The following is a 144,179-nucleotide window of genomic DNA, read 5'->3' as shown; positions in this document are numbered from 1 at the left end:
CTGAAAATGAAGGTTGGACATCCTGGAGAAGGAAGCAGGCTGTGCCACATTTACACCCCTGCTGACACAGCTGTACAGCGATGTAAGTGAAGCTGATATTGGAAGCAAGTCTTTCTCATTTTCCCTTCTGTCTGCTCCCGTTGTCAGCGGTGTGCTCAGCAGCCAACCTCTGTTCACGTGTAAACACAGCGAAGACTGAAGTTGCAAGAGGTCAAACGCTGCTGTCAGTAATACCAGTACAACACTTTGAGGTGAGTGGCGCAGATTTTGATCACAGTTGCACAACTATCCCACCGAAATCACACTACTGCCTGCAGAGGTATGAGCCCAGATTCACAGTGGTGTGACTGAAGTCAGCATCTGACACATGAGAGTTTGTCTGACTCATCCAAGGCAATGCTGATTCTCCAGATTCACATTAGTGCACTTTCAAACCAAAATTCACCAAAAGGGACTTAAATTGACACAACCCTACATGTGGGGTGACCCCACTTATTTAATGTAAGAGACAACTCAGCTCAGTGGCTGACTTTTTTCCTTTCTTTCCCCACAGGTTTGTGGTGTCTGTGTCCCCTGGGTTATCTCCTACTTGCACAACTACCAGGAGAGTAGTAAGATATTCTGCTATTTCCAAATCTGTCTGGATCGTCTCTGTGATATAATGTACAGGTGTAACCAGCATGAGGTAGAGCTCTGTCTGGTCTCTCTGTGTCCTTAAAGGAAAGGGTGGCACAAGTTGCTCCACGGTGTAAGTCCTGAGGGGCTCCTCAACACAAGCGGAGTTTGCTGGATTGCTATGGGGCCAAGAGCCCTCTACTCCTACCTTTTTGTGCCAGCACTTCCCATCAACATCCTGTTGAATGTGATTCCAGAAGGCGCTGGAGCCATGGGATCAGTGAGCATCATAATGCTTGTCCACCCCACCTCCTGCTGTCCCTCAGCCCACGAAGGGACCCTTTAGCTGTGGCTGGCAGTACGCGGGGGGCTTTACCAAGTGCAAAGCAGCACCAGGGAGATGGCGATGTGCTGTGTTGGTCCTGAGCTTGGTGTAGCTGAGAACTGCCAAGTTCATTTGTGGGGACAGTCTGCAGCTGATAGATTCGTGTGGGGAGAACATGCACTGAAAATGTATAATTACTGGATTTGAGTTTTGTTTAAAGGAAGGAAGAGGGTTTCACCAAGGGATTGCTGTATGTATTGCAAAGCAAGGCTGATTTTTCTTTTCTTTTTTTTTTCCTTTTCTTTTTTTTTTTGAGGGAGCCTTTTGTTAAAATCTTGGCAGCCCATCTCTGCCGGAAAGACAGAACTGCTCTGTGCTGAAGCTGGGGTTGGCACATCTTCCCAGCATGCGGGGTGTGCAAAGGCAGTGGGGAAGGCTGCCATCTCATGGTGAACCTTGCATGGCTCCAGCACGCTGAGCTAACCTACCTTACAGCCGTTTTCCAGGCCAGGTGGCTCCTGAACAGATGTTTTCTCAACTTCATGCATTCAGCACCAGAAGAAGCTGATGTGTTTTACCATGGGTTTTGTGCTTTAACTTTGAAACCAACCGTGCCAGAGCCTAGAGTTTTCTGGTTTCTTGCCTTGTCAACGTTTTATGTGAGAGCAAAATGGTAGTTATGAAAAAGCATGGGGGCAAGGCAATCACTCATCTGAGAAGAGGTCAATCATCAAAGTTGGTTTTAGTGGCGACTTGAGACTGATACGCTATTGCCTGTGACAGTAGCTTTGCTGAGTCACAGCCCTGAATGGAAACTCCCCTGGAACCGCCTGTGGGTTACAACTAATAATTTTGGGATTCTTCGTTATTCATCGCTAACCTTCTGCCGTGGCTCACACGTCCTACGCTCTTGCGCTCTCTGTCTGCCCTCCACTTACTGAAAACATACCAGTGCTCGCTGACGCGGGCTGGAGGTTCCATCTCCACTCCGCAGGACGTGGCAGTTCTGTGGGAGGCTTCGTGGTGTTTCCAGAAAACCTGGGCATGAATCTGTGACTGAGAGGTTCAGCTTTGGCCAGTAAGACCCTCTGGACAGAATTGAAAGCATCCTTGCTGAATGGTGGGAATCCAGCATGGCAGTGGGGGAGCTGGTAGGTGCCCGGTGTCCATGCTGACAGCGAAGAGGGATGGAATAGAAGAGGAGGTTTTTAAGGATGGTAAAGGTCACTTGTTCAGGGAAATGGTTAGAAACTTTATCACTATAAGTGCTTTGGATGCATCTGTGGTGAGGAGAGGGAGAAACTGCCTTTTAAAATGTCCAAGTCACACAAGCATTAACAGCTGTTTAAGATGTGTCCTGAATATGCACTCCCTGGACATGTGCATGAACATGCACTCTCAAACATCAATGGGCCCTACCCACCACCCTGACTCCCATAACTGCACTCCTGAGTCCCACAGCTGGGAATTTCTGTAGGATAGTATGCTTGAAGGAAGAGGATATGATCTTTCAAATGTAGGTTCTGGCTAGAGAAAACTTCTGTATTAAATCTTATTTTTCTCCAGAATATAGGTTATTTCATTTTTAAAAGCTGTTTCTTGGAGCAGTGGAAGCCCAGGGTAGTGCTGTGCATAAGTACAGGAGGTGAATCAGACCGCTTTCAGGTGAAGGGGTCCAGGCTGCTCTATCTCACGTGTCACCTGTGGGGCTTTTGAATGGAGTAGGAACAAAAGAGAGAAGCAGCTAATTTGCACTTGTTGAAATTTGGTAACGTTTTACAAGGAATATGTGCTCAATCCAAAACCTTCACAACTTTGATTTGAATTAGCAAATGGAATAAAGATGTCAAAAGAAGCTCCAGTAATGGAAAGAAAAGTGTTACACTTTACGTCAGGATTTTCCTGGTATCTTTTGTGTTTCTGCATGAATATAGAAAGCCAAGCCTCTCCAGGTGTCTTTCCATGTTGTGTCTTAATCATATGTTTCTGTCCTGCCTCACAGTCCTGCCTCCCCAAACCCTTCCCCTCAGCTCCGATTTTACTGTTTCTCAGCTCAGTGCATTTGCTTATAATGACCCAAATCACTTCCTTTCCTTCCGAAAAGGAAAAAAAAGAAAACAACACCCATCCATTTTTAGACAGTAGCCACATGCACAGTTGAATCTGCACACTGGGGAAGCAGCTGGGAAGGACGCAGCAGCAAGCAGCTGGGAGTGGGCAGGTGTGGGAAGCTCTTAGTCAAGTTTGTCATGGAAAGTCAAAATGTGCAATTACAGGGCAAGGAACGGGGTAGCACACACTGCCAGGAGAGCCGTGCAGCTGGGCTGGGATAACGTTGTTACACAGTATATGGACTTCAGTGGTTTAATCCAAGCTTAAAATGTTCCTGTGCTCCTGTGTCCCACCAGCCCTATTGCTCACTACCTCCTCAGTTGTGCCAGAACACCCATAGGCAGTAAGATGTGTCTGTGGAAGGACGGGGCTAAAAAATTATTCTACCCACAAAGAGATGATAGGCAGATAAATAGATAAGTAGATAGATGAATACATAGGGAAATAGATTATTTTTGCTTTGAGTTCAAATGATTTCACTGGGTCACTTCAGAGTGCAATCCCATGTTCTGGGAAGCAAGGGTGGAGGGAAGGACAAGGAATTATATCCCGAGAAGTGGAAATGAGGACCACTGGTTAAAGTTATGATGTGACTTCTGGCATTCACCAAGTCTCCACAGAGCAGAGGCAACCTTTTGCTAGGCCTTGAAACACTCTCAGGTTGTTTCGAGTGAGGATGGTGGCAGATAGCTGGAAGAAATGAGGTGTGACTAGGACAGCTCCTAAACTTGCACAAGCCCAGAGGTTTACCAAGCACTGAGAACATAAAAACTCAAGTGGAACTCATAATGCCTCATCTCCATGGTATGAAAATTGACAAGAAGTCCTTCAGAGCTACCATGTGGCCAGGAAAGTGGGGAGAGGTGGCATCCGTGATTCAAGGCTTGTAATGGTCCTCTCTTGCCTTCTTCTGGGGAATGGCTCAGCGCTGAGCTCTGCAGGATGACGGAGAGGACAAAATCAGCCCCACCACACTGTAGGGATTCCTCAGAGGTGTCTGTGCAGTGCAAATATTGCAACATAGTGCTGCTGCAGACAGGAAAAAAGCTGGAGTGCAGCCACTGAAGCTTTAAACTTGGTACTGATGGGTGAAGAAGGATTTTTTGTCTGTGGGGGCTGTTATTAATACACTGCAGTTTAACTTCTTCAGCATGAAGATGAATCCCCCCTGCACATAAAATACAGAGATCTAGCATAATAGGAGCATACTGTGCGCTAGTTTTCTATTAAAAGCTTGTTTACAAGAGAGGGATAGGGAAAAGCAAGAGTGGTTAACTAAAAACAACTTTTCCCCATGGAAACTCAACTTTGCTTCAGATTATCAGGAGAAGTCATTATTCCCCATACATACTCACACATGCTGCTCTCTGTTTAGGACGTAAGTCCTTCAGATGTCTTTTCTGGCTCAGCTCTCAGCTTAGAATAGGCAGATATTGGCACAGGTCCATGCTGACCCACCAGGCTGCAGGGACTTCTCCGAGTTGCTGATGGCAGGGACCGTCTCCCTCCGCTGTGGTGGATGTGGCTTGACCAGCTCCCTGGAGCCACCTGCTCTCCCTTGTGTGGACTGCTGTGGGAGCTGGTGGGGCTTGGTTAGCTTTTTGAATATTTGCGGGACCAGATGAATGCAATATCTGGAGCTAGGAGGAGGATAGGAGAGCTGAATGGGATGATGGTGAGATGAGAGAGAGGGAGAGGAAGAGGACTGTGCAGTGGGGAGCCAGGGAGCTGCTGGACTGGCTTGGCCATCTCACCAACCCTCACCCCTGTGCACCCCTCAAAGTGCCTGGGTTAAGTGAGCTAAACATGGGTTGCTAATGCTGTTTCTTCCATCCCCTGGTTTAAAATAATCTACAAGGTACACATGAATGGTTATTCTGATGCTTCTCGAGGCCGGGTGGGAAGTCAGCATTTGTCAAGCTCTGGGAGAGCTGGAAAAATTGGGACAGCTTCGCTTGGGCTGGTGCTGAATGAGAAGGGGCAAACCCAGAGAGATGCACACTCAAGTGTGTGGGGGAGAGGAATGAAGTGTTGTTTCCTGTCTGTCCTCACATAAGAGCAATGACAAAGTCAAGGGCATGGAAATGAAACTGCAAATGGGGAAACGGCTCTCGTGGTCCTGAGCTAGCGGGGCATTTCCAACATACCTCGATGTCTCCTACAGGAACCGGATCACAGCTGAAACAGGTTAAGAAACACGTCAAGTTCCCAGATCACCGAAAGAATCTTCTGGCCACCCGAGTGTGAGCCCTGCAGAGAAACGGGGGCCGTGCAAAGGCAACAATTTCAGACTAGCCTCAAAAAGCATTACCTTGATGTTAGCACCAGCTGGGGTCCCAAACATTTTAATGTTTTTTTTCCACTGTAGAACATGAGACCGATTTGCTGAACTCCTGGGGTGCCAATCGCACCCAGGCATGCTTGAACTAGCCTTTCGCACTCCAGAGTGCGGGAGAGCACGGGGTTTCGGAGGTCCTCTTGGGCCTGCCAGCCCTGGAGCTGTTTCACAGCTGCTGGAGAGCTGCAGGTCTTTTAATGAGTGGTGTAGTGTCTGGCAAGTAACTTGTCTTCAAGTGAGTGTGACTAATCATGAATCTTTTCAATAATGCTGACAATCCAGTCTCTCTTCTCTCACTCTGCCCGAGCCCGCTGAAATAGGAGTAAATTAGCCTTATTCTGGCAAAAGCAGGAAATGATAAAGAGCCCCTAAAAGGTTTCCAGTGTACCATGCCTAGGTTTTGCAGTGAGTGTAATTATCAGAGTTGTTGTGTGTGTGTTTTGAGAGCAGCTAAATAGCTCCAAAGGTCTGAAAGATTGCATTCTGCCACCATCCCCCAGACCATTTGCCTGAATGCGTAATTTCTGTACTTCACTGGCACAGTGTGCTCCTGCAACGGCAATAAGCCAAAGCCTATTAGAGTTCACAACTCCATGTTAATGGTTTATGTTTGTTTTACTTGGTGTATCCTTACTGTCTACCTGAGCAGTAGAGCCAGAATACGGCACTTTAGTTACTGGTCTGTGCTAAACCTGACCTAGTTTATTTGGTTGGAGAGTGAGATCTTTGTCTTGTTCTTTAATGAGTTCCCTTGGATGGCTGAGGAACCAAAAATGCAATTGGGTCTCGTATCATATGCAGAAGTATATCGTATTATTTGTTCTCTGAGAAGAACGGTGCAGGCATTGTTCCCCCAAATGAAACCTGCTGGAAAGTAAGTGCATAATGGAGAGAAAGAAGAGAGCTTAGGAAATTGAACCCGAGGAGGGGAAGAACGGGAAAGTATCAGTAAGTTCCAGGTGAGCATCTGCTCCTGGGAAAGGAAAGGAAATTTTTTTGTGAGGGTTTAGTTCTCAAAACTGTTTTTAATATTACTGAATGGGATTTGGAGGCTAAATGGTGTCACAGGCCTGAGTCATAGGTTGCTTGGTGTGGCAGGGTGGATGATATGCCTCAGTGCTGGAGATCTCATCCAGCTTTTTTTAATTATATCTGTGTGTATTACCTTCTCAGCAAAACACGTAATTCTCAGCAGAGGAAAACTGATAGTTCTTGCTGTCATATTGTGACCATCAACTGAAACTACAGTTTTCCCTCCTGGTTTTCTTTTTTGTAGCTGCTGTTGTTTACTTCTGCTTGATATTTCAACTTCCCCCTCTTCCCACTACACTTGCAGAGGTTTGGAGTAATTGCTGATGGAGTATGGGGTTGCTCTTCCCTTCTTTTCCTTCTCTTTCTTTCTAGACCACAGAGTTTTGGTAGCTCTTCAGGGACCCAGCTAAGAGGATGGATGGGAAAGTGATTTTGTGATACAAAAATCCTAGCAATCAGAACCAGTTTAGTGGGTTTCTGCCTAACTGGAACTGTTGCAAGCATTGACAAATCTTCGCAGAAGGCAGCATTGGGACTTAAGTTGCATTATTCACACTTAGTTATTTACAATGTTTACATCATACTGTACATCACATAGAATTGTACTTTCTCGTCACCATTTTGGAAGGAGATAAGAGGACAAAGGTTAAAAATAAAGCTGCCTAAGGAAGGGGCAGATGCTGCTCTCTTTGAAGTTCACTGCCAATCCCAGCACTGGATGAAAGTTTTATGTATGAGTGTTTGTTGGAAGGAAGAGATATTAAATGCTAAAATTCAGGAAAAACAAATGACTCCTGTATATCCAATACATAGTTGGCTTAATGGAAATGAGACAGTGCAGAAAGGGCTGCATTTACTACAGGCCACAGAAGAAGGAGGCTTTGCTTTTATAACAACTTAAGAAAAGAGAAGGAGTAAAAACTTTATGAGAATCAAAAAATCTAACTGTGTGTCTGCAGAAAATTCCTATCCTATGCCTGATCTGCTCTTTGAAGCTTGATTGCTGTCACTTCTAGACAGAAGAGATTTAGCTGTTGTAGATGGTAAGTCGCTGCTCAACAAATAAATATGGTAGTTTTTCCCTAAATTCTGTTAGTCAAGACATGCTTGAAGCATTTTTGAGATATTTCTTGTGCAGTCTCATAAGCAATCACCTGTTCAACTACAACAATAAAAAAATCCCAGTTTGCCTAATTTGTATTTTTACTATATTCACCAAAATTTTCTCTCACAGTATCAAGACAGAAAGCTCAACACAATGCATTTGCTTAATTGTTTATCTGCCTATTTTTGCTCTAACACACAAAAACTGCCCAGATTTCTGCATTACCTGGTCTCTCTGCTGTGGCAGTTTGGTGTAGTTAAGTGCACGTGAAATTAAAGCAATTTCTGCTTCTGTTGGTGTGACACAAATGCATCTATCTGCCAAGGAGTCCTCCCCCAGACATGCCTGCATGCTTTGCTTCTCATGGAGTTTGGGAACCCACAGCCCATGAGTCTCAGATCCTATGAGGAGACAGGATTTCATCTGCTTCTGCCACTGGAGTGGGACAGAGGAAGAGAGAGGACAGTGATGGGTTTGGAATTTAATATTTTACCAGTAAGTCCTGACATTGCAGAAACATCACTAGAAAAGGATTTTATGTTGTGCTTCCATTTGTCTTTACCAAATTGCATTGCAGGGAAGATCTCTCCCAAGCCTAATAAATGTGAAGTTAATTAGAGGTCAGTGCAGGTACTCAGATAGACCTATGACAGAGACCTCAGCAACTGTTTCTGCATAATCAAACAACCAGGGAAAGGCATCATGCTGATAGTAACTGAGCTTGTGCTTACGATTCTGGGAAAACCACCCCAAAACAAGTTCAAGTCCTGGAATATTAGCCCTTCCCATTGCCTGTCATTGCCCTGGGCATCAGTTTGTGCCTGTTCATGTTATGCTTACCTGAAATAGTTGTCTCCATTCTTGCATCTAAATATCCTGAATGCTTTTTTTCACTTCTACCCTTTCTCTATGCTTTATGTCTTCTCTTTCACTCTTCCTTCAGGGATGTGGTTTATTGTCCATTCAGAATACAGTAGAAGCAATATCTGTACAGTGACTGGTCCTTTGTAAGGCCTTGGAAGCACAGTCAGTGGGGCTAATTCTTCTCATATTGAGGTCAATACATTTACAGTGATGTGACTGGCTGGAAAAAGAGAGACCTTTGGGAAGGAATATTTTTTTCCATTTTTTTCTTTTTTTCTCCTGAGGCTTATTATGGAAAAATTGGGGAGAGAAATGAACAGTAATTTTTCCTGAGATTTTTTTTTTTCTCAAATTGGATAATGAAGGAATTTTTAGAGTAAGAGAGATTATTTATGGGGCAGGTTCTCAGTAGGTGAATACTGGTGTTCAGAAGACATATTCAGAGTTATTAGCATTTAGAACTACTCAGATGAAAAAAATATATAGCCTGGTATGCACGTCCTTTTCTACTTTGCTTACCTCTCATGAAAGTGCCTCTTCGAAGGGCCAGAAGACATACCAATGAATATTGGCCTAGTAGTGTAAAATACAGTTCCCAAATGGCATGGCACACATATCATTAGCAATATGACAGCTACATCAAAGTTGTAGATAAATTACAGCCTAACTTTTTTTTATGTTCATGTATGCAGCTCTGCACAGAGCTGCTGCCTCTATGCGTCGTACTCGAGCAAACTACCTCCAGGAACCCCACATGGAGTTACTTTGAAGTTTGCCCTAAAGTATGGTTGCAAGTGTATTTATGCTGCTTTTTTTTTTCTGCCTTCCAGTTAGGTTAGACTTAATTTTTGGTAGACAGAGGGAGTCTTCTCTAGTTTGTGTTTGTTTTCAGAACAGCAGTGTGAAAAACACTGAGGAACAAGTGGGCCTGGAGAAAAAATTCAAAATTAGGGAAATGAAAAAGCACTTAGACCTGAAAAGATACAAAATTTCTATACCCTGCCATTTCTGTAAAGTTTAATGTTCAAATACCTGATTCGCTGGTAAGAGGAATACCCAATGATCCCCAAAATGTGTGAGAGCAAGAGACTGCGCCCAGGGGTTCCGGTCACATGAACATGTTGCTCAGTGTTCATGCTTGAGGTTTGAAATATCACAAGGAATCTTACTAAAATGACAGATTCATTTCCATGCCATGTGTAGTATACATTGCACCTTGTGTAAATTGCTGCGAGGGCGCAAAGTACTTTTCTTGGATCCACAAGGCAAGACTGAGCTTTGATATCCGCTCTTTGATACTGTCAACCGTGAGAGATCTTCACATATAGGAAAGGCAAAACATCAATGCTGAGTGCTGGCATATACTGATCTGGGAGGAGAGTCTTGCCCAGAGAGCATTTAAATGTGCAGAATTTTAACTGTTTCTTTGGATTCTACCAAGAGGGCTACCAGTTTTAGAGCACTGCAAATAGGAAAGATGCATGGGGCAGGAGGTTTTGAATGCAATCTGGTTTACCAAGTCTGGGCATGGGTCGCAACTGTACAGTGCCAAACAGCTTAGCTCCCAAGAAGAGTCTCAGGTCCCTGTGTGCTGATCATCCACGGTACCAAAGCATTTGTTCAGACGGAGCCTCTCTTTTGGAGCGCATCAACCATTTCTGGCTGAAATGAAGCCCCAAGCATTTCTGGAGTCACTCCAGGTTTTGCTCCCAAAAGGCAGTGTGGACGAGACACCCCTGGATTGGTTTCTGTTTGCCCCATGTAGCCCTCCAACGGTATCCCCAGATGATTTACAGCCCAGACACCTCTACATGCCCTGAGGATACGAACCAGGGCAAATAACTCATACTTTCAGTTTCATGTGAAATGCACTATCCTACAGCACAGCCCTGGTATTATTTTGGGCTCTTTGAACAAAACCATTTCCCCACAGGTTTACAAACAAAATAATTTTGATGTCCTGGAACTGCAGGAACATCACAGGGGGCCCAGAGGAGAGACGTGCTAAGTAGTGCAGGATGTGGCCAGACTATCTTGAAGAGGTCAAGCCATGAGCGCTGATCCTGCAGGATCACCTTCTGAAAACAATGCATTTATCAGTGTAGGTATATCTAGTGTGGTTCACCTTGGTTGGATCACTCCCAGTTTACACCCTGAAATCAGAAGCAAGGCAGACTCGCCGCAGGTAACTGCCAGTTAAGATTCTTGGTATGGCCAGGAGGCTGCTGAGCCACCCTGAAGAGTCCTACTGGGCTTTGTAAAGCTGGAAAAGGGAACAAGATTTCCAGCCCAAGCTCTTCCTTAGGATGTGTGCAAAGGCAGCTGCTGCAGAAGAGAGTATATTGCAAATACTCATGAAGCATCTGAAAGCCAACGGGCCCTGATTGTCTTTCACATTGATCTGAGTTACACACAGTCCAGGACACCCTGTTTCTCCAAAATGAGTTCAGCAGTCCAGGAATGAAAGCCAGCGCTTATTCCCTGAGTACTGCCAGGAGAAAATGAAGAAAAATATAAGCAAAATGGTGTATCAGTAACCACAGCTTAACTTCCTTCCCTACTGTATAGAATTAGCCACTCTGATGCATTGTTGTGAAAAGAGCCCCAAAATATCATCACTTTCACTGTTAGAGAAGTGTTTTAATTGATGTCCCCAGGGAATGTTTTGCAAATAGCCAAGACTGATTATTCAAAAAGCAAAGAAATCAGTAATCCACTTTGTTGCCTTTTCTGCTCTATAATTGTCTTTGCTGTAAGTATGTTCATCATGAGCTCTTTTCTGACTAAATATAAGCTATAATGTATTGAATAATTGCAGGAAGGTAGAGAGTTCTATATTTAATTCCTTCACCTGATCTTTTAAAACTCTCCATAATTTCTCTCGGTAAGAAGAACTGTTGTTTATGCTGTGGTTTGAAACTGATGAAGGCCCATTCCCCGAAGCCCTAAATACAGCCAGAAGGCTGCAAGAAATCTCTTGGATTTCATCTACTCCTGTTTTCAAAACATCACGAGTGAGAGGAGCTTTGCAAGCAGTGGGCTGGCTGTGCATCTTTTGATCATTGGGAGTGAGTTTTAATTTAAACTGGCATTTGTAGTTGGTAGCATCACATCGATAAAAAATAAATTGCTTCAGGTATTTTTGCGGTTTCTCATTTTCTGAAGCCTGGCTTATTTAGAAGGAGGCTTAGTATGAGCAAAGTAATCTCATTTAATGTGGTTACATGCTAGAGTGCAGTTGACTTTGTGCTATACTATGGAACACGTAGCATGGGACTGCAAACTGGGGGTGCATCTCTGAGAGGTTTTGGGGGTTGGTAAAACAGCCAACAAGCTGGGCTGCAGAGGAGGTCTGCCTACCACAAAACTAAGGTAGCAACCTTTCATTTTCTTTATGCCATTCTAGACAGATGAACCACTGCATGACCTGAGGTCCTGGTCTGCAGCCCTGCTGCTTGTGAGGCTGAGACCTGAGTGCACATCCTCACCCGAGTGCATCTTTCGGGATGGGAGGGGAGGAGGTATAATGCATTTCCATTGGTCTCCTGGCTAGTATGGCTGTGGCACCCTCCAGGATAAACCTATCCCTAGCAATCTCTTGAGCATGTTCAGGGATTTAAGGCTATCAAAACTACAAGTGGTTGAAAGATAACATGTCAGGAAGCTTAATAATAGCAGCCCAACCAGACCCAGGGATAATCATATCATTATTAATAACAGGAGATATTGTATGTCCTGCATACATATGGACTCATATCTCACAAATAAATCTGCCTGTGCATGGTCCAGCCCCTGTGAACAGAGATCATCCATGTCACCAGAGGTTGGTCTTGGTTTATAAGACAAAGAGTAAATTATACAAAGGAGTAGCATTCACTAAGATGACATTTCATACGACAGTATGAAAGAAAATGTGTTATGGGCTATGTTGCACTTACAGTTTTGAATGGTGTTGCTTACACCAGTGTTTAAACTGGCAATGTGCACACAAGGTCAGTCAAAGTTTAAGCTGAAATATTTTGTACCATCTCCTCAGGTGGACACTAGAAATTTAAAAAATTACACTCTGTTCCATTTCCCCTTGCGTCTCCCAGTGTTTCAAGTTACACCTGAGATAAGCCAACTAAAGTAGGTTAGAAGAAACCTTCCTTTTTTTAGCTTTGGGTGTGGAATGCAGTTATTTTGTCTCTCCTGTACTCTCCCCTGTTTTTCTTGGTTGCTCATGAAGCAAAAGGGGAAAGGGGAAAAAAGTACATAAATCATGACAGAAATAGAAAAATACGTGGGGAGCATAGAGCCACAGTATATTCCAACTATATTTCAGTGTTGCTTTAAACCACCACCAGCATGTTTTGTTTTGCACTTTATTTTTGAGGCACGGCTTTGTCAATTTGAGTCTTCTTGGCTCCATTTGAATCAATGGCAAAACAATAATCAGTTGCAGCAAAAAAAAATATTATTTCCACTGGGAACAAATTCTTCTGACTTGAGACTTAACCTGCACATTTCCTCCAGCTCCGAGTTCCTCAGCCCTGATGGCTGACTAACAGAGTATAACTTTGGACTCATTTAAAATGCAATTGCAGAACACGCCAGAGAAAGTCATTTAGCAGTATATTGACAGAAGGGCAGACTGTAAATCTAATAACCTTCTTTCATTTCTAATTTCTAGGATCCCACTATTAACAACATTATATTGCCTTTGGCAATATCTGACACTCACATATGGCAATGTACCAAATGGTCTATTAATATGACAGATGCATTTTAGAAAAGAGTAACACTCTCATCCCTCTATTGAAGAATGCCTTGAACAAAGCTCACTATTTACTCTTTTCCTGTTCTCATGCTGCTTATTAAACTGGTATGATGTAAACCCAAGGTATTAAACGGATTGCTACACCAAATGTAATTCAATAGCATCACTTCGAAGATAAGTATGTTGTTAACTTCCCATTGGAATTAACCTGTCTGAGGCAGCTCTTTGTAGTCACAGAATATTAACGCATAACCTTGTGAACCATCACATGCAGCTGGTGAATGTCAGTGATTTCCACTTCATAATGCAACCATCTCAGACAGTAGAAACCCAGAACTGAAGAAATGCAGGTATATCCAGGTAACAAAACATATCTGATAGTGTTCTTGAGCAAAGCAAATGTGACATTTTAAGTCCACCTTGGAGAGGAGTCTCTGGGGAATTCAGATTCTCTGATTTGAATCCTATCTAAGCCACTTGAAATAAATCTTACCTGAAGCAGATGCCTCCTCCAATATACCTATATAAACATTTTGTTCCAACATACACAAAGAACACTTCGAGTTAAATACTTTTCTAGATGGCTCTTACAAGCTGTCAGCATGAAGTTTCATAACAAACAGATGTTCATATTTTATACGCCTCCTCCATAAAAGACTTCCAGTATTCTCTATTTCAACAGAGGCACAATGGAAAATTATAAGGGTCTAGAAACAGACTCCTGTGGGATCCTGAAATGACTAAGTTTGGCTCTGGCGAAACACATCTACAGCTGTGCAGACATCGATAGTAAGTGGTGGGAAGGGGTGGATGGGCAAGATTAGATAAAGGCCAAAGTTTTAACATCCTGATGCTGGAGGGATTTCCACTGGTAGCGGAAAGAGGCGCCTGCCCTGCTTCTGTGGAGGCACTGGCTTCAAATCTGACATTTGGGAGAGCCAGTTCAGGGCTATTTCCTAATGCCAAGATAGGTAACAGAGCTGTGAATCCAATGACACCCACCTGAGTTCAGTGGCAGTGTGCCCTTTGTCATTTGGCCCTGCTGATTGAAAGCAGGGGAGGGGAAGCAGCCTGGCAGGCTGTGCTGCGGGAGCGGGGAAAGGAAGACAGAGCTCTTCCCCGTGGGGCTGCAATGTGGTGCAGTAGCCATGCTGTGCAGAGACCCTGCTGCTGCAGCACCAGACGGGTTTGGGGCTCGCAGCACCCTTGTAGTAGAGGCACACCCCAAGGGGCAAGCACGTGGGGTGGAGATGAAACCCCTGGCACATGCCTCTCTGTTTTAATAAATGTTGGCAAGACCAGGAAGGAGGAGAACATGCCTCCCCGCCTCTGAAAAAGGGCTGGAAAACCTCATTGTTTTTGCATGCTGCTTTGCAGCCTGCCACCCGAATAAGCTGCATCTACTACTGAAAATAGTAATGGTGTCTCTGCTTTTCCCCCTTTTTGAGAAAAGATGTCCAGAAGAGTCAGAGGAGCAGCTAAAGGAGTCTCTTTCCACACTTGTTGCTCATTATTGCTAAGGGATTATCTCAGGGGGTGAGGACGTGGCTGGTTTAAAAGCAATTTAGAGGCAGTCCCATGCTGCACTATCCCCCCAGACCCTGTGTTCCTGCCACCTCCCCTCTACTGACACCTCTCTTTGTACAGCCAAGCTGCCAGCCAGATCAGGGGGGCTCATCACAATGAAACCAATCTTTCTCCAAACAAACTCACAACCCTTTTTTTCTGCTGGGTCAGCTCATCAGTCTAGCTAAACAAAACAACCAGAGTGCCAGGTGTGAGGGAAGGAAGGGGAGGGCATAGCCAGGGCTGGCGAAACATCTCTTTTGGCAGTGACACAGCCCTGAATTTGTCTAAAATTAATCTGGAACAGTAATGGAAAAGGACGATTTGCCCCCTCTGTGCTATTTAAAAGTCCCCAAAATATAAAGGGATTTTCTTGAATTTATTAAGTCAACATTAGTTAACACTTAGGCAAAAAGAAGTGGACTCAGTACCAGAGAAGTATGATAAAATCTTGTCACACTGAAATGTATGGGCATTCTCTTACTGAATTCAGGGGAACTAGGATTTCACCCTTGAAATAAGATCTGGCTTTTTCAGTTTGGACGTGTCGCTTCAGTTAGTCTGTGTTTTTACTGCTCCTTGACAGCAGGAGTAAGCCTAATATTTCTGAGTTTTTTGTTTTTCTGAAACCTTGCAGAAAGCCAATGTAAAGTTTCCTTTGCACATACATTTGAGTGCTCACACTTAATATTTACTTTGAGAAGGACCTTGTTCTAAAAAAATGAATTGCATGAATATTTGTGGAAAGCAAAACCAGAGCAGATGCAAACATAACTAAAGTGGATTCATTAAAAAAATTTCAACTATTTGTGTATAACTACTTCACAGCATTCATCCAGTCTGGCTAGTAAAATGAAACATTTTAGACCTTTGAGAGAAAAAAAATTCTTGCAACAGATATTTTCATGGACAAACAAGTTTGAACAACCCATTCTTTCTCTGTAATCTCTTCTTGACTAGTTACAGATGGAACAAGAGTTGAGGAGAAGAGGGAGAGAGATTCTCACCATCCTGTTTTCATACAATCATGGAAATTAGGCTTAAAATAAAAATCAAACAATCTCCTTCTGTCCCTTCTTCTGCTAGCTCATAATGACTTTCCAGTGCATATTTTCCACTGGCTTTGTTCAGACTGGTCCTGCCAGTTTGTGATGAAACAGAGGAAAAAGACCCATCTTTTGAAAAGTGTGAACTTTCCACACAACATGGAAGCCGCTCGCTTCACAAAGCTCCCGCCTCCACCCAGAGGTGCCTTGGGAAGAGTGAAAGTATCAGCTGGAGAGAGAGGGAACAGGTTAAAAAAAAAGACGCAGTTGGCTGAAGTATCAAAAAGGTGTCTGTACATGTGTAGGCCTTTTGACTCTGAAATTTTAATCTAACTTTCTCCTGAAAATCATGAAATGAGTCTAAAGTAGTGATTTGGGGACTCTCTGCAAATCTTTCCCTGAATATGCCTCTGTTTATCTCTGTAAGTGGAGAAGGCAACTAGCTTAAATCAAATGTCCAATTCTGAGGTGAACACCTCTTTTCATGAAGTCATGCCATTTTCCTTTTTCGTTAAGCAGGGCATCACAGTAAAGCAATACTTATACTCTGGAAAAACCGCAACTAAGACCTGGTTCAATCCAAATCTCACAACACGTCTGGGCCCTGCAATGCTCACGGGGTGTCAGGACATGCCAAACCTCATCTGTGAGCCAGGAAGTCGAAGTAGTATCTATTTTGGGTCAGTGCCAGTTCAAGCTCAGCTGTGGATGAAGTTGGTCCTGTTTAGTTCTGGTTAAACCCAACAAAAGTTTCAGAAAGCTGTTTAGGTTTGATATAAGAAAAAAAAAATCCTGAATGATTTGGACCAAATTAAATTCCACTTTCTGTGTTAAGAGGATCTGGAAGGGAGCTGATCTCCAGCTGGGACCATAAACACATGCTGAAACAAAAAGCTTTACTTCTTTCATTTATCATTCCATTCATTCAGAACAGAATGGGAGCTACACTTGGCCTTGCACGGTTTTACTGGTGCTTGTACTTTGTATAATGTATGCCTGCCACCCTGACAGAGATCTAGTCCAGAAAATAACCCGTGACCATTATGGATGTGAACTACATTCCTTTTAAATAACAAGAAGAGACTGGAGAAAATCTGAAGTACTTTAAGAGATGACCAAGAGACGCTTTCCAATAGAAGGGATTTTATTCTCCTAATAAGGAAAAGTCAGGTTGTACAATAACTGTATAACCTCATCTCCTTAGTAAAGTCTATAAAGAATAGACTGACACAGCTTTTCTTACTGCTTATATGTAATGCTGATGTGCGTCAGTAGGTATTAATTTAGTAAGTTGCTACTTTTGTGCAAAAATGGATAGGTATGGATAGAGCAAAAACTATCTTGGAGTGATGTTGTTAAAACTGGTTTGCCCTCAGTTAGGCCTTGTTGTAGTGCTCAGATGCAGTATTTGATTAAAACAAGAAAAGAGAGCCAGAACAAGGTTTCCAGACATTATTAATAAAACATTTCTTCTTAATCTTCATGGAAGGCAGAAAATCAAAATTGTCTCAGTTCTTCTTTGAAAATCCTTGGCCCAACCAGCTCCAGAACTTATTTTTAGAAATTCAGGTGGAGGAGAAGTTAAGCAGGAGGGAAACATTGAGAATGGTATGGACACGCTGCCTAGATGTGGCATCCCTGCAGCCTCTCCCATGCGTGGCCACCTCTGTACATGGGTAAGGGCTTTGCTCACAGAAAGCCGAGTGAAGTCTATGCATTTACCACCCACCATTTGCCTACCTTAACTCCTCCTCCTCCAGGCACATAATCAGATCCATTGTCATTCTCAAGGGATAACCCTTTTCCACAGTCAGAGAAGAAGCGCAGTGACAGAGACAGCATGAAATGAACTGGCCTCAAACAGAGTGCTGCAGACATTTTAAAAAGTAAGTTTTTGCAGGTGAAAGGAAATCAATTCTGGCTGAAAGCAGCCAGATAGATAGATAGAGAGATATATATACACACACACACTGGTATAACTTTCTATTTGAAAAGTTTTTATTTTCCAAATAAGGAAAAGTCAACTGGATGCCAAAAATAGCATATACCTGTGACGTGAATAAGCCACTGTTCTCATCTTGCTGAGAACTCACTGGACTCTGACTGCTTCAGAGGGCTTTATAATACCAGGTAACACTATAGCCTAACATTTTGCACATCACGTCTTTACAAGAAAAGGGACTTTGAGTTCCTGGCTAGTGTGTATGTCTACCAAATAAAAAACATCAGGGGAAAAAATTTGCGCCTGTCTTCCGCTATCACAGGATCACAGAATCATTAAGGTAGGAAAAGACCTGTAAGATCACCAAGTCCAACCATCAACCCAACACCACCATTCCCACTAAACCATGTCCTGCAATGCCACGTCCACGTGTTCCTTGAACACCTCCAGTGATGGTGACTCCACCACCTCCCTGGGCAGCCTGTTCCAATGCCTGACCACTCTCTCAGTAAAGACATTTTTCCTAATATCCAGTCTAAACCTCCCCTGGCACAAGCTGAGGCCATTTCCTCTTGTCCTGTCACTAGTCACTTGGGAGAAGAGACCAACACCCACCTCTCTGCAACCCCCTTTCAGGTAGTTGTAGAGAGCAATAAGGTCTCCCCTCAGCCTCCTCTTCTCCAGACTGAACAACCCCAGCTCCCTCAGCCGCTCCTCATAAGACTTGTGCTCCAGACCACTCACCAGCTTCGTCGCCCTTCTCTGGACACGCTCCAGCACCTCAGTGTCCTTCTTGTAGTGAGGGGCCCAAACCTGAACACAGGATTCGAGGTGCAGCCTCACCAGCGCCTAGTACAGGGCCACTAGGCTGGCAGGCAAGTAATAAATGGAGGGCTTCCCTTGTCCCGACAATATGTGATCTCTCTAAACCTCTGTGAACAACAAATCTGAAAATCAGGGCCAGCTGGAATTAAATTATTTTGATGGGAATGATAGTCCGGCGAGACCTGGACCTTTAACATCAAGGGCTTTTTCAATGGGCTACTACAATAGGAGGTGGTAAAAACTTTGCTTCACTGCTCACTTTAATGGTATTTAAATCTTCTCAGATATGGAGATAAAGGCTCTTGATAGCTATTTATGACCTTTCTAATACTGGCAGTGCACTTAAATTCATTACTGATTCTGTAATCATGTAGTTCCTACTAACTAATAACATCTTTCAAAGACTAGCTGGAAGGTGATGCTCTGAGAAGTATATCACTTACTCCATTTACAAGATTCATTACATTACCTGGAGGGCAGAGCTCTGGATGAAATGGTGTTAGACAGGCTTTTACGAGCACAGTTAAGCATTATGAGTAAGGTTTTTTTCTTCAGTAACAACCTACCCTAACCTGAAGTAAAATCCTGATCAAGCAACTAGGGACATATTTTTGCACCTCTCTTCCAGCTCCCATCACACACAAATTCCAGGCCTTGAAGGGCAGTTATGACCCAGAATTTGTCTTGTCGTCACGGATCAGGCGAGACGTTAGGCTGGGACCCATTTGTATCACTGTAAGATGAAAAATATCTGAACACCAATAGTGGAACAGTGGGCTCACTGTTGTCTGTGAGCCTTAAGATTTAAACCCAGGCTACAGCATGCCAATGTCTTACACCAAGACACTTCTTCACCTCTTGCCAAATACCTCTTTAAAGCAAAACTGAAACAGATCCATCTTTGCTCAGAAAAACATGGGCAAATGGATGACATTCACACAGTGCCTTCAGACATCCACAGTGCTTAAAAAATAAGCAACCGATTTAAGTAAGAAGAGCCAGATCTCCAGACAGTAAATGCCACTGTTTCCAAAGTGGATATTTTAAAAATCGTCATTTTTTTCCTTAAATTTTGGAAGTATTTAAAAAAAAAAAAAAAAAAAAGAATTGTCCAGTGAGCTGTTTCTAACAGAATCTGGCAGAAATGGACAATTCGTGTAAATATACAATCTGGACTTTTGTAAATGATGGTAACAATTTTGTCCTGAGGCCAAGACTTCACTTGAGACCCAAAGGAAGGATCTGTCTGCAAACACATAAGCTTAAAAAAAAATCAGGCTTGTACCTGGGCAATTCATAGAAAGGGAGACTTCTGTAGAGGGATCTGAAAGGAGATATTGCAAGTTCCCCTGCGAAAGAAGCTTTGAGCCCAGAGGACAGGGTGTAAAAACGTGTGTAAATAAAGATTAAAAGGCAAAAATTAGAAGAAAGGAGAGCCAAAGCTCAGGAGTAGGTGGAGGAGGGAGCTATATGAAGTGAGCAAGGTGAATTTACCAAGACAGGGGCAAGAGACATAGCATATGGTGGGGATAGTGACCCTTCCTACTCTACAAAACACAGCCAAGATCTCCACGTTTGACAACCACAAGACGTTTATGGCAGATGTTGGAGAGCTGAGAGGTGTGAACCCCTGGGACAGGTTCCCAGCAGGAGATGGTGGTGGCTCTTCTGGATGTGGCACACTGCCTCCTTCCATGTTTGGGGATCAGGATTATCCACCAGCACAGATGTACTGCTAGCCATGGTCTTTTACTTTGGCCTTTTATGAACTGCTCATAAGCTGCTTTTCATCCAGAAGTCATACTATACTATTGAGTCTGTGCTGATGAATTATACAGCCATGGTCAAATGAACCTCCTCTACTCATCTCTTCCACTAGCAGTTTGAATTATACAGCCATGGTCAAATGAACCTCCTCTACTCATCTCTTCCACTAGCAGTTTAACTGCGGTGTCCCTAGAGACAATGACAATGTCTCAAAAGTACCTCAAGCACTGTGCTAGCACAAGGAAGGGGAAAAAAATGTCTGGAAGGATTTGGGACATCATATACTTTTGTATATATATACACACATACATACACACACAAATACATAGTGGATTTCATAGAATCATGGAATTGTTTGGGTTGGAAGGGACCTTTAAAGATGATCTAGTCCAACCCCTCTGCGAAGGGCAGGGACATCTTCCACTAGATCAGGCTGCTCAAAGTCCCATCCAACCTAACTTTGAACACTTCCAGGGATGGAGCATCCACAGCTTCCCTGGGCAACCTGTTCCACTGTCTCACCACCCTCACCGTAAATATGGCTTCCTTATGTCCAATCTAAATCTACCCTCTTTCCATTTTCAACCATTTCCCCTTGCCCTGTCACTACAGGGCTTGGTAAAAAGTCTCTCTACATCTTCCTTATAAGCCCCCTCTATATATTGAAAGGCAGCAACGAAGTGTCCCCGCAGCCTTCTCTTCTCCAGGCTGAACAACCCCAACTCTCTCAGCCTTTCTTCACAGGAGAGGTGTTCCATTCCTCCGATCATTTTCATGACCCTCCTCTGGACCTGCTCTAACAGTTTCATGCCTTTCTTATACTGGGGACCCCAGAGCTGGATGCAGTACTCCAGGTGGAGTCTCACCAGAGTGGAGAAGAGGGGCAGAATCACATCCCTGGATCTGCTGGCCATGCTTCTTTTGATGCAGCCCAGGATACGGTTGGATTTCTGGGCTGCAAGCACACATTGCTGGCTCATGTCCAATTTTTTGTCCACCAGTATCCCCAAGTCCTTCTCCGCAGGGCTGCTCCCGATCCGTTTATCCCCCAGTGTGTATTGATACTGGGGATTGCCCCAACCCCGGTGCAGGACCTTGAACTTGGCCTTGTTGAGCTCACTCCTCAAGCCTGACAAGGTCCCTCTGGATGGCATCCCTTCCCTCAAGCAAACCAACTACACTGTTCAGCTTGGTGTCATCTGCAGACTTGCTGACAGTGCACTGGATCGATGATATTGATGACGATATTATATAGTATTGGACCCAGTACAGACGCTTGAGGAACACCACTCATTACCGATTTCCACTTGGTCACTGAGCCATTGACTGTAACTCTTTGGATGTAGCCACCCAGCCAGTTCCTTATCCATCTAACAATCCGTCCATCAAAACTATATTTCTCCAATTTAGTGGCCAGAAGGAGCCATATCAAAGGCCTTACAGAAGTCCAGGTAGATGACAACTGTAGGTCTTCCCTTGTCCACTGATGCAGTCACTCCATCACAGAAGGCCACTAGGTTAGTCAGGCACGATTTGCCCTTGGTGAAGCCATGTTGGCCGTCTCTAATAACTTCCCCGTCTTCCATATATTTTAAAATACCTTCCAAGCGGATCTGCTCCATGATCTTAAAAAAAAATAGTGCAGGTGATGAGTCTCGCCCTGGGAAAACCACCTGCCTGATCATGGTGTCTCCCCTGTCAGGTATTTGCTTCCTGAAAGTTAGGCCTACTCCTTCTCATAGGAGACTATAGCTTGGTTTGAATCTCTCTTATCAGTGGCTTAAAGGTAACTGTTGGAATCAGATTGTAATCGTGTCTTGGCATTTCAGGTTATTGTGTCACTAAATTATTATCAGCACAGACAAATTATACTGAGTAAATGCTTTGTGTTATTGGGACTTCAGAGGAGTGACAGTAGAGAAGAGGCTGGGAAAGCAACAGCATTCATAGCAAACATTGATATTTGTGTAATAACTTGGGGATTTGCGTTATTCCTGAAAAGTGGGGATGTACAGTCACATTTTCCTTCTCGAAAGACTCCATTCTTTTCTCTTTGTGCTAAAAAACTCCAAAGGTGCAAAAGCAAGGAAGGTTGGAAGGGAACATCACCAGATGTTTACATGAGAGATCAGAAATTATAGAGCAAGCTTGAGTGCTGTTTTCTTTTCAAAAGTGTGATACACTTGACGGTCTCTCTCAGTCTTTTGAAGAGAATTGGGTCAAGATGAGAATGTATTTCTCAAGGACCTGCTTAGGAAAGCGTTTTACTCAACAACAACAACAGCAAGAGACACTACATTTATTTTAACAGACAGCATATGTTGCAATGCTGAACTTCCCAACACCTCGATAAGGTGGCCAAAAGACACAACACTCCAGGAGGGAGAACAGCGGTATATGCTAATCACTGTTCACATGATCTGCTTGACCCTCCAGACAGTTACAGGGCTGAGGGGTATGAAAGCTAAGAGTAGGATAAGGCGGAAAGGCAAAATAACACATGAATAAGACCAAGAAAACCCCAGTTAGGCGTGAGAGGGCACTCAGTGGTGTATCACTCCCAGGGTCACAGCACAGCGGCTGTCCCTGCGTTGACATGACAGAGGCCCCTCACATCCGTTTGTCCCCTTGACCTCTTTTCCCTTCATGAACTGAAAAGCAAAGCCTGTCACAAACTAAACCAAGCAACACTGCAAAAAATCTTGTTCCCACATATAAAAACTGTCTCTTGTACTGAGAGCTGCCTCTCCATCCTTTTGTTTCAACCTGGAGCCACATTAACCCAAGTGCACTCAACGTTTCATGGGAGGAGGGCTTTTCATTTTAATGTACTCATTTTAACATGCTTCTCTGTTAAAAAAGTAAACTTGAAAGCAAATAAGCAGAGCCTGTTACAAGTAAAATTAAGTAGGTAAAATCACTTCAGTTTTCACCAATGCAAATCACTGGTTCTGCTGGTTAAAATAGCTCCAGCTAATTTGAAAGCAAGACCTAATGTTCAGCATTGCACAAACACACAAAAATGTGTGAAATCTGCAGGCATCTGATGAAATTAGCACAAACTTCCACAAAACACTGAAAATGACCTTACCAGGAATGTCGAAAGAAGCCTGGGAATGGAGTTTGGGGCAGGACCCGGGCTCAGGCCAGGGCTTGCTGGGGAACAGCTGGGGCTGAGCTGCGGACAGCTCGCCCCGCACTGCATCGTGCCTGGGGCTGCAGCCCCCCAGCCACTGTGCCCCCACGCTGGGGAGGTGGCCAGCCCCACCGCTGCCTCTTCCAGCCCATCCGAAGGCAGTGCAGGACCTGTCAGAAAAATTGCAAAGCAAGATACTGCCAGTTTCAACTGTAATTCTTTTTCTCATTTAGTGTATGTTGATGTCCCATCTGAATAATTTCCAACACAACATAAATTTAAAAATAAAAGGACAGCACTGCTCTGCTCCCATTTCACTGATTTGTCTTCAGACTACTTATGTCCCTATTGCTACAGAGCCGGGCTGGGGTTTCTCTTTGTTAAGTCCCGAGCTGGCTTGCTGCGTTCTAACCTCAGTCATTAATATCAATTACCATAAGGAGAGCTGCCTTGTTCTCCTTGTCAGAACTTCAGCATGGAGGGTAATAGACGGCTTCGGGCTGGCCTGCTGCCAAAAGGGCTCCATTGTTTTCATCTGTGATACACAAGGAAGAAAATAATGGGGTTAAATGAATTTGATTAGACTGAGCTCAGCCTAGCGTAGCATTCAGGCTCTAATTTTGTTCTTCTATGGTATGATTTTACATCCCTGAAATCAGCACAGGTTTAGCCATTGATTTAAGGCTTATTTAGAATGTCAGTGACTCCTTTTAAGCTTTATAACCTCCATCGAGCCTCTCTCAGTGCTGGGCATGTTCAGTTTGTTTATATTATATATAGTCCATTTTTGTTAACAAATACCAAAGAAGTTTTGAAAGAAAAAGATGGAGATCTATTATTTCCAGACAGTGACATTTTTGCAGCTTGGCAAAGCAGTGAGTATTTAATATGGAAATTCTTCATCCTGATACACATAGCTTGCTTTTTTAGCTTCTCATCTACAGTGTAGGATCTTCTGCTAGTTCTGCACTTGTACCAGCCATGGAAGCCCCACACGCCGGCATAGCGAAAGCCTACAAAAGAACCAAATAAAGAATAGTGGAGAATGTCTTACACAGCTCTTCATCGCATACGGGAGCACCACAATGTGCACCAAAGAAGAGAATTTTGCTGAGACAAAAGGAGAAAAAATGTGACAGCTTAATATACGTACTGTTAAAGTTAATGGGGAAAATCCAAATGGCTTTAATCAGTGTTGTGTAGGGGTCCAGACTTTTATTACAGAGATTTTAGGTTCTAAGAGCTGTATCCTTGCTTGGTGTCAGTTGGCGTAACTCCATCTGGAGCTCCACCAGTCTACCCTTTTGAACATTTAGCCCATGTGAGGTACTAGCTTTATTTCAACATTGAAGGAACTGATTGAAGAAGAAAATCATTATATAAAATGCTCAAAGAGACCATGAGGTTGAATTTGGCTCTGTTGCAGATGTAGAAACTCCATAACAGCATTGTAAAAAGAGCTATTCATTTTTAAATGTGCTGGCAGAAAAAAGAGTTTGTGGCATAGTAAATAAAAACTGTTTCGAGCACTTACAAAACCCCAAGGAGGCCAGCATAAGGAAGTTTACATTTTAAGTTGTAGATTGCTATTTTTCAATTTACATAATTACTATAACAAAATGTATATAATTCTGCAATGATAGTCATAACTTCTTTGGCATAATGAAATTGCTATTATATATTAATGCTAGAAATCTATCAGGGTGAAATTTTATGTAACAAGGAATTTTTATGCCATTAGATTTGAAGAAGGGTATATGGACTATCTTACTGGAAAGACAAACACCAAAGATGCTGTGATGAGGTCTGTATCAATACACTGCTAAATTAAGTAACAAATCTGGGCATTAGGCCAGGAAAACCACTGCGAAGACCTGCTTCATGGAGAACGACCACATGGGACCTCGTTCAGGTGGGCAACTATACAAAGCCAGGCTGGTCTACTTGAAGATGACTCTCCAGGTTTGGCTGCTTTTTTTTTTTTTTTTTTTTTAAAGAAGCAAAGATATGCAAGGGAAAATACTTAGTAATTCAGACATGCTTACTCTATTAACTCAAACAAGACACTACTCATGGCAGCAAAGGAAACCATATATACAATCTTTTGTAGGTTTCAGCTCTCAGCTATGCACTTCTTGTGTCAGGGACGAGTTTTTATTATGTGTGTAGAGTCAGCTTGCTACAATGAGCTTCATCAAATCCTTATCAAAAGTTTTAGGGCGAGCAGAAATAAGTGAGCATGCTTTTCTACCTGTTAGGACCTGTAAGACTGTGTATTCACAGCAACACTGAACTAATTCAACTTCTGAGCACATTTCACAGGCTGTACAAAGGAAGAAAAAAAAGGAGAAAGCTTTTCCCCTTACCACTGAGAAATAACCAGAAATGGAGAGGCCTGACATGAATCTAAACTTCCCTGACATCTTCCTCCCTGCTATTCAGACTGTTGGTGGAGTAACAAATACTTTGGTATGTTAAACTAGGGGAGTAGGGTTTTTATATCTTCCAGTGGGTCCTGTGGATGGATTTGTAACCACCTCGACTAGCTGAAGGACATTTAAGAGCAGATGTTTAAGCATAAATTTCTCTGTAATGTAAGCCCTCGCCCAGCTGTAAAATCTATACATGCTGAAAAAAATACTGTGAGGTATCTGAGGATCTTCTGGAATTAAGATTACTATAAATTCAGAGTAATAAATTGGCTAGGTTTGAATAAGGGGAACGGCACTTGGCCTTCTTATACACGATGGAATTTGTAATAAGAGACGTTCTGCCATCTTCATTTTATCCCATAAATGTAGAGGCACATGTATAAAAACAACTGACAGTGTAAAAATAGTGGAGCTGAAGGGCGTAAGGCAGCGAGAAGATTTGCGGCTGCCCCTATAGCTTCCTGTTCATGTAGCTTGAAGGCAGATAAAATGTCAAAACAGAACCAAGAAAAGAAAAAGTCATGAGGAGGGCTGTCCTTTCTGTCTCGGGAGCGGATTTACCCTCCCAAAAGCAGGGACTGGCCCCGGGCTCTTGTGTATTTTGTGGAGAAGCTTGAGGTAAAAAAACACGTGGAGCTGCAAACATGGCAAAGCCTCCTGGAAAGTAAACACCGCACAGATAAAAACAGGTCTATTGAGTATTTCCAGAGGAAGAAAAAGATCAGTTATCTGAAGGAAAGCAAGTTCTGACTCAATTTATTTCTGTTTCTGGAAACAAAATGAGGGTTTCTCACTAAGCAGCTCAGCAAGCTGCAAAACATCAGCGACTTCAAAGAATCAGGGGGCTGCTACTGGTTTGTTCCATTCAACAGGAGTGCTTGGTCTGCTCCAAGGAACAGGACTGTTCGGGGAAGAGCCTACTAACCCCCTCAGACCTGCTGCTTTCCTAACTCCCTCCTAATCCCTCCAGGGCTGTTTGCAGGCACAGAAGCAGAAAGAGAGGGCTGCTGGGAGCTGCCTGTGCCTTCTGGATTAGCCAGCCTGTTTGAGCAAGTGATAGCCACGTTAGCCTTTTAGCCCCTGCGGAGATGTGCTGACCTGTGCCAGCTGCCTGTGGCACCAAGCTGCTCTTTACCAGCTCTTTGCTCTTTTCTGCGTGTTGGAAGGTCGCTGCTGGGAACTCGTCCATGCCCCCAGTGCAATGCAGTCATTGAATTGCAGTTAAAGTGCCACTGGTTCCTCCACAGGTGCCAGGGAGCGGAGTGGAAGCATGTAGGTCCCAGTACTTAATCCCATGCGGGTTTCCATGTGGCAAGAGGTTATGGCAGTGGATCTCCAGTGGCAGGTGTGGTAAAGGCCTGGGGAAGTTGGGAAATGCAGCTCCAAGGAAGGGTGAAGGTTCTGGGGAGTTGCCCGTCTCGCTGGCAGAGGTGAGAGGGAGCAGAGGGGAAGGACATCTGGTGCTGCAGAGCTGGCTGCCCTCTATTGTCACCTTACAGCAGGCTGGGAGATGCTCCAGGTGGGATTCCCACATGTCCTCCAGCCATGTGTTGCAGGGGCACGTAGAGTGCTCAGCCCGGCTATTATGCATCCTGCAACATGTTTGTTTAAGGGCTCAACCTGTTCGCTGTGGTTTGGTATAAAAATTATTTTGGTCTTACATCTTAGCTTGGAGTTCCTTCTTACTGCAGAGAAAAGCCTTCAGCTTGCCCTTGCAGGTCCTGTGCAGCAGTGCTGGGTGCTTTGCATCCAGGTAACGTGAGTGAATCAGTGGTGGGTGGAAAGCACGGGCCCTGGATGGGGTCACGCCAGGAGGGACTAGTGGGGGGGGGGGGGGGTGCGGTGCTGCTCAGCAAGTAGCTTTATAGCCCACTTTACAGCCTCATCCTCCATGCTCCACTGCCCCAGTGCTGGAGAGCTGCAAGCAGGCTCTGGCATACACGGGCACCTTACCTGTCTGCTGATTGTGCCGTGGTGGGAAAGCTTTTTAGGAGAAACAACCTGCAGTCCTGCCTTCGGTTTTTGGAAGCCGTTCAACATTATTTCCACATTGCCAGGAAAACACATGGCCCAAACTTATGAGCTTAATAATCACTTTAGCCCTCAACAGCAACTGATAATGGCTTATCTTCTCAGGCTTGTCTACATTGCCTACTAAATGATAATCCTAATTACAGCCCTAATTATGTTTCTGCCCAGAATATTTGTAGATAACCTTAACTCTTGATCTGTTTAGTCTAGTTTTCCAGGTGGCAACAGATTTAAAAACAGGTTTTTAAACAAGATATGACTATTACGTTTCTAATAATAGGAGAGTGTGATCTCAGCATTGCCTGTTATTTACTGGCACGTGGTACAATCAGTTGACAGTGGTGGTTGTGAACACAAGCTCATAAATACAAGTTCACTTTTTAGTCATTATCTGTCTGTGTTGCCTGATTTAACTCTTTGCATAGAGAATTGGGTCTGATTTTTTTTTGCTCTGCTGAAATATCAGTATTTCAGATACTTCCAGTATTTCAGATATTTCAGATTAGGAGCAGGAATCTTGTGTGCCAGGCATTGCTTTGAAACTCACCTCTCAAGGAACCACTCACTGTTCCTGGGGAACACCTTTTTCATCCCAGCTCTTTTATCTCTAACAGGAGTATCTGAGGCAGAGCTGTGCTGTCATGGGTTCAGCCCTCGCTCTCCAGATGTGCCCTGGAGCACAGTATTTGTGTCCAAGGTCACAACAAGAGTCATAAAAATGATTTGAGGTCTGGAGAAAATGCCTTACAGGGAAAGCCTTGAAGAGCTAGGTCTGCTTAGCCAAACCAAGGCTTAAATGTGGCACAGTTTTTGGAGAATAACCATAACAGGTACTGTTGTCTCTTGGGAAGGCAAAGCATCATATGAAAAGGGCTTTCAGTCTGGTTGAGAACTCAGGCCAATGTACAGATGCAGAAGTCAGAGGCCTTCAGATCAGAAAGGCCAAGATTTCAAAAGAGAAATATGGTTAATCTGTGGAACAAGCTATGGAAGAGCGATGGCTTTGCCATCTCTGGATATCATGCTGAAAAATAAGCTTTCAGCCAGACCCAAGTATTGAACGCATGTAAGCGTGATGGGATGCATCACTATGAGTTATTTCACAAAAGGTGTCAGGTTTCCTCTGGTTTTAGACTCTCAGAAGCTATTAACTAGGTCCATCATGCTTATATGGTACTGCCTAGGACTGAATAAACTCCACTTCCATCAGTAGTAGAGGGGATGTGTCCTTGAAGCTGGTACACTCTTTCTCCGTATGATCAAGAGCAGCATGATAGCAATTATTGTTGGTATTTTTCGTTCTTTAAAAGGCACAGCATAGGTTACTGTACCACTCTTTTTTTTTTTCCATTTCCTACCACAAAACACTGCAATGTTGTATGAAACTGATGAGCTCAAACTGGCTCCCGAAAAGGGCAATAATTAATTTAATTTCTGCTACTTTTCTGGCCCTAAGCACTCCTCTGAGCCCTTCTGTTACCCCGTGCTGTGTTAACAAACTTCTTCAAGGTCTGTTCCAGACACATCGTGCTGCTGGGATCTGGTTGAATCTCCTGTAAGGGTGGCATGTGCAGAGCCACGCTGGGAACTACCTTTGCTCAGTCCTTCACGCTGAGGCAGCTTTTGAATATAGGTTGTCTCAGATCATTGGCAATGAAATCACCTACATACGTCTCCCTCGAACATGGGAAAATACTGCTGTATTTGCTCCACTTCAGCTTCAATTTGTAAAGCATGTTACATTACACTCTTAAACAGAAGGGAATTACATTTCACATGAAGTTTGTTATCTGGCCCCAGCCTGATTTTCAGCTCATTAAACAGCCCTCCCAGAAGAAAACTTAAGGAACCCTGACCTAAAGTCTTTTAGTGTGAACCACTTGAGCACCAGTCCAGATGCTGAAGGAAGTGCTTTCAGCTACCTCCACTGGGTCTGTGCCTCAGGGGACCTGTAGCCTTTCAAACTTGTCCCAACACTAATGACTCAGCCAGCCTAATGCAGACTTTCTTAGTTGCTTGTGCCTTATTCCTCCCAACCTACTGACTTACTATGGGTTATTTTGAGTTCAGGAAACAGGATTTGTCAAGGCTTTTGAAATTTTCCTGACAGATACTGAGGGCTCACTTCATCATGTGTCATCATCATCTGTAGGCTATTACTACTACACACTAGTCCTTAAAACTATGGAAAACTTTGTGGCATTAGCAAAAGCTTTCAGTGCACAGAAACTAATTAGTAGATCAAGTAAAACATTTGCACGTCTGAGCAATAAGGGTGCCACAAGGTCCAGCTTTAAGGCCTTGGGGTAATCCATAACCCCATGTGAGATGCATAGACCCTATGTAGTGCTTGGGAGAGTTAGTCAAACTCAGAAAGGGATCCAAAATGGCCAAACACTAAGCAGAGGGCTGATTGAAGATCATAAACACTAGCCCAGGGATAGATGATAACGAAAGACCAGTGGCAAGGATTCGTCCCTGAATTATTTTTCATTGGCTAGAACAGGGGAATGATCTTGGACCCAGGGGTCTTTCCTCCAGAGTGAGTGCCAGACCCACTGCCCCTTCATGTGTTCTCTCTTCATTTTGATATTCATTTCAGGAGAGTGGAGGGGAGTGCAGCTCCATGAGTGGAAGTGGGTGATCCTCTGCTCAGGAGAGACAGGATGAGCTACATCAGGGCAGGACGCCGCTGGGCTCTACAGCCTAGCTGCCTGCAGATGTGCACTGGCCAACAGCTTCCTCAGCGCCAAGATGCATGTCCAGATTACATGGGACTGAGGGGTACCATGCACATACCATAGCAGCTGAGGGACAGCCAAGCTCTAAAACGACTTGCAGGTCAGTGATAGCAGTGGTGCCCAGCAGTTCCAGGTTCCCTTCTAGGGATGAAATCAGCTCCTCCTTTGCTGGGCCACTTAAACTTGTAGCTAAAGATCTGGATTTCACATCAGCCTCTGCATTGCCTCAGCCCAGCTGTTGATCAGGTAGCATCACCTCAGCAATGATAGCTGCCCTTAAACCCCTCAAGAGCTCCTTCAGTCTGTGGCCTGAAAACCACTTGTTGGCCTTTTTCCCTCCCAGAAAAAAAACAGTGAAAGCCAGTAGTAGGATAAGCAACACTTATGGTGTCAGCATGACACTAGCTAAAGACCCAGAGGTCTTTGCCACTGGCAATCCTATTGCACAGAACCTGCTAACATGAAATATCTGTGTTCTGAGAACACTCATTAGACGAGGTCCTCAAGGAGCTTATCCAATACAATTCCTGTTTTCTGCCCCTTGCCCAGGCTTAGACACAAAGTGCTCCAGATGTGTTCTTGTAAGTGCCAAATGGAGTGGAACAGTCCCTTTCCTGGACCTATCTGGCTACAGTCATGCTAAGGCAGCCCAGGAGGTGGTTGACTTTCTTTGCAGCAAGGGCATGTTACCCTTGTTGCCCACCAGATCCTTTATGCAAAGCTGTTTCGCAGACAAGCAGCTCTCAGACTGTCCTGCTTCCATTCTAGATGCAAGACTTCCTCTTACTGAACTTTATGAGGTTCCTGTTGGCTTGTTTCTCCAGCCTCTCCAGGTACCTCTGAATGGTGGCCCTGCCCTTGACTGTATTGACCACTTCCCCTAGTTTGGTGTCATCCACAAACTTGCTGTGAGTGCACTCTGTCCCCACATGCAGATTTTTAAGGAAGACATGAAGAAACAATACTGGTCCCAGTACCGATCCTTTAGGGACCCCAGTAGTTACTGGGTGCAAGCTGGCCACCACTGGCCACAACATCTCAAAACTGAGCAGCTCCTGCAGAAGTGAAAGTTTTCGTGTCTGTAAAGTTTTATTGTCCAGAACTGAGGCAGCTGTTGTACCTCAGGGGTTGCAGAAGGTATAGAGCTGAGCCAAGCTCCTCTCAAGTCTCATGCTATACTCCCAGGCCAAATATATATTTTTTATGGAGCTGGAAGGGACAAGTTCTTAGCTGGTATCAATCAGAATAGCTCACTGGGGAGATGCTGAAGAGGTAGAGATAATCCTGGAGCTTCCAGCCCTCCCAGCAGAGGATTTATCCCAGTAAATGCCATTACCTTAGACTGATCTGTGAAGGATAAGCCCCAGTGAGCTCCATTTTTAAAAACCTCTACTGTCTTTTTTAGAGGAGAAAAAAATAAGGATGCTGTTTTGAAGATGACTTTCAATGTAGAGTCACACTCTCTGTTTGGCTGCCTTTCATTTTGTTTCCAATGTTTGGTATCTCCATTAATACGTTAGGTGCAGGTCTGACAGACAGCTGCTATTCTTGGTCCTGTCGACACATTTCACTGTAGTAAAATGACAGTCACAGCTGTGACTCATTACAAGAAAATGGCCTAAATATAAAACAAAGACTGGGTCAAAAAAGCCACAAGAGTTAAAAAGAGGCTGAGATTAATAGCACGACTAGGAACAGGCCTAGGCTTGGTGAAGCAGATGAGAGAGGCTGCTGTTGCTTTCCCCGTCTTCCAAATAAGTATAGAGCGAGACTTTCTGAGAAAAGGTTTCCCTTCAAGGAGCAAGTCTGTCAGCCAAGCGCCTTCGAGCACCTGCAGACTCGGTTCCTGGATGTGCCCATGCACAGCGCAGAAACAGACTGAATTATGGCAGAAAGATAACAAAGTGACTATGTGCACCCACAATTTTGATCTCTTTTTATGGGAAGTTAGTCACACTTTACAGTAGGGTGTATTCATTAATAAGTTAAGAAATGATTCTTACACCTTTTAATAAATGACTAATTTTGTAGAGTCCAACAGTTTCTGAATCACTTATCAGAAGAACTTGCAACCAGCTTTAACACTTTCTCTCTCTTTCGGTAAAACTGCTTTAAAAAGTCAAACTGTTCATGTCTGCAGCATTGTTTATAAAACATATTATAGTCATGTCTAAAATAGAGGCCAAAAAAAATTTACGACCGAGTGGCAACAGGTGGTTTAATGTGTAGGCCTCAGCATCATGGGTCCTTGACTTCTATATCCATCCCTGCTAGTGATTCGCTGAAAAGTGCTGCCTGATGAGTCATTTCATTTTCTCTACCCCTATGCCCCCACATCGGCAATCTGACTTGTGTGCATAACACCTTGAAGAAATAAAGCTTAAAATTTGGGGCTCCAGGCAAAGTTCCTGTTCCTTCTGAGGGCACCACAGAGCTATTCTGTATGGTGGACCTACTAGTCTTACATTCTTCAGCTATAACTCAAAGCTAAATAGAAAAACAGTTCTCTCATTCACCACGTGCCACAGAGATTTGGGATACCATGAACAGGTTGCTGTGACTATGGCATGGGAGGAAGCTGGATGCAGGATTGTAGAGGAGCTGCCCTTCAGCTCTGCTTCTTCTGCCTTCGCATTAGACCTTTGGAATACTGTAGATTCTCCGCAGTGCCTTTTGCCAGCATCAGAGCTGAATATACGGTGGAGGAGGAGAAACAAGGGTGAAGAGTTTCAAGGTAGAACTGAAGAGAAGCATTGTAGGAAACAGAGCTTGGAGAAGTCATCTAGGCCACCCAGCCTGCTCCCCACCATTACCACCAAAACCACACCAGAGGAGCAGTTCCCGTCTTTCCCAGCAAATGTTGGCCTAAGCCATTCCCCAAAACCTTCCAGTTGAAATGTGCAACAGTTCAGATATGGAACCAGGCTGCCCCATGCGACATCCTTATTAAAAAAACGGGAGCCGTGTAAAGGTTCAGCACATACAGGGGAGTGAGTAGGTCTGGTCCCTACTGAGTAGTGTGTCACACCCATGGGGCATGCTTGGTCTCCTTCTTCGGGGACAAGCTAAAGGCAGGGTGCATGAAAAGAGTAGTCAAACCTGTTGCTCAGCAGGGTGAAAGCTGAGGCTGTGCTTCTTTCAATACCCTGCTCCTCTTCCGTATTAGCAGCATGTCCTCAAAGTGGCCAAGGTCATATCTTTCTCCCACAGTTCAGCTCTGGCCAAATTTCTGATAATGAGAGATGCAAAACACCGTAGCTTTGGGGTGCCCTGAACTCTGAGGATCCCATTTCGAGACAGCTTTGAAACCTGGACTGGCTACTAACATACAGCAGTGCGTGACGTGGCATTTATGGGAACACAAGCCTCCTTGCCTGTGTGGCCTCTTCCAACACAAAGTTCCCCTCTGCTGACCAGGAGCAAGGGGGGAGTGAGCACTGCAGGATCAGACCCCGCCATTCAAGAGTGTGTTCTTCATTTCAAATAGAGTCTCACTGTGGGAAATCAATACCAAACAACAAAAAAATCAAAGTCTTATGCTTTGTAAGAGACATGAATAACCTGCGGTGTGTAACTTTCTTCAGCAGTGTGGGAACTGCTCTGTCTTCCCGATTCTCTACTGTGTATCTTCTCTTTGCAGCAAAAGAGTATAAAGTAGCAGAATAGCTAAGACTTCTTCCATTGTTCTATAATAGAAAACATTTTTAGAGAAGGATTGTCACCTCATTAACTAGTGTAACAACCTATATCCTAGAACCTGCGTGAAGTTGCACCTTCTGCTCAACCTTCCTGCAGTCACTCAGGCTTGGTGCAAGTTAAGTGACATTGCAAGTGCATGGGAAGATGGAGGGATTGTCCACATCCACATCCTGTGGAAAGTGTTGACCCATATGGAACCTGCTTTGCAGATTAAGCTGCTCTCGTTTGCCTTGCTTTGAGCAGAGGGGTTAGCCTAGATGGTCTCCGGAGGTCCCTTCCAAATTCAAAGATTCTGTGATTCTGTGATCTGGAAAAGTCTGCCGAACACTGGGAAACCAGGTAAAAATGGAAAATTTCCTCCATGCTGGTTTTGTGACTCTATCCCTTAGTTTTCTTTTGTTTTTATTAAAAGTAAAACAAAGTGAAACATTTGGTTTCTGGTTGAGCTCAATGTTCTTTTCAACAAGAAAATGAAATATTTCAGTTTTTCATTTTGGCAAGAAAACCTCCAAAATATTGGTTTTGGCTTTAGCCGTGTTCTGCCACTGAACTGCAAAATCAATTATTTGCATAGCCCTAAGTGTAAAGTAAATCTCATCAATCTCCATAAAGTAAAGAAACTTAACAACCAAATCTATTCAATGAAAGGATATATTTACTGGCAGAGATGCGATATATTAAGACTGTTTTCCAGCAGTTAAGAGTCCTCAAATCCTGCAAAGCCCGTGAAAACCAGTACTGAAGAGCAAAGGAGCTCATGTGCTTTAATCTTGTAATAGAAACTACAAATACAACTTCTGGAACTAAATATTATCCTTTGAATGTTTTCATCTCAAGCCTGTGTCTGCTGCTAAGAGAGAAGGAAATAGAAATTATCAATAACAAATGGTATCCCCATCACAATCTTCAGTGTTTCTTACTTGTATGTATTTAAATGGTTTACAGTATAATTTAATGAAGCTATTCTCTTAACCATAGCAGAAACAGTTGTCCTGAACAGCTAGGTCCTTTGCAAAAGCAAAAGAGGTTTTTAGAATAGGCGGAGGAAAAATATGAACAATCTTATGGGCGTTTTAATGAAAAAAAAATCCTTCTGTACTTTGACATTTTTTACCAGTTCTGCATTTCCGTAAGTCATTTCAGAGCCTGATTTTTTTTTTTTTTTTTTTATTTGTGTTCTTAAATGGAAAATACATGGGAAACTGAAGGGGGAATTAGAAGTATGTGTTCAGTCACAGAGTTATGGTGCCATTGGGATCACAGAGGTGCAATGGGAGAGCTTGACTGACTGCTGGTGCCATGGACTGTCTTTAGGAAGGTCAGAGAGAGGAGGTGAGGAGGGGGGGCTTCAGCTCTGGACAAAAGAGTGGCTTGGAGTATGAAGCTTTGTTATGAAAGGAGTAACAAACCAGTCAACTGATTATTGATCAGGATCATCCCAACCCTAGTCCCTAGGAATATTATGCAGCAAATTCTCCTGGAAGCCATGTCCAGGCACCTGAAGGAGAGAAAGATTACTGGGAACAGGCAGCATGGACTTACCAAGGGCAAATCATGCCTGACCAGCCTGATGGTGTTCTTTGATGAGATGACTGGCTCGGAAAACAAGAGAAGACCATTAGCAAGGCTTTACCAAGACTTTAGACACAGTCTCTCATAGCACTGTTGGGTTAATTGGGGAGGTCCGAATAGGTGGATGGACTACAAGGCTGGTGAAAAAATCTGGCTGGGCTGCCCCACTGAAAGAATAAAGACCAATGGCTTGAACTGGTGATGAGTTATGAGTGACATTCCTTAGGGTTTGATAAAGGGGCTGATACTGTTTAATGTCATTATTAATGACATGGGAGATGAGACAGAATGAACCCACAGCAAGTATGCCAATGACATCAAACTAGGGGGAGGAAATAGAAAGTAAGGCTACTATTCAGTGACATCTCAGCAAGCTGATGAAACAAGCTGACAGAAACCTCATGAAGTTCAATGAAGGTGAGTGCAAAGGTGGAATAACCCCAAGCACCACTACAGGCTGTGAACAAACTGCCTGGAAAGCAGCTCTGCAGATAACAACCTGGGGATCCAGGTGGACAACAAGTTTGGGTGAAGGGTCAACAGGATCCTGAGCTGCATCGGCAAATGCCACCTGGTTCAGGGAAGTGATTTTCCTCCCCATTGGGCACTTGTGAAACCACTCCTTTAGAACTGTGTCCAGTTTTGGGTAGTTGGTCTTTTGCTGGAACAGGTTGTCCAAAGAAGCTGGGGAAATCTGCATCCTTGGATATAATCAGATCTTGACTGGACAGGACTCTCCAGCCTCTGACCTACCTTTGAAGTTGGCTCTCCATTGAGAACAGGGCTGGATGAGGTGACTACAGTGGTCTCTATCATTCTAATTTTTTCTGTTAATTTCTACTTAATTTGTCAGTCAGGTATTATTGTTTGAGGCCCCCTGTAAAGAATTACAGTATTCTTTAGAATGGCTGGTGGTTTTTGAGGGTGAAGTGCTCACGGGTGCAGAGGGTAAGCAATGGATGCAGTCCCTCTTCATTGTTTAAGTTTATTCTTGCCCAAAAAAGCACTGAATGCCTAAGCACATCCTTGAGCTTCCTTAGAGAGTGAGCAAAGTGCATAACTGCTTTCCATCACAGGTGGTGAAAGACATCGTGGACCAGCTTGAGGAGGTTCAAATCATCACTTCCCACTGCCTGAGAAAGAGCTCTATTCACCAGATTATCTGCTACTCTTGGTGTGGGCACTGAGAGTGAAACCAAGGGGTCTCCAGGAAACTGAGGCATTTCCAGCCCATGTGATTTATTGGATCAATCCTTTAATGCCTTCTGAACGACACATATCTGAAGTTCTCAGATGAGTAGCAAATGAAGCGTATTTTAGCACAGTACTGCAAAAATGTCAGCGACACTTGATAAGCTCATCTGTCAAGCAAAAAGAAAAATCAGCAATAGCTGCCGAGAACAAAATGCTCTTTTACATCTACAAAAACCCAAATGCCTCTGCTGTATCTCATCAAAGCTAATTTTCCTTGGTTTTAAAGTGTTAAAAAAATTCTAAGACTTTAGCTCACAAAGAAAAGATTAATTTTCTTTTTAATAAGCAGTTATGGCATTAGTCATCTCTTCTGATTCACAATGAAAGCTACAGGGCACAGTGGGATGTATTTACCAGGAGAGGTGTTGAATTTCGTCTGACATGTAGACTTTTAAAAGTATTATTACTTGAAGTTTTATGTGTTAAGGAAGAAAGGCACAAAGGCTTCAAAACTGGAAATGGCTGAGTACGGAGAAACAAATAGTGTGTCAGAAAAAAAATTCTTGAGAAAGTCCTGGGTCTTCTTACGTCAAAGGTCTCTTGTGGGTTTTTTTCTGCACACTTGTACCCCCTTTAAAACTTCCAGGAATGCCACCTCTGGCCCTCATTCTCTTGGCGGGAGCTTCCGGGGGATGTCTCTCACCATGGATGTCAACCAACTGAGGATATGGTCCTTGTTTTCCCATGCTTTCTCTGCCAGCTGCTACAGATTGCACAGTGTTCTCTTTCCTGGCTGTGCAGGAGTCCAGTTTTGGCAGTATGGATGAGATTGCCTTACTCAAATACCTCCCAGACAGGTATAGAGCTGCTGGGAACCAGGCTTAAAGACTATATGAAGGCATACATTTCCTCCTTCTTTCAGGAGTGCCAAAACCACCAGGCTCCATCAGCATATTTGAAGAAGGCTGAGGTGCTGGTCCTCTCACAGGATGTCTGAATCATGTTGTGACGGGGATCTGTAGCAGATCTGTGCCCTCTGATTTCTTGTCGGTGGGTTGAGGGCAGTTTCTAAACTTCAAATTTATCCCAAACATCACCAGTTTTTACACGTTATACGTAAGGTGGTGGGTACAATTATCTTCCCTTTAACTTTCGATATAGGTCTGAAGTTAAACTCCGGCCTTTTCCATATATATGCACTTTCTAGAAGAAGTGTTTGAAGAGGAATTAAAAATTACTTCTAACAGTATATAGGAAGGAAAAGCAGCTAAATAAAAATTACTCATAATACTTAATTGTCTAATGGAAAATAAACCTGATGGAAAAGAAGTAAGTTCTGAAAACATAGGCTGCATTACAATGGGTTGGGAAACAAGATACACAAACCTGAAAATGGGGACTGACTTTCCTGCTTCTCCTTAGCTTCCTCACAAGTCAAAGGAGTTGGAATAGTTACTTTAGCCACAGTGAGAAGGTGGCTCAAACACAAGCCTTTGCTCTAACTTTCCTGCCTCCTTCAAGCAGTCACTTCTCTTGAGAGCAGTGGGCTGAAGTGGTGAGTCCCATCTCCTTCGCACACTGCCATGCTTCAATCAGTGTTTTAAGGGGGTTTTTTTTGATTGTTTGCTTTAAAGGAGAGCGGTACCCACTGAATTTATATAATCTAAATCCCACGGGTCAGAGCTCGAATTAAGAAAGAGGCTGGACTGGATTACAGCTAATAAGTAAATCCCTGAATGAGACAAGTTAGCAAATCATCTTTAAAACATTATACATCTGTACAACGCCTCAAGCATTCAAGGTTTAGACCTTCAGTTTTACTCTTGCACTGTGACTTCTACATGTACTTACTTTTTTAAAAACATTATTTCTTCTGTTTTCTTACCTGTGTCATTTTTTTTAAAGATTGTTTTGCATTTTTATCAGCCTGCAGACATTTTAGCTGTTAGTCAGTTAAAAAATCTGTACCTGAAATTTCAGGGTAGCTCAAAAGCTTGCAAAGAAATTTAATGCTTATAAAAGTGAAAGAACAACAGCACTGGCCTGACTCATACCCTGTAGGAGTAGGTGCTAGCATAAACCTCCCCACATATATCTGCTGGTTCATCTCAGCCGTTTTAAAAAGCTGCAGTCTGTATTAACTCATTACAGTGCAGTAATAGCAAGCTTTGGTAAGAGACTCTGTCCTTTCCTGGGTAAAAACAGCTTCTTCAGCAGCTACTGAACTGAATTTTGCTGTCAGCAGTTTATGTTATTGTATACGGTTAGAGTGCTTGAATCAAAATACGACAGTTTTTCTGTTAAAAAATACTGTATGTGTTACTAAACGTATAACTCACCAACCCCTTGCCAGATTCGGAGTGGATGTTGTATTCGCGTGCGGTACTTTCCCTGGCTCCCTAGCCTCTGTGTGCCCTACAGATACAGCCCAACCTGTGGCAGGGCTGTATCTGTATCTGTATCACTTCAAAAATCTGATCAAAAGGATCATTTCTGCCCAAACACAACACATGTATGGGAAATATACCTGTATAAGAAGTGCTCTGTCATGCCTTTACTTTGCACGCTGCTGCAGGAGTGTAAGGGTAGATGGTACTCAGTTGCCTCCTCTCCCCATGCAGAGGGTGCCAGGCACCAGGGCAGACCAGGAGGTCAGTCATTCCATTCAGCTTGGACCTATGTCGTGCCTCTTGCTGGCACCGACTGACAAGGAATATTTGTTGTGAATACCACTGTGCTGCTCTGGTCTGTGGCCAAGAGCAAAAAACAGGAGGACAACCAGAAATCCTGTGCTTTGCTTTGAAAGTTCCTTCGTAGTTGTGTTTCCTCTCCAATTGGCCCCTAAAGTAGATGAGATGAGCATATGTTTATGTTTTCCAGTTATTTTCTGAAATGGTCTTCACTGAAGTGTTTGTTCCAGCTTCGTTAGCGGATTTTTATTTTGCCACTCAGTGTGTTCAAAGCTCTTTTCCCTCCACCCCCTTCCTGTTTTGTGGTTTTTTTTTTTTCTTTCTGTGGCGGTGTGAACACAAGTTAATGTAATTATTCTACGAGGACAATTCAAAAGTTTTGTCTCTCCCCTTAACTTCCTAGATCCATGTAGAACTGGTCTCAGGTGTGGAGATCCACAGTTTTGGAGAAAACAGGTGTAACAAAGGATGCTTGCTTAGGGCACTTTGGGGTTCAGGAAGAACAAGCGTCCAGATCACCAACAGGAGTGAGGCACCTAAATGATTTTAACAGTCCTGGCTAGCCAGGGTATGGTATGTGGAGCTGCAATGTGCAGTACAGTATATAATGGGAGACAAAGTGGCAGAATGTTGTCTAAAGTGCCATTCTGGGATACTGCTGAATTTGTAAACCATTCATGCACTTACACACACACACAAAAAATATATATGCAAAGGGATGGAGGTGTACTTAGCTGAACTGTGAACAGCCTACTCCAGCATTACCTTGATTTTCTCATACTGATAACATCTGCAAGAAGAGGGTGTTGGAAATGAGAGCAAATCGTTTTGCAAGAAGAAAAAAAAAATCACGTTCATCAGTTTGCAAGTGATATAACTTCTGGTATTTTCCCTTCAAATTAAAAACACTTGTCAGGCAGCTTTCCAGCATAGCATGTGGTGAATTTGTAGCAAAATTATGATGAACAAAAAGAAAACACTGCCACGTTTGATTCAGCTCTGTATTTGGGGTTTGGGAAAAAAAAAAGAGAGGCACCAAAACCAATAGAAAGATTTATGGCTGGTTTGTTTTTTAACTTGAACAAAAATGGTTAAGGAAAACAAGAATGCAAACACTCCTGGTGGGGTGACCGTGAGTCACACTGCAGCTCTGTGTTGGTGCACAGGTTCCCCGGCTGCGGGGCTGAGCTCCTCCTGGGACACAGACCGCTGCAAAGTCTACGTGACCCAGCACAGGTTCGGCAGCTATAGGCACCTGTCTAAAAAACATGGCTTAAAAAAGCAGCTTGGCTGGCAGCCATCTTCTCCTCTGGGACAAACGAGGGAGAAGGGAGGGGGAGCTTTTACAGCGAAGTTTAAGCGTAAGATTTGTGTGCTTGTTAATAACAGTCAAATGTTTTTACCCCAGCAGTAGTCCTATGGCCGTGAGTCTGCTGTGCAGGTGGCACTACCCAGGCGTGACCCTGGCGCAAGTCCCCAGGAAGCAGTATTACCTGCTGAGGGGACCCGCGGGTGAGAAGTGGCCAGGGTTTGGAGAGGCAAAACGGTTTTTTCATCAGAAAATACCAGTACATTAAACCTGACGGTTTTAGTGAAAAAGTGTCGGTGAGAGGCAGAGGAGAAGCTGGTGGGGAGAACAGCCCATGTGCCCCCCCAGGGCTGGCTGGAGACCTCACTCAGCCTCTTTAAGCATTTTCCAGGTTTCCTCTGTAAAAATAGTGAGTGATCATTTGGGTTGTGCGAGTGGGTCAAACTATATTATTCAAGTCCAATTTTAACAAGCTGGGCCCTTGCAGTCAGTAACTCCACAGCCATCCTGTAATCAAGCATGATTATTTTAAAAGCCAAAAGCTCCGGTGGGGCAGAGGCGGGCATCAGTTCAGCCACTGTACCTTTCCCAGTCCCTGCCGAGCACCCCAAGGCAGGCCAGGGATGCGCTAATTAAAAGAAAATACAGCAGCCTCTGAAAACAGGATGCTACAAAAAAGGCATTAAAGAATCCACTGCATAACCGTGAGTAATTTAAAAGACAAATTCAGAGTCCTGGAGTGGAGAGAGCCAAATGTTCCTTTTCCTGTCATCAAATGTTATTTACTCTAATGTGCAAACAATGAACAGAAGCTTTTTTTCCCCTCCCGAACTGTGTGAATTACTGTTTAAAAGAGTTTCCCGGTGCTGCTGATCAAGTCCATGCACAGAGTTAAAATACAGCCCACCACACGTTGGCATTTATTCCTCTTAATACCTGAAGCACTTCTTCATTGAAGCCTGCAAACCATGATTCTTCTTGTTACTTGTCAAAGAGAGGCTTTGTCTTCTCAGCACACACTATCAATCTGATCATTTAAGGATTACATGCAGTAGTCAATTCACCACCCTGAAACTGGAAGCGTATTCAGAAGAGCTTAGCAATGGCAGTAAATACAATTTTTCACTCAAGCTGTTAATTATATCCAGGACAGGCTGGGAAATTCTTCACAATAATCGTGAATATTAAGTGCTTGAAAAATAGCTGCTGAGGATATTCTCCTGCAATTAGCACCAATGTATGTGAATGAGAATCATGTATGCCAACAGCCACCCTATTACTCGACAAATCAAGACATTAAAAATCATCGCAGTGGGATGCAATTTTGCTTATCTGGCTCATACTTGAGATATTATGGTGAACAGCCTGGAAATAATAATAATGAAGAATATGATCTGTTGTGTTACCACTCTGAAGGTCACTTGAAGGCGGTTATTTCATGCAACATTGCCAATAGAGTGTGTTTATATTCTGTTGCAGACTCAACAATATCAAGGCTATTGTGTTTTGGATGGTGTCTTAATGGCAGCAAACAGGTTTTTATTTTGTAGCAGAAGCACCTTAAGACTGTGGCAAAAACTTAGTGACCTCTGATTTTCTTCTTGAACACGCTGCACCTTTTAAGGTTACGTGCTGATCTCCTTGAAGCCAACAGCAAAACTCCCTGACTTTCCCAGGAGACCTCCTTCCACTTTTTTAGGATACTCTTGGGTACCCTGGATATTTTTACGACATGGTACTTCTCTGAAATGCGAATTATTTTTTTACATATCCGGTCTTGCATCTGATTCTGTGCATTAAACTTGTGAATAAAGTAGTGCCTGTCTGAGGACGGCGTTGTTATGATGATGATGAAATAAGAGATGTGGTGGTTGCCATCACATATCTGTGAAGCTAGGACGATGGCTCTGGTATTTTTCTATATGCTGCAGTTCTGGAGAATTTATTTGGTTGCATTTCAGAGCATTCAGAAACTGGTCTCCTGATTGTCCTGCCTAGAAGAATTTATAGCACATGTCTTAATTGTACATCAGCTCCTACAACTTGGCTGCAAGCTTGCTGTAACTTTTCTGTAAGTTTGCTCAACTTACACAGTGTTCAGAACTGTCACTGCAGCAGTACTAAATTGCCATGGCAGCTTTCCTGGTATGGTTGCAGACACGTTGCTGGAGAGGCTGACAGGGCAAGGGGGGGAAGGTAGAAAACAGGCCCAGCAGGAGCAGACAATGACTGTGGTGACAGTATAGGGAAGGTTGAGGACGACCAGGGTGACTTACAGAGCTTCCCAACTCCTCCTGAGGCAAATAAGCTGAATGTTCCCAACAAGGAAAGCCACATGCTAAAGAGAAGAAAATAATCCACTATGGTTGGGTTGAGGGCTTCCTATGGAAAAATCCAAGCGGGAATTTAGCCTGCCTGCCAAGGGTACCAAACTTTGACACTATTGCCGGTGTTTTAGGCTATTGTCCAGCAAGTCTGGGCTGGGGTGGAAAGGGGCCAATGCACTTATCTATTATAATCACCTGAAGAATCAGTGGAGAGAAACAGGTACCTCTGGAGACTTGCAGTGGAGATTGGCTCTGTCCTAGTGCTGAGCTAGACAGTGATCTGGTCTGCCTGGCTGGGTGTCTACCTTTTCCACAGAGGCTAGAGGGACATAATGCCAGATCTTGGGTGCATCCATTTTCTGGAGACCACCTCTGATGCCTCAGCCTGCCTTTGTGTGGTGGCCTTGTGATCAGCACACTCAGTGGGGTCTAGAGGACCCTTCCTACAAGGAGATAGCCCCACCTGTTAATGGTGGGTTTTCTTGAAAGGTGGCCTGGATCTCAGGCTAACTTTTCTTCCCAACTGTAATACACTAAATGCTGCTTTGAAATGTAAGCCTAATCTGATGTTTTTTGATATTGCTTGGGTGGATACCACCTGTCAGGCATGAAAGGATGGACCTAGCCATTATTCAGAGGGAGGGTGATACAGCTTCAGTGCTTGGAACTGTTTCGTATTTGCTGCTATGGCAATAATGAAGAAACAACCAGTTGTGGATAAAATAAGCTAACAGAGACAAAGAAGACAGGAAGCGTTAATCCTTCGGTCACATCCTAATTTATGTAATTATCTTCAGCCTTACTAGATCCCTTGTAGCACTTGGAGTGGATATAGTGCCAAGTAAGTCAGTCCTCTCCCTTTATCTCCTAGGGTTGAGTGCTTCCCATTTTTGCCATACAGGAAGCTCCACTGCGTCAGGACTGATAGACTGAGGAAGAGTTCCCCTCTATCCCCATGAAATATAAAGCTGTTTGTTAATATCATGCTGGCTTGAACACAGACACTCAGACAACTTTGCCTAAAGCTTTGGCGGTGAGCAGATTAGTTGTTTCCTTTCACCGAAGCCTCCGTGAGGCCAAGGACACGTGCCAGCTCTCTGTGTGAGGACAGACCTCACGCCTCTACTCACCTGTGTGTCAGGGACCTAGGAACTGTGCTTACTCTCACGATGCCAACCGCTGTTAGTGCAAGTTCAAAGGCTTCACAAACCATGCTATCGCACAGCCCGTGCTCCCAGCCAGCATGCTCCCATGGCACAGCAAAGCTCATTACCTCAGTCCAAAGCAAAGAGAAAGCAGAGGGCCAGGGGTGGTGGAACATTCATCTCCAGAGATGGTGAACGAGGGAGGGGAGTGAGAAGCAACGGGGCAGGAGGTGTTTGGGCCCGATCTCTTTCTTGATGCACAAAGCAGGAGAGCTGGTGCAGTGCCGCAAGCATTTTGCTTTTGCAGCTCTGGGCAGTTTGTAGCCCGAGGGGAAGGCAGGGCTGCTGGAGGAGGAGGAGGTGGCAGCACGCTTGGACTTTCTCATGTCTCCTCTAACATTGGCCGGAGAGGCTCTTACAACAGGCTGAGGCTCAACAAGTTCAGAGGCGAGCTCCATTTCTGTCTCTGGAGGAACAAGTGCTGTCTTTGGACTTGCAGCAGGCTTTCCTGCTCCTTGTACAGGGTCAAAAAATATACTGACTTGTCCCTTCTGGCCAAGGACACAACTCCAAAACAGCGTCATTAGGCTGTCTTAGCCTGAATCACAACCCTGCACAGTATAGATGGAGAAGGCCCAAGCCAGGTCCTTCAGGCTGAAACTGGTTTGCTTGTGTAAAACCCGCTTGGTGGCTATTCTATCTGTATGTGTCATGTTTTGTATTTAGTAACAAAACAGTCCGTATAGGCGACAGGAGGAGGAATCCTGTAGGTTAGAATGAGCAAAAGCATGAAATTCCTCTTTAAAAAAATAGAAAGAAAAAGTGAAGTTGTTTTTCAATGTCAGTTGGGTGTCCTTGTCCAGGAACGGGCAAAGCACTAAGAGAAGGGAAACTCCTGCTTGATGAATTGGAGATGAAACCATATTATAGATGTAGAGTGTCTTTAGTTCATGGATCTTGTGTAGTAAAAACAGGTAGAGGAGGCGGCTGGTCTCTCTGAAGTGTGGCAGGCACCTGGGTAAGGGAGGAGCTCCAATGAGGTGGAGGACAGTTCTGGGATAACAGCATTTTCTGTTACTGCCGCTGTAACTGCTTGCAGTGTGAGGAGAAGAGGAGGCTGACTCTGCCCTTGACATGGGAGAGGAGGAACACTGCAGGATTCATGGTTTTTGCAGCCATGAGATTTGGAAATCCTTGCACATCTTAGCGAGGAGAAGGGGGAGTTTCACCCACCTCTGCCTGGCTCAGTCACTGCTCAAGAGTTGGGTCTCAGGGAGCTGCTGCTCCTCTGAAGCTCTTGATAAAGTCTCGATGTGTCCTTCCATTCCTAGGCTGTCATCCAGGATCGAACTCAAACATGGAAGGTTAAATCTTTGTGTGCAGAGGAGAGGACAGATCCTCCCTCCTGTAAACCCTGCAGAAGTGTTGTTTCGTGGGACCTGTGCCAATCTGGGCATGCCCTCCACTGCAGCCCTCTCTTGGGCTTGGCAAGGCACTCGATCCAGACTGAAAGCCATGTTTTGTTTTACAGCACTTGCCTTGCAGTGCTTCATCAATTCCACACAGAAATTTTCTGGTTGCTCAGATAATGCACACCTTGCAGCCACCACATTCCTGTCCCCCAGAACAAGCTGGGTGCTGGAGAAACATCCCTGGCAGGACCCACCGGGAGTTTTTGGTGCAAGGAAGTGGGTTATGGCACAGAATAGCAAGGGCTGCCCCCTACACCGCCGCCTCTTTGTGCAAAGCTGAAGCGAGTGTGACTCCCTCCCATTGTTGCAACTTTCTTCAGACACTCCATTAAAGACTTGCTCCAGGCTCTGCAGACAGCTGTTACAGTTAGCACTTCTAAAATATCTGTGAAGGATAGATGTGCACTCCAGAGGCAGCAGCACCCAGTGCCCGCAGGAGCTTTCTGCAGAGCCGGAGGCAATCCAGGCATTGCTTTCTCGGGGCCGAGCTCCTTTCTTGGTGCAGGCAAAAATGAAGCTCATGAACCCGAAGTCCTTTACTTGAGCCATTTATTGTTAATCACATTATAACGATGAAACAAGCTTAAGAAGAGGAGAAAACTTCAAACTATGAAAAAATACTTCCCCACAGTCTTAATTTCAGCTTGATCTCCTTCGTTACAAACTTTTTGCTTGGTAATTTATCTTATTTCGATGATGCTCTTCTATATAGCCCTCAAGTCAATTCATTATCTCTGAGATTTGCTGAATAATCTACACCACTTAATAGTTTTTAAGATTTACGAGCAGAATACCCTATTGCACTTCATTTGGCAGATGATTTCATGCACATGAATGTATTCACTTTTCTTTAAACTATTCTTGAAGCAAGATGGTAGTTGAGGAACTGTAGAAAAATAAGATCTAGGTCTTATCTACATGGGGGAAATTACCACCATATTGCACGATGCCATTACGGTTCCCTAGGTACACATTCTCTCCTGAAATAGAAGTGATTTTATCCTGGAAGAATTACTCCACTCTGATTCTAAAATTTAGTAGAACAGGTGAAATATTCAAGGCTAGATGCTCTTTTTTGTTCTTATATTCCTTATGCCCTCTAAGGATTTGGAAGGGGGAATTTTTTTCCTATTATAATTTTAAAGAATTAGCTTGTATAAATAGCAATTAATTGGTTAGAGCTCTGCAAGCCAAAGAAAGGTTAAGCTCTTTTTCATAAAAACCTCAGTAAGTTACACAAGGAATGAATGTGCATCCTCTGGTGACTGCCTGCAGTTGGCTGTTTGCTTCCTAAATGTAGTCACATGGTTGCCTGCAAGATCCTCCCAGAATGTTTAGAAATATTTTGGTCAGGGGAATGGAAGGACAGAATATTTTTCAGTGACTCCCACAGGAAACGGCGGGGTGGGCTGTGCGTGGCTACAGACTTTCCTGCTCCAGAATAAATTGGCCCAATGTAACAAAACATTTTTATCTGATGAAGAATTGGAAACAGGATTGTTTGTTAAAATGTTGGAAAGGCCATTGGGGTTCAGCTTTGTTCCTTGCTGGATATTCGAAGAAGGGCTTTCTGCTCTAGTTGCACTGGTTTCACCAAATTAGAAGACCCTCTTGCCTTATTTTAATATCTCACTACAAGCTGGAGAAGGCACAGGGGGCCAGTTCTCTCAGTTTGTAGTGGGACCTTATGGAAGGGCAAGGCTTCATCGTGTGAAGTAGCCTGGCCTTAGCTCGACACCAAGAGCAGGACCATCTCAGCAGACAGCGGACGTGAACAACAGAGATGTCTGTATTTGGTCTGCTGAATCTTATCCCGGTACCTACGACACGGGGGTTATTGGCATAACGATGGTGGTTTGCTCTTCTCCTGCTGCCTCGTGTTCTTCTTCACTCTATCTGTCCCTGTGAGTAATATTTGTTGTAAAATATAGCTGTAATAAAAGGCAGGGCAAAGTCTGTAGGTAGAGATACTATCTCTTATTGGACAAACAAGAGTAATTTGAAAAGGCAGACAAGCTTTCAAGTAGGCAAGCCGTTTTTCAGGGTTGAAATGGAAGCAGCACATTCCAAAGCTAAATACAGATTGTGAACAATTGCCATGGGTGTAATAAGATATTTATCAGAGCATTGGAGAGGAGGTTGTTGGGACCAGTAGGGAAAGAGAGGCAATGTGCCTCCTAATGTATAGCCTATGGGACAGGGACACTTTAGTGGGGAAAGGATTATGAAAGGTTGTAAAACTGGTATCTCCACCAAATCCATGGTACTCGATATCCAGTGGAGTTATGAATCTCTATTCCCAGGCTTAGAGGAAAGCGGGGCTTGAGGTTGGTATGAGTCTGCTGTGAATGAAGAACAGGGATCTAGAAACAACAGTGAGCGCTAGCAGAAGCTTGTGCAGAAAAGGAAAGCAAAATTAAATTACTTTTAAATCAGTTTTGTCTGAAAGTTCCCTATGGTAGGGACTTTTGCTGAAACACATTCCCTCTATTAAAAAGGGTTGTGTGGGAACCAATTTTTTTGCATTTCAAAGGAAAGTTGGTGATTTAAAAAATTTTCATTTTAGGAATGGAGCAAAAAAAGAGTAAAAAAGCATAAATTGCTTTGGAGGGAAAACTGAAAAGAGAAAAATAATGCTTCTGGTCAGATAATTTTTTGGGGGACCAAAATGAAAATACTATGTTTTTCTGGGAATCAAAACACCTGAAAAGTTCTTAATACAAAATAGAAAAGTTGCTTTGAAATGGAAAATCAAATTTTGTCTCAAAGAGGCTGAAGAGAAATGCTTTTGACTGATGGCTTTTGAGCAGCTTTTAGAAAATAACTTCCATCAAAGGAAACAAAATTTTCTGCAAAAAATCTTGCCTTCATGGAACTGGCATTTTCCAGTTGAGAGACGTTTCACTGCAGAGCCAGATTAACTCATTAATTTTAAATCTCAGCGTCCTGACTGACAGTGGCTAGCAGGAGAGCAAGCATGAGGGTCCTGGGCACACTCCTGTTGGCTGCTGCTGTCAGCTGCCTCTGGTCTCAGAGCACTGTGCAGTTATAAATATATAGAGAAACACCTGCAGCCCACCCCGACGACCCATCTGCTGCTGGCTTTGCTGGGGTGCCAGGCGGCACGAGCTGCTGGTGCTCAGAACTGCAGACAAGCATGACCAAAGCTCCGTGGCTAAATTGAATTACCTGGTGCGGGGAAAAGCCACATGCAGCTTACAGGTGCATGCGGCCCCGTGCTGCTCCCACCTGCTCGCCAGGACGCGCAGCCCTGAGACAAAGCCCACTTGTGCCCGGAGCAGGCAGAGAGGTAAAACTGCAGCGAAGGCTCCCGATGAGTGAGTTAGGGTGATGGAAGTAACTGCTCAGAGACCTTTACCCCAGCTGCCACTGTGAAACAAAGGACTTGGTTTGCCGCTGTCGTGTTTTGTAAGGGGCCTTTTTATATTTAGCCTTTTTAAATGTATCGGTTAATTAATGGCCAATAAAAACAAGCAACAACTACCACTGGGCTAAGCAATTCAGCAGCTAAGTGGTTTTTAAGCTTCTCTCCACATATTTTTGCTAATTAGAGTAACCGAATCATCTGTTCTGGCTAAATCATTCAATCAGTATAGCCCTCCAATCATTCCCTAATTTCTAGGAATTGGTTGATTATTTTTAAGGATTACGGGAATGTGTTTTCCTGTAGGCTGCTCCTGCCTTGGACTTTTTAGATATACAATAGTTGCTCTTAATGAAGTGTAATCAGTAACACAAGTCATGCAGTGTTTGTCCTATGCCTTCTTTAGACAGCCGGCACTCAACTAGAAAATACACAGATATATATTTGATAGAAATAATATTTCTCTGAAATAAAAATATTTAAAAATATAATCTTTGAAACTCTTGGAGTTCACAAGCAGGAGCTGATTATGACATTGCTAAGCCATAAAATAGCATGATGTAGCACACCAAACTTGTTTTGGTTCCTTTCTTTTTCACTGTTCTCCCAGCACTCCTGCCATCGTCTGAGGCCACGACCCTCAGCTCCTCATTTGTTGTCTTGAACTTCCCATTTTGTGTTTTGGTTTGATATATGAGAGAAAAGGGAGCGGGGCATCAGTAAACCAATTTTCACCAATTCATGAAAGAAGAGTTAATGAAAGACATGAATAAGGACAGCTTTGGTTCTCTGAGCCATGGACAGCTGGAATTTGGGAGGGTGCATCTGAGAAAGTACCTTCATACTCTTCCCCTTTCACTGAGGACCTGCAGACTGCACTAGCAGAGAAAGGGTGCTGAGATACAGGGAGATTTGGTGGGGCGTATATGGGTGCTCTTATGGTTCAAACATGCCTTACATCTTACAAATACAAGATGATTTACTGAACCCTTCTGCTGTTGGTAATCACAGTTCTCACCATCATCACGACTGAACAAAGCCCTTCTGGAGTATATTCACAGCTGACTGGTCCCCTTTGCTTCTGTGAGCAGAGACACAGCTCCTACTGAGCCATTCTCAGCCACTTGTACTTTCAGAGATAACTTTGTTAGGAGTCCATATTTTTCAGTGGAAAAAATGTTGCTGTTTGGTGTGGGTTTTGTCAAGTTTGAGCAAAAGCAGTTAGGAAGGAAATGGAAAGGGGAAGAGAATTGTGTAGAAAGACAAAACGCTTTCAAGCAAGTCAAATCCATAGGGAACAAAAGCTTTCGAAGCTAGCTAGCACTGGATTGCTTTTTTCCCTGGTAAGTCAAGGCAAACAAGTGCCAAAATGAAATGCTAAACTAGACCTTGAAATTTTGGAAAATCCCTCTGATTAAGGCTAGTTCACTGCTGTGTTTCAGTGAACATAGGCTATTGTCTATTCTTACTTTTTCCATAACATACATTGGGGGGTGGTGTGTAAAATAAAGATGCATCAAAGGCCACTGACAGCTTTTCCCTGGTGACAACTGGAGCAGTACTGGACCCACAGTAGAGGTGACCAGCACTGGGAGAATCTCTCCGAGCTACCAATACTTCATTGTTCAGCCTTGGTGCTGCCTGTACTGAGGGCATCTGCAGGTACTGATTTAGGGCTGGGGAGGTGCTTAAGTAAACAGAACGACACCAATTTTGAACTGAAGTTTTAGGGGACATGAGTGCTATGAGAGTCCTTCTGCATTCAGGAGTTGGTGATGCTACTTTTTAGAATAATCCTAGAAACTCTTTGTCGCTGCCTGTCCCAAGGCAGAAGACTCTCAGCCCACATCCATCACAGCCCTTTTGGTCCCAGCCCGCCTTTGTGGTCAGTCAGACGTGCTGCAGCCTGGTCGGCATTCTTACACACGCTCATTGCATTGGTATTTTACACAGCTGATACAAAATATTTATACTCCAAAGACTTTTAGAGAAGGTCATATCCGGTCTCATCACTGGTCATGGTGCATCTTTCATAACTTACTGTCTGGCAGCAGCTTGTAAAATTATGTTTTAATAGCCTAGCTCCTTGACACTGGAGTAGTGGATTTAACCTTTTTAGCCCTTTTTTAAGGATTGTTATGGTGGAATAAGTGACAGGGTAACATTCTGATAAAAAAAAAAAGAAGAAACAACACACAGTGATACCAAAATTGATTAGTAGAATTTTGCCAAATATGTCACTAAAGTTTTCAAATTGTTTTTATAAAATACAGAAAATAGCATCATGGTATTGAAGAAGTATGTATTGAAAGCATCAGCCATGACACTCAGCTAATGCAATATCTTCTTTCCCACTGCACAGTTCTCAGGGTTAGCCTCAGCTTTGGTCCTTGTCTTGTGTTATCCATCTAATGTAACATCTAATTCTGTGTGGTCCTGAACTCTCTTAACACCAGAGACTCAGACCCACAGAGATTGGAGTGATAAGATGCAGCTGAGCTGACATGCCTTCAGAGAGCAAGGCGGAAAGAAATGCAAGCGCTCTTCCAAGCAGGCTTGCTTGTCCTCCTGTGCTGAGGGCAAAAAGCAAGAGGCGGTATTCAGTCACTCACTTGGACAGAGTTCAAGTATTTCTGCTGGGAAATAAACCCACAGCATTGTTGAAAGGTGCAAAACTGCCCTGTTACCTCAACAGCTGGGCCAGGCCAGCTAAACTGGAGATCTTGCAGTACAGTGTAGTTAATGATCTGTCTAGCTAAACAAAATTTCACTGCTAATCTTCTTGACCTCAGATGTGTTGCCTTTCTTAATCACACTTTAAAATACACCTTTCTACCAAGACCTGGAAGCGTGCTGAGTAGCTACTGGAAAATTTGCATGTATTAAGCTACATGGAAACCCAGACACGAGGGAAGCTCTCTAAGCTGTGGCTGCCAATGTACAGGACAAGTCAAATTTACTTCTGGCAGGAAAATTGCCAGTACAATGTAGGAGAAAGTCCTTGTTTCCAAGTCTTTGAGATACATCTCTATTGCCATCATATTGTCTTTGGCTGTTGGAGCGTGGAAAGGATTGTTTTTATTTCTCAGCAACTTTGGCCACTTGCATTGAAAGGACCTAATACGTAGATGACCCCTCCTGCTTTCTGGCTGCAGTATAAGTGAAGTCTCTAAGCATCTGAGTCTTTGTTACTGAAGTCTTCAAGCTTGTTTTAGCATCTTGCAGGGACTTTTGTGGCTTCTGGTATGAGGAGGCTGGAGCAGATGTCCTCTTATTTGCTTCAGGTCCAAGCGGCTTACCACAGCTGCTGGCAGTCGCACCGAGTGGCCACAGCTTCCCTCCCAGCCCTCCATTTCTCAGTGATGTCTAGAAATGGAAAGAATGAATGGTCAAGTCATTTTTAGAAAACAGATGTTTGCAAAAAACCCAGCCAGGCACTTGCTGGGCAAAGGAAGAGGGGGAGAAGGGGCTGCAGGGGCGGCTGAGGGGCTCTGGTTTTGCTGCACTCATGCCATTGCATCCCTGGTTTGGTGCAGCTATTCCTCTTCAGGGGTGAACCCCAATTAGAGAGGAGCTACAGTGCCAGGCCTGGAGTCAGGTTGTGTCTGGGGGCTGCAGGGGACGGGAAATGAGGGTCTCGCTTGCCTTCAGCTTACTGCCATCCAGCCAGCTCTCACAACCAGCTGCTTCCCCCCACTCTGCACCAGGGGAAACTGTCTGGCCCTGGTTGTGCAAACCCTCGTCACGCAGCCCTGGTGCACATGGGGCACAGACACCCCCCGGGGCCATCCCAGCCCCAGATTGCTCAAGCGGAGGTGACTCTGCTGTGCAGATGCTTTAGCCTGCCTGAGAACATGGACAGAGGCGGATTTCCCAAACTGTCATAGAGTACAAAAGGGTAAGGTTATTAGGTGTCAACACACTTGATGCAGGTGATAGAGGATCATGCCAATTCTCTGCAGGTCATCACTTTTCCTAACTCAGTAGAAAGCCAAGTATCTAGTAAGAAATACCCACATACACACTGTCCTGCTGTATGGAGCTATTTTGAAGGAAGGCATCCTTACACTTGCTCAAAAAAAAGGAGCAAAAATATCTATACATACTGTAGCAAATGCATACAATTCTCCTTGGGATGGACCAGCTGGAATGAGAGGCCCATCTCTGCCTCTGCGATGCTCATCTCCTCAGCAGACTTCATGCACAGTGCTACTCAGTACCCCTGTTTAGACTTCTCCCTTTCTCTAGGACAATCTGTATAAAAAATGTTCATTCATCTTCAAATGCTGGGATTTCTTGTGCAGTTGATCGGCAAAGGAAGGAAATGTGAAAACTGTAGTTCATGTTCTGAAACACCTATGAAGGCTGGAAGTCTCCAACATGTAGAGCCAGCCCTTTCTGTCTTAAGTCGCATCAGAAATATTGCAAAGGTAGGCTGTCTCTCAGTGCTGGAATGGTGGCTGAGAAAGCAGGGACAGAAATGAAGACAAAGCAAGGACATGAAGGTAACAAAAAAGAAGTAATTTAAAGCTTAAGCAAACAAACGGAAGCCTTTTCTATTTAATGCAAAATTGGGGTTGATTTATGTTATCAGAAAGACTATGTAACTGTTAAACAACTCAGGGAAATCTAGGTTTCCCCAGATTTGCTACTAATTATTGGGTGTATTAATTTTGGCCGTTGCTGAAGCACATTAAACCTGCCTGCTGTGCAGTGCTGAGCACCCTACAGTTCTCATGGTTTGTTGCTGTTGGATCCCTGGTAATTCCGACCCTCGATACAGAGGCACACTCTGGCCCTAGATGGCTCTGCAGCTCCTCCTGTGTTTTTTGCCCTCCCATCGGGCATGGGTTCTCAGGGAGTTGGAGGAGCCCATGGGCTTCCCTGAGAGGAGACAGATTCCCACCAAGATGGAGGGCAGAGTGGGAGTAAGACTTAACATTGATGGCACTGCAGCTTTACCATGAGGAGGAGTGCGGTACAAGGCTAAGGGGCAGAGCTGCAAGGCACCCCATACACACCCCATATAGCTTTTGGGGTCTGAGCTGCACTGAGTTGGCTTTTCAGTGCACTAGAGAGGTTTCCTAGTCCAGGCTCTGATGTAGAGGGTTGACATGTGTCCAGAAGGGTCTTAGTGTGGAAAAAAAAATCAAATTAGCTGATAGCAGTTTGGGTCCAGACACATGTCAGGTGCGTAGTTTGGGTTGACACATGCGCACTCTCACCGATGTGCATGGCAGCTATGAGTGTTACCCCATTTCAGTGAGGTCTGACTTGACAACATAAGAGGGTTTTGCAGGATGATACAAATTTTGTGGTGAATCAGGGCATCTGAACTTAAAGGTTGAAGAGGCTGTGCTGTCACATGAGTGGGCAGGGGCAGGGAGGTAGTGTCTAACCCAAAAACACGCTCCCTCCTCGCATGTGTCTATCATCACCTCCAGGAACGGTGTGTGGGTGCCCTCGCCCTGTCATCCCAGCAGTTCTGCCACCCTCAAGCACATTGAGCCACATTTGCAAGCAGGCTGGGATGGGAAAGCGAGGGGGATAGAAAGGAGTGAACCCAGCCTGCGTCACCAGCACCATGGTGCAGTCGAAGTCTAGTGTTACTGTGTGCTGCATCCCCGCACAGCCGCGGCAGGAGCTCGTCCCCAGTGGGCTGTCTGCAGCGTGCACTGGAATACGATCATTGTTGCTGATCTTTTGTAATATGTGTTTTACTCTTCCTTTTAGTATTTCCTCCTGGCACACTCATATTTGAACCAGAACCACCCCACAAGCAGTTCATATAACACTTTTTTCCAGTCCAGAAGCTGATTCCCTTTGCTAAATGAACTGCTGTAACCTCAGCGTTACCCTGGAGAGAATTCCTCTGTATCTTGCCTTGCAAATAATTCACATGGGTTGACACAATCTTCTAGTCGGTGACTACAGTATGTAGCATTTGGTACAGTATGTGGCTCCTTGCAAAGCACTATTGCATGTACATGCCTGGGATCAATTATTTTCGTTGAAACAAGAGAAGCCACATGATGAGTAAACCCTTAAGTATGATATTTTATTCCCACATTTCGTGGATATATGCAAGAAAATATACTGCAAAAGAACATTTTAAAAGCATCCCTTAATGCCAAGTGTGCTGAAGTCTTATTTCATCTCAGGAAAGGAACTATGGTAGATAATAATGCCTTTCCCTCAACTGAAAATGTTCAAACTTCAAAGGCAAAAAAGATCTCCCTGCAGAACAAATCCCACTCCCAAAGAGTCACTATGTTGCCGTCATTTTCCTTTCTTCATGTTGCAGTCCAAGCTACAGGGTCCAGCCAGAGTGGGGACTCCGTCATGCCAAGCAATGTGAGCACCCAGCCTAGAAAATAATCCCTGTGCCAAAACTTCTACCCTAAAATGCCGGTGACATGGGTCTCTGACACTGTGGCTGTTCCAAGAGAAAGGGTGCCAGCACCAAGGGCGAACTCACCCTTTCAAACGGCCCACTGCCGAGCAGAGGCTTTCATTTACGGCACCATGAACCCCCCTCCCTCCCGCTCTCTCCCAGCAGGGTTGTGTTCCCGCACTCATGCCCCCAGCACTGTCCTGCTCTCCAGAGATGCGGGTCAGGGAGTCCCCTCCTGCCCTGGGGGGACCCTGCCTGGCTGCTGGGGTTTCTCTGAGGACCCCGGCTCCCTTTGTCTGGGTGTGCACGGCACAAGCCCCAAGTGCCATCAAAAGTGTCAGCTGTTCCTCTCTTTCCAGTTTGTCAGGCTGATTGGTCCAGGGTGTATTTTGAAGCATTAAAGCCGTAAGAGGCTTAAAGTGATAAAGTATTAGGATAGGGTTTAAGTACATCTAAGCCACTGAATAGGAACAAGCTGTGTGCAAGGTACCAGCAGCCTGCTCAGGCACATGATCTTATCTCTGCTGCCCTCATTATTATAACTCTCTTCATGCTGATAGTGTTATAATAAGCATAATATGAATAAACACTGCACCAGGGAACAAATCTTCTGCTTTATTGTATCCATGGCATCTATTAATGCCTGTATCTCAGGCACTCACTGAGACACGTGCATGTACACCAATGCACACTTTGTAGTGCTGACTCTGGGCTCCTTCACAGCTGGAAATGCCATTCTTTTCCAAACAGTCCCAAAAGCTGGGAACTATCCTATTTTTACAGTTTGGAAGCAGAGATACTATGGATCAGCACTTCAAAAGGATATGACCAGCTAATCTGCTCCCACAAACAAAGTTAAGATGCAAAATCCCAGTTAGCAGCCTGGTCTCTGGTTCTGGGTAGCTCTAGAGCCGGACACATTTTGACAGCAGTAAGCAACGATTCAACCAAAACCAAGCTGGGATCTACAAGCTCCTGTCCTGCCCCACCTTGATGGTGAGGATCTTGCAGGTGACCTCGGAGCAAACTACCAGACTGATCTTCTCACAGACAGAAGGATGGGCAGACTTTTTCTATTCCCTGCCTGATGTGAGCTGAAAGCGTATCTCCTCCTGCAGTACTCCAACCACCTTGACCACCTTTTGATTAGTGTTGTGCTCTTCCCAGTTGAAGTTGTCCCACGTTCCAGACACTTAGGGGGTTGGAGGACAGGTGAGGGTGGCTCCAAGCACATGGCTGAGGCACACCTCAAGGAAAGGGTACACCTGGATTTCAGTCCTCACCTCGGTGAATGCTCAACGACTACACAATACATCCCTCAGGGAGACAACTTAACTGCAGAGTCTTAGTGCTCCTGACCAGCTCTCCTCATGAGACACTTTTTCTTTTCTCTCTCCCGATTTGAATATAAGAGGTGTTGCCCTTTCCTCTTCTTGCTGTGTAACACAGGGCCATGAGATACTGACCTGGCTCCAGAGCTGCGACCCTGTGCACCTTTCAGCACCTTTACAAATAAAAATGCAGTAAAATCCTTGTTTGGGTAAGTCAGGACTACTGTGTCCTGAATGAGAGACTCAAATAAACACAAACCCTAGTGCAGTGGAGAAGCTAATGTGGAGGCTTACAGTGGCAAGGAGAGACTGAGAAAGCTCCACAATCAGATGGAGGAAAGAGGAAAAGGAGTTCCTCTTAATTTTACACCTATGAAGAGCACAGAAAAGCCACCAGTGTTGTCAGGGAACATCTCTATGTAGAAGTGTTGAGTTCAAGTGCATTGGTTCTGTACCTGTTTCAGCACCCTTTGCAAATAAGACTTAATTCAGATATTTTCAGAGGAGCCTGAGAGAGCCTGAGGCACCCAGCTCCCATTGGGTTTTGACACTTTTTGCAAAAAAACAAGGCTAAGCTACCCTGAGTGACATTCAGAAAGAGGCCATACGTATGCTTTAAAATGGCTTAAATAGAGTAAAGGAGAGAGCAGTATCCACAGCATTCCTGCAAAATTAGGTCAGGGCTGACCCAGTGGGCCCAGCTGCCCATGTTGAAGCTGAGATAAGGATCACACAGGAATTCGGAGGCACAGGTTGCAGCATGGTCCTATTGCATCATTGCTCCACAGTGTCCCTGATCGTTTTGCAATCGCAGTAAAGCAAAAGTGCTGCTGTGGACACGTGTCTGCTGGACAGGGGTGCCTGCCATATACCATAGGGGCACTGTACTGAAATGGGCAGTTCTATGGCAACAAATGCATGGTGACATTGAGGTATGACCATTGTTTTCTGTACCATTTCACAGAGTGATCATGCATCCCTGGGAAAAAAATTGTCATTAAAATAAACGTAAGTATACAGAAATGTTGACTCTCATAATTAGCTTTAGGACCAAACAGGTTGGTGGGGTTAGAGACAACTGGGCCTGTTGTCATAAAATCCAAAGAGCAAATGCAGACTGAATTTTCCAAGTGCTGAAAGAAAAATAGCAGATGTATTCACTTCACTGCCTGAAACAAAACCTGGGGGCAGAAATTAACCCAGATTGGGCTAAAGAAAAGCTTCTCAAAATAAAACTTTTTTTTTTTTTAAATGGCTGACCAAAGAGTAAATTTTTTTTCAATTCTAGGTAATTACAAATCTCTCTCTCTCACGTGTGGGATTTCAAAACTCAGGGACAGATTGCTGTTGCCCAGGGTGGCTGCTGAGCCACTCCACAGCCGCTGTGCACGCTGCTGTCACTGTGGAGAGAGTACCTGACATCCACAGCAGCTGCAATAAGGCACGACAGGATGCTGCTGTCTACAGAGGGGTCTCTGCACTTATAGGGGTTTGGATTTGACTGAGAGTTCCTGACACTGCCTTTGGGGAATCCCAGACATGTAGCCTCTGAATAAACATGAATAAACATGTTTATAAACATCTGAAAAATGAGTAAACAAATACCCTCCAAGGGTTTGGCTGCCTGTAGTAAGATGCAATAGCGTTGTTCTTCAATTCTGTGGTCCCATGGCTGGGCCATTCATTCAAGGGATGAGAGATACAGGACAAATCCTCACTCTGATTTACATTTGGATTCAAATCAAATTCCCTTCTCTTTTAAATTCACCTCAGCCATCTCTCTTGCAAGAGCCCTCAGAAACATACCTCTCCCACTTAAATATTTCTCAATAAAGAATAATCATTCAATATTTAAACATTAACTGAGAGACAAGGACAGAAAAGCCATAGGAATTGTAAACTGGCAGCTGGGGACCAGGCTATGCTCCAGTGATTACTGAAATATTATATGTGGAGTAAATTACTCCAGGAAGAGACATCGGGATCAGCCATGGAAAGTAATCCCCAGCTGGTAGCTGTCACACTGCTCACAGAAACAGCTAAGACAGGTTCAAGTTTTTCCAGGCAGACAGAGGTAGTAAACCTGGAAAACCCCAAGGCATCCTAGAGTATGAGCAGAAAAAGAAACACTAGCTTCTTGTAACTACCAGAAATGCAGTAATTGCTTCATTTCGCTAAATGGTCCCAAACACAGTGTTGCTGAAACACTCTCAGGAACTGATTGAGTTGAACGGTTTGACCTGACCTTGGTTTGCTTTGCTGGGTCAGACTCAGTGGCTTGCATCTGTGAAAGCATTGGCTTTTTCAGTGAATACCGGTTCACAAAAATCCATTGTCCTGCTGTAATCACATCACAGGTATATCTACAAGGAGCTAGTAAGTGCATTTCTGGCCCCTGGCACATGGACTGGTGTGTGATGAGCTCTGTGAATCAGAGCTTCAGCGGAGACGGCAGGCAGCACTGCCACACTGCAGCCGTAATTCCCAGATGTGCAGGGCTTGCTCCCAAGCCTCTTAAAATTAATGGAAACGATTGCACCCTTATTTACTTGGCGCAGAAGGTAAGTTTGAGGCAGAGCAGTGAAGTGATTGTATACCAAGGTGAGCTGAGGTGAAGATTTCAGGAAAGCAGCCAATTACTTGCTATCCTGTCGATATGAGGGATGATTATACATTAAATCTAGTTCACTAGTTGCACTGAGGCTTCATTTAAGGTAATTAGTTTCTTATTGTAAAGCGGGATTCAGATATTCCAGAGAAAATCCTCCTCAGCGAGCTTGCAGCGAGGGAATTAATTCCTACGTCTTTCAGTATAGCTCATGCCTGACCTCAGGCATTCACTGAGCCTTCACAAAGGAGAGCTACAGGCCCTGAGCGGTGCTCCTCAGCTTCAAGCACGCTTTCCTGCCACGGCATTAGACCTTCCCAGGCCCCAGGACTACTCAACCAGTAGCATCCAGCCAGCAGTGTGCAGGCAGGAGGAGCAGTCCCTTGGGATGCTTTGGTCCACCCGCACCCCTGTGCCTGCACAGCATGCTGCAGTTGTCCTCTGGGGATGGAGAAGTTCAGTAGACCCGTTCAAAATCATGGCCAAGGTTGCTGAGCGCTGGTGATGAAAGCAGCTTTCACAGACTATGGGCATTTTATGGACTTCCTACCCCAGGCAGGGTTGCTGGGGAAAGGCCATGGACTTTCACTGAGACAACATTTCATGGGGTAAATGGCACAAAACCAGGTATCTGGTGGAAAGATGGGAATCTGAAGCATGGTGCTGCATGTCCAGCTCTCTCAGTGCAGCTCCAGCACATCAGGGCAATGTGATGCCTTGCAGTGATGGTGACCGTGCTATGCACAAACACATGGCTGTTTTCCAGGAGGTGGTTATCCTGCATCCAGCCTGCATGGAGTATAGAGGGAAAGGGGTTTAGATGAGCCGAACATTTGTTCAACACTCTGATGCCCTCATACTCTTACGTTGTGTGGCTGGGCAGGAGCTCAATATGGACTTGACTGCTTCACTGAAGTGCAGAGAGATTTTTGCCTTTGATTTCAATGATTTTTCAAGGTTAATACGTAATCTGAGGAAGTTTGCAGGAGTGTGTGTGTCTATCCTAACTCTATAATGTGTAAACCCAGTGGTTTAATTCTGCACTTTTGAGTGAGAATTATCATGAAGGGAGGCAATAGCTGATAAACTCATTATTGACTGGACACAGGAGAATCCACACAGGCAAGCAGTGCTAGCGAGTAGGCTTCATAGATGTCACTGCTCAGGGAGGTCTGTTTTAGCTTCTGATGTCCCTGGTTAGTGCCTTAGATGTGTGAGATGGTCCAGGCTATTTCCTCCCTCTCTCTGGGCAACCCTTCTGAATTTGAGAAGATAATTTAAAATTCATAGGTCTCAAAGTGATCTTAAGCCCTCACTGTTTGCTGGGGTTTTTTTTGTCTTTTGCTCAGTCTAAGAGGTTTCTGTGTAACTCTATACTACTGATGGAAATGGATACTTGAAGACTTAGCAATTTAGATGTCCCATTCAGCAACAGAAACGCGTGTGCTCAGACAGGACCAACTCCCAAATGACTTAGCTTTCCCTCCCTTTCGGTTGTGAAACAAGAGCCACAATCTCTTCCAAAGGTTGGCAAACAGCACCTGTCCAAAGAGCACAGCATCACATATTTACCTACGTCACCCGGTGCATGTGACAGCAAGCAGGGCCCAAGGGTCAACCTCCCGAGGGACCCTGTGGCACGCCAATGCCCACGGGGGAGCCAGGCCAGGCTGTTTGCTTTCCTCGGGTCCTGTATAAAAGGTAGATCTCATGCTGAGCCATGGCTTTGGATGCTCCCACTTTATGGCAATTCAGCTGGGTATCTCTGAGCCCTGCAAGAGACAGACAGACTACCTTTCGCCAACTTTGTGGATGGGAAACAACGAAACAGGTGTACTCCAGAAGCTCTGTAGGACAAGTTATGTGCATTAGACCCTGCTGCTGGCTTGGAAATAAAGTGCAAGATGGAGCTTTGGACCAGGCTCATCAACAGTGTGAGAGCTACTTCTATCCGTTGCTTAACTTCTGCTGCTTGGCTGAACAGCGCACATTCCAAATGGCAGCTCTGAAAAATAGACAAGGGCACCCTGGGGTCCGATAAATTGGCTGGGCTCCAACGACTTCAGGATATTGTCTGTTTACATCAGCTGGGGGGGACCAGCCATGAAAATATTGCTAATACCAGAAATCCCGAATACAGAAGCTCTACCCATCTGCCTTTGGTGTTCTGAAGGCCAAGAAGGAATGGGCTTGTTTTCTTTGCTTGCTCTCTGAATCAGTGTGTTTGCTCCGTTTTACTTTTCTGGTCTCTTAAACGATCAGAATAGGCACTCTGAAAACCATAAAAAGCAAGTCCCCACTTTGCCATGCTGATGTCATCTCTAGCATTTGTTGCCATCTATTTATTAAGGTACATCCTCTTAATAAAAACATCCAAGAAATCAGCCTTTGTTTGCTGATTATACATTCAGGTATTCCAGATTTATAGAGCTCATTTACCATAATTGAAGCTTATGATGAGTACAAATTTTCTGCTAAAAGAAAAAGAGAAAATAGCAAAATGGTATGGGGCAGCGTTCATGTAGAGATAAAGCAATGATTGTGTCATTTGTTTCTTAGGGAAGGTTTGCTATTAAGCTGAAGTCTAAAGTAAGGTACATTGATTTACAGGAAATTGCTCACTTACACACATATTAGACATTTACAAACCCTACTTCAGAAGCCCCTGAATACTGATAAGCCTGTGTGATTTCAGCCAAGTATGTCATCAATAACATCAGTGTCTGTTTATAAACATTTTTTTTCCTGATTCAGGTAGTCAAAGTTCAGGAAAATATTTGTCTTTGGTCTCTGCAAATGAATGGCTTGAAATTCAGTGACATTGCCCTCATCAAAGGAAGCCAAAGGAACCCGAAGGAACCCGATCTTTTTTCCTAGAAGAGCCTCAGAGAAGCAGGAAAGCCAATGTGACTTTTCAGAGAAGTGGCACCCTTCTTTTTGTTTTCGCCATTTAATGGAAAAGATAATTGTTTCCTTTTATTGTCCCCTTGCATCTTGGCAGCTTAGAAAAATGTTTTCTTGATCTCCTGGATTACTTGTGAAAGAATTATATCTATGACTTGAAAGAATGCATTAGTAAATAAAATACTTTCCTGTAATTAAGACAGAAAATTTGGACTTGGCCAGCCCCTGTCTAATAGCTGGCACTGCGACCTTTTTCCTGAAAGGCTTTGGCCCCATCTGAAGGACCTGATTTAGCAAATCACTTAAGTATGTGCTGCTGTAAAGCGGATGTGCTTAATAGTTGCTGAAGTGCAACCCTACATTTCGCTCACCCTCCCCTGTGTAAAACTGCAGAAAACAATCTGTCTTTTGTCTGTCTTGTGTGCTGAGAGAGAAAGCTTTAGCAAGCAGGTGGTGTCCCCTATTTCATTTCAACACAGAGAATACATGATAATAGAACTTGGCATCAAGGCAAAATGCAAGTAAATATCATGTGGTGCATCTATCTGTTACTCTAAAGCAAACATTAGGAAATGAATAATCTAAATAATGATGTACAATAGGGCAGAGCACAGGACACCGTGATACAGGCTTCCTCTGCTCAGAGGCAGCCGCCAGCGCTGGGGTTTTTCCTTCAGAGCTGGCCACCCTCCATCCCTGCCTCGCACGGGCGGTGGCCCAGAAATACCTGTTTTCTCCATAGGTGCTAAAAGCAGCATGGGAAGACTTTTCACAGGGGGACTGGATGGTCATTTATTTGCTGTGCTGAGTTTCCACACCTGATTCCCACCCTGCTGTCTGCACTGCCCTTCCAACCAACGGTGGGGCAAAGCTGCTCCCCTTTTCCCCCACCCATCTTGTGCCATCCTCAACCCATTTGGCTGACACCAGCACGAAAATCAGCAGAAACAGCGGTAACCAATAACACTTCTTCTGCTTTACCTGGGGAGAGGTTTTGTGCCAGCTAATGCTCTAGAGACGTGACTGCTCCTCAGTGCTGTGGTTATGCTGGAGTGTCTCATGGCACTGGGATCTCATCCTGCTGCGGAGAAAAATGTCAGGGTGGGGTCAACATGGGGCTTCATGAGCACCTGAACCATGAACTGGAAAAAACCCAAAGCTGCTGTGTTTGCCCAGCAGCACTGGCACTGCTGGGTGGCATTACTCTGGAGAGGTTACTCCGCTCTTTTTTTGCTGGAAACCCTCAGCTGGATGTAGGCACAGAGAAGAAACACCTTTGTCAAAATGAAAAAGATGCCTGATAGTTTCCCAAAATGGCCCTCCTCACAATGGCCATGAAAGGAGCAGAGGGGTGCCTGGGGGTCTGACAGTGGTGTGCAGGGCACGGGCCCCCGTGGGTCACCTCCCCACAGCCACGCTGCTCCAGCACCACCAGCTCAGCTCCTGTCTCAGCAGCACTCGCCTCAGCTGCAAGTGATGAAACCAGACGGCGGACAACTCCACAACCTGCTGAGGATGTCTCTTCTGACCTCCCATGAGTCACGAGCTGGGTTTACCCCTCCCAAGCATATGCCTAAGCTTCTTATCTTGTATAATTCTGTAATTGTGCATATTCTCATTACCCATATTGGGGCCTTATCCTCATTGAGCGGCACAAGCGATTTCCCTCTTACTGCCCAAAAGCTGGTGGGGGGGGGAAGACAAGGTAGGGGAGGATTTGCTGGCTCTTAGTTTACCCTCCTGTCAATCAATCAGCAGCAATCCCTTGCAGATAATAACAGAAAAATGTGTCTGTGCAGATCAGCAACTGCTCATCAGCCTCTATGAGAACCTGCTGGGACCAAGTTTGAAATCAGTGTATTGAAATACAGCATGCTGGCTGAGCTAATGAGCTGTAAGAGCAAAGAAGAAGGGGGAAAGGAGAAGGAGAGGGAGAGGGAGGGAAAGTAAGAGAGGGAGAGAAGTTTGAAGATCCAGTTCCTGCTCAAGATCCACTGGGAGGTGGGCGCTCACTGAGCGGTACCTGCAGCATCCCAGCTCCAGAGCCATAAACAGGGGGGAACAGTGGTGGCAGCAGAGCAGCTTTGCAAGAGTAAGCAATGCTGAGAAAGGAGGGAAAGCATTTGCACTGTCTACTGTAGCCACAGCATGCCCTCTAAAGGAGCTCTGCCTTTCCCCACAGCCTTCCCAGACCTCTTCAGATCATCACTTTGGTTCTCAATGTCTCACCAAAGCTCCACGCCTAAAGCAGATGTGAATATGTGTATACATATATGTGTGTATATATATATACACACACACTCCTCAGGATGAATTTGAATGGACAGTTGTGATGCAGCTTTTGACATGCATTTCTGCACCCAGTCACCCCTCTGTCATCAGCAGATCATTTTTATGCCATTAGATGCTTGCAAAATGTGCACATGGGATCCCAGCAGCAATTGTCCCTTGTAAAATGATGACAGCTCCTCAGAGGACACCGAGGTATCACCTGGGTGCAAGCCCTGCTGTCTGTGGCTCTCTTTTATATAAGGCACACCCGCTTTTGGAGATCATCTCCCTCATTTTGCAGGCAGCACAGGAGGAACACAGAGTTTGTTGCTTTCTCAGCTTCACAACAAAGCTATCCAGTTCTAAAATTATCAAAGTGAAATGGAGGCTTATGAAATGTGTGTGTGGGTGTTAATGGAGACAGAACCGCTCTTATAACTGCCTTAAAAGCTATTTCATAAAATAGTTTCATTGTCAGGGACTTTAAACATACACGATTAATATCTTAACTGACTGTGCCTCATTTTGCATTATCTCAAAGGACAAATTTATAAGATGATACACACTATTTAGTCTTTATAATGCCTGCATCTGTAACTGGCATGCTTTGGGAGAGCTTTACCATCATTGCTAGTTATAGAAATATATTAACTTGCCATAAACAACTAGAAGTAAATTAATCAGATTCACAAATGCGTTGAGGAGTTAGCTACTATCTATAAACTGCCAAAAGCAACCTGAAATCTATATGAAGTGAGGTAAATATTGCTTAGAGATATTAAACAACACATGTATAAATCAGCTTAATTTAAAGCACCCTTGAAACTACCAATGTTGTTTTGACTTGCACCATAAGGTTGTATATTTTATAGGAATGCTTTTACTGAAAATGTTTAGATTTTAAAAATGTTACAAATATTTTACAGATTTCCTATTTCTTGACATTTCTTTTTAAAATTTGGGATAGCATTATTAGGGCATCTATCCACTTTATTAGGTAGCCTCAATGTGTTAAGAAGGAAAAATAAAAAATGTTGATTATAGCATGCCTTAAAACACAGTACTTTTCAGAAATGTTGCATGCCTTGTAATTGTCTATGTGCGTCAGTGTACTCCTAGGAATCCCTCTGCTTCTCCAAGCATAACACGTTCTCACAGTGTGGGATGCTTAAGGGAAAGGAGACCTTTTCTGTGAGTGGACAGGGAAAGTTGTCAGCTTCCTTATTCTTGCAAATCAAAGACAGAAAGGAGATATGTTCGTTTCCTGTGAATACGTTGGAGTAAAATACCAAAAAGCTCTTTCATCTAGTGGAAAATATTGGCATAGAAATAAATATAAGCATGCTAAGAAGACAAGAATTGACACGTCTGTACAGCTCAAAGATCCTCTTTCTGATGTAGTGATGCTTAGTGAAGAGTATAAAACCGTACCCATTTTAAGCTATCCCCAACATCCCTCAAACATTTTGAAATATTACAGGAGTCAGGACGGATATCACAAAGCTCTGAGATTAAAGAGGGAATGTGATGCCCCAATTTTCTTGGAAAGAAAAGGTAAGCCATCCTTGTCTTCAAAGATCATTCCGGCACCAGATACATCTCTCCTTTACTTTTTCTTGGCAGCAGTTCTCCAGAGCCTCGGAGAGTCTGAAAGAGCTGGGCTGTCACGCAGAAAATGTGTGGCGATTCCTGACATCAGGAGAAGAATAAAAAGGAGGGAAGGTGCACTCCACAGCAGGACTGATGCACACCCTGTGTTTCCATTAGCTAGATGTCCCTAGCACACTGTACAATGTCTGAGGACACTGGGTTACCCTCTGAAGGCTCTCTCTGGTCCATAACACTAGACCTAGGCACTGAGTCCATCCCACTAAGGAGGCAAGGCACCAACTTACAGACCATTGCAATTTATATGCCGGGCAGCTGAAATAAACTGTCTTTGGGGTTATGGATGAAACCAAACAAGCCTGTTGGGGCAGACGGCATTCCTGTCACCAACGTCCTCCGGAAGACACTTGGATACGTTGCTGGGAAGGACTGTATAAACCTTGAGAAGAATACTGGAGAGGAGATCTACTGGGAAACACGGTATCAGCAGAACGCATGCCCTTGCTGCAGACACATCTCCTTATTTCCATGCCTTAGTATCCTTTTTTCCTTTGACTCATCCCTCTGTGGAGCTATATCTCCTGCTCCATCACCGCTGCCTTCTGCACTCTTGCAGAACAACCTCCAAACCAATTTGTCCTACCAAAGTTTAGACACTGAATGAGGAAGCTGATTCACAACTGTAGGTGCACATGAAAGGGAGACACACCTCCAGAAGGAGATTGGGATGGATTTTGGAGTTTCTTTCTTCTCTTCCTTGACTGTAGGGTACATCTTAGGGCAATTACACCCCTACTTTACATGCTGCTCCTGGGGTACTAATTGTAACTAAGACTGCTCATGCAGTGTATGGGAAAAGGTGTTATCAGCTATCAATCATCTGTCAGTCTGGTGACATCTTTTATAGCTGAAATAGCTTCTGGACTTATGTTCAAGGCTTCTCTCCAGCCTGGCTTGCCAAGGGCCTGCTTAGAGCTCATGTTGCCACAGTGCCTCCTCCCCTCTCTTCACTTTTGGTAAGGGTTTAGCTCCACTGAGCACATTGTTTTGCCTGCCAGATTTCTTCTGGACCCTAGTCCCATCCCTGTGAATGAACACCATTGCATTAGCAGGAAATTATTTCCAAGTGCAGAATTGTCATGTTGAAGTTGTCTCAGGTCTGAGAGCTTTTTCTTTTTCATACCCCAATGGTTTGTTGCATCAAAGTGCTTTGCAAAGTAGCTTTTAGGTGAAGTACCACAACCCTTCATGCCCACAGCTCTCAAACATTTGAAGACAGTGACGGACTTAAATACACAAAGTATAGCTAAACATCTCCTTCTAAAAGTCCACATTATCTGAATCATACAAAAAGAGCAGAGAAGAAGTGGTGAATTGTTCACCTTTTCATAGTTATGGCTTCTAAATTGTCTTCAAATTTTCTGTCTTTCATCTCTGGGTTTGTATGTACTGGTGTTGCCTAAGCCTTGCTTTGAACTCACAGACTTTCTTTTCCTCTACAGACTACACTATTCCTCCACTCATCTTGTCAGGGGAAGTCTCCTGCTCATACACACAGACTCAGAAATCCTAGCTGTTATTGAAGGCCAGGGCAAGAGACTTAAAAGGTAAGCAAGCAATTGGCACACTAATGGATATTTGAGGTTAGACACTGATAGTAGCAATAGCCACCCTGGTCTAAAAATACCTTGTAAGATTACATTAAGCCCGAGGACCCTGTGTGAGAGCTATTTTCACGTGAAAACAATGATGTCTGTGACTTTCAAGGCAAGCGTATTTGTTGTTTTGCAAAAAACCTTCATCTGGAGAACTTTTCTATCTTCTCCTGTTGCCTCCTGCTCACAACCCCCATCATGTTTTTGTTCGTTCCACTGTTTAATGTTTATCTTCCTTTGCAAAAATAAAAGTTAGATGGGAAACTGTCTTTTCTGGGCATTCCCACAGCGCGTATTTGCATTTTTGAGCAGTATCTTAATAGCATGGTGTTCTTCAGATAATCTGAAATCACAGAGGCTATGCAGGTAGCAACCACAGTACTATTCACAACTATAATTGACTATGCCAAACAAGAATCAACAGCCCAGGAACAAAACAGACTGGCTGAAAGTGCAAAGGTTAGCTGGCAACTTTACTCCAACAAACAGGAGCAGTCCTGGCTCCTATAAACTGCAGGTTAAAGGGCAATGACATCCTGGAGCAGTGATTTCTTTCTCTCTTGTCCAGCCACAATGAATTTCAGGCTATATTTTACAGCCCTATGTGGACCAGCAGCAGAGAGTGACATTGGTTTCCAAGAAAGCCTTTAATCTGAAGATACTTCAAAAGTTTCAGAAAACCTTGATCTAATCTGACAAATTGCAGCACCTCCAGAGTATTCGTTCAACTTGAAGGATTTATCTTTCTTTTCTTTTTTTTTAATCCTCAGTCATGATGTGAGGCAGTGATAAAAGTGGCTCCCCCATTGCTGAAGTGAAAGGTATCCAGTTTCTCCAGCACTGATGCCCTGACAGCTCAAATAGTAAGCAGCAAGGATTTGCGTTGGTTTTTGTTTGTTTTTTTGGGTTTTTCTCCTGCCTGCAAGAGGGCTGGAACTGCATTTAAAAAGACACCACCAGCTTTAGACCATAGAAGAGCTACAGCGGGGGTCAGTGGTGAAGGGACTAGTTGCTGGGACAAGCGTAGCTCTTGGTGGACCTTAAGTAACATGGGCAGACGGAAGGTTTCTGTAGGAGAGAAAGAAGCTAACACAAGCGTCTGCAGTAAAGCAGGAGTCAAGTGTCCTGTTTTTACAGCCTTTGGCTTGTGTCCAGGCTTTAACCTCCCCATTCCCTCCCAATTCTGCATTCAGCAATGCTTGGTTCTGGTTGAGACTTGGCCAGCTTTTTGGAGGACTTCGTTTGGCACCGCTGATGCCAGCAAAGATCCCTGCCTCAAGGATTTCAACTGGAACCACTTTTTCCCAGTGTCTCTTTCTTGATAAATTAGAGATAAGCAAACAGCCACCAAAACAGATTTAAAGAAGCACCAACATAAACAGGAACATTTTGCTGCTGTTTTCACTTGGCAGGACCAAACGCAGCTGCCTGCTGAACTGGGTAAATAGGGAACAGGGCAGGATTACACTTCACCTCTTTATCAGGGTTCAAGGCAAAACTTTCCCTCCTTTTTTCCTATTTTGTGCATATTTTTGGAGTTGTTTTTAGAAGGTAATTTTTATTTTTTTTAATTTCAGTCTGGGTTTCTGGAAAGCAAACTAGCTGAAACTGATTGTGAAATTATTCCCTAGCAAAAGGTAAATACGAATCATGCAGAAATGCTGACAATAGAAAGAGGTTTTCACAAAAAAAATCTTTGTTTTTAAAAAGACTGTTCTTTGGTTACCAATTTTATGCTTGCATGTTTTGATGTTCTTTGTGTTATGAATAAGCAGAAGTTGCAAATCTGCCATCCTGGACCAAACCTAAAGCTGAGCTGATTCCCCTCCTGCTTACAGTGGTCTGGGAGAAGGGCCAAGCAGAAGCTGTCATGAAGGGGCACGGTAGGGAGTCCACCTTCACACAAGGTCCCCAGCCCTGTTATAGGATGGAGATTGTCTAAACATGAAGTTTACTAAGTATTGCACATTTATTCACCGTGACAAAATTCTGATATTCTTGTTCACTTACACATGCCCAATGGTGCTTTAAAACTTGCCGAGATACAGGGTCAGGCCACCTCTGTGTTTCTGATTTCCACAGCTTAATTACACACAGCATGGAAACACTTTTCCTCAGTTACGATTTTCCCACCTTTTAACATTAATGGAAGTATTTACCGGATTCCCATACTCTTACACTACAGCACATCCATTCAAAGGAATAAATGCTTTTATAATAGTATTATACGCTCAGTTAAGATCATGTTTCTCAGGTACTAGATACAAAGAGATGGTCCCTGGCTGTAGCTGCTCATGGTTTGCACAGACAAGGCTAAAGACCAGGGGAAACAGATATTATTTAACAGAATCACAGCATGGATTCAGCCTCTCCACACATGTCAGATGCTCCAGTCCCTTCATCATCTCTGTGGTCCTTCCTGGGACTCACTCCACTATGCCCATGTCTCTCTTGTACTGGAGAGCCCACACCTGGACCCAGCACTCCAGATGAGTCTCACCAATGCTGAGCAGATCACTCCCTCATCCTGCTGGCAACGCTCTTCCTAGCACAACCCAGGATACTGTTGGCCTTCTTTGTCACAAGGGCACATTGCTGGCTCGTGTTCAACTTGGTGTCCACCAGGACCCCCAGGTCCTTTTCTGCTAAGCTGCTTCCAGATGGTCAGCCCCAATCTTGTACTGGTGCAGGACTTTACATTTCTTTCCCCAGGTGCAGGACTTTGCGTTTCTTCCTTGAACTTGATGAGGTTCCTGCCAGCCCATTTCTCCAGTCCTCTGGATGGCTGCACAACCCTCTGGTGTATCAGCCACTCCTCCCTGTTTTGTATTGTCTGCACTCAGTGGGCAGAGATTTCACATCAAAAGAGGTAGGTGAGCAGCCCTCCTCAGACCATGCAGGAAGGCTGGGTAAAACCAGGAACTTGCTTCAATAACAAATTACCCTTTTGTGTGCAACAAATTTTCCCTTTAACACACAGCAACTCTATTTGTTAACGATTTCATTAGGAATATCATATCTATTTCCTTTCTGGATTATTTTTATTATCATTGCAACCCACAGTGAGTTGTAATGGGGCAAAACTGTAAGTCAGTTGTTCCTGTCTTGAAATTTTTATCTAACAAGATAGCTTGGTGTGGAAGGAGTCACATCTGCTCTCAGCACCCGCTGAAGTGAGGCTCCAGTCTCTGTTGAATCTTCCCTCTGCCTTCTGCCAGTGAGAGTCCTGGCACCTCAGTCTCACCTGAGCCCTCTGAAATTTTGCCAGCTGCCAGTAACGCTGCCAACCTCTCAGCGTTCATCCATCCTGAAGGGTCGTGCTCTTGCTCGTATTTCTCTTCTCTGAACAGTGTGAGTCCTGTTGTTTAATGATCGCTAGCAATGAATGGGAAAGACAGGAGAGTGCAGCAATGCCTTTCCGTGACAGATCAGTGTCGGTCTGTCCTGGTTCTCTGGGGAGAGCACACAAATCTTGCTTCTACCCAAGGTCCGCTGTCCTCATAGTGCCCTGCACAGCAGTTGTAGGATGAGGGATGTTAGAAGGTATGTCCTGGCTTCTTCTTTAGGACCTGTTTACGGACCTGTTGGTCATGAGATTTTTTTCCAGTCCTTTTGCACCTGATGCTACCATCTGTCTCCACAATCTCTGGTGGCAAGAAGTTCCCAGATTTGTCCATTTGCCATGTAAAAATTGTCTTTCTACTATCTGTTATAAATTCATTCATGTTTCATTGAGTGCCCACACTTCTACTATTGAGGGATCAGGTGAACAACATCTCTGCATTCACCTTACTATCGTCTTCATGTTTTGTAAGCCTCTGTCATATCCTTCCTCAGCCTCCTCCTCTCCAAAATGATGCAATCCAGCCTTTCCAGTCTCTCTTCATAAGCAGCTTGTGCCATTCTCTCTTCACCATTTTAATTGTCATTCTCTGTAGCTTTTTTGATTCCATTATGTCCTTCTTCAGATGCAGAGACCAGGTCTGCACGCAATACTCAAGATCTGTGGGTGCACCAACGTTTTACAGCATGGCTAATTCCTCCAGTATGACATGTTGTATATACCAGAAAAACAAACCAAACCAAGATAGAGGATGCAACCAGTACAGACAGACTGAGAAGAGCATCAAATATTCCAAAATGTGTGCAGGTAAAAGCAACAGTGAACAACAAGTGGGACAGGCACTGAAAAGTGGAGCAGCTACAACCTAGTGAGAACCGGAAGAACATGATGCTTAGAGTAATTAGGGATTTGATGTTGAGGCCTTAGAGAAGAGAAAGCTGTACTGCTTAGTAAAGATGCAGTGCAACACGGTTAAGAAATCACGGGAAGCTCCTGTGGGCAAGGAGCCAAGAGACAGAAAACAGGAGAAAGGGTTTGAGCAACTGCTGGGTGCAGAAAGAGAATGAAAATAATTCAAAACTTTCTCTCCTAGGATTCATGGCTGTTAAAACAAAGGAGAGGGTTAACCAAAAAAAAAATATCCCCTGGTATAGAGAATAAAACTTAATGATTTGCAAAGTAAAGAACTTGGAGGAAAACTCACCCTGAACCTAATTTTTCACAGTAAAAAGAAACTGATCGAAAGTAGTAACAACAAACAGTGGAGCTACTGAAATTCAGATTACCACAGGGTAAAAGCCCGGTGCAAATGTCTATGATTTTATGAAAACAATCCAATTAGTCACAAGTGACTAGGACTAAGGATTAAAACCAACTGCTATGGGGGAAGGCTAAAAGATACCATCTCCAGTTTGCAATAGAAGACGCGGCTCCTGGAAAAGAGCATGAAGGCAATGAGGCTTTACAAGGGAAGTGAGATTTAAGAGGGAAACTGTATCAGCGACGAAAAAAGGCATCCCAAGTGACAAGATAAAGAGAGTCAGGTAATTCTGATATAGAAAAGATAAGACTAGAAGAAGATAAGAAAAGAGGAAAAGGATGTTTTAATGTAGAACATATCTTCAGTCTTCAAGTAAAAGATCTTAAGTATTGACAATGACAACAAAGGTGAGGGTAAATATCAGTGTAACATGCCCCATCTGTACTCCCCACAAGCTTAACAATGTCATTGCAGGGTGGACCTGCAGTACGTGGGGCTGGAGAAAGCCAACTCTTCCTCTAATGTACAGAAAACAATTCTTTAGACGTTAGACACAGCTCTCAGTGAAAACTTTCATCTGGCTAGGTGGAAAATGAAGAAATAATCTCTTTCAATAAACATGAAGAGCAGCAAAAAAATAAGCAAAGCCTTAAAGCTGCAATTGCCTCAGGTTGATGGTTAGGTCGGGCCAAATCTATGCCCCTATTGGCAATTTTACCACTGGAGTTATGGTCCACAAAAGGTACATATTCAGGTTTTAGACTTGAGCTATCTTTTTGATGTTAGGCTGTGGGTTTTTCTGGCTTTAGGACCTGACCTGGCATTTAAGTGTACAACTATCCTTACCACCTTCCTACATCATAGTCTTTGCTAAATGGCATTTCAGATGAGGGCAGTGATCTGGCATCCACCTATGACACTGCTGGAGAGGCAGAGTAAGAAAGGCAGATAAGCAGATTTAATCTGCTGCTGCAAGCGGATGCTGGGGATGCATGAGGAGGGCTAAGCAGAGCCTCCTCCTTGCTGTCCTTCTGCAGGCTGCGGCCAGATAAGGGCACAAACAGAGCGGAAAGATTCAGATTAGGCCAACATCAGGGTAGTAAAATATCTGCTTATTCAGTGCTGCGGTTTTGGGTGGGAAAACACAGCAAAGAGGCCCTTTCCTCACACACGCGTGTGTTCAGCCTCCTCTCACCCTGCCAGGGTGGGGAGCTATTCTTGACTCCGGTCAAGCTATTCACGACACCCGGAGCAGGGGAACTGAAGCACAGAGATTAAGTGACTTCCCCACCAATGGCGACAACCAGGAAAGAAACCCAGATTTCCTGCTTCGCTGTTGAGGGCTTTAACCACAAACCTCTCTGCCACAGGGTCTGCAAACTTCTCCTTTACTTATCCCTCTGCTCCAAGCAAACTGCTCCGCATCATTAGCAACCAACTGCTGGGGGGACGCTGGGGCTCAGGCATGGCATTTAGTCCACTTGCCCCTCTCACCTCCCTTTCTCTTCCCACAGAGCTCACTAACTTCAGGTGCCAATCCCCAAAGTAGAAAGGGTCCTGCTGGCACTGTGCCTTCCTGTTGCGTCTCCCAAGCATCCTCCGAGGCTCTCCGGAGCCTCCCCACCTTCTGCACAGGGGCAGGGGACAGGCACAGACCCCATATGTCTCCATCACCTGCAGGCTTCATCATACAGCCTGTTGCACTGCAGCAGGGCTGAGGACCATACAAGCTGCATGGTTTCGGCACTTATGCAAAGGTGAACGTAACTCTGTTGTGTTCTAAATTAAGGGGGTTTTTTTGTTTCTTTGTGCCTGGCATATAAACACCTGTAATACAGTGTATTGATGTTTCTGACTTCTGATATAGATGGGCCTGTCTGAAATGTCATTACGTGAAACCTGAAAAGCCTTTATTCTTGCATGCCAGGGTCTATTTTTAATGCACGGCATGATCCTTCGCTCAGGAATGATCACTAGCTCCCCGTTAATTTCTCCTCTCTGTTTCATACCTCAGAATGACTTTCTGAGCAGCCTCTGATCTTGCCACTGCCCCCCCAAATTGTGGAAGAAACAGCCTCCCGCTATCTGCAGAAACACCCTTCCCTCCCGCCCTATGCACCGGCAGCCTCGGCACAGTCCCTATCCCCATCAGCCGGGCTGCAACTGCCTCCTTTATCTGTGCTTACCAGCCCTTCCTCTGTCTTTTTGCTCTGCCTTCAAGGTCTAGAGCAGCTTCCTGTAATATTTTCTGTGCTACTTGTATCTTAACTTCTGCCTCAAGTAATCTCCGCCTCTGGTGAGCATTTTCCACGTTATGTCTTTCTACAGACCATATATCTTTCTTTGCTCCCGTCCCTCACACTTCCTCCGATCCTACTGAATCTCTTCTTTACTGACTTGTGATTTTAGGGTTTCCTGTTCTCAGGAGCCAGGATCTCCAGACAATACAATATAAACTGCCAAACCAATTTGCTTTTGACCTTCTGATTAAAGTATATAAGCTAACTCTTGCTCTGTTACACTCAAAGTATACATTGTGCATGTTGATTTCTCCTGCTTTTTTTCCCCTTCAAGTTTTTGGACCAAAAGGTGCTTTTAATCATTGCTGCGGTTAAGACTTTTCAGAAGGAATCAGTTACAGGCAATGTATTTAACAGCTTGACTATTAAATAACAATGTGTATATGGGAGAGTCTAAAAGAAGTTGCAAATGTTCTATATAGTATGTCTTTAAACTAAAAAGAATGGGCATCATATAAAAAATATGGATCTAAATTCATAGCACTCTATGTATTTCCATTTGCTTAGGCGAAATCAGGACATTTGGTGAAGATTATGCGTTAAATATATGGACCATTAAAAAGTATGTTTTGGAAAGTAGATGTACGGAAAAGAACCATATCTGAGGATTTCCATGTTCTGTGCCGCTTTGTTTAACACCAAGCAGCATCAATACCCAAGTTAACATGATTTATTATGAAATTTGCCTCTTCTTCCTTTTAGGAGGGGATAAAAAAAATAATGCAATGAATAGGTTAGTTTTAACTGAGCTTAATGAGCGATTCTTTAAAAGTGTAAATACTGGCCAATATACATGTATAAAAATTTGCTCATATTTTTAACACACCTAAATGCAGAAAGAATGACTTTTTCTATTGGTTTGTTAAAAAATCAATGTGACAGTTGTCTTCTCCATGGAGACAGCTGCATTGGGAGCTTTCTTCTAAGTACATTTGTTAGATTCAGTCCTTGACCAGAAGAATGTTATTTCTCCATCTTCAGTTGCAGCCAGGAATAACTCAGATGTGATGCGACACTCTTAGAGATTATTCCAAGACTGTACCTCTGCTGAGAGTCGCAACTGCAGATGGGCTGCAGCCTTACACATCCCTGTGTAGTGGAGTTCACGAGAACATGCATATGCAGATGCCCCCTGCTTTTGAAATCACATGCTTAATCTGCAGTATATTCATGCAATAGGATTACTGACGTGCTGAAATGTGTGCATAAGTTTCTACAGCATCAGGAACTTACTGAAGAAATAAACTGTTAAAAAATCAGGCACTCCCACCCTTCGCCCTCTGCCATCCCACCTGAGTCAGTCACCTGTAACAGAGCTCTGAGCTGACTCTTGTTGCCACTTAGGCAACACTTTTAGCAACTTTTTTAGACCAAGAACATCATGTCTCCAGAAAATGCATCCAGGGTAAGTATACTTGGGAAGCTAAAAAAATTCCGTTTCTGTATCTTAGGACACAAACAACACATTTTAAACCCATTGCATTTCTGCATCCAAAAAATCAGTAAAATCAGTCTCAGAAATGCTGGTGCTGGTCCATTCTCATTTCCCAGCAACATGTACTTACCTGATGAGAGAATATGACTTCAGGTGATGGGAGAAATGATACCTACTAAATCCATGTTAAGCAATCTCTGCTCAGGACTTTGGGGTTTGCACTGGCTGGCAAGGTCTTCAGATGAAGGTGACAGTGGTAATTAGAGGGTCTCAGCTTTTTGCTGTATGTACTCACATTGCTGCAGTCAGTTTAAGCACCTGAGCTTCTCACGGGGTACCTGTTGAAAGAGGAGTGTGGAGCAGCAGGCTGCTTGGGAGCAGGGCTCCACGGCTGGGACTTGCAGAGCTCAGGTCCCATGACATCCCGGATGTGCCAAGAAAGATGGTTCCCAAAAAGATCTTGGAGAGGTCACAACCTACACTTTCTGTCCAGTAAAACGTGAACAGGAGTGTATGTATGTATCTGGCTGGCTAAGTGCCCACTGAATTCTTTTATTTCTGCTTTGACTGTGGCATTTAAGGGTATTTTAGGCCATGCTGGGATCTTTAGTTACTTAAATCTATGCTAACCCAAGCAAACTCAGTTTCCAGATGGTTGCACTTTCACAGTACAGTTAATCTTTTCTGAAGCAGTTTTCTCTACTTGATCAGAAAAGCATCGCTCTGAGCACCCAGTCCTGCGCTGCTGACATTGCTGGGAGCTATGCCCTCAACAAGAGCTGTCCTTGGGTCTCAGGCACCTGTTGGACTTATAGTTAAGTACATGTTTACGTTCCCATGAAGTCACTCGGTCTTAATCATATGTTGAAGAGCTTTGCAGAGTTAATGCCAGAGTCCAATCATGTAGCGGGTGTTTGGAGTGGTAACCGCAAAGACCTGCAATGGAGGGTCAGAAAAAAATGCGTTGCTCTCTACATAACACCCTTGTATTCTCCACATAACACCCTTATATTATTTATTATTTAACTTAAAAATCTGCCTGATTATAGATGAAATTTTGATTTTCAGCTGTTTCACTTGTGATCTCCCTGGCTGTTTTCTCTCCTAAAGTTAGCCTGAGTTAATATTTTACTTTGTCCCCTAAGCCACTGCATACCGTTGTGTAACCTAATAAACCCTTTTATTTCATTAGCACCAGTTTATCCAATGTTCCGGACTAATTGAGAGTGGATTTCCAAGAAGAAAAAGGAAGAACATGTTCACAACCACAGACACCTCCTCACCTGTTTACAAAAGACAACGCGGGTTCTGCAGGACAGAAAAAATACTGGCAAAAAATACCGCATCTCACCTTTCTGCAATTTTCTCAGTCCGTGCCAATTCCCTGAACTAAACCCCACATCATTCAGTGTTTAAATAAAAATGAAAGCTAAAAAGGAAGGTGGCTGTTTTCCACCACCCAGTAGGGATTATTGGAGCAGATTCTGCACTTACATGTGCGGTGATCACCTCCCTCCCTGTGCTCTGTCTTAGTAATGGAGGAGGTGGCTGGACACGTGCAGGTGGGAAGTGACGACCGCCGTCTTGTTTATAGCCACGTGCTTCAGCAGTGTGTGATCTTTGTAAGGAAGAGGGGAATCAAAGGGAAAGGCAAAACACCATGGCAGCAACGAGCCTGCATCCCAAGCCCGTGTCCTGCTTCAGTCTCCTTGACCTTGATTGCGCAGCGGCGACGGGGGTTCGCACAGTGACCGCCCCGTGCCTGGCGCAGTTGCCACTCTCGCCGTACCCGCCATGGTCTCACCTCCAGGCAGCTCGGCTTTGTCGCTGCTGCTCTGTAGTTTCAGCTTATTACTCAATAGGACTTTCTGGGCTACACCAGAAAACCTTGGGAATATGATGCTTTACAAAGATACGGAAAATGCACAACTCCTTTTCCAAGGAGCTGTGTGTCTAGGTGAGGAAAAGACATATAATAAATGGCTGAAAACCTCTGGAGGCGTCAGAACAACCAGATTCAGTACAAAATCTGCTATCGCAAAATAACCCCTCCAAAACCCTCCTATTTTTCTTCAACAAAATTTGGGCTGGCAGCAGGAGCTTGCACTTCTGTATAGAGTCGCTCATCGTGCAACCTCAGCGGCCCTGACATGATATTGGCACTCGAAAAGCAGGTTCACCATTTAAGGACCCACAACATCACCCTTCAGAGGCTTCCAGGAGCCACCCAGCTCTCTCTGGTGACTCGACAAGATACCAGGATCCACTTTGCATTCGGTGTAATTCAGTGCTCTGATTTACCCTCTGAACCACAGCTTTATGTTCAGACATTACCATACCTGGGCTGCATACCCAAAGCAGGTGGTTTGAAAATAGCTTGATCTCTCTTCTCATTAGAAGAACAAGGACTAACTGGTAGTGCTCCTCACACAGCAGTCTAATTCGTCCGCTCTTTGTGAAACAGTTTTCACTCTTTTTGTCATTCTGGATATAAAAAATAAAAAACAAAGGACTCTCTAAACTGATCCCATTTAAGTAGATAGCTGACACATTTTTATCACTGCTGTGTGATGCCAAGAGGATCTGGGGAAGGGGATCTGAAGGAATTGGTGTATTTTATAAACAAACCAAACAGTGCGAGAGCATGTTCAAGTATAATTTATTACTGAAACCGAAGAGAGAACAATGTTGCTACAACACACTCAGATTTGGAGCCCTTTCCCAGTCAAAGTGCTGGTAAGCTGAGCTTCTCCTGGCATTTGCTTGGGTCGCTGGCCTGGAAGTCCCCGGGGCACGTAGGCTCCTCCTCGCAGCATTAGCAGGGCTGCTGTAAGAAGACGCACAGTCCATTCTGCTGTTGTTGTCTGGAGCACCAGACCTGAGGCACAGGTTTCTCTCTGAGCCATAGGTGGGGATGAATCCTCATAGGGATAAATGTCATTCCCATAGTATTTAGGTCCGGAGCAGCAGGGCCACCTGACCGAAAGGCAGAATGGTTGGACATGCCATTCAAATTTCTGACTTGGCGTTTGCTGAAGTGAAGGCTGTATTTCATCTGCACAAACTAAGTAGCTTGTCTGGTAATTTGCCTGTTCTTTCTTTTCAGCGAAGAAGGAGCCAGACAGACCTACCCCAAGCTGTGAGCCCACCGCCCTGTGCTCAGGACAGTGGTAACAGAGGCAGCAGAAGGACCATACTTCTTGAACAGGGACAAGTGTCTCCTGCTGAAGAAGGCAGGTGTCCGCGGAGCAAGGTGGGGAAGGGCTGGAGAAGGCAGATCTGCTCCAGTGGGGTCATGGGAGCTGGAAGCGTGACCAAGGCTTCTCACCTCTGTGTCCAGGAGATTTACGGACCTATGAAACTTCTGGATGCAGTAATTCAGGATTAGAAAAGTTGTATTTGGACAGCTTGTACAACAGAGGGTACAAAGAGAATCAAGGAACTGGGACGACCATGCAGAACTGAAACAGACAGTAGGGACAAGACCTTTCTTTAAGGATTTCTCCATAACTTGGTCCTTCTGAGGGGTATTTTCTGAGCCATTTCTAAGGGAGAAGGACCTTTAAGAGCTTAGCCAGTCTTTCAAGAGTCATCTTCTGAAAATCATTCATAAATTCCTATTAAAAGTTCATGAGGCTGCTAGGCTACAAACAAGGACACCAAAAACACTAAGAAAAAAAAAAAGATCATAATAAAATATGTGTCCTCTTCTGACTCTTACCCACTTCTGACTCTGATCTTTCAAGTTCAACTGCCGATCCAGAGAATGAGCTCATGTCCTGCCGCTGCAGCCTGGCACCACTGCCGGGGCCTCTCGCAGAGCCAAGACTTGGCACAGCTTCAGCCCCATGGTCTGCCCCTGCAAAACCTGCCCTCGCCCAGCGAAAGGCGCATGGCCGGCCAGGGACCGGCGAAGGACGCGCCCAGGCAGCTCTGTTTTCTTCCCTCTTCGCTTTCTCCATGACTCCTGGAACGTGTTTGCACATGGTGGAAAAAATGCAAAGAGCGGGGAGAAGCGGCCAGGAACGTCACCCTCCCTGTCGGCGCTCAGCTGTGGGGCCAGCAGGCGCGGTGGCTCACGCCAGCATCGGTACCCAGGGAAGTTGGAGGAGCCCCTGATGCCTGTAGCAGGTGAAACACCCAGAGATGAGATGAATTTTTGGGGTAATCCATTTTGGAATTAAAAAAGGAAAATGTACCGTCTGCACAAACTCAGTTAACACAGACTCGCAGCAAAAGAGGCAAAACCTGTTTTGGTCAGAAAACTGGCTTGCAAGGAGTACAAAGTATTTCACAAACTTTCAAACCCGTCTTCTCCTCCCCGTTTTCATTAACGGGCATCTTTTATCCTGTCATAAGCAGGATACAGCAACAAGACTAATTATTTTAACAAGTACAACAAATGGCTTTATTGACAAAAAAGAACCCTTTGAAATATACATTATATTCACAAAGGATTAAATTATACCCTATTATCCATTTTCCATAAAATAAAGATTACTTTGATAAATCACGACTAATGTTATCTTTGGCTGATAAGAACTCTGTGCTTATTTGTGTGGCTTCTATAAATAGTGTGTTCTGATTTTTTTTTCCCCTAAATATAGTCAATGATACAGTCTGCCAGGCATTTTCCTGCAATTTGACAATACCACATCTATGAACTAGGCAGCAAATGAAAGCTTCATTGTCTGAATATGAAACATGCAACAGTCTTTTTCTTTTTTGTCAGCTGCTCTGCAGTAATCTATCAAACACCTTTCAGCCATATCTTGCTCAATCAAGGTTTCCTTACTGCTAAAGCAAGGTAGCCAAAAGACACTTCTTTTTTGTTGAGAGAAAAACCTTTACAGTTCATCTTTCCATTGCATGCGAAGTCTGTGCGACAATTGTAGCATGAGGGGGTTGTACCCTCATTTAGGCCTCAATGTACATAAGATATGTATATTAATGTACATAAGATAAGGGATAAATGTGCATTTTCAGGTATAAAGGGCTCCTTTGCACTTTGTCTTTCCATAGCTTTGCACCAGAGGATTCTGCAGATTACTGAAGGTTTACCTGCATCACCTTTGAGGGGATGAACAGCCGGTCAAGGACCAAGACAGAAGCAATGTCTTGGGTTCATACTTCAGCCCTACACCAGCGCTACATAAAGTGGCTCTTTACTCAAGGATGTAGATAGCTGGGGTTATCAGAAGACCTTTGTGTGACAAGAGGTCCACCCACCTTTTGAGCATTTGGTAACCACATATACTGGGCTAGTGTGAACATCCCCACTAGAGCACCAGCCCAGCAGCCTAGCTGGGCAACAAACGCCCAGTTTAGTACAGCACAGGAGCACATGCTCACCTTTAAAAAAAACTTTTGAAGAAGTAGTTTGATTGTGAAAAACTGAACTTGGCTTCCTACTGTGCAGCGGACGGCTGGAGAGACCTGCCCTGCCATACAAAGGGCATTGCCTCTCCTACCCTTCAGGACAAATATCCAAGTTCAAGTTATATTCATTTCCCATTTTTTTAAATCCTTTCAAGAAATAAATTGGCTGCGAGTTCAACTACTGCTTTGTATGCCACTGAGTGACTCAGCATCTCATTTTACTCCGAATTGCCCAAGGGTCAGAATTGGTGTAGGATTGTCTTGAAGTTTAGTTTGCAAAGTGCTTAAGAGTGGTGGGTAAAAGACGTACAGGTACTGGAAACCTTTAACAAGTAAATCCAATATGCAAGGAAGTTCAGTTATATGACATACTTTTTACTTCCACTGCCAGTTTCCTCTAATCTGCGTTTTGAAAATTCTCCAAACTATTCAAACACAGCAGCAATTTAACATCAGTTTACGGCATCTAACCCTACCACGTCTGTTTTGGATGGGTGCCCTTATCAGAAGCAAACGGCTCTTTTTCCACATTTTCCCTCAGAAGCAGGTGGCAGTGGATTTCAAACAAACCCATACCCATGTCTGTGTTGCTTCTGGAGGGTGTGTTTTACTCATGGAAATATGTCTAACCCATTCATTTAATTTTCAAAATTTTCTAAGCTTCCCACCCCCTGGGTTGCCTGCAAAGTGACTCAGCAAGGCAAGCAAAGGGATCAAAGAACAGATGGAGTTTTTTAAATGAATGGAAAAGTTTAGTGGTTCTGAAAGTATTTTCCTGCAACACATATTTCAAAAACTTTAATAAAAATAATTACAGCTCAGTCTATTAACAGACAAAATGCAGGGCTAGTTAGAAATCTGAGAATAGGGAGGAGCACTCTGACATGCTGCAAAACAAATGTATTATCACCTTTCCAAATCTCCTTAAGCTTCTCTTTTCCTATAATAGAAAACAAAAAAATCACTGTGGCTGGGCTGCTGTGTGCTTGCTATAATTAAAACAACTTTTATTTCCAAAGTGGGAGGGGGGAGGAGAAAATTGTACACAGAGGACTGAACACAGAGGCATCATCACCAGTGTGGATAAACCACCTTGGGGCCAACCCAAACTCAACTCCGTAGCTTGCTGTTTGCTGGATATTCTGTGGGTGATAAAGTCCTGGGATCCTGATTCTATTTCAGGGACTCATGTATTGGAGGTCAAAGATAAGGTCCCTACGTAACAACTGGAGGAGGATCTAGACCTTGGAGCCCTCAGGAGAGCCCTCACGTGCATGCCACAGGGCCAAACTCCTCCTTGCTTATTCTGTCTCATGCCTCCCATATTTTGCATTGATTTATGCACAGCTGCTACATTCAAAACAGACAAAACAGAGCTGCCCCATCTCATAATACACAACAGCCAAGGGTTTGGGTGCTCTTTAGGAAGGCGGGAGATGTCGATTCCAAAGTCCTTTGGCCCAGAACCCAGCTCTCCCACTTCCCACAGAAGTGCTCTTTGCATCAGATGATGCAAAAAGAGGCCTTTCACGCACCTGTTCTCAGAAATAGGTTATCAGAGTGTCAAACGCTGAGAGCGCTGCCCACTATAGGCAGTATTCAAACACCTCTCTTTACCCAGTTTTCCCAAGCATATTGCTGCCCAGCACAGAACAGTAACAGACTCACTCTTTGAAGGCATGCCCCTCCATATAAAGTGTTTCAGGACCAACAGCAGAAGCACTGACTAACTCAGCCCAACCAGGTGAGCATCTCTTCATGCACTGCTCAAGTCAGAGCGGCGGTAACTGGTCTGAATACTGACCGGGTATCAACACCCAGAATGATACCATTTACTGCAACGCTTATGGGTCACCCATCTCCCTGAGCAATTAGAGGACTGCAGCTTCGTGGTTCCTGGTGTGGAAATCCTGGGAATTTGTGAAATAAAAGGGTCAGAAATGCCAAGCAAGAAAAGGCAGGTCAAAATCTAATTACCCTTTCCTTCCTCCTCTTAGGAAAGCAAGCAAGAGGCAACAACAACATGGAAGACACAAGTCGGTAAATCAAATGCTTTTATTGATGTCTTTTCTCATTTGTCACCCTTTGTCATTTACTTTAATTGCACAGACCAAAACTAGTGATTTACTTTAATTTTTGTAAGTTACAACTTTTATAGCTTTTGCATTTTTATTAAGAGAAGATAAAATCATGGATAAGTCTCTACATAGACTCAAAGATAGGAAGCAACTTCTTACTAATCTTCATGCAAACTACTGACTGATTATTGGAGACTGAGGTTGAGTGTAATTCCAGGAAAAAGTTCACTCTTACGAGTATGGTAATCTAATAATAAGCTGATTTATAATCCTTTCACAACTGATGTAATTTTCACATATTAGATAATTATTATAGGCATATTAAGCAATATTAATATTATTAAACAACAATGAACAGCCTTCTGAATGTATACTATGGTAATGCAAATTCTGAGTAATTTAAAGTGCCTTACCGAGTAAAAGAGCGTAATTTTCCATTAGAGCTTTTCTAAGCTGCTAGAATTTTTTGTCTTACAGGTCTGGAGTTTTTAAACAGAATAAATCTAACATTCACATTTACAGAAGAATTTAAGCCTGATCCAGGAACTCCAGGGACACTTACACTTTCAAATCTTTTTCTATTATACCAACAAATTATGCCCATTTGGAAAAGGAGCTATTGCTTTATTGTGGTATTACTAAGGAAGCTGCTTTCTGAGCGCACTGGATGTATCTTGTGCAATGAGTTTTCCAAGAGACTAAAATGTATTGCTGCTGCTCTTCTCTATTTCTTGCTCTTTTGCAAGCATAAACTAAACTGCAGAGTTGGCTGCCACTAAGTATATATTTTATATGGGGAATATTATTATTGATAGAAATAAAATATGAGTTATTCAATATGAATGACTGCTCATCTTCCCCTTGATGTATATAAATAAGCCACATCCGAGTGTAAACCCAGGCAACTGTAATAACTGTGGCACCCATACAACAACAAAGAGGAAAAAAATAGTGAAATACTTCCAATGAAACAGTTAGCTTAAATTATCCTTTAAAATAAACAAACGAAACCCACAAAAGACAACCCCAAAACACCCCAAATTCCTTTTACTAACTTTTATTTCCTGACTGTTTCTCTATAACAAGGCTTTCCTGAAAGAAGAATATGTTTAAGAAATTTACAGAAAATTATCATAAGGCCCAACAGAGAACAAGTGTCCTACTTATATATTTTCATCTTTTACTGGAAGCAAAGGTCCCCTGAATCATAACTCTCTGTATAATCAGGGTTTCTACACAGAGCAGGTTGAGCTTTGCACTGAAGGACGAAAGAAACAAAACCATCAGTCATGGCTTTCTACCCATCAGCCTAGAACAACTACACACCCCAGCTCTCCCACAGAATTCCCAGGACAATCTGTGGCTGCCGCAGGTGAACTTAGCTATAATTTTTAGGAGCACCACTGCAGACATGCAAACCACGAAAATCTCTTGGTGGATTATTAACTGAATAAATGTTTGTACTAGAGCAGATGGACTTTTTCTGTACTTAAAAAAAAGCAAACCAAAAAACATGTACATGTGAAGGACAAACGGCCATACTGCTGTGCAAACCATTTTCCTAACCTACATTGTTATTGGTCCCAGCCTTAAGAGATCAGCAAGTTTCAACTGATACAAGGATTCCTACAGAATGATTGCACTAAAACAAAATCCTTCCAGTAAAACAAAATTATACAAGTAATTTAAAGCATTAAGTCCCAGGTTATATACATGCACATAGTTCAGACATTTCTTTTGCTTACAGAAAATACCAGAACTAGCAACAATGATAATGGATTCCAAAAAAGCACACAAATTTTGCCTCAAAGATTTAATCAATAGGATTTGAAAAACAGCATCAAATATTCTGAAATTATTTATGAGCTGTAAAAGTGATGTGCTTGAGACATTCAAAGTATATCAGTTGTATGAAAATTACAGTTACCAGTGTTTACTGACGATAGGCTAAGAAAAAGAGTGAACGAACAGGGAAAAGAGCAAATAAAATATTGGTGAGGTCATAAGAGACGCTGGTTCAACCTCTAGTTAAAAGGATTATGTACAGCAAGGAAAACACTTCCTTCTCCTTTTTCAAAGAGATTGCATATTGTCAAGGTCCATTTCCATTAGAGGAATACATTAAAATAATTTTTAATCTATATTCTATTTTCTGGCTTACAGAAGGTATTCAAAGACACAGGAAAGACTAGACTTCTGCCGAGCAGATTAAACAAAACCACATTCCTACATATTTTAACTATACTGTTACACATCAAAATTCAAAACAGAAAAATAACTCAATGCAAATACTCAACAAATACAGAATTATGGATTCTGATAAATTTGGGGGAAGCAAGACTATGACAGGAGTGCCTGAACTTGATGAGGAGATCTATGTAGTATGGTTTCTGGATCCTTATATTCATTTGAAGGATCCATCACAGCTGCATATAACTCACTGTAAGCTCTGCAGACCAGTTCTGTTGACTGTTTTATTATCTGCTCTCTAAAAAACAAAACAAAAACATAATTTGCAAATTGTAGGGAATATAACTGTACTACATACAAGGAATTAAAGATAAACACTAAAAATACACATTAAAAATCAGTTTCAGTTACATTTAAAAGCCCTTTTACTTAAACTGTAAAAACAGCTTAAAGTTGTTTTAAAACAAAACAAGGCTTCTTCATCTCTTTGTATCGTACATAGATAAACTCACATATATGATCCTGATAACCAAGAAATTAGCTTCTTTATTTCTGCAATCATGAAAAAATAGAAGGATTTAATTTGCATACATTAGTTCTTCACCTGCACTCCCCTGCATCTTTTGAAAGACTGATAATCTTAGTGATGTACCGTCTACCTCCTATGGTTTCTCTTACTGTCCTTTGTAAATACACACATTTTTTTCCATCTATCAGCAAACATATTCTATTAGCTTTATCTTGACAGCACCTGATTCCATAATCAGTCAAAAAGGAAGAGCTGAATGGGATAGTGGTCAGAGATGCAAAACTTGCTACAGCCTTTTACCAACAATGCTATGAAGTCTGTGTCCTGTTATTTTTCTGGATCTAAATAAGTAACAATGCATAGAGACTGGATGCTAAATTTAACTGGAAAGTTTAATATTTTTTGAAGACAAACTAGTATTTTTATTTTACATTGCCCATTGAATCAGTTTACTTTAATCACCACAGTGATGCATTTACAGTTGCCAATGCATTTTTACCTATCAGAAACAGCAGTTACAACTATTTTACAGCCAAACCCACACAAGTGGAACACCAGGAGAAGCTGAGGAAACCAAGGTAACCGTGAATCCAGATTCAGCCCTGCTGTAATATGCAGCAAAGGAACAAAGACACCAAAACTGCATCCACTAAAATCAGGGCTGAATTCACCAACCATTGGGAATTGACAAGTTAAAGAAATCTCAAAGACCAAGTGCATAGAACTTCATTTTTTCAGGAAATATTAAGAAATGGAAGCTATGAGAAAGAAGATTAAGAGACAAAACCTCCATTTTGTTCTGATACACAGTATCCAGTTTTTCAATATACAGGATCAACTGCCAGTATTACTAGGTTATGAGAATAACTGAAAAAATGACTGGCCTTACAATAGCAAATCTAGAAACACTATTACAAGGGAAAGATATTCATCGTGTTCACGTAAAACAACTGTCTCCGATCACAGTCTGGGATCACTAAGCTACTGTAACATGACAATCTTCTAAGAAAGTACTGCACACAGAATTTATATAAAACTAACTGTATTGCACCAAATAATATTAAATAAAGACAAAGTTCATTAAAATATTCCAGAGGACTGAAAAGCATCAAATGAGTCCTTCCATCACATAATGTCAGTGTCATTAATCAGTGCATTAGGATTTCAGTTGCCATAACAACATGATACATTTTATCACTAACACAAATGGCAGCACTTTCTAAAAATAGTTATTCCAGCATTCAGTTTCTATGATCCAACACAAATGAAAAGAGCTTTTCAAGACCAACAACCACATAAATAAATAGCTTAAAACTTTTTAAATGAGCAAAGGAATTTGAAAGACGAGAGCATGCACTGGCAAATGTTGGAAGTAACGTTCTTCATAGTTGTAAAGCTTAAATGATATTGCCAGTGAGTATATCATACACTGTTCCCTTATCAAAAACATGTGCTCTGACTTTGAGAAGCAAGTAACTCTTGGGTTCCAGCTCAACCACTGGAACAGCTGTGATCATGATTATCTGATTTCAAGGAAGACTTCTTCAAAATTGACATCAAACATCTGCAAAACCAACTTGAAAATTTCAACTACTATAGCCGGAGATTAAAATTATAGTACTAGTTAAATGTTTTGCTTGAACTTTGAGAAACTTCTGAATTTTGAAGGTTTATTTACCACAGAAAATCTTGACTATTAAGACCGTGATTCTACAAGCATGCATCTCTGTAAATAGGTATCTTAACTTCAAAAGGATTGCTTGTGTTTAAAGCCACATGTTTGAAGGCTAACGGGCTAACAGATTGTTTTATTTTTTTTTTAATTCTGAGCAGAACCTGACCTGTAGCGTTCAGTTATAGCAGGTGAATAAACTCCTGTATGTTAGCTGAGCTGTAGCAGCTATAGTAATCATCCTGACACAGGCTCACCCCTCAGCTGCCCACTGTTACAAGATAACATGAATTTGGCTTGAACTGCACTGAGAGGTTTAAAAAGCTTATCAATGGGATAAGGCTAAGAGTGCATACATGACCAGTTTGTCTTGGTTCATCTGACAGAAGAAATGATTAAGTCAAAGTAATTTCACTGTGCCTGAGTCTTTATAGTAGCATAAAGTCTCTGAAAAATTGCTTCTGTGTTAGCAGTGAAAAATTGAAGCTTTCAAAATACATTTACTGTTATTATGATTTTTAAACAGACCTACATTAAAAAAAAAAATACCAAGAGCTAAAATACGGGTTTAATAGCTTGACACCTAGAAGCAGAGTTGCAATGCTTCACTGACAGTACTGCTCAAGCTACCCTGTTTGATCTGTACTGGAGCAGAACAGCTCTTGCACAACAGGGTCAGCTCTGCTGGCTGAGCTGCAGGAACGGTAACCCTAGCAGAGAGACCCAACGAACTACTGAAAAGCAGCAACATCCCCCATGCCAAGCCGTGCACCAGGTATACAGCATGAAACTGGAAGTATTTGGATCAGGAGAGCCTGAGCAATACAGCAGAAGAACCTGGCAGTTGGAATAGATGATCATTGTAGGTCCCTTCCAACTGAACTATTCTATTCTAATGAATTCCCAACAATAAAAATTTTTCCCTTGACATATGTAATTTTTTAATTGCAAGATGCTGTAACACAATCTCGCTGAGGACAGGTACTAGTAATGAGACTCCAAATATTGTTGCATTACATAAAATGTGATGTGCTAGTCTCAATCTCTGGTATATTCTGTAACCTGCATTTTTCACAAAAGTGTGGAAAATAAAGTCAAGAGAAGCTTTTGATCACTGCAGCATATAATTCTCTGAGTTTAAGTACTATAAAATGTCTTCATATGGTTCACATTTAATTGGAAAGAAATTTGTGGCATTTTCCCTAGCCTTAGGGTTCAGTTATATTCAAAAAACAAGAGAAGAGATGAATAACAAAGTTCTTGCTTCCATACTTCAAAGAAGAAATCACTAAAAAAAAACATATTAGGTGAAAAGTAAAGTAATCTCAGCACAATATTCAATGAGACAGAATGCCAATACTCTACAGCAGAAAACAAGAAAGTTGAAAATTCTAGACCTGATGGAGCAGTGGGGATAAAAGAAATCTTGAGTGGAGAATTACATATTTCATCTGTCCTTGGAATGCTTACAAAATAGTTCTAAAACAATTTACAAGTCAGTTGACAAAAAACTGCCGACACAGCAGAACATGTTCAAAATAGATAAATGTAATACATTTTGATGGTGTCCATTAAATCAAGAGTAACTACTTCAGAAAGTTACAGAATTACATATTCCTCACTGCTTGTTCAAAAAGAGGAGAGACAGAACAAAATTGAATTGTGACCTGAAGGACAATGCAAATATGATCACAGCTGATAACTTGAATTCTTATCATGATCCACTAAAATCTAATCAAATTCATCTTTCTGATCATTATGCAGGCGTAATAGAAATTCAAAGGTAAGGTACTTACTTCACAGTGGCACTCAGAAGGAAATTCAGCTGGGACATTAACAGACTATCTGGAGCAGACAGATAGCGATCAAACTGAGCCTAGGGGTTGGGGGACAAAAAAAGAGAATGTGAGATCAACATAGTAAAAACTTGCTGTTAGATGAAAATAGGTAAAAACACAGATCTCCGAAAAGTGATTACATTAAAATGGCAACTTCTTATTTAATAAAATTTTCTCTTTTTATGTATTTAAGATAGAGCCTAACATAATATACAAATGTTTAAGGTAGAACCTAATAGTCCAAACCAAATGTCTAACTTTAGCACCTCTGTCACCAAAATTTTAAGTTTCTGACTCTGAGTACAGGTGGAGGGGCAAATAATGAGAATCCAGCTTCTGTAATTATCCATCTAAGTTTCCTATGCAGCTGGTGCATGCATGTATGCACCTCTGAAGATCACACCTAGTCTATTCAGTGCAGGGGGAATACAGTAGCCTCCAGACAGAAATCGAGTCTGTCCAAATTGGACGTGTTTCTTTTTAACGTTTCTTTTTACTTTTTGGCAGGGAGTCACTGCTTAATAATCTAATGAGCATTTATGCTGGGAAAAACAAGAGCAAGGCACATAGTTCAGGCTCCTTGAACTGCTTCTAGGCCTACTTATCCCCTATATAATATAGTGAAAAAAATTGTGGTGCTTTGATTCTAGTAGTTTGGAGAGGTAAACACCAAGAAAGAACATTACTGCTGTCTTCAACTGTCTATCAGAGAAGTTGTGGATGCCCCATCCCCGGAAGTGTCAAGGTCAGGTTGGACGGGGCTTTGAGCAAGCTGATCTAGTGAAAGATGTCCCTGTCCATGGCAGGGGGGTTGGACTAGATGATCTTTGAAGGCCCCTTCCAACCCAAACCATTCTATGATTCTATGATTAAGTGGGTGACTATAGAGAAGATGGAGCCAGGTCTTCTCACAGGTGAAAAGATGAAGAATACTGGACACATACTACACTAAGGTAAATTCTGATTATATAGTAAGAGGAAAAATTCTCACCAGGAGTGTCATCAAACACTGAACAGGTTACCCAGAAAAGCTGTATAATCTCCATCCTTGGAATTATTCACTCAGGCAAGGCCCTAGGCAACTCTAATAATGGCAATTTTCCTGAACACTGGATGAACCTTCTCAAGCTGGTAAACCCTAAAGTCCACATCCATCCATCATTTAAACATGCAAAAAAGTGGGCACATATGACTAATGAAGTCACTCACAGTTCTCACAAATGAACTTTTGGGGGTTATCTGCACTCGTTTGGAAAGCAAGGGAGCTTTAGCTGAGAGAGAGTTAAGGACTTTACTAGAACAACATTTGCAGACACATACGAAGAACTTAAAAGGCTGGGACCTGGAAAACTTCCAGGTTAAGTTGGGAGGCAGTGAATCTGCCTGCAAGTACTCCCTCCACGTGGTTTAAATGCTGGGAAGCCAACAGATTAGGCTGATAGATGGGATTTATGTAGGTTTGATTTCAGCATACTGTGTTCCATTCTGGTTAAAGTGTGTTCATGCAAGCAGACATTAAACAAAGTAATGAAGAAAATAAAACAGTTGGATTCTTCTCTAACTATTCAAGTGAAATTATTATGTATCGCTATAGATAAGAGTTACATATATATAATTTAAAGAGATTGTCCCCAAGCTGCAATCTTTAAACTCCTTGTTGGTCTACAAGACCATGATAAATAGAAGGTATTTTAAATGCAAAATTTAGAAATATTAGTAAGAATGCATGTTGATATGAGTAAACCACTGAGTGCTCTGTGTCAGAGCTCTATTCATCCAACCAGCTTGGGAATCACTGGTTTAAAACTTGAACAGAGGCAAACAGGCTACAATGACACAATTAGGATGGATTCAACATACAATTTAAAAAAAACAAAAAACCTTTTTTAAAAAACGTTTTCTTTTAAAAAGACCTTTTTTTGGGGAGGGAATACATATACTGCTGGATGAGTGGGCCTCATTTACAGTTAAACTTTCAGAATAAAGCTAAACTTGGCTAAGTAAGAAAAGTGACATAATATTGCCCACTGAACTGTGATACTGCTATCTCTATGCAAAATAGCCTTCACACACTCTAAGAAAAAATATCAGCTGATAATTTGTTTTAAAAAATATTGTAGCTTTCAACTTAAAAAAAATGTAACTGTGACATATGCCCAGCACCTAACTTCTGAGTTTAGCTGAACTATTTTCATAAAATCAAAGCCTTAGGACTAAAATTATAAATGACAGCAGAATCTATATTTCAAAGCATACAGGCAAAAAAAAAAAACTTCAGTGATTAAAACTAATTAGAGCTAAGTATTTGCTTTTAGCAATTTAAGATGACTCATGGGATAGCATTCTTGTAAAGTTCTGTTTCTCAAGGCTTAGAGACTAATATTCTATTACTACCCATTCATAAATAATTTATGTATTTATTACTTCAAGTGGTCAAATTACTATAAATGAAAAAAGTATTCCCAGACATGTAATTTAGCTATTCTTAAAGAGTATGACTGGTTAGATGAATATCTACTACATCACATAATTAATAGTGCTCTTTCCCATGCCACAGCATCACCACCACAATATGAAATTGTAATATGCTTACCATTGCAACCTTCAGGGACACGGAATCCATACTTGGCAAGTTTGAAAGAGGACCCTAAGAATCAGTAGTCAAAGGGGGTGGGAAGGGAGGGAAAAGGTCATACTAGCATATGGAAAAAGGTAAGAAATAATAAATTCTACAATCAGTTCAGTACTAAATTGTTATTTAGTCCAGCTACAGGATCGTAAATGTTTGGTAACTGAATCACCATATCAATACTGAAATGCTGTAAACAGTTCATTTGTATTCTACCACTCTCTTACATTAAAAACTCAGAATACTGAGTTCTTAATATGTCCTTTCAAGTCCTTTTCTTCCTTCTTCACCATTAAATGATAAACCCCCAAAAAAGCCTTCCACAAGGTCTAGGATAAAAATGGGACTGCAAACTGGCCACATCCCCTTGGTGTTTCAGAATTACAGAGCACAACTTCCTTCTCTTCATCTGTTCCAGGACCATGCAGAATTCAAGCCTGCTTCCCAGTAAATCTTCTGTGCTGGTATGGCATTACACTGTATACATGCTGCCTAATCCCCAGCAAATCCTGTGACAACGTCACCTCCGCAGCCAGGCAGCTGGACAGATACAAATGAAAATTGCTACATTCCATTAACAAGCTGCCCTGGTCGATTTGAAATTGGTTTTAAAACAGGAGATAGGCTCATAAATAGGAAACTAAAGCTGAGTTATTAATCAGATTATTAATCAGATTATTTATACATTTATTTATTCATCTTTACACATAAAAATCTGTTGAGTCTTGGCACTTTATGCAAAATCATTGGCTGAAGAAACAACACAAAGCTCTCCAACAGAGTTCTGCTTTCTCCAGAAAACACTGTTCTTCACCTTCAGAAAAGATCACAAAGGGACACAGGCACGGCTGAAGCGAAGAAGGGCTGTATTAATACCTATCACATAACAACTGTGATTCACAAGAAAGGAAGAGCATGAGCTCTGAATTCCAGTTTCCAGCTCACTCTAAGAAATCTCAAGTTTTCACTTTTAGAATCTCACTGTCTTGGTGCTAGAATAGCTAGCGCAATGAATAAGGACAAAAGAAGAAATTATTTCTAATTACCATTAAACTCATCTTCCAATTTTTCACAGAAGAAAAAAGCAGTAATTATCTAATGCATGCAGGGTATCTACCCACTCCATGTATGGTGCAATGGAAGAAACCTGAATGCTATATGCACAGGAGGTCCAATATGTTCTAGGTGTCATGGAAGTGGTATACATACTCAGTATTTGTGTTTTAAAGCCAGCCTGACTCTCCGACACTTTCTGAGGCATATTAAACTACCTATGCAGTTATTCTGAGAATGTACAGGATGTCTGTGGTGTACAGAGCCTGTTGATGGTACACAGATAAGCTGCACAGAAGGATCGCAGCATACCAAACCTGCTAGGCTTGCTGAACACACAGTGTAGGGGAAATCTGTAGTTGCAAGGTACCTTTGTCTAACAGTCCCGGTCCCGTGTGAAAAATCAACGGATATTACTGAGCTTTTGCTTTCAGAGGAAGCTTCATTTGCGAAAATACTAGTGCCAAAATTCTTCAAGTTGGCAAGCACACTACCTCCTCAACATGTACATTACATAAGCTTACCTGTTCCGGTTTGTATTGCTGCACAGAGTTATATATGTAACTTAGACCAGCTCTTGTTAACACGTAGGAAGCTTGTTCATTTATAAGTGTATCTAAATGAGCTTCAATCTGAAATTTTAAGCATAAGGTATTTATAAAATGTGCATGAGAATATGAAATAGAACAAGCTCTGGGGTTAAAAAGCCTAGAAACACAGGTAAGAAGAAAAAACACAAATAAGGAGAGTCATCAACAAACAAGGAAAAACCACAAATACATATAGCATAATTATTTTATCCATTTACACCTTCCATATTACGAGGAGCCAGCAGTAAAAATACAGATAATTCTTTCCTGTCTGACTAACAGGACCACCTATGGTTTTTTGTATTTGTAAATTCAACGGCACCAAAAATTAAGAATACCAATGCTCTAATCTTAAAAATTGCTGTATCAGTTTATTTTGCTATAGTTCTTTGAAAGTACGTGATAAAAATCATCCAACTCTTATTGAAAATATTGACAATAGCATGGTAGTTTTATAATAAACAAGAGAAAGAGACAGTCTTTCACAAGGAAAATAAAGCTGAAACTAAAATCATAATCAGTAATGATTTTAAATTCAATACTGATACACATGTATTTGAAAAAAGTTAACTGAAAGAACAACAGACAATGAAATTACAGCTATCAATTTTGCTTTAATTATCTTCATATGCAAAAAGTTATAAGTGTATTTTACATCCTTAGTATTAATCTTCACTTTGCAGAGAAACCTAGTCAGTAAATGCAGTCACAGCAGCAGCAATCATTTTTTAGTGTAAGTAGTCTTGGAAAGATATTTGGGTATATATACATCATTACTTCATTTTTACAGATTAACTACCCCACATTTCATTTATTTCTCTTCCAATTCTAAAGAAAAGCAAAAATTTCTAATATATCAAACTCCAGTAAAATGTAAAACTTCCATGTCTGATATTTTAAGAGTTCACCTTTTTACTGCCTAAAATTGTTAAGAAAAATGCACTTTTCTTTTTAAATCGGGAGGGAATCTTAATATTTCAATTTGGAGATTTTAACTGTCTTAGAGTGTTCTTTTTTTCTATGAAAAATGTTTCTCTTATTAAATATGCCATTCTAACTCCACTTTAATAACCTACTTATGTATAATCTTAAAGATATTTTTTCAGTCTGTTCCTGTATTTGTAAAACGTTTGAAGAAAGTAAATGGTATTAAATGCATAACCTTCAGTTCTACTGCTTATTTGAAGAATAAATCAATTGCAACATTTACTGTGAAAAAGAAACTCTGATAATGGAAATTAGAAATGCCCCAGACAGTTTAGTGGGGTTGTCTGTTTGTTTCAGAGATAAAAGGTGGTAGAAATTCTAATTAGAAGAAGAAAACGAAAAATGGCTCAGAGCCAATCTTTACTGATGGCTTCAAATAAGAAGTTGTGACTTCTTCCAAGGCCCCCAGCTCCAAAAGCTCTCCTGAGATTTATTGCAGAGATGTTCATGTAGCAAAACTATAAACGGGCAGTGCCCAAGTTTTCCCAAGTCAATGGTTTATAAACTACATTTCCGTTTCAAAATGGTACCACATATGAACTACTGTCCTGGCATGTTAGGTGAAACCAAACAAATGAGAAAAGAAAGGTAGAAAGAAGGGCTGAAGTAGTAACTAACTTCAGCTATACTATATTCTAGTATAAACTAGATGATGATCTAGTATTAACTATATGATGGAATATAGTCAGCCATTTGACTGTTTGAGCTTTCAACTTCCATTTGCTTCTTCTCACATAGTTTGCAGATAGATATTACAATGATTAGGATAATAAAAATGTTCACTGATACGGGTTTATCTGCAACTAAACCAAACCTAATTATTTATTTGTCTGTTTAAAATGAAAGATGCTGTGTACCATAAGCTCTGATATCTGCTATTTGCTTATGGCCTCTGATAAGAAGCCCTCTTATCCCATTTCCCTGATTTAGAATTGACCCAAAGCCAACATTATCAACGATAAATAGGTTCACATCACAACTTATAGTCTGCAAAAATCAGTAATAATTTCATTTTCTTTCGGGGCTGTTAAAGCTTACCTGAAACTGTAACATTTCTAGACGTTTGTCAGTGAATTCAAAGAGAGCCAAAGTAGTCTTCATCATATAAAGCGAATTTACCATGAAGGTTGCCATATCAGCTGTGCCCAAATTACTAGCAGACATAGTACACATCTGTAACAACGGATCTAGCACACAAGACAGAACCTAAAATAGCAAACACACAGAAAACAGGGAGGGGAGGGAGGAAATCATGTCTGACGAGGCTTCTAAGCTCATTCTGTCTCTATCACGTATTTATTCCCCAAAGCAGAATAAAGAGAAATGAGAGTTTCCAACTGTGAAAGCAGTTTTCTACAGGCTTTGTCAGCAGGTGATCAGCTACCATAGTGATGGGAAAAGTATAAAAACCTGAGAAGAACAGATTCCGACCCAGGAGGAGGAAGAGTAACCCAGATTAGATAATTGGTAATTGTGCAATCTTGAGGGTGTATTTACTTAATGGAGTAGTAATTGGATAACAGAATTTAGATACTGCGTTAACAGTAGCACTCCATACTGTACTGTAATTATCCACTTTGTTAGTCACCCTCTTATTCACATTACAAACTCGGGTTTGGTAGAAAGCTCCAAAATGGGACCAGACAAAAAGATTAACGTTTCAACCATCTTTTGTGTACTAACTTACACATACTTTTTTTTTCCCCTCCTCTTCAGAGCAGTCAAACATTCTTATACCTGCACAAAGTCAGCTTGACGGGCATCCAGTGGAACAACAGATGAGTCGTGAGATGACAGAACCTCCCGTAGCAAGTTAAGTGTCTGATTTAGTGCAGAGCTTGGGCCAAGATCAGGAGGTGGGAGTTCAACCTGAAGAACAAGATGATCTGTTTGGGGGGGGGGGGGGCAGTTTAACTTCATTTACAGCAAACACTATCCAAACTGTTAGCACAAATGCAACCAGCTAATAATAAAATCAAATGTAGCCATGAAGAGAAGAATTTGACACTGGACAAATCTAGCATGTTTCAGACAACAATTGCCTGCAACTTTCAGCATAACTATCCCATTCAGTGGCAAACAAGCAAAACTGAATTTCTCTTTTCATTCAGTCTATGCCTGTTTTATCATCTAGAAAAACCCAAACACCACCTTTTTTGGTAGTAAAAAAAAATACAAAATAGATTAGGTGCCAAAGAATAGCCACATTGTTGGCACCACTGAGTTCACTTTGAGCAGGACCTCCTGTAAATGCTCCAGAATCTAGTGTAGGCAGAGCTCTGGGATATTAGGACCATTTGGCAGCAGCTGAACGAAGTCATCTTCTTTTCTTGACAAGGCTGCACAGCCCCTACCATGCTGAGTATGAGAGCTGCAGTCACAGATGCACCAGTCTTAATCCCTAGCAAGTTTGTTCCTTAAATTACCAGGACACAAATGAACTGTGCACGAGCTAACTCAAGTACACCTACTTAAACTGCAATGATACTGCAAGAACTGGAATGCAGGCCTACCTCAAAGATGAGAAGGAGGTATCACAGATGTTTAAAAAACAGAAAAAAAAAAAGTTTGTAAATCTTAGAGAAAAAACCCACACTTTCAGTCAAATTATGAAAAGTTGGAGCACCTGAAAAGGACTGAAATTCCATGCTATTTTTAACACAGGTTCACATATTTTAGCTCTTCTTTCTAACAGGCAAATACCCATTAAGTGCTTCATAAAATCTTTATATAATATAAAATCTAGCACATCTCTTTTCCGGCCCACATTCCTCAGGCTCCACTCCAAATGTAGTTGCATCTCCTAGTCTTCAATGCTGCTTCAAACTGGCATCCTGCTGCCTCCAGACCCTTATTACAACCCAGGCTGCTGGCCTTGTTACCTTCTGCCAACAAGCCTCTTTCCACCTTCCTGTCTCCTGCCTATCCAAGGGCAAACACAGATCTGGCTGGATCACGTGGGAGTAAGGAGACCCTCAGCGATACAGAATAAGCTAATGCTTCAAGGCATAATCTCTTTCCAGAAGGATATAGAGAGAACTAAGTTGGCCAGGACTGGGACTGGCCTGTGCGTCTCACTCAAGGTGTCTGGGTGCAGCAGAGCAAGGCAGTGTGCACTTCTGCAATGCTCTTAAGACTCCAGCTCAACAAGAAAAGAAGGCAGCTTTGGATGGACACCCAAGCCACAGGCAACATGTTCCATACCTTCCCAAATGAGAACTACTGATTAATAGCATAATAACATGCATGTCTGAGTCTTCAAGGAAGAAAAAAAAAAAAAAAAAATCAAAGGGGCAGAGGTTGATGGCCACAGAAACTGAGAAGGAGAGCATAATAGGCATTTTCAGAGTGGAGCATTACAGAGCCTTCTGGAAATGAATCTGTAGCTAATGAACATGCCACCAGAGAAAGAAGAAACAACTCTCTGTCTTTGGAGCCAGGCCTAGCTTTCACACTTCGTGTATTTTGAAACATTTGAGATACCATGCATGTCCCCACAGTGTTACCAAGACAGATCAAACAAAAACTTTTTTGCATCCTTCTGAATACAAAGTGTTCCTCTATTCTCACTTTCCAAGAGACAGTCTACTGAATTTGAGGAACTGATGGAAAACTAAATCTAGTATGTTCAGAGAACAGTTGTTCAGTCTAAACAGTCTTGAAAGCATAAACCAAATATTCTAGCAATGAAGTAACAGTAATTCAGAAAGACGCACTTATTCAGTGCTGATTAGTAGTAAAGTTTACTGAAATTTACAGCACTGAGTGACTTTCTTCTTGTTTATTCTTGTTATTATTAGGGGTATTGATTGTGCCCTGAACACACTGTTCTCAGACCTGAACTGGACCGTGTTCAGGGATATTTTGGCATTAATTTGAGGCTAGAGTTTGATGGAGTTTTCACTTCCAACACACACATAGATCATGGCAATGATAATTGAAGGCTGCTTTGCACAGAATTTTTGTCTCCTGAAGTAGCTGATGGTCAGAAACTTCTAAATTAGCTTCATCTTTCATTTAATCTGTTCTTTTAAAGTCCACTGTCTTCTAGATTGGAGTAAGGAACAACATTATGGCAGAAGAAAATATGGCAAGGAAAAAAGGTTTAGATCATTACATTCTACTGGGGTTAGCTTGAAATTCCTGACTACTGCAATAGAGGCAGAATTATCAGTAGGTGAAAGGAAAATTAAAGCAGTGCTATATTGATTTTGAAAATTCTAACCTTTTGCACGAGAATATAGATTGGGCTTTTTTTCAGAATTAAAAAGGAAAATTTAAAACCAGAGATATCTAACTTGTAGAGGAATCCACCGACTTCGTGAGAGCTAAATTGCTATTCTAATAAAAAAAAATTGATACCCTGAATGTTTTACATGCACTAAAAGATTATTATAAATGATCCTATTTCCAGAAAAATAGATTTGAAATGCATGGTGAATTCTGCTTTTGAAGTATCTGCTTCAGATGCAAGCCAGACAGGAGCTAACTAAAAAGTTAAGAAGTTCTATAGCAGCTACTTCAACAGCATTAAAACATACTCTAACACAGTATTAAGTGTCTAATCAGTTATAACCAGCAGTCCAGTCATGCAGAAATGAGGCCAACCAGCTGTTCAGCCTTTCAAAGACAACAAGAAGAAATTCCCGATTTTTAAAATCCAGTATACAAAACTGAAACTAATTCTCCCAAAATTACAATGGACACTAAAAGTTGTGACAAACAGAAGGTTGGTGGCTTTTTTAAGGGCCTAATCAGCTTTTAATAGAGTCTTTTAAAAACTCCACTGGCAGGGGGTGGAGACAAAGCACTACAGACATGGAATCTTGTGAAAAGGTATCTGGATGTTTCATCCTGTCAGTTACAAATGATCAGCATCAACTACAGAAGTTCATTCTACAAATTGAGATAATATTCACCATAAACAGCTGCAGCCTAAGAAACTTGACTGCACGTCTATCAGAGAAGCTTCAGAGAAGCTGTCCTAAGCTCTTTTGAGCCCTCTTAGGATCCTACAAAGATCACCAAAGTGGAATGCCTAATGGCATGCTTTTCAGCTATCAAGTTGGCGTTTGAACAAAAGACAACACAAAAATTCTTGCTAGCTTTGCCTTGTTCACATGGATCCATTCAAAACCACAACATTCAGATCACAACATCAACCAGTCTCATCTAATCAGCCCCATATCTGGTTTCCCAGAAAACTAATAGGTTTCATTCTGACAGGAATCAAATTATGAGGGAGAAGTTTACAGTTATTCCCATGCAATGTTTTAATACCTCTCCCACTGACAAACTTAACAGATAATGCAATCACAGCATTTAAATTGCATACTCTTAAATTAAACACTCTAAAAAGAACAGCATTAAGGAATAACAATCCCAAAACTTGATTTGGGGTACTCCACTAATAGTCTTCTAACAGCTCAGACAGCAGATGACAGGTTAGTTTGGCATAATCTTTCTTTAGTACCCTTATGATAACTCTCATTCTATTTAATTCAATGTTTGCAATTATTCTTTCCTTTAATAACTGTTCTGGAGTACTACTGAAGCTATAGTAAGGAGAGGTGTGCTTGAAAACTCCCACTCTCCTAATGTATTAGCTGGTCCAATAAAACATGCTGGCATAGGTTAGTCTAACAGGCTTGTTAAAATGCCTCACCAGGGGACTCATGATTTTAAATGACAAATCTCTCAATATGAGAGAACTGAAAGAGCAGTCCATCCACTCCAGTGCATTAAGTGCTTTGAACTTTGCTTCCCATTTCATTGGAACAGTTTCTGTTGTTCTGATAATTATTTTCATTTAGTATTTTCTGCTGGATTTATCATCATCTGTAAAATGGTAATCTGTACCAGGCTGTTCTTAGTTAGATCCAGACAGCGAGTAACACAAGCAGAGTCCCAAGTCCCTAAACATTTGGTTTATTAGCGCAGGGTCAAAGGAAACATATGAAAGGATACATAAGTACTGAATCTATAATTCTGATCTGCTTTACTAGCATAGCTGGTAGACCCATGGCTGAGTCCAATAAAGCTAAAAAGAAACAAATACAAACATGATTCTTCAGCACAGGGACACTAAAATTGGCCAAAAAACATTCTGGTTGAACCAACAACCACAACAAACCAATTGTTACCAGAGCTAGGAAGCACTGGCAAGACTACCCAACACTGCCTCTGAAGGATAAGAGCCAACAATGCAAAGGAGAGGCAGTGTTTGCAGTAAACGCTGATGCACTGAACTTTCAATGACATAGAAGGGTGGTGACGCACAGCTCCTATATGATGTCAGCGTTGAGCTCTACGATGACCCGAGACTCTCAAAGCTATGAATGGCATTTTAAACCCTGAAAACAAAGTGGCTTTGCAATGACTCTGTTACCAAGCTTCACGACAGGTTTCAAAGAGTATCAGAGCCAAAGAGACTCCCTTGTGTATTGCCTTTCTTTGGTAACAACGGACTTACTTTCAGGCAGTACGCTGAGTATTTCTGTTACATAGATTTCCGATTGTAAAGAGCTACCTGAGAAGTCTGAATGAGAACACCATAAAAAGAGTTTCTCAGACTGAAGAATCTGAAGTTGTGAGAACTGCTGACTACCTTATTTTCAGATTACAACCAGGATGCTTGAGATTTTCTGATGTAATGAAAAAAAATGTTCATAGGAAAGTGCTTCTGAGCAACCCAGTAAGTACTGTGAAGTAACCAGGTATTTCCCTGTATCATTTACACTGATGGCCTGGTAACCGAGAGGGAGAACCCTGATCTAAGACTGCCTTTAAGTTTCCATACAGCTCTGTGCTTGTGATGCTCTTTATGTAATATGGGACCCTTCTCAAAAATACATGTGAAGAGGAAGCTATTTTCTTGTCCTAAAAAGAACAGCCTGAAGTCTCAGTTACCCATTGTGCTTCAGAAATTAAATCCCAGGCAGTTTGAAGGCAATGCTCAACTCAGCATAATCAATAACCTAGGGAATTAAATTGTCCGTAGTGATGAGGACATCAGAATCAAATCACCATCCTGTCATTCCTACACATCCACAGGAAGGGATCTTGAGGACTTTGCATATTTAATGAAATTTGCTTTGTCTAAAAAAAGCTCTCAACTAAGAGAAAGATATGCTTAAGTACTATTCTGGTCTATCAACTATTAGATAGACTGCAGATATTAAAAAAACATACCACAGCAAGACACAGTAACACACCAGTGTTTCTAGACAGTTCTCCCCACACTACAGCACAAGAGAATTTGCACAGGGCTAAAGAGACTCCTGTCAAGTTACAAATTCACTGGCAATTATGACTAAGTCTTCTGGAATTTTGTAGCTACAAACAGCAATTAAGAAAACACTTAAATTCTCTTTAAATTAAGTAAAAATTGTAGAACTGATTTCCATTCAGAATTTCTTGCTTACGATTTTCAGATTATCAGCAACAACTGATGATACTGAGGGAATACTATCTTTAAAATAGTGTAACTCACACAGGCTATATTCACCACTTTCTAATGATCTAAACAAAAGACACACTTAAATTTACAGAAATAAAAATACTTTTTATTTAAGAGCACCCTATTTGTATTTTAATCTATTTCTAAAGCTATTTAAGTTGCCTTAAGAATCATACTTTAATCAAAGTAATAGACAGTTTATATTCTTTGAAACAGGCTTAATGCCTGAAGATGCAAAATATAAACGGAAATAAGGAACCATGATTTCCAGACCGTCCAAGTGAAAAGTAATTTACTGATTTTACAAGTGAGTATTCTCTTTGTGCATAACAGGAGCAACAACGAAGCCTCTGCAATTGCATATGTAAGCACAAAGGGTCTGTTTTCCAGTGCTTTAATCTTCTCTGAAAATAAAAAAAAAAATTCTGGAAGCAGTTGCAGCACATACATAGTCAGCAAAAAGCTGGTAAAAAGGTTGGGATGTGAAGAGAATCCTACTAATACATATACACAATTTTGGTCTGAACACACATTAATAAAAAGGATGATAACAAGCAACCTTGAGATTCCTGAAAATGTAAAAGTGACATTCACTACTAAACTCATGAAGACATATGAAAAGGCATAAAAGCTGGTCATCTGTATATTAACACATAATAAACTAAGTAACAGAAGAATTAAATTTGTGATAAAATAGGGTATTTATCTCATGGAAATTAATGTTTCTCTGAGTGTAATTCAGCCTATTAATTTTGTATTTTTTGTGAAATAAAACTAATTTCAGTCATGAGGAGATAAGACATCATTCTATCAATTCAGTAGTCCACTAATAAAGGGAAATAATATAAGGTGCTTCAAAAGACTGTCTAAAACTCTCAGTTACAAGAACTACACATCAGTATAGTAAGATACCTTCTCACCCATAGAGTTACCTCGTTGTTAAGTCCTGAAGCACAGAGATTAATAATTATGGATGCCTCTGTTACTCATATATCTAATCTTCTTCTGAGTCTCTTTAAGCTTTTGACCTCAATTATATCCTGAGGAAAGATCTTCACAGGGCATATATGCAATGTAAAATTTTCAATGTTTCAGATTTAATTTATAAAATGTGTTTATGAGAAAGAGCAATACTATGGTCTTTTTACATTACATGGTATGCTATTCATTATTCGTAATAAAGTGCCATTGAAGGTGGCAGTGCAACCACCGCCTTCATTTAACAACAGTAAAACTAAGTTAGACTCCTTTGTAAAACAATGGCAGCATCAAGAGCCAGTTACATCCAGGCTAGAGGCTGAGCGAAGGGGAACTAGGAGGGCAAAGAGGACTACACAACCCTCCCATAGTGACAATACAAAGAACACACATTATGAACTGGGGGATGACAATTCCTTTATCACTCCTCCTTCTGAATTCTACTTGTCTCCAAACTGAAAACAGCATAGCACTCAAAACAAAAGTACAAAGATTTTGAGTTACTTGAGTAGAAAAATTATGCTGGATCATGTTTGAGTACAGATGTAAGACCCAGTACGATAAATACAACAGAGCTCTCTTACACTTTTAAGCCAAGAAAATTTCCTTCCTTAAGCACTATTTCGTTTGCGCATTCTTTGTAAGTAAAGAGTAGTCATATATTTTTGCTAAGGTCCATCACTGATTTCTCTTCATAAAAGGAACACGTACACAGGTATTTTCTTTTAGCTTATGTATTAGGAAAGAAAATGTTCTGAGGAATTCATATACAGCTAGCATATGCCTATAGCAAGCTGTAAGCTTTTTTTTTTTGGTAAATTTATACTGTCCCTGTCCATTGTACATTTTATGAACTCAAGCTTTAACTCTACTGTTCCGATGACACTGCATTCAAATGGAAATACCCCATGACAGCAAACAATGTACTGAGTGGACTTTAGTAGTATAGACTGTGGGTGGTAGCAACTAAGGAGTCACCTGATGAACGAGTGAAACCAGTGAAAGGAGTCACTGGGATATACAGAAAAGATGATGAGGAGGAACAACTGTTCCTTTGAGAAAGTCATTCCTCAGCCCTTGCAGAAAGACAGGAAATTGGGACCAGACACAAACTGCGCAGAATGAGAAAACTACTTTGAGACCACAGAACAACACTGACCAAACTCAGAAAATCCCACTGAATGGTCAGCAAACTACAAGGCTTTGCACAATGAATAGTTTCTTTAAATCTATGTATTTTTTGCAGTTTTCTTGTAGGTTAAATACAAATAATTTAGAAATACACTTCTAAAACTTCGCTGTTTGTTTTCCACTTTCAAACTTTTTTAATTGGGAAAACCAGTAATGTGATGGCTTTTTTGAACTCTAGGTTTGTGCAATAACTAGGAATAAAGAAAGGCATCTCTTCTTGGTTTTAGGGCCTAGTCAACTCATCACATCTCAGTCAGGGATGCTGGATGAAGATCAGATCCCTAGGAAATGGATAGGGATGTGTAGCCTAACAATTTTCTTTGACTTTGCTTAGATTTTAGAAAGGTAAGATTTAATAGGTGGATCCACCAACAGCAACATGATACAAATACAGCAGGTACTGAACAGTGGGAAGTTCACTGAAACACAATTCAAACTGATCACCAGGAAAGAAAGATACCAGGAAAGTGATTCTGGCTTATGTACAGTTGTTTGATATAACAAATGTGTATTCTGCTTTTAACAGCAGCAACGTTCATGTGGTAAAACTATTTTTATAAAAGACAAAAAACCCCAAGTTTGTTTTTACTTAGCTTACCATCTTGGAATATACTTCATAACTTCAAGAAATAAATTATGCACATAAGTAATTAACTATTGATCTGATGATGCATTAATACAAACTATCTAGCTCAATCAGCTGACTTTGCTATATTGCACTTTGGGAAACTTCCTAATTTTTTTGCTTGTCATAGATTTTAAAAATACACAAACTGCTTTCTTGCTCTGTAAACAAATGCTGCTAACAACAGTATTTTAGCCGTATTTTCACAAAAATAAAACTATTAGAAGAATTAAAACATAGACAGGAAATTTTTAATGTAGTTCCATACCTAGAATATAGAAACTACAAAACTTGTATTTTAGGAAAAGCTTAAGTATAAAAGAGCTATTCATCTAATAATCTTACTATACAAAAGGGAAATGAAAGTGTGTGTTTTGTAACATGAAAGCTGTAGGATTTTGAAACAAACCTTGTCCATTAGTTTACTTGCATGAAGACTCAGGCTATTGAAGAATATCTTCTTGCTCAATAAATGCATTTCTTCAATTGTTGTCAACAGTGTGGCTGCACTATTTCCTACAATACCACTGAAAACAAAATTAAGATTAATTAAATAATCTGAAGGTGCAGAGTGTGACAGGGTCAGATACTTTAGACAGCATTTCAAATACAATTTTTTCAATGTTGAAAATTCACAACAAATAATTGCAGGGAACAGTTGTCCATATAAGCTGAGAGATTCACTCATAAGATGACTGTAAGAACAAGCATTATCAACTATGTCATCAGGCAGATATTAAGTATTGGCTATCTAAAGCTTTGCACAAACTTTTTAGTAGAATTCTAAAATTTACTGGATTTTTGTTTTGTTATTCTGTAAATCTACTCCTTTTATAGAAAACACATTACATAAAGTGTTGATCACAGAATCACAGAATCACTAAGGTTGGAAAAGACCTGTAAGATCATCAAGTCCAACCATCAACCAAAAAAACACCACCATGCCCATCAAACCATGTCCCACAATGCCACGTCCACACACTCCTTGAATACCTCCAGGGAGGGTGACTCCGCCACTTCCCTGGGCAGTTTATTCCAGTGTCTCACCACTCTCTCAGTAAAGAAATTTTTCCTAATATCCAGTCTGAACCTCCCCTGGTGCAACTTGAGGCCATTTCCTCTTGTCCTGTCACTAGTCACTTGGGAGAAGAGGCCAACACCCACCTCTCTGCAACATCCTTTCAGGTAATTGTAGAGAGCGATGAGGTCTCCCCTCAGCCTCCTCTTCTCCAGGCTAAACAACCCCAGTTCCCTCAGCCGCTCCTCATAAGACTTGTGCTCCAGCCCGCTCACCAGCTTCGTCGCCCTTCTCTGGACAACTCAAACTGTCCTTTAGGGATAGTACTATCTCTCTTCTTTCTTCATTGCAATGTTAGGCATCTCCAAAAATACAAGAATTCATGCCTTGCTATTCCCAGTATCAAGTTATTATACCTAGCATGAATCCCACATAAACTTTAAATGACACTACATGACTGTGCACTTCTCATGGATATACCTTCTGTCTAAAGTAACAGCTCTTCTAAGCTACAAAAGTAGCAGTAAAAATTCATTGCATCTTAATAGGACTAATTTTAACTTGTAGCTTGATTTTCAGACTATAATCTTGCTGCATTTCATAGGTAATTTCTCGAATTGGATTTTCCCTTCATTAGTCAGGTGCACTTCCTCTATACAGAGGAAATTATTCAGCTGACAGAAGGTACTTCAATGGTCTTTAAACAATGTTATCGTTAGCAAGACAAAGCAAAAGATAAGACTGCCTAAGACCTTCCATTTTAACATCACATTTTCAATTGCATAAAGCTTTATAACCACTGGGAAGCACAAACTTTGGAGACAGAAAAATGACAGCAAAAATCTTTCCGCTGTTTTTGACAGTGAGATTAGGAATAGAATATGTTTTGTTCCGTATTATAAAAGGAAAAAAAAGGTCTTGTATGTGTTCTACCATAGACCTGTAGTGCCATCACAATTGAGGATTTTAAATACAGTGGGAGATGCCCAAGAATCACTTATCCCAGTCTACCCAACATCTAAATGTCTTTTCAGACAGAAAAGAAGCTCAAGTATTAATATTAGTGATTCTAACTCTCAGCAGTTTAGTTCAAGGCTGTGGAGGAAAATTTTCCTGCTATTGCTTTTTCTAACCAATAGGAACTACTGCAAATGCCACAATGTATAAAACCAGAGATTCTGGCTTTTCTCTGGTTTCTGTATTCCTGGTGGCACCTGGCAGGTTGGAAGACGACTGGTGCACCTTCAACAGCGAGATATGGAATGATGCAAGTTGTCTTTCCAACAGAACAATGTAAGTGCATCATTAGAAAAAACTGTATCAAAACATAGTTGTTTAAGGAAGAAAAGAAAAACTGAAGTTCTAGAGATAATTTAATTCTAATATTTTCTCAAAGGGGACTTGACTTTGTCATCTTAAATGATTTGTATAATTTTTTTGCACACTAATTGTATCTACACAGGACAATAAAGCAACAGTTTCTGTGGCAAATTGATGCTATATTCCAAAGCAGATTCCATATGACTTGAGGAATGACAACAGAGAAATGACATCTCCTTGATATTATGCACATTTCTCCTTGATTCCATAGTACAAACAAAAACTAAGCCACGAAAATACTCTTCTTACTATATTAATCTTTATATATACAATTAAAAAGGAGACATTTTTAACACACTTTGCAATTTTGCATACCTGATTGTATGGTGGTAGAACTTGAGGAGATTAGAAATCTTGTACAGTAAAACTGCTCCTGGCTCAGCAACAATCACCTGCTCAATTCTAACCTGCAGAATAAAGAAATACAAGCATCCTTCAGGTCATACATTCCAAAAGCCAACCTCTATGATTTTATATACAATATTTGTCTGATTTTTGTAAAAAAAATTAACAGAAATAAATTTAACACGAGAATGTCCAGTTAACTATAACATTCTGCTCGAACCAAAGTGCTTCTTGGCTGCCAAGTCTCTGGGTAGAAAACAAGCAGGTGTATGTATTCCTTAAAAAAACCAAAACAAAACAAACCCAAACACCGTTTCCCTATAGATTTTTGTTGCAACTTGTTACTGAAAATTTCAAAATAATGAGATCACTTGATGGGTTAATACCACTACATACTGGAATTCTCCCCAGCACTGAACAGCAAGAACAGCTACAAAGCTGCAAAATCCCTAAACTACAACAGTTGAACAATAGCATCATGCAGCAATTCAGAACATCCAAAGTATTAGGTATTTTAGCCAAAAGACAAAATTTCACCTGGATTAATCTCTCTTTCACTTAAAGGAGAGATTATATACCAGCTATCAGTACGTAATTAGATACATTTATAACTAACAACCAGCTACGTTGACTGTTTATCTCAACCAGGAGATAACTGGCTACAGAGACCAAACAGTGTTGACTTTCTTTACACTTGGACAGTTGATGTCTTGTCTCCATGGTACACACAGTCTCAATCCACTCATAAAAGGCTGCCCCAGGGTCAATCTCTGGGCACTCATGAAGCACTGATAGGCAGTGACTTATCATTGCACTGTTCACCCACGTGCCTGTGTGTGAAAGAGCTACACACAAATCACCAGCCACCACCCACTCTCCCGAGTTATGTGTCTGCTGTTCAACGGAGCACGATGTGCAGCAGTGCCTTCTTGTCAGAGCCAGCTGCAGGGAGAATTAACTCAGATTATACTTCCTCAATCCTCTCCCTGTGCATTTAAGTCAGAGACCAAAACCAAAAACAATTGTGGGCTCTTATTTACAAAGCTCAATGCATGATGTTAATTTCAATACTCAGGTGAACTTCACTCTTCAAGACATACGTATATAGAGAGGTATAGATACAAATACCTGTCTCCAATGTTGCATAAAAGGTCATTTGGACACAGATACTGAGTATAGTCTAGGTGTACAGCAAAATGGAGTAAGAAAGGCAGGGGAAAAAGAAGAAAATCAATATATTGACAAAAAAAATTAGCAATAACTAAAAACAAAGAAAAGAATTAAGAAATAGAAAAAGACAGAATAGGCAGAAGAGGAAACAAAACCCCAAAAATTTTAGGGTTAGGAAAAAAAAGGGCGAATTAAAAAAACAAAGTAGGAAAAGAAGCATTGCTGTCTCCCATACAGAAGTCTTCACTGCACAGGAAAAACAAAACTTGCAAGTGACTAAACCTAACCTGCTCAGGGAAGTCCTGGACTAAATAGCTCTTACTGTTTACTAATCCTATGTGTCCTATAGTCAGTTGACCATAAAAGACTATCTGAAGTCTACATAAGGCATCAAAAACATTTTTAGTTTTGACCTCATCTTAAGTGCTATGGAAAAGACGAGGACCTTAATTTAAATGTTTTTTAGGGTCCTCCTACTTCCATCTGAAACAACAGACCTGTGGTAAGATCTACCACTAGTGAGTACTCAAAATTCACTTGGATGCCTAAAACTCAAACCAACTATCAGTAAGAAATGTGGACAATTTATACTGCATATAAGAATAACCCTTCTTCAAAAATAAGGAAACTGTATCATATTGTACATTCACATGGAAAGGCATAAACCAGTAAGAAAATTCTGCATAATTCTGTAAGTATTTAAAAGTGCTTGTGGAAATTCTATGACTAGGCTTTTATCAGGGTATTTTATACTTCAGCATCAACTCAAATCAAAGTGACAAGTTTGCAAACATCAGCAGAAATCCACTAGAAAAGCAGTATACTGTGGTGCCATATGACTACAACAAAGAGTGTTTTCCCTGAAGTTAATGCAGTTATTTTTCTTATTGTGAACAATTTTCAGAAAGAACAATGTATTGTAGAAAAGACTCCTCCAAACGGAGTCTATTTTTGTTGTTCCTCTCAACACGAAGGCTTGCAATTATCTAACTGCACTGTATGAAGGCTTTTCCGCTTGGGGATATTTGGGTTTTTTCTGCTTTTTTTTGCTACAGAACATTTCCCCAGGGGAAACAATAAGAATTGCATATTTTACACTGGGAAGTCTAGACTGGAAGTGAATTAACATAAGTTGCATTCTATTAAAATACAGAATACAATGGGAAGTCTTTAATTGTTCTTTTAGTTTTTTTCATTTTTATTAGCACAGTAACTAACTACCAACAACATTTTGGGGTGTATTTCTACAGATAACAAAAGCATGTTAAGTGTAAAGAGTTTGGCAATCAAAATGGAAGGTATTCTGTATGAAACTGCACAAATCATAAGTACTCAAATCAAGACCAAAACTCTCTCTGATTTACACAAAGGTTTGATTCTGTCCCCAATTACTTTGTTGGAATGCACAGAAATACTGAACTCAAACATCAGCATTCAGTATTAACAGAACTAAAGCATGCAAGAACACCACCGAAAGCTTGGAAAATATCTTCCAAAAAAGCTGTTATAATTGTTTGTCTAATGTGACAGGTGTTTTTCAACAGGTCAAAAACTAAAGGCTGTGAAGGATGATCATAATTATATGGCCACGAGCACAAACTGAAACACAGGAGGTTCCATCTAAAAACGAAGAAACACTTTTCTACTGTGAGGGTGACTGAGCACTGGCACAAGTTGCCCAGAGAAGCTTTGGAGTCCCGGATGGGGATGTAGATATTCAAAATCTGGATACAGTCTTGGGCAACCGTCTCTAGGTGGCCCCGCTGGAGTAGGAGGTTTGGACTAGATGAACTCCAGAGGTCCCTGCCAACCTCAACCCTTCTGTGATTCTCTGATATTCTAAATGGCATTTTCTTGATTTTCACCCCTCTTCAGACCTTCTCACTTTCTTAACAGGAACTTATGTATAGTATTCAGAACCTACCTGTTAAGTACTATACCTAACATCTAAGTATTTGGCAGCTGCACACAGTTGTTATAGCTACAGCATCCTAAGAGAAATTTATTGTAATAGTATTTAGTACACTAGATTTTACTTTAAAACCACTTGGGATTTATACACTGTATGGAACTAGCACAGTCAGGCAATTATCGGTATCAGCTTCGTCACCGTGATTATTTTATTTTGTGCTTATATGAAGAACATCCAATAAATAAGGCAGTCATTCATTTGATGAATCACTATTAATGATTTCTATCAAATGGGTCCCCTAAACTGACTAAGGCTCTATCTTGAAAAGAGACAGCTGTGGAGGGATGCGACAGAAATACAGCAAATCAGGGTAGCATAAAGATGAAAAGCAGGAAACAATTTTTCATGGTCCCTTTTAATACAAGAGCTGGAATTATTAAACAAAACAAAAACAAGAGGAGCTGGCTTTTCACACAGCATAGAATTAAACTGTGCACTTCCCTCCTGCAGGATATGTTGTGAATACCAACATTTTATATCAACTTGACATATTCAAGGAAGAAAAATCTAGCAAAGTCTATTAATACAAAAACAGTAGCTACAACTTACTAAGTCCTTAGTACATCCACAAACAGGCAAGGAAATGATTCTGTACACTCTTCCCTAAGCATATGCTAATTGTCACTATGAAAAACAGGGTAGTAAATTAAATTGATTCTTCATTTGACCCACTACAGCCATTCCTATATTCTTAGCCCAAAGCTAAATTTTTTGTACGTAAGCACTCCGGAACTTTAGGAAAAGTAAAATAAAATTGAGATATAGATTTAGTATCCTAGTATCTCTCACTATATGACTATTTATACCACATATCTATGAACTATGGAATTTTTAATTTTTAAGGGGTTTATGATTCTCAAAGGTGAGAACCTAACTCTTAAACAAGGGTGATGAAAATATATTGTAGAGGTGGGGACAGAGGTTCTGGAAAAACATGACAGAACAGTAGTTATTTTTAGAATGCTAAGGAAAAGAAAATACTTCACCTTCAGAGGCCTGCAGACACCTTCTGTGATGTGACCAACTACTTCTTGAATATTTTCTTCCACACCTACAGTTAATGCAAACACATGCTAAGATTATGCAAATATAATCCTCTTTTCCTCAAGACTATAAAACAAACAAATAAATGTAGGAGCTACTCCTCCATAAAAAGCATTATGAACTGCATATTCTCTTCTCCACAAGACTACTTTACACCCCCACTGAACTTCAAATCCAGCCATTAAGAAATAGGTGCATGACAAACCAGAGTCCTGGAGAGTCATTACCTTATGCTATGCAATTGCTTCCTAGCACAACATAGTGCCTGGGGATTTGAGGGAGAAAGAACAATGGGAAGAATATATGGTCTAGCAAGAAACTGACACAGTAAGGCTCAATATCAGCACTTCATGAAACTAAACAGAAAAAAGGCCAGTGAGATGCTCAAGGAGCAACAGTACATACCATTTTGAAAGGCCTGAACACCAAATACATGTGTCTGTCAGCATTCGATACTGACGTGCTCATAGCGTTGTTACAAATTAAATCACATATGTACCTCCACATTGACGTGTGCCGCAGCATTAGCAAATGCTTCCTCCCCAGCAGCAATTGAAACTCATCTTTCACAGTACTATATACAAAAGAGAATATTGCCCTATCTTATCATGGAACACAAATGAATTGTTGCATGGCAACCGGTACTGTCATAAATCAATCAAACTGAAAGCAACAGATCTTCAAGCTCTCACTTCAGTAACAACTCAGAATAGATTTATGGAGACAGCAATACTTTAATTCTAATTTAAAACTTGTCAACAGGAGTTCATCTTCAGATGGGACCCATGCAATGAACAGTAAACAAACTGACTGTGACTTGTGATAGAAATCAGGTGACCCGAAGCTATATTTTGCAGATCTTATTTCAGACTAAAAGAGATTACCTCCGAGAGTAAAAAATATAAAAGATCAGAGATCTGTGCCAATGTCTCTTTACACCAAGATACATGAAAAGCCACATAAGCAGAAATAACTACATTCAGTGTGGTGGCTGTAAGAATTTCAGCATACTAAATTGGTAAGGTAATAAAAATATGTTTATGTATTTGAGTAATGATATCAAGGAAGAAAGCAAGATTACAAACCTCAAGATGTATGGTCTGTTATGTAATGGCTAGCTCCCAGATACACCCGAAAAACTTACACATTTTTTAGCAGGAACAGTCACACTCTTACTGTTCATCAATATAACAAGGACCTAGCACATTATCTGCCATAGTATATCTAAACCAGATTGACTTAACAACAAGTTCTCGGGTATGAAAGTTTCAGCTGCAAAAATATACAAGTTCAAATACCAAAGGACATGGAAATACAATCTTGACGTATCGCATGCTTGCGCCTTCACATATATTTTCATGTCCAATTAGAATCTTTTAGATTCAGCAAACAGTAAAAAGAAACCTTCCAGCACAATGCGCTTGTAACTGTTGCAAGTATTAGTATGTCACGCTGACATAAAAGAATTATGGAATAAACAATTCTTAGAGACCCAAAAATCACTTTTAGAAAACAGTTCATTACTGAAGATACACTTCTGGCTGCCTGCTACACCACATAGCATTTTTCTCTATGTATCCTTCTATAAGGAGAGATCTTTCTTGGACTTCGTTTGGCTTCTACTCTCCAGCTGGGTTCCTGTAACTCCATGAAAAATGGGTTTCTACTGCTTCTCTTAAACAGAATACCTGCAATTCTCTCTTCAAGTGCAAGATCTCTGTAAGACTGGAAGGCTCCTGTTAGCAGAATACCTAAGCTCCAAAGAAGAGAACCAGGTGCTTTATCCTTAGTCAGTACAATGCAAAATAGTTAAACTTTTCTGAATGTTTTTCAGTGCTTAAAATTTTAATAGCATTTTTGATTAGATTAATTTTAAACAGTTAACATTTGCAGCCTAAAATTTTAAAACTTCTTAAGAGCTATTCTTGAATACTTGATTATGGGCTACAGAGTTTGCTCTCATTAAAGGCTTTTTTTTAAGAAGAGAAGAGAAGTTTTTGTGTAGCTACAATTTACCACGTTCTCCATAGTCCTGAAATTGCACAGAGCTTATAGGAGAATTTAAACAGAAATCTGAACTCAGAACAGAGATGCCTGAATTAAAATAATAAAACCAGTTCCATCTGCAAAAAGCTACTCAAGTTGAAATTAAAGTTAAAACATTTGACTGAGCTATGGTAGGGAGAGATCCATCTCGCCTAACTTTAGACCCCCGATTAGGTGTCTTAGCTATACTAGTTGCTTGGGCTCCCTCTATAGGGAACAGAAAAAAACCCAAACAGTTGTGATTAGTTTCCAGAAATGCTTACATTAGATCTAACTTTTCTTGGGAAGATTTGCCCTCTGAAAAAGCAAATCTCTGTCGTTACCTATAACTGCAAATAAACAAGATGTCCACTTTTTAAATGGCTAAGTGAAATTAACTCAATCTCTTCTGTAGCCTGCGCAACCAGATACCTGCAGACTGTACGACAGTAGAGGGAATTCAACTTGAACCTCGCAGTACCATAGACACTGTACTCACTGATCAGCCACTACCAACTCAGGATCTGTATTTATATAAAGCATATAATCTCAAGGTACTTCATGAGGCTGCACTTTGCATAAATGGCTCTTGTTAAACCCAGTGGTATCCCATTAAGTACTGTTTTGTCTTACAGATCTCATTGCATAACCATCCTTGTCGTCAAAAAGATTTCCCAAAGATGCAGAGGAATAGTTAACGGACAGCATCTCCCAGGCTTTGTTGCTCCCACTATGAAGCTAAGAATCCCTCTTTTCATTTCTTGAAATCTGCACAACAATGATGGCAAACCCATTTCTGGAGAGCTTAGGAAAACATATTTTTGCCTCAGACAGAACTACTGAATCTCTTGTTTATACTAGTCTCTTGGGAAAAAAAGTTTTGGCCTCGTGGGTTTTTTTTGAAATTTTTTCCCCAAAACATTTACATTCTCTGTATTCTCAAATAGTTTACTCTGTCCTATGGCTGAAATGCTCTAAATATATCTAATAATGTGGTCATAGCATCTCAGCCTGACTTTCTGCCAGAAGGCCAAGGGATTTAGCAGTTAAATAAAGCACTGCACAAGGAGGTGGGAGAATTTCAGAACAGAGTGCAAGCCTGGGTAGCAGCAATAGCACAATCAACAGCAGAACCAGATACAGTAACAACCTCCACGTGGCCAGCTTTTCCTGAAGGACTCTCCAATTACAGCAGAAGCATCAGATAGTCATCAACAAATAATTGCCATATCATCTTCTCTACCATACAACCATCGTGAGGCCTGCTTTCCTGTCCCCCTGACATACTGTCAGTAAATAATATTAAATTCACTTCTATAGTAAGCTGTAACTGTAGTTAAAAAACAACAACATTCCTCCAGTTTGATTTACAACAGTTCCTAAACAGCCTCCTTGCTCATATGCCGCTAATTAGGAAAGCCAATTAATACTTCCAGCAGTAAGGAAAATGAGAATGCGTATTACCTTCAAATCCCACAGCAGAACTCAAATAAGACATACAGTCTGAAGAGTTCACCACATACAGATCAAATGCCAGTTCTTACACCGCGTTTGTTACAACTGAGTACACATGCTTCATTTATTAAGTCTTTGTCTGAAGCTATGGAGGCAAATCATACTACAGCTTCTACATGTCAAAGGTCTTAAAAGTATAGGTCCAATGTCCTTAAAAGAGCAAAGGGGCTGAAGAATAAGCATGAAAATCTGTAGTTCTGCTAATGAAGGAGAGCTTTGATATTAAAAAAAGCTTCACGTGTCTATAAGCGGCCTACTTTGACCTCCATAAACCTATAATGATGTTACATGACAGAATAAAATTCCATTTTACTTGTAGCATAGAAGGAAGAGAATTATAGGAAGAAGAAATTATATTTAAAAAATTTACTAAACAAATCAGCAAGACATAACAGGAATCCTCAACACATCAATAAGCAACCCTATGACAGTGTTTTCAGAGAGGTATGTATTCATATACATTAGAGACAATTTTTGAACTCTCAACTACAGCCTAAAATGCCTCTTTGTAAATTTAGTCTAAATCTATTACAAGCACAGTAAAACAGAAAGAGTGCATTTTGAAATACTCTTCTTCATTAAGGGCTTTCTTCTGGCAAAATGCAACCGCCAGCTATTTGGAAATTATTCCCAGGAAAATCTAAGCTTAGACTCTCATAACTGAAGCGCAGCCTAAGAAATTAATCATGCCTTATGACTTATCACAGACTTACTTTCTATCACTTCCCAATTTATGTTTTAAAGTACTACCTTGAATAGTTACAAGCTTTAACATAGCTTCTAGGTGTTCTTTTTCAGAAGCTGTAGCTTGATGCAGCCAGGCCAGCATGTCCCCTACATACCTAAATAAAGACAGAAATTTCTGTGTAAATCAGCAGTTTATGGTGTCAGGGATTCAAAGTACCAACAGGCAAAAGAAGGATTATTTCATATGCATTCTTGCTAGTACAGTACCTCAGAGGATCGTGGGAGTGCATTTCAATAGGGCGGGGAGTACCTCCCAGACCGCCTCTAGTAAGAGCATCTATAAAGCCACGGACTACAGCACTCCTCCTAGCTGTTCCAAACTCATCCAAAGTGTATCTGTTATTGAAACATGAAAATGGTAAAACAGTTTGCCTCTTCACAGTTCATTACCTTAACTTTACAGTTAATACGAGTAACCATTTTTATAGTTCTAGAAATCTTGCATCAATGCTTCTGCTATGAAGCATTCAAAGCTGTCTGATTTTCTTGACTCCTCTAAACAGATACTAAAGATAACTTTTCCTTGACCCTCCCATTCCCTTACCCCACACAAATAAAGAAATAAATGAAAAATCACCTTTTCCATTTTTGTACATATAAGCATGTATTGACAGATCTAGGACTCCTGTTCACATGTGGTCCAGCTGACTGACGGAAGCAGCAACTTACTGCACTGCAACACAAGGCTTTCTCCTTCTTCTTCTTCTTCTAGGCCACCACATGATTAGTAGCAAAAAAATTTTTTTCATTTGATAGTTTTTCACTGGTTTTAATCAAATGAGTCTTAGTTAGATATTTAATGGATGGACAATTACAGCCCACAGCGCATAATCTCAAATGGCCTGCTGGTAGTAGAGGAGGTACCAAGAACATACACACGGCTCATTTTTGGAGCAGGCTACCTTCCTGTTCAGGCTGAAGCACGACAGCCAGTAAAGAATGGGAAATGAGCACTGCTAACATCCCTATTACATCTGCTTAGAAACAGGATTTTCACAAGCCATGGAACACTTCTATTTTTTTGAAAAACTGAATTTAAGTATTTTGAACAAAACACATAAATTACTAAGGAGAAAAAGAAAAAAAAAAACCACATGACAGTTTATTTTTCCAATATAATTGAAGAAATGCCAAAGAGTAAGCATGGTGTCACCTACCAGTGACACCCAGCAGCTGAACAGATATAATAATAATAATAAGAATAAGCATGTTACTCACTGACTGAAGTTAAATGAGTACTGCGTTCACAATTAAACAGATATGGAGAACAAAATACAAAAGAAAATAATGCACTGTTTCAAATATGTTCCAAGTTAAGTTCAATTAGAATTCTATTATGCTATAAAAAGTCCAAGGGATCCTTCAGTTTTGCTCTTTTCTGTCTACATTATTATTTGAGAGGGGTGGAAAAAAGCACACTGAAGAATCCTGAAATTTCTGTTTAAATCTTTTTCTTCATACACTGTACTTGTTAAGTCAGAGAGTAAATATCTGATATTAAAAAAATAAAAGGCTAATGAAAAAAGACTTTAATAAATTACTGTTTACAAAAATTATGCAATTAAAAGTGGAAGAGATCTGGGATCTGCTAACTACCTACAGTCCAGGAGTAGCAGAGTTGCAGTGAAAACTCTCAAGTCCTTGTAGAAACCAGCTAAGCCTTTTTTTTCCCCCTCCAATAAACAGCTATATAGTAAATCATTACAAACACAGCAGCAAAACAGATCGTGTGATCTTGTTAGTAGTTTAGAAAACAGCATTTAATAATGATAATTTTGTTTTAAAAAGAAAAAGAAAACTACTAATTTTCCTTTTGCTCTCAGTAGAACAAGGTATAACTATGACAAAATCCTGCACCTTAAAAATATTCAGTAATAACTATTATTTAGACTAGAAACACAGTATTTACTACTATGTTATTGCACATACTCACGTCAGGGGAAGAAAACAACATTTGGATTCTTTTCAACCCAGCTTCAATTTTTAAAAAACCCAGTGAAGTAATGATCACTGGGGGGAGGGGGGGAGAAAGGACGTGGAGAAAAAACTTTGAAAATCAGAGTGGAGGATGGAAGAGGAACACGGCTTTGAGCTATGACACCACGTATTTTCTACAAAACAGTTTTCAATTTTTCTGTTAGAACCAGGAAGTGAAAACCAAACTGAAATGTTTATTTCAGATCCCTACTGACTGCTGTTCCCAAAAGTCCATCCATGGTGCAATCTTTCTGACACCTTAAGTTAACAAGACATAAGTCAATATAAGAAAACAAGAATTTGTAGTTTTGTTTCTAAACTCCTGCCCTTCTCCATCTTACTCACTTTCACCCAATCAAATCACAATCTTTATCAGATGCAAGGGCAGTGATTTGGAAGAAAAGTGTTTAGTTCACACATCAGTGCTTATATGCATAAAACCAATAACAATTTAAAATTACTTTCTTCTACGACACAATTTTTACATTTTGAACTCAGCAGTTTGTTATGTACTAAAGGTATACTAAAATTTTTGGAAGGAGATAAACTATATCTTGAGGTTTAAAATGTAAAACATCAGTACTGCAATTTTGACAATACTGCTGTAGCAAGTAGTTAAGCATGATAATCTATGATGAGAGACATATGGCTGCATATTCTACAGTAATGTTTATTTTTGCCTTTTTGGCAGAAAAAAAGTCCTACCTACCAAGTTCTACCTTTGGTAATACTCGTATTGCTGTTTGTGAGAGAGATGTCAGAAGAAAAATAAAGTCTCTTTTGCAGATTCATTTTAAATTGTCCAGCTGTGGGTTTATACAGAAGATGGAGGTTTTTTCCATTGATGTTAAGAAAGCAAAACAATGGTTTTATGATGTTTGAAAATAACATAATTTAACAAAATATTTATTACAGAAGATATAAACTGTATGTATAAAGAATCCTATAAAATGTTGTGAACACAGTTGTGACTGATCCTTTGCAGCTGTGAAAGAGTGCCTAGAGGAGAGAATGCCAGAAAGGACTGCAGTCCCCAGCTATGGCCCTATGTACTGCAGTGCACTGCATGCAACAGCTGGGGAGGTCAAGTGACACCATCTCTCCCTCAAATTAACTAGCAGAACTGACTGAAGCATGTTGATATGTGCATTCTCTCTCATACCGACAGAATTTTTAAGGTCCACTAGCACAATGCATTTTCCCCCATGAACTGCTCCATAGAGATCTACAGTGTCGCGTAGCCCTACCTTCGCATGTTTGACACTCTTAAAAACAAGGCCAGCCTTTGCAAGAGTGCCTAGTACTCTGCTGTCCTGGATGCCTGTGGCTAAAAGTAATTTGCAACAGTTGCAAAATGTGATGAATGCATTTTTCAAAAAAGCCTAAAAAGCAAAGAAGTGTAAGTACCACTTCTTCAGGTATGGCCACCCCAATTAAAACCGTTCTTACAGTGCCACCTCGTGGTTAAGTTGTCTCTACTAACTACCATTTAACTTAGTTAAACAAGTCCTTCCTTCAGCAAATTCTGAGCAAGAACTAGAGAGTAGTGTATTTTTTATATATATAAGTACCCCTACGCTTTAGAGGCCCATACGTAGTAGATTTTTTTTAACAGATTATTATATAACTCAAAATAGAAGAAATTCTTACTATCAGGAGCACTTTAGTAAAAGCTAATTAGCCTTTATCAATTTTTTACTTTGGAAATTTAAATGAGACAATCACATGCTTTGGACAGCACTTTTTTCTTCAGAAAAACCCTACAAGAGCAGCAGAAATTCACAATTCATTAGATTAAAATCAAAACAGTCTGACATTTTACTTTAATTAGAAACCAGTAAATTTGAAAAAGTCCAGTGACATTTACTGTACCATAATTATGTCAAAAAGACTTCTGAAATTTAAAGTTGAAATATGTTCGGGGGTTTTTGTGGGTTTTTTTTGTTTTTTAAATGTGACAGAAGACTAAATTGCCACCTTCCTTGGCACTGTGATTCATGCCCATCTTTAAATCTTATAGGTTGAAATACTCATTTCTGTTCAACATAATCACGAACATTTACTTACTTATACAGGACAGGTCTATCTTGTAAGGCTTCCATGGCTTGAGCAAGAACTGGAGAAACATCACATGATTCTTGCGTCAAAGTCCTGCATTCATCTATAAAATATCAACACAGATAAAAGTGCATTCTTTACACTGTAATACCTTTTATAACAAGCTGTCAAACAAGAAAATGAGTCAAAACCGCAAAGGTTTTGATTTTTAATTGAAGCCTTCAGAATATGCTACCTGGCCTCGTTCGTGTTAATGTAATTAACTTTCCCCATAAGCAGTTCTTCACTGTAAAATGGATGTCCATCACAAATCTCAACAATAATAAAAATTAAAGGAACCTTAGTATCTGGTTGCACCCACGTGCATATGTTAAATCATTCAATCACCAGAATTCTGTCAGGCTCCTTTATAACTGTTTACCACATTCCAGGTAAACTACTAAGAAAAAAGTGAGCAAGTATTTAAGCAAGCTGGGGGTTTGTTTTGTTTCTTGGAGTTTTTTTGTTTGTTTTTTGGTTTTTCTTTCCTTTAATCACATTATATAATCTTGTATAGTCCATACAAGAATGTGGAAATCATATAAACTAAATCAAACACTGGCATGAAAATGATGAAGGTTCATTAGCGTGAAACCACAATCATCATCTGGGGCTCCAGCACCCACTGAAGAATAGCTAACAAATGTAATATTGCATTGCAGCAGCTTTTTTTTCCACAAGCCCTCCTGTCAACGTCTTGGGAGAAGAGGGAAGTAATACAAAAGCATCTACATTTTACACTATCAAGATGTTACAACGAACACTGACGCTTGGATCCAGAGGACATATGTGAAAAAATAATCGCCTACTATAATTCAAAAGAGCATTATGATAAAATAAGGCTTTTTTTTTCCTTTTTTAAAGGTAATAAGCCACTCCTCACACTAAACTAGATCTTACTACCATATTGTCAAAAACAAGAATTTCCCTGTGACCTGCAAGAAAATGAAATGCAATACACTTAAAAATTTGTTTAGACTATCAAACTGTAGTAGTTGTTCTCTGTGGAAAACCATCTGAAAATACAAACAAATAACACAGTTTTACAAACAGAGATGAGATATGCCCAAAAAAGGAAAGAATCTCCAAATAACCATTGGTTCACAAAAGCTAGCTTTTAGACAAACCTTTCACTAAGAAGGAAACCCAAAGCCTTGTTAATGAACCTTGAAAAGGGTTTTTGCTGGGTTCAATTCACATCAAGGAATTAAAGGAATCATCATAATAATATTCATAAACATAAAAACATTCTTAGTCCTACTTTGAGTCCATCTGTAAAGTCGTTCATAAGATGTCTCTTGCAGTAAAGCCATCTGTTCCATAATTTCCAAGCTACAAGACAAAAAGATTTTATTTGCAAATACTATTTTAGGTAGTACTAGCAAAGGCATGTACAAACCAAATAAAACATACCATTATTAAAATTCTGAAAATTTAGAAATATGTTACTATTCTTTGGGTTTTTGTGAAATACTCTGTATAGTCATATGAAGTAAAGAATAAGACTTTGCGGTAACTTCTGCTTTTAACGAGTAAATGGTTATCTTGCACTCATTTAAGTAGCACTCACCCCGCCCTTTGCTGATTTGTCCGGAGGAGAATCTTGACATCATCATGAATTTGCTTTACTCTTCCCAAAGCCTTGAAAAAATCCTAAATCAAATTAGAAAAAAAAAAAAAAAAAAAAAAGCCGTGTTTAAAAGCAGTAACTTCTCATTCAAATCTCTAGCACTCTATATTCCCCATTTCAATTCTATATTTATGTTCCTTGCAGGTCTGTGTTCCAAGTGCTGCTTTTAAAATACAAGCACCCCTCCGCCACCTCTCACCTTTCATTCCACCTTAAGAGCCTTAGGATTTTTTTCTTTCCCATTGCATCACACCCTTCTTCCACCAAAAAAAAAAAAAAAAAAATAGCAGCAGCAAGGATGTGTTTTTAACCTGTCTTTAACCTGTAGCATGTGTGTGTTTTACATTTATTACTTAAGACTTTGGGGAGATCTTGAGGACATTACTATGCATTCCATCATCTTCTCCCCATTAATGTTAGCAACTATAATGAGCTAACTGAAACATTATAAAGTACAATGATTACACGTTGATACTTTTTGTTGTCATATAATGGGGTAACAATTTCTAAGAAAAATCAAACATTTGCAATAGACTAGACTAAGGTTTTCCAGGACAATCATTCCCCCCTGAATAACTCAACAGCAGCAATGAAGAAAAAAAAAACCTAGAAGACACGAACATATGGCCAAAAAGGTTATTTTGTTACTGGTTTAGAGAGCAAATGGATATCCACTAACATTTTTAAGCACATGTCTTATTATGAAGTCTTCTTTTGAACTTCATGGAGGAGACCAGCAAATTCAGATGAAACTGTTATATCTTTTGTGACTTGAACACAGTTTGCTTCAGGAAAGTGGTTTCATTCTGGCTCAAGTCAGACAAAATATACATATTCTAAGTGAAGCAGGACACTGATTTAACCTACTGCCTTGCATCAACTGTGTTGAAGATCACGTTTATAAAAACCCACATCACTCTTCCTTCAGGAAAAAACCATTAAAAAATTGCCAGAACAGAAGCCTGACTAAAAATGTTTTAAGCATGCTGGCTGACTCTATCATAGGGGAAAAGCACAAACATGATTTTACTGAAGTCTGCCATTTCAGTACCACAACTATGATTGTATCTCAGTAACTTCTGCACATTTTTTAGACAGATCAAAGTATCAAAAGGACTAAACCTCATTCTGCTGCAAACCAAGCACTGAATAAATGGCACAGAGTTGCTGTCATTGTTCCCTGCAACATGTGCTTTTTAGAAACCTGAATGTTCTTTCATGGTAATAGCTGGTACAAAAGCATACAGCAATTACTCAAGTGCACAATCATTTAACACATTCCACTTATGCTTTCATTAGCACTGTTTATGTTTATCTGTTCCATGTCTTTAATAATGCTTTAACTGCAAACAGGATGCCTGTGGAAACAAGATAGTATGTCTCAGCAGGTAGTCTACATTTAAGTGAAGGTTTCTATGCAACTACAATAATAAAAATCTATTAAGTGTACTCAATTCTCTCATTATTCAGTTTGCTTTTACTGCAGAACAATGTGCCTTCTTATTCAAACCATAAACATACTCAAAACCTTATTTTGGAAAGTGGCTAAAAGTGGATCAGCACCTAATATCTTCATCAACCAAATAATAATGAGGGAAAGTCTCAGCTTATATTGTTTCAAGTCACTGAATACCTATATACATGCATATGCAAAATGCACACACACATGCATAAGGGTGGTACTACATATTACTGAAGCAAATTTCTCATTTGCCTTATTTGAGTGTGACGAAGTTTTAAAACATCTTCACTGAAAATTCAGACTTCATAAAGGTCTTTTTTAAGTGTAGAACCACATGATAGCTCATTTGCCTCTTAAACTCATTACACAAACTAGAATTTAATGTTGATTTTCCTTCTTGTTATTGAATCTTTCATCACACATTTCAAACTCATCAGAAATTCACCATCCTGTTAAAAGGTACATTCCTCCATAAAAAATTAAATTACAAAATGATAATAAGATCTCATGTACAATTCATCTAGGACGCTTCTACATTTTAGTTCAGGGCAAAGCTTTTAATGTTCATTGAGCTACCTCAGTAATTGGCTCATCTTTCGTGCCTCGAAGGAGGTTCATTTCATCCAGCGTCAGTTGGAATTTTGCTATGAATGCATCTGCAACTTGTGCTTTCATTTCCAGTCTCTGACTGTAATAAAACAAAGTGAAGAGGACATTACCTTTTTATGCTTATCTCAGATTTATTTTGCATATTCATACTTTTGAAAATACAATTAGGATTAAGAATAGGTGCTATTAAATTCTAATAGTACATTCTTATCATCAAACGCTTGAGTTGCATCTTCACATACAATTTTCTATTAAGCTTACGCAGATTACTCAGTAAAGACAATATAAAGGTAAGTTAGCACATTTGAAAACTAGTAAGTTCTTTAAAAAAATATTCCTTTAGCATTTGTATCACAAGTTATCTAATCCAGATACCTTGCTTGTACAGCCATAATGCTTGCAGTTATTTCCTTTCAAATTCATCAAGGAAAGAATGGGGTTTCAGCTCTTGTTTTCAGAGAAACACAAAAAGCCGTTAGCACCCAAAATGAGAAAATGATCATTAGATTAATCTACTTTTCTGTAGAACAGATCCATTTCTTTTTAACAACATACAGTTGGGATACAAATTTACTAATCTCACAAGCAATCAAAACATAATGGCTAATTTGCTTGTTGATTACCCTTTCTGAAATAAACACAGGAGGGATGCAATATGCAAACGCCATCTCGTGGGCAGCATCTTTTTGCACGTTTTGTTACACACCTTACAACCACAGAAGGACCCAAATGAATATAGTTTTATTCCACAGGAGGGACTGGAATTCCTGTAGCAATGGAAAAATTGCTCAAACTGTGGTTTGAGCACACAGCATTCCAGGAAATAAAGACTACTTTTTCAGGACATTGAGAAGACACTACTTCGTTATTTGTAGAAGAACAAGGCTCAGTTACTTTAAGACCATTTCAGCTTCCAATGTAATTACTGCTAGATAAATGCACTGTTATTATAGGGTGGTAAGACAGGCAAGAACACTTCTAATCCTGACTGCAATAATTAAATTTCCTTGCAAGATCAAAGCTTGAAAAGTAAGCTTTTGCTTACTTATTTACCACTTCTCTACTATCCAGCTAGCGTCTGGACTGCATTCAGCTGTAAGAAGCACGGAAAACTGGCTTCCCTTCTGTAGACATGGATGGCCTCCCCATCCTGCAGTTCCACAAACTCTTTTAGAGATGAGATGAAAAGTTGCGCAGTTGTCAGCGCTCTATCATACTGAACAGTGAGAAGGGAATATAAAATCCAACAGTGTTTTAACAGTAAAATTTATGAAAATCAAAGGGGAAAGCAACCCAGTACTTGTAAGTTACACAGAAAACACCTAAGCAAAAAGGAAAACCCAAACCTCATATGCTTTAATACATCTTTTACTGGTAAGTCAGGTTTCCCCAGTGTCCTATGTCGATGTGTCTGTTTTCCCTTTACATTGACAGTTTTGCAATGCTTAAAATCCAACTGTCTGTCTATTAATTTTGTCTAAGTAAACTCTATAATTGCAAATTCAGGGCCTCCATGAAGCTGAATCCTTCTCAGGAAAGGAACAAGAGTGATGGAGAATAATTTTCGCCAACTAAACAGGCAATGACAGCAGATGTACCCATGAAAAATTACAGTGCTTTCCAAGCAATCTGATGGTAGCTCACTGCAAGTGAGGAAGAACAGGGAAGAAGTCTAAAAAGGGAGGGCTCAAGAGCGCATACACAGCTTGGAAACAAGAAAATGCAGATACAGGAAGAAAGGAAAGGTATTTGGAAGAGAGGAAAGAGATTGAGAAGCATCATGATGCTTTGGCAAGGAGGTGGAGTCAGTTTTCTAGCACAAGGAACGGGGCGTGGGCAAAGAGAGATTTAGGAGAGAATGGAAAGTACCAGAAGACTCTGGGGGCAGAGAGGGGAGACATGTGAGGTGATGGGTCCGAAGGGATTGAAGTTGCCCCAGCTTCTCTTTGAATAACTTAACCTAAATCTCTCATATCGGGGTGAGGACACGCAAGACTACCTTCAAACCTAAACAGACATGGCACTGTTTTCCAGCCCCACTGATATGTTTTTCTGACACAGAAAGTGTGGTAGACCTCAACACAGTGGAAAGAAAATGGAAGAATACCATTTTGAACACATGTAGTAAATTTTCAGCAGGAAGATTAGGCGATAAAATCTGAAGAGAGGAAACCATGGTGTAACTTCAGGTGGAGACAGAGGAAAAAAAACCAAGAGAAGCTGTCTACAAAACATACTCACAAGAGTTAACAGACAGGAGGACACTAACAAGAGAGTATTTTTAATCATGTATTAGGCTTGTGAAAGATTTTCTGATGATAACTACGTCATTCTCACAACACAGGTAAAAGATGGATCAGATCTGTTCTGTAGTAACATATTCCATCGTTACAACAATGCCTGAGCCGTGCTGCTTAGGCTGCATCAGCCATCCCTGCTGATCCCTGCCCTTTACTGCCCTTTCCACTGTGCCAGAACTGCTGTTTATACTATTATGTAGTGAATCAGATCACAGATCAAATCTGGCAGGAAAAAAATGAAAGTTTTTATTTTATTTATTTTTGGGGGGTGGAAGTTATATGTGTTCTCTAATTCAGTTTACCACAGGCCTGTACCAAGGTACTGTGGGGTACCAAGTTCTGTACAGGCACACCCTCTGTACAAAGGGCTGTGCCAGCACAGCAAGCTGCCAGAGGCAAGGGGGCAAAGACTACTTAGTTCACTTGTGCTATGAAGCTGCTCATGAAAACTACACTTCAGAACCCTTCTGGGGTTTAAAAAGAGGTCATTTCAATAGTCAGTTACAACAAATAGTAATAATAAAAAATATTAGGACCCTCCCCTCTCAACCCCCCCAAAAAACCTAGAGGCATATTACATAGCCACTCAAATTGAAAATCAGGCAAGGACACTTAAAATTTATCCCAATGATGGTGCTTTCAACAGCACATTCCTGTTCTGCGCCACTGTGCTGAGGAAATCTAATCCATCAACATCACCAGCACTGGATTTGGCTGAAACAACAGAAAATGTGGTTTAGTGAATTAACTTTATTTAATAGTTGCTCCGAGTCTTTCCTCTTGTGATGGAAATCTCAATTTAATGTAAAAGCACAAAGCTGAAAAGATTTACACTGGATTATACCTCCCTTTAGGGAGGAAGAAGGAAGGTAGGAAAGAGACTGGAGAAGGCAAATGCAAGATCTTTGGTTTCAACTGAAACAAGATCTCTCATATACAGAAGAGCAGATGTTCAGAAACTTTTCTGTTCTTTGAACCTGTGTATCTCCTGAGTGCCTGAACTCTTAAGTGCTCTTAGAGAAGATCTCCATTTACTATTACCTCCTGTTCTTCAGATTTTTTTGAACGTACATTTTCATCAAACTGGGGGCAGGGGGGAATATGATTTTAAGAAGTGCAATATACCAGGCATACGAGGGTTTTTTCAGTTGGCTTTGCAGATTTGTTGGAACTAGGGATACAGACTTTCAAAGAACAAGGACCAGAGTCAGGAACTGTGCAAACAGCATGCTTGTTAGTCCATGCTGGAATTCTGTGCACCCTTCCCTCCTGGGGTTATAAAAATGAACAATGGCAGAAGACCTCACTACTCAACCTCTCTCCTCCTGCAAGTCCTCACTCTGCACAGTCCTCCCTCTATTCTTTTTTTTGCTGCTATAGAGAACAAGGATCAATCAAACATCGTGCTTTAGAGCCATTCCCATCCCTGGCTGTATCTTTGGCTAACACCTGCTGTAACTGCTCACCAACTCACTCTGCACACTCCCAATAATTAACTTTTATAAAACAGAGTCAATTTATTAAACTGTAACCTACTAGCAAGTTAGAAGTTCCACAATGTAAACACAAAATAACAGCCTCAAGGTGGCAGCAATATTTCATCTATCTTTCTCAAGATAGGGATTCGGAAGTGGATAGGGATTCGGAACCTAAGAGCATGCGCCTGAATTTTGATAAAGCTATTTTTTTTCCTCTCTTTAAAAGGACATGGGATTTCAACAAACTACTCAGTTTTAAAACCCAGGTTAGCTACCTCTGCTTATGCTGGCTATGAAAGTTGCTTTGGTCATCAATCCGCATGAGAAAGAGATCCTGTATCCTAGATGATGGATCAGTAACGAAACATGTAAGTGCTATGTATCCTTGACTTCTACCTAGCAGTATACAGTATTAATGAGACCAATACATTTGCATAGATACTTTTTTTTAATATATATATATATATTTCCTCAGACATAACAGATATTTAACTAGAATTCAATCAATCTTACTAAAGCACTGAAATGGGAGTAAATATCACTCGAGTTTGTTATAGTTATTTCACTGCGCTAAGTGCTATGCAAAACACAATGCAGGTAACAACAAAAGGTAGAGTAAGGCAATCTTACATATAACCCATAGCGATGGGTACATGTGCAGACATTTGGACACTTCAAGACCCACTGGCCTTTCTGTAAACATAATCATTTCTAAACTGTGTTCTAAGCAAGCACAGTACAGCAGAGGAAAGGCCACACTGTGCTGTTATCCCAAAGCTTTTTTTTTTTTCTTTTACAAAAGTTATCCCTGCATAAAGGAACAAAACTTACGGATCATGGGAACACGGCACCGATGCAAAGGGGGGAAGTGCCAAGTGCTGGTAGACTTTGGAGCTTGGGCGGGAGACGGTACTCCAACAAAGAGCAATTTCCCCAGTTTTAATCGTTACCAGGGAGACAGAATTCTTTTGCAAGAGAACTCAAAAGGCTGGGAAAACTATGCACTTCATGCACTTTTCCCTTGAACCAAATACAAATGCGCGCTGTTTGTTAGGATTATCACCTAGACAGCTCAAAAAATGAGGTGGAGGAGAAATAGGCTTTTCCAAAGTTTCATTTTATCTTGCCACCAAGTATAGCATAAAAATCTGCTAGCTTCTTTTACCTAGGACGAGTCATAGCAGCATGTTCTGAAATTACTTTCAATTTGTGGCACTGAGGATTCAACACATTTTTAAAGCCTCAAAAAGATGGAGTATCTCTAACTTATAATGAAATAACAACCATCTTTAACACAGATGTATAAATGATTTTCAGCAGCAGCTGGAAAAATTATTCTTCTGTGATGGTTTTTGTGGAAGGCAAATATAAAAGACCATATAACAAAACATCTACACACAAGTAAGTGTTAGGAAGCCATTCTTAAGTACCAAGTGCAAAAATGCATTTGTAAATGCTGAGAACAAATGTTTTTATTCTACATTTTGTCTGTCAAACACATCTTTTATTAAAGGAGAACTGAAATACTCAGAGAAGGTATTCAGTGACCAATTCCATCACAGAATATAATTATGAAAATTTCTCCTTAATTAAAAAATAGGAAGGCACAGAAAATCATCGTGAATTGTCTAACGTTCCCAGGATACAGGAAAATAGCATTAATATTATAGAAGGCTTTAGTGAGACCTCATCTGGGAAACAGACCACAATCCTGATCATCTGTGTTCAAGAACAATGCACTCCCATTAGACCAGAGCTAGCAGGATGATCATGGGAATGGAGAACCTAGTTTATGAGAGGAGATAAAGGAAGCTCTTAAGATAAAGGACAAGATGAGAAAACAGCCAATTTATATCTAAGAATTAGGTTGGAAATTAGGGAAAGGCTTTTATTGGAAAGAACAAGCTTTTGAGGTAAGTGTTCCACGAACAGCAACACGTACAAAATGCAAAAATAATTAACTAGTTATATGTTGAACAGTTGATGGGTTTATGAAAGTCATCATACAAATGACAGCTGGCAGCAGGAGAGTAGACTTAAACTTAGAAGATTTCTCCCATCTGTAATCCCTATCTAAAGACAGCTAGCTAGCCTGCAATGCTGCAGTCCTGCCATATAATACATTCTGCTCTAAAAATAAATAGGTAAAAATCAAAAAGGCTAAATCAAAACTTTAGCAACAGAAAACACTAACTGCACTGAAATGATGTAAACCTTGCCAAACAGATTACTAAACATTAGAATAAAAAAAAGCTTATATGCTGTAAATAAATTCATAGAATTTAATAATTTTCTACTTACATACCGATCAGGCTTCCTGTAAACATCATTGGTATGTATCTACAGAATAGTCTGGATAAGCAATTTTCACATGCAAAACTTCACAGCAATCGTGATATACATACTTACTAAGGAAATCACTGTTTAGCAATGGTTAAGATACAACATATGGTTTCTAACTTGTGAACAGAGATTAAGTTAAAAAGGAGTGTATTTCCAGTAAGTAGATTCTCTCCCATGTTGTAGAGGTGATCTAGTTGATACTGTTGTACCAAACAGACTGATACCTTCAGCATATCTTTTGTATGATCTGATATAAAGACATTTGAAAGGGGACTGCTTAGTCTAGCTTCAAATTTGCCATCACATTGAAAAATGTTGCCAAAGGCATGAAAATAACACACTATTCTCTACATCCACCTGGAATAAGATCAGAACAAATGAGCTTAACCAGCAGCAAAAGGAGAACTAAATCAGATAGTAGGAAAACAATAAAGAACCAAAATCAATTTCCAGGGAAGACCATGGGCACTCTGTTCCTGGGCTCTTCTTCTAAGAGCAGATTAGACAGACCAGGAATGGTATCATGTAACTGATTCTGCACTTCTTATGAACGTTTCTCAACCTGTAAGACCATGCCTCATTTCATACTGATCAAGAGTACTTCATGCCTCAGAGTACATGGTCGCCAGGTAGAAAAGCTGGCAGGAAATAAGGCTTTGCACTTTCTCTGCTAGTCATGGTTAGAATATGACAAATTAGGGGGATTTTTCTTCAGATCCACTTTAGCTGTTTTGATTCCTGTATTATACCCTGTTACCTATGCTTTCCTTCGGTACAAATCAGGAAAGAAAATCATCCTCAGAATTTCAAACCTTCACCCTCCCCCACATTGAATTATAATTCAGTTTAGGCAATCACTGCTTTTTCTCATGAAGCATATTCACAAGAATAAATGTAATTACAAGTTTCAAAAGGTCAAGACATGAAATACAGCTCATCAGTGCAAACCACTAGATCACCACTTTTCTCAGCATACGCTGATGAAAGCAAACCTCTCTAACCTGCTACAAACACTGCTGAACTTCCTGCATAATTTCCAAATTGACATAAAAGGTATTTCTTAAAAAAGAAAAGAAAATTAAAAAGCACCACCAAGAGACAAGCATGATAGATCTGTAGTGTAGCACTACTGAAGCAGCAGATGTTCACTGAGAAACATTTCTCCTAAGACTTTTGACCTTGTATTGAGCTCGGGGGTAACAGTCAAATCATTCACTGAACTCTAACAACTGTGTTGAATTTAAATAAAGAGCAAGTCTGAATGTAATTCAATTAAAATAAATTTAAGTACATACTGCTGCATTCCAAAATGTGTTTGGGAATCAGATTTAACTGTATTTTTAATAAGCGAAACAATCCTAGTACTACAGAAACTGATTTTCCAGAATCAACATAACTAATAAGGATTCTGACATCAAAAAAGACATTTTGCTCTGTTTAAGAACAAAATTAATAGAAACTAGCAAAACAAGACAATGTGTAAAGGTGTTCAAGTGCATAATCTCAGTGAAAGCTCTGAAACTTTAACTTGACTCAAAATTGTCTGTCCAAGCCATTTACATTCCCATTCTTTCATACAGAGTATGATGGTCTTTACTTCCAGAGAACTACTTCTGACTCTCAGCAATTTTCTATTTCTGCAGGCTTATTTTCTGTGATCTCCCTGAGCACATACATACACTCACATAATCACTCTTATTTAATTTTATAAGAATTAATATTGTAACTATTACCTCCTGGTCTCTTTCTTCAATTGTTAGATCCACAACTGCCACGCGTGGCTAACCTCAAAAACAATCTTGCACAATACCTTACCATTAAGTGGCTGGTAGAACTACTATGAATCCAGGCTTTTGGCATTCTGCGTACATTATTTTGGAACTGTTATTTCTCTGGTTTGGGAGCATACTGCACTCCAGGACACTTGTTCCCAATGGAAGGTGAAGTAGTTTAGTATTGCAAAGAAAAAAAGAACTAAACTCAGGTACAACTTGAGAACTGACAAGTCACAGGAAGCTTTTATTAAAATCTCACTTCAAGGAGCAAGATCCTTCTTCTGTCAGCCTATTGGCAATGGCAATAAAGAAATCCCCATTTTTTAAAATGTAGCAGATGTTGTTTGAAAACAAACTAATCTCCTCATTACTATACATAATAAGCCTAACGCAACCTGAAAGCAGTATTAGTGTGCTCAAGTAAATATATAGAAATCTAGTGAAGATACTGAAGTGGATCTTTAAAAATTCACAGAAGTTGTCTAAATTAACTACCTCAGTTTTTATTTATTATCAAAGTTTGTTATGAAATACATTAAAACAAACATTCTATTTAAGACTCTACATGACTGAACAGCAATAAATTAACCTTATGTTATAGAGAGATGGGTTGAATGGTTTGGACTACTTTATTTCACACTACATGGTTCTATTAAGCTGTGCTAAATCTCAATTTTAAGGAGAGAAGAGGAAAAAAGAAAACGCTAGTTCCTATGTTAAGCAGATTCCGTAACTTAAATAATGTGAAGGAAAACTGTTCTGCTTCTAATGTACAGTACAGTTATTTTAACTAGTCTTTACAGACAAAGTACGTTTAGAACAAGCAATCTAATTGACTAAAGAAATGCACCAACTCTGACATATTTCCTTTCAGTTTTAGAACACTGAATCAAATCATAACATTTTCCTCCTATGAGAAAATGGTTGGCTAAAGTAAATCAGATAAATCCTAAGTATAATAGAAGACCTTTTTTTTGACCAATAGCTAGCACAGCATATCATTTACTGCAAATCAAAACAATTTCTGAAGTTGTTTTTTAAAAATGGCTAAAAAACCGTGAGAACAAGACTTAACGTAGTACTCAGTGAGAAGGGGAGAGTCGAAATAACTTTCCTTAAGGACAGTGTAAACAACTGGTTCAGCAAAATGACAGAATGTATTATCTGTGCTATTACAAAATGTTTAGTACTTGTCATTGTGAAAAAGAAGAACGAAACTAACGTGAAAAGGAAGAACATAAATGATTTTATTTTTCAGGGTAATGTTTCAAAACATACCATTACTCAGCACTGATTTAAGAACTTAACTCACAAACACTGTGGTACATAGAACAGAATTTTAATATTTTGATGTTAAATTAAAAAATTACACAGAAAATTCTACTATATTTTGCTATTTGAATACAAACTCCTGTTATCCTAAACTTCAAGAAACATCTACCTAACTCACATCTTCTTGTGAAAAGCCTATCATAAAATAAACAGCTGATAGGACCACAGGGAGTAGAAATAGAAATTTGACGGATGAAATCTGCCCTTCATAATAAGACACATCTTTTTATAGGAAGAACTCTAAAAAATTGATTACACTCAGCAATTACTGCCTTGTTCTAGACTGACTGCTCCTGCTTTACAGTCATTGTTTCAATTGCCTTCTTTTTTAATGGGTCCAGCTTTCATCTCTGCATTTCAATCAGGGTTTTAGGACAACCCTCAGAAGACAGAGAAGCCATGTCCTCCCAGTTTCACCATTTACTCCTTTGTTGGATAAGAAATGTCACCTGTTAAGTTGAAGAAATCAGCAATTTAAGACCTGTATTTTGTCTGACTGCTGGCAGGATTTCAGCTTTTCAAGAAACCCCTAACATTCAGTAGCAGAGGCCTCTTCATGTGCCTGATGTAAACCAAAGCGATGCATCAGAAGAAAGAGTCATTTAATGAGTCAAAAGAAAAGGTGACTCCAATATCCCACACAAGAAAAAAAATAAAATCCTTTTGCTTAACTTTTTTGTAAGTTTAGCCAGGAAAAAAGTTAACTTTGTTAATAAATGGCACTATGATTCTTCCGTAAGCATCATATTGTTTGGCTTCCGCTAGCGGGTACTTCATGTATACTTACAAAATAGCCTTTCAGAAGAAAACTTTTGCCTACGTGCGCACTCTGGGTCACAAAGACCCTTAGAAGGACAGGCTACTTCCTAAACCTTTCTTCCTCCTCACACTAGGGTTCAAGGAATTAACATAAAGTCTTTTAAGTAAACTGTTGTGCGAGTAAGAACTATATTGTAGAAGTATTAATGTACAGTCTGCATAATCTCCTTTAATGGAATTTAAGGCCAACTAGACATACATCATTTGGGATTGGTCTTGGTATCTTCCATTCTGCTTCAAAACAAGGAATCAAAGCAGCTTTCCTTTTCTTCAGACTACAAAAAAGACGACAACTTCTCTGTCCTACTACTTCTTCTATTTAAAATAACAAATTTTCCAAGACTTGACTTCTGCTCACTTACTTAAACTGTGACTTTGCTAAATCCTTCATTTTGTATCAACAAATATTGTATTTTGTGCAGTTATTCTACATTCAACTTTTAAAATAAGTGCAGATTACACTCTGACCTCACATTCAGACTCTCACAGGACATAATCCACTTCCTACTGAAGACCACAACATGAACCTACTGATTTTGAAAGCGCACCCAGAGCTATCCAAAGTCGTAATTTCTACTAGAAACTTATCACTGGCAATAATTATTTCTAATCTCCAGTGAACTGTATGTAATTTTCAGAAGAAAACTCATAAAGCAAGGAGATTCATTCTACACTGACAAAGGCTAAAGCTGTAAAACCAGATGCCCTAGACATAAAAATGATAAAGATTACTTGAATCTGTCATAGGCTATTATCCCTTTCCCATGAATAAAAATACTGAAAAGAGCAAAATACAAATCTTTTCTTCCACAAGACATTGGAGAACCAAGGGGAAAAGTGGTCTGTGTAAGGCTTATTAAACAGCACTTACGGATTTCACAGTTAAAATATGGCAGAGTGGGTTATAAGCCAACCTTCTGTTCCTACATACAGCCCCTGAACAAGAGAGTGATTTCCACTGGATATGAAGCATTGACAACAAGAAGCCTGTGAAACCGGTAAGACACTGAGTAGGTCCCTATCTGTTACAAAACAATGTAACTTACATTATCAAGTGACCTTAGGTAAAACACATCCATATTCCACATGTTGTACCGCTATAAGTGATTCTCTTCCCTAAAAGGTCAATTTTCATGACAACAAGCACTAACGCATGTTCTTACCTCTTTGTGTCGTTTAGTAATAAACTAAGAGTTCATTTTCATTCCAATTGAGCTACAAACACAGATAGTGTTAAAAACAAAGTACAAACATAAAAAACCCCCCAAAGTCACTACTCAAAAATAATAGTAGCAAAATCAGATCTAAAAGAAAATTCCATCAGTACTGTCATGTCTTCATGAAATAAATAGTGTTATACATACTTTTCTGCCTGGAGTTTTGTGGTTTTTACTATCAAGTCCTGAGTTTGCTCCTTTGCTGCCTAGAATACAATTAGAATCATTAAGCATGCGAAAAACACAAACATATCAAATGTATTACACAACCTTTAAAATATGCGATACTTTTGAAGTTTTCTGACTGTAAGCAGTTTAAAGAGCGTACCCTTTGAAACAAAAAGCCTTCTTGAAATAAGTATTCATTAACTCTCCCTATTTTCAAGCATGAAAAAATAAATTAACATCCTTATCCATATATATTTTCATCTTGATATACATTTATATTCACAGTCAATTTTTAATTTATATTTAATACAAAAACATTATTATAAATATTAGAAATAGTTCTGATTATTTTATTTGTCCATCGACTGTAAACTGTTTTCTGTTACAAAATGAAAAATGAAACAAGTTCCTCTGGATGCTAAGCTGCCCAGTACGTGTGAATCCAGCCATTTTAGACAACATGAATACAGCTGTGCTGATCTTAGCAAGTTTAGCTCTACAGTCCAAGCAGCTTACAGGGCTGTAAGCACCAAGTGCAATGCACTTAAGTTCATCACAGCCCTAAATGTTCAGTGGTGACAATGCAAGGGAATCCATGCAGAAACAATTCTGCTATAGACAGCAGCTGCATGACTAAAGGGATTGCTGCAACTGAAGTTAAAAAGTTCTGAAATTTATCGCTCAGCACGAAGATAAAAGACATCCGGAATTGTTGGTTTCCCACTGGACACCACCAGTGATCACTTAGGCAGAAAAATAAGAGATTTAACAAAAAAGAAATCCTTAAATCAAAATGCATTCAGTATGGAATAATATTGCAAGTGAAGAGGTGGAAACAGGTATAAAGATACTCTGTGTGAATAATTTCAAGACTGTAATAGGTCTAAATCACAGTGTCTGCCAAAATCAAGATGCCAGTCTTGAAACCCGTGAGAGGTCTAATGCAAGTATATACATGCACTGATTCATTTCAGCCTTTCTATCTGCCACACTACATTAGTTAAATAGAACAGCAGTCAAGGTACAGGAACACTTTGAAAGGTGAAAGAAGGACTGCAAGCACTCAAGTACAACTTCAGTTATCAGAGGGAGCCTGTGCTGTTCTGTGTATACAGACAGCAGGCACCGCTGAGGTGCCAGTTGCTGAATTTTCTAAAGGAAACTATTATGGACTAGCATGCAAATTTAATAAAAACTCGACAGAATTTACTGCACATTTAGTACTTCCAAAATAATTTAAGATATCTTTAAGCTTTTTATAGCTTACATAAATAATAATAATTATATTTTTAATGTATTTTTATTAATAATTGTATTTTTATTTTCAACTTTTTTTTAATAATACTGATTTTCAATGCTTCAGCCTAACAAAAAAAAAAAAAAAAGACTATTACAACAAAAGACTGGACCTCAACTATTCAGTATGGAAATCTACTAACTCCAGACTTTCCCCCCCCCCCCTTTCCTTCAGAGTTGCAGATTTTAATAAGCCAAAAAGATAGAAGAAGAAATTTGCATCCTTTCCAGTACTTTCTGGATGGAAGTACTAATTGCCAAGAAGAATGCAAACAGTAGGACAGCAGAAAGGAAGGAAAAGCAGCTTTTCTGGATCTAGCTAGATACATCAGAAAGCCAGTTTTTATTTACATGCATTCAAATACATGCTAAATACTGTTATTATTGTATGTATGTAATGTAAGAGCTTACATCTACGCAAAAGAAGGTAACTGGCAGAAAAGAGTCAGACATGCCAGAAAAATCAGAAAGTTGGTATTTGATGTTTCTTGTAGATCCAAAAGAGAAATACTTCTCTCTTTCTCCCCACCTCAGTATACTATTTCAAACTTTCATTATCCTTCAACCCTGCTTTATTCCATTCCAGTACTTGCCTCCTTCTCTCCCTTTCAGCCACTGCATTTATCAAGTCACTGGCCTGAAATCAGATCTCACAGTATCTGGTTATTTGGATTGGATGGTATTATAAACTATGAAACAAAAAAGGTAAAAACTTTTTGGCTTTTCAATATATAGTCCCTTTCATATCTTATATTTGTTCTGCTCTCTTAATACACTGCTCTCTTAGCACACTTTTCTACCTTATATGCTATAGATACACCTCTTTATATCTTCTATTTGCTCTACTTCACCCATTTTTGTTTTCTTATTCAGCTGGAGCACATGCTAGCAAGTCTTCACGTCCTGTTACAGACAAAATACTAGAGTATTTGACAACCGAGTGCTAGTTCATGGGCTTATTAACTTACTTTACATTCATACAGACAAAGAAAACGGGTTGAATTGAAACAAGTTACAAGTTCTACATGGCTCTAGAGGAAACCTCCTGTGGGACACAGAACAAAAATACCTACTGACTTTAACAGAAAAAAAAAAAAAAAAAATCCCTGCAGGGTGGCTCTGCTCTGGGGGAAAAAAAAAAGAAGCCACAGACAATAGTTACAGTTCATGATCTAAAGACAGAAAAGAGCAAAAATCTGCATGGACAGTTGACTTATTTCCACATCTAAGAGTTTAATCAAACAGTTCCTGAACTGCACTAGGGGATATATCCACATTAACAGTGTTCAAAGAGATCTGAGACCTCTGAGGTGCATTACCCATTGCCTTCCAAAATTGAAAATTAAGTACTGCAGTGGGCTACACTGTACTGTCACACTTTTTGGAACAAGTTCATCAAACTACAAGCATTCTTATGGGAATTACATACAATGACTATGAAACCTATTCATCTAAGTAGGGGGACATCTAATGTCCACACACGCACATTAGGAGCGGAAAAAGCAACTGTTTTCACAGGATTTTTTAGTGAAGGATTCTCATTCACTGTAACGTCTGTGCTATACTCAGAACAGATGTGGTTTTGCAGAACACCTACACTTCAGCATCCATAGACCTTTTAAACTCATCACTGTATCAAATATTGAACGTGTACGCTAAAACCAAGCCAGATTTAGTAACACATTATAAAACACAATTTTTTTTCCCCTAGAATATTATGGATTCAGGATTAATATGAAACAGAATTGGTTTTGCTGCGTATCAGCATTTTGAGACAATGTTATGAAACAAAAACAACAGAATAAAGATGGCACACTAGATTTGTCTCCCTCTTTGGATTACAAGATACTTTCTTACGATTATACTTGAGGTATTTATGTGAACACATAACTCAACAGATGTAGTCAATGCAAAAGGCACATAAATTTTTAAACGGAAATACACAAATATAACTAACCCTTTAATCTCACACACATCCAATCTAATAAAACATTTTCTCTCCATTCACATACAAATGGATATCACATTGCCATTCTCAAAATAAGTATATTGCTGCATTCTGAATTGCAATTTGGAAGAAATTAAAATTACTACCTCATTACATTTGCTAAACAAGTAAAAAAGAAATATATTAATATCATAAAGTGACATAACATGCATCCTATGGAAACATCTCAATGTCGCTGTTAATCCTCTAAAATAATTATTTATCCTTTTAAAAGAAAGTAGATGCACCTCAAAAAGAAAAACATACAAAGCACATCTATTTATATATTACCTTCAAACGACTGGACATATCTTCACAGCAGCTGCTCATCGCTTGCACATCTTCATTTATACTCTCAAGCTCCTAAATAAGTTCAAAAAACAGTAACTGTGTTTTACATGAGAAATGCCATGCCTAAGCCCAGCTTCATCCCACCAAAAGGAGACACCCAAGTTACAAGGAACGTAGTTGCTCTAGGCTCCCTGCTAATCAATGGAGAGAATGCACCTCTAAAGAGCAACATCCACTTGGGATTTTTATCTGTTTGAAACATCACCTCTCTCTGTGCAGGTTTTTCATCAAACAAAACAAACGATCCTTTTTTTCTTTTTTTAAACTTTAAATTACATAGCAAGATACCCTTGCAAGATAGCTAGTCACACTGTAAAAATGCTACCTCTTTAACTTGCTTGAATATGTGGACAAATTCTTCATTTATGGCTAAGCTTCGTCGTTCAATGTCTCCACGCAAGTTTCTTCGGGTGCGCAAACTGTTTTCGACAAAAAACGTCGAAAGAGCCTTGAGTGCTTCCAGCATTTCCTAGAAAATAAAAGAGGCCTTAACTTACCACACAGTTACAAAGAAGCAGGTTACATGCTCCGTAACCATCCCAAGTTCATGGTCTTACAAAAAAACCCCCAATTTACTACATGGTTTTAGAGAAAAAACGACCTAAACACACTCCAGATCAGTCGATAAATAACTAAAATAATTGCTGAGTCTTTCTTCTTCTCATATGCTATAACACACAAGTTTGTCTACTATTTTAGAACAGCTTTAATCAGTAAGATCACATTCGGTTAAAGCATGACCCATCCGTAGCTATAAAACATTTGCATCAGAAAAAGCCTGAGACGTGCCCTCCGAGCTCAGCAATACAAACCTCCCTGCGATTTGAAGGGATCGAACAGGTACGTGGCATGTCACTGGAGAAGCAAAAATGAATTTTATTTTCAATTAACGCTGCAAACGTCAGGTTGCGACTCCGCAGCGGAACTGAGGGTATGACAGGGCTCGCTTCCCAATTTCGGAGCCTATCAGGGCTCGCAGCCCCTGACGGCTCATCCGGCCGATGCCCCGCAGAGCGCTCCCCGCCGGGCAGGCCCCGGCCCCCAGGCCCGGCCCCCGCCTCGCCCCCTCAGCCGCCGCCCGCCCCACCTTGTCGTTGTCCAGACGAGTCTCCAGGATCTTGTTGAGCTTGCGGGACAGGGGGTTGCTGCCAGGGGCAGCCGGGAGCCCCGGGGCGGGCGCTGCGAGCGGCGGCGGCGCAGCGGTGTCGGCCATGGCTGCGGCCCCAGCCGGCCGCTCGCACCCGGCGCGGCGGCAAAGGACCGGCTCCGGCGGAAACGCGCTCCCGAGGCTTTGGTTCCGGCCCGGCCCCGGGCGCAGGCCGGCTGCGGCGGGTCGCGGGACCTGGGCGTTTGGTCCCGGGTACAGGTGGCGCTCAGCGGAATAGATAAAAGATTTTTGGTTGATGCTAAGAAAGAGGGTTCACTTCCTGAGGTCGCATAGCCGTATTTATTTCACGAAAGAAACGCTTTAGTTATAGGCATAACTAAAAAGGAAAAATAAATGGACTCTCTATCGTATAAGCTAATAGCAATGACAGTAGAAGTGTGTCAAAACGAGGAGGGTGTCTTGTTTCAGCTGTGCCTTTACTGACACTGAGGTTTTACCCCCGAGCTCTCCTTGCGGCTCCAGAGCAGCAGAGCCTTCTCTCCACCGCAGACGTGGAGACGTGGCTTTGCGAGCTGGGGCCGCGGTGGGATCCGTGGCCTCCGCCACGGCAGCAGTGGGCTTCGCTGCCCCGGACAGCCTGGACAGGGACCTGTGCTGGTGCCACTTTAGTGGTATGGGCCAAACACCCGCAGGAGCCCGGCTGTGCGCCCCGCTCTCCCGCTGCAGCCGTGGCATGTCCCATCTCAAGCACGGAGGTGCGATGAGGGGATTCCTGTGAGCTTTTCCAAAGGACAAAAAGCAGGTAGGTACACTGATGAAGGTAAGATGCCGTGGAAAGAAGATGGCTATATACAGCACACAGCTGTTGTTTAAGAAGACAAGGGTCCCACCGTGGGATTAGCTCTGAAAGCAATAGTGCCCTGCATGTGCATTTGGAAGTCTCTTCCCATTTGTCTGATGGTGTGTGGATCAAAAAGCAAAGACTCAGGCAGTAGCTCTGGGGACTTGACATTGCTCTTCCGTAGGCTCTTCCTGAAAACAACTTCAAGCAAATGGAGTAGCCTTTGCCTTTATGACCACGGTGGAGCTCTGAACTTGTGAATGTTTTCATTCACTTACTTTTTTTCTTTTAGTTTGAGTCATTTATCTCAAGAAAAAATTATATGACCAGAGCCCCAGTCCTGAAATGTTAGCATGATGGGGACAGTGATAGGATATTTTTCTATTTAGTTTTTAATTTTTGTTTGCTTCCTCACATGGATCCTCTACCTAAAAAGCCAGCTTTTCTAAACAGCCTGTGTAGTGCCTTGTTTCTACTCTAGCATGCTAGTCAGCAAGCAGGTTTTAAAGTATTTTCAGATACCTTGTTTCTCTTCTTAGTTTCTGTTCCTCCACCCTATTTCACTGATGTTATCTCCTGCTAGATGCCCTTTACTTCTGACAGATTCCAGGAGCCAGGATCTCCCTTCTCCATGTCAGAAGAGATAAAACAGCATGCAGTCATCACAAATATGAGCAATTAGTATTTAAGTGTGTCAAGAAAATCCTGTTACTAGAAACATGCCCTCCTAACCATAAATTGGATGTTGTTAGCAGTTTGAACAATGCTTCAAATGCTGTTAACCTGTCAGATGAGTTGACAGAGCGAAGGCACACCTTGAAGTCAGAAAGACTCGAACGTCTAAACCACAAGTGTCGGATAAGTCAAGACCATTGCCAAGTCTCATCCAGCAAGTTATACCACAAACATACAAGGAGCCACAAAGATTTTCCTCTATCAGTTGGTGCATGCATTTTCTTTTGAAGCACCCAGTTCTGCTTTCAGATGCTTCATGATGGGTGTGCATTTTTTCAAGAATGTGTTTCATGAGCCAGAATGCTTCTAGCTAACGTAACACATTGGGTTGGCAGCAACCGATAGGATTTTGAAACAGCATGTGTTTATCTGTGCATGTGTTCTCCTGGGAAAATGAGAAGAAGAAATTGAGGGAGCACTTTTAATTTCCCACAGCTGAAAGAATTATTTGTATGAGGACACCAGGGCTTATCTTTTGTTCTTCTTTTAGGAATATTAGATGCAGCTACAAAAAAAATCCTCTTTTTCCGATATGGATAATATTTGCAGGCTAGATTTTTCCTCAGAACAGATTTTTCTAAACAAAAATGCAAATGTGATAGTGCAATGAGATCGCCATCTAAAACTGAGCTGATGTGCCATGGCTTGTATGTGTCATGAAGGTGGGTTTGAGATGGCATTCTTACCACTTTGCTTCTCCACGAGCAAACGTTGTCCTATTAAGTCAACGGGATGTACATTGTGGGATAAAATGATTGGGAGTTGTGATCTGTAACTGCCAGAAGGGACTTTGATTTCAGATATCAGTTTCTGTGTATCAATGGAAGACAATTTCTGTAGTGTGTGTAATTTACTCAAGCCATAAGTTCCCTTACCAAAGCTAGATATGGCAGCAGAACTACAGGTGTCAGCAAAGAAATGTCTGGTACATGGTGTTTGCTGTTGATTTTCTTGTCTCAATTCCTTATCATGTTGGTTTTTGTTTTGGGGGTTTTTTTTCCCCCAGGAATAGACAGCAAAATAACTGTTATCACCATGCAACTGGTGAAAGTGTTCACAAAACACTCAGTTGGGGCACTACAGACAGGACCACAGTTTAGCCTGCAGAACAAGGAGTGTGTGGAATGCCACCAGCTGTCTATGTAGCCCGAGCTAATAATGCCGTTGTACTTTCAAACGCTTGGAGGTACATGTACTTTTTGAAGGCAAAGACAAAATGGTTGGTAGTAGTCACCTGAATCTGTTCCTCAAAAGGCTAAGTAAGAATAAAAGTCCAGTGGATGAATAGGTTGACTGGGGTCAAAGACATGACTGGAGCTGGTATTTCCCTACCCTGTGGCAAAAGAGGAGTGATAAAGCAGGACGTAAAGGAAATGTTTTCTTAAATATAGAGAAGGAGGAATAGCCCTTGCTATGGGTGTTGTCATAGGCAAATGACGGTGAGAAAGCATGATTTTTGTGATGAAGGAAGAAGAAAATGTAAAAATACATTGAAAGAATAATAATGGAAGAGATAGAGGGAGGGAAGGAAGGAGGGAGGGAGGGAGGAAGCACAGGCTAATGCAGAGCTTGCCTTAGTATGATGCACAGAAGACATAGGAACAGGAAAGATTATGACGTGAAGTCAGGGAGGTGAAAGGTCATACAAAAATTGCCCTTAATTAGTTGTATTTTCTTACAGTAATAGATAAAAAGAATTTG

The 144,179-nt window shown here is 41.2% G+C and overlaps 1 protein-coding gene across 2 annotated transcripts; it reads right to left on the bottom strand.

Annotated features, from left to right (window-relative positions):
• Positions 1–83,958: 83,958 nt before the first annotated feature.
• Positions 83,959–141,007, bottom strand: COG6 (component of oligomeric golgi complex 6). Of its 2 annotated transcripts, none has more exons than XM_059835657.1 (19): positions 140,882–141,007; positions 140,120–140,263; positions 139,735–139,806; positions 136,140–136,198; positions 124,696–124,807; positions 122,598–122,680; positions 122,289–122,359; positions 120,998–121,091; positions 117,161–117,289; positions 116,957–117,048; positions 112,609–112,673; positions 108,451–108,542; positions 106,147–106,264; positions 97,222–97,353; positions 96,523–96,690; positions 94,432–94,539; positions 92,819–92,872; positions 90,184–90,263; positions 83,959–86,484 (listed from the first exon to the last, which is right to left on the bottom strand). In XM_059835657.1, the coding sequence occupies exons 1-19, from the start codon at positions 141,005–141,007 to the stop codon at positions 86,337–86,339; spliced, it is 1,947 nt and encodes a 648-aa protein (XP_059691640.1). In that variant the 3' UTR covers positions 83,959–86,336. The 2 variants fall into 2 exon arrangements, with proteins under 2 accessions (XP_059691640.1, XP_059691645.1); XM_059835662.1 differs by lacking the exon at positions 140,882–141,007 and adding an exon at positions 140,607–140,645.
• Between the last annotated feature and the right edge of the window lie 3,172 nt (positions 141,008–144,179).

The sequence above is a fragment of the Gavia stellata genome, chromosome 1 (assembly GCF_030936135.1).
Source record: "Gavia stellata isolate bGavSte3 chromosome 1, bGavSte3.hap2, whole genome shotgun sequence".
Lineage (NCBI taxonomy): Eukaryota > Metazoa > Chordata > Aves > Gaviiformes > Gaviidae > Gavia > Gavia stellata.
The sequence above is the reverse complement of the archived record's forward strand: the minus strand, read 5'-3'. Positions and strand labels throughout refer to the sequence as shown.

What these genes read in the sequence shown, in the direction of transcription:
- COG6 (XM_059835657.1), bottom strand. Translation starts at nt 141,007, where the DNA reads ATGGCCGACACCGCTGCGCCGCCGCCGCTCGCAGCGCCCGCCCCGGGG. An exon ending in TATTCAAGCAAGTTAAAGAG is followed by an intron (nt 139,807 to 140,119) that starts GTAGCATTTTTA and finishes GAACTTATTTAG; the next exon opens with GAGCTTGAGAGTATAAATGA. An exon ending in CAAGTAAACTAATGGACAAG is followed by an intron (nt 97,354 to 106,146) that starts GTTTGTTTCAAA and finishes CTTGTTCTTCAG; the next exon opens with GTTGAACTCCCACCTCCTGA.